Source organism: Beta vulgaris, chromosome 8 (genome assembly GCF_026745355.1).
Source record: "Beta vulgaris subsp. vulgaris cultivar EL10 chromosome 8, EL10.2, whole genome shotgun sequence".
In the NCBI taxonomy this organism is placed as follows: domain Eukaryota; kingdom Viridiplantae; phylum Streptophyta; class Magnoliopsida; order Caryophyllales; family Amaranthaceae; genus Beta; species Beta vulgaris.
In genome coordinates, this window is record NC_079209.1 from 54,288,340 (window position 1) to 54,430,334 (window position 141,995).

The window sequence follows — 141,995 nt, forward strand, 5'->3', positions numbered from 1 at the left end:
TAAACACACAATTCTCCCTGTAACTCTTAGGGGGCGTTTGGTTGGAGGGTTTCAAGAAAGGGAAAGGGAATCGAGTTCCTTGTGTTCCCTTTGTGAGTGTTTGGTTAGTGTGTTTTTTCAAACCATTTACCCCTTTTTCTTATTAGGATTACCCTCTTTTCCCTTAGATTGATTCTCCACCACCCCCCAAGGTTTGGGATTACCCCATATCCCTCTACCATAAAATTATTATTATTATTATTTATTATTATTATTATAATTATTATTTATTATTATTATAATTATTATAATTATTATAATAATAATAATAATTATTATTATTTTTTTTTTCTTTTTTTTTATTTTTATTTTTATATTTATATTTATTTTTATTTTTATTTTTATTTTTTTTATTTTTATTTTTTTATTTTTATTTGTATTTGTATTTTTTTTATTTTTATTTTTATTTGTATTTTTATTTTTATTTTTATTTTTAATTTTATTTTTATTTATTTTTATTATTTATTATTTTATTATTATTATTATTATTATTATTATTATTATTAATATTTACAATTATTATTAATACTATTATTTTATTATTTATTATTATTTATTTTATTTATTATTATTATTTAATAATAATTATTATTAATATTATGATTTATTATTTATTATTATTATTTATTTATTTTTATATTTATGATTATTATTTAATAATAATAATAATTATTATAATTTATTATTATTTGTTATTATTATTCTATATTATTTATTTATTTATTATTATTTTAATTATTATTATAATAATTTTTATTTGAAATAATTTTTTATTATTACTATTATTAGTTAAAAACTATTATTATAAATATTATTATTTTTATTAATATTAATTATTAATATTTATTATTATTTATTATTATTTGTTATTATTATTATTTTAATAATAATAATAATTTTCCAATTTCTTTGATATTCCTAACCAAACAACATTTTTAATCAAAGGGAACCTTTCCAATCCTCTTGTAAACCTTTCTCATACCCTTTCCCTTTCCTCTCAACGAACCAAACGCCTGCTAAAAGTCCAACACCATCCTTCACTCAAATTTATCACAACATTTCATCGTCTTCAAACTCTCAATCCCACCTTTTTTTTTCTCTGCTTCCACAACTATGGCTGCAAAACTGAAAATAGCAGGAACATGGTCAGGTGTTATAGAAGTAGACTTACAAAATTGGACAGTACCCATGTTAAGAGAAGAGATAGCCAAGCAATCAAATTGTACTCCATCATCAATCAATCTCATCTATGGAGGTCGTTTACTCAAAGACAGTGATCAAAATCTTAAATTGATTGAATTGGGTGTTAAAAATAACGCCAAAATATTGGTTTCTAGAGTTAATGTTGATGAGGGTATGTCTTTTCAGCAAGAATTAATGGCGGAAGAACAGCGTTCTTCTAGACTCACTCGTCTCAAGTAAACTATTTACCCTAATTCATCTCTTTTTCTATTTTTTTTTTACTGTTTTTGATTTATTTCCTCTAAAGTTTTGATTTTTTTTTTATAAATATTTGATCATGTATGTTTTTGGGGTTGTTGATTATGTATGTTTTTGGGGTTGTTGATCATGCAAGTTATAGGGATTATGAATTTTCCTCCGTTTTATAATATATTGCATTGTTTTTTTTATATTTGATTTATGTTATTATTGGCCTGAATTTTTTTTCTCTTGTGGATGTTTTTCTTTTTGTGTGTGATAATGATCATCCAAGGTTTTGAATTGATGAATAGCAAGATATTGAAGGTTGTTTGTATTGAATTATGCTTTTGATGGTATGAAATCTAAAGGGTTTTGTTTTGGTAAATAAGGGGAGTAAAATTTCACTTTCACTAATTTTTTGATTTAGTCAATCTGCCCCCTTATTTGTCTTATTGTGAGTATGAAGTGTGTTGTTTAGCAATTGTGATTTGTGATTGTGAGTAAGAAAGTTGAGCCTAGTTATGCTCTGCTTCTCATGCTCTGATAAGATTTTGAGATAGTTTTGTGTTCAGGTCTGAATTGTTATAGCAAGGTAAGTAGTGGTTGTTGGAGCAGTCTTATCTTGCTGTATTATGGTGTTCGCCATTTTTAGTCTTCAGAATTGAGATTGTATGGCTGTGGTGTATTATCCATTCAATTTCTATGTTGAGTGTATGAGGGTGGTTATTGCTTGCTTTAATTGAATTAAGCAATACTGCTCAAATATCTGTTTCTCGAACGTACCAGGACGGCTGTAGCTGCACTTGCTAAGAGACATGCAGATGGCTCACTGCCAATTGAGGACTACAACATAGAGCTTGAGGATCAAAGAGGACAGAAGGTTAATATGGGTTCTGAGACTGATCAAAGGTACGTGTGTGGATGTTGCAATGGTATGGACTTTTGAGTGCTCTCATTTCCTTTTAGGTATAGATTTTGAATATCGACTATATTGTTTATATTTGGCAGAGCAATAATGATGGGTCTTATGCTGCACACAAAAGGAAAGCAACTTACGAGATTTCAACAATTCAAAGATGCTTTAGAGGTGCTTGAAATGGGAGAGGTTAGTGGTAGGCTGGTAGCATTTATTTGCAAGCAATGATTGTAAATTAGAAAATGTTTTGTTTAATAAAGGTACGTCTATTTCAGTTAAATTTGTTTCTACATATGATGTTTATGACATAGATCCATCCTGTTCTTTCAGGAGGCCTTTTCTCTTTGTGACCCGAAACTCATAGAGGTATCAATCATTCCTTTTCTAAACTATGCCTTCATCTGGTATCTGACGTGATATACACTGCATATATGAGTGTATCTGCTTAACTGTGTCCTTGCTGTCTCTTGCACTATACATGTTTTATTCATTCTTTGCTTTAATTTCACAGCGTATTGACAATGTTCCAATTCTTCAAATCGACATGGTGTGGTGCTATTTTATGCTTCGTGACATCAACTTGCTCGCGGTGGCGGGCGAGCGTCTTGCAAAAGCTAGACAAGGTATTGAACGTGCCCATGGGAAGAATGCCTCTCGTGTAAGACAGCTTCAGGCTAGCAGTAGCCCGGAGATTGCATTGTAGGTTACATCGTTCTTTTTCTATTTCGCTCCGTCTCCGAAGATGGGAATTAAAATTGCTACATAACTTACATTTTTTTTGTGGTTCCTCTCCTAGGTATTTGAGGTTGGAGCTCTTGGAAGGCGTGGCAGCTTTTCACTGTGGAAAGTTGGAAAAATCAAGAGAAGCTTTGACTTCTGCCAAAACAAGATTCTCTAAGGTAAGAAAAAGTTAGATCTATCTTTTGTTCTTTTGGATTTTCATGTACGGCTCTCCTTTATGTGAGCTAAATCATACATCATCCCCCAAAATATGAAGCAATGATTTAATTTATAACCTGTTTGATGGTTAAGAAGTTAATATTCTTGTAGATCGAAGAGTACTGAAGAAGATTTTATCTGCTAAGGCTTTCTTTTTCCTCTGTTTAACAAATAACTTGGGGGAATACTGTGATGAACTGACATTTTTAAAGCATATAGAAGAGGAAGATTAAGAACTTAAACTGATAATTGATTGATACTTTCTGAAAACAGGAAAATAAAGTGATAACTAGAAGCTTTTAAGAGGCTTGCACCAATTACCAAACTAATCTCTCAACAATATTTAGCATGATGTGTGTCTGCCTAATCTGTTGTATTTATAGCATATTTTCCTCACTAACTCTCTAACTTATTTTCCAAGCTAACTTCTAACTGAATTATAGTGCACTACCCATAGTATTCCCCTACCGTAGGCTAGCTCATCACGGACTCTTATTAATGAGATTTTATCTGCTTGACTGCTTCTCTATAACAAGCAACAGGTTCTCATATTAGTAGGGTTCGCATATGGAGTTCCTATGTGTTGTAAACTTGTAACTGTGAATCTGGCTTTGCTATCAAAATTATTTCGGCTGAGCCTGAGGATTGGTTAGCATTGTAATTAGTTTGCTCCTATCTAAGGATATTATTTGAGAATTAGATTAATAGTAATGTGCTGAACTCTATTATTTGCTGGGTTTTGAGGCTATTAAACTTTTTTTTATCTTTATATTGATTCTCATTTTACTGTCTTTTTTGTAGTTTGGCTCTCTAAACCATTCATATAAACCGTATATCTTTCTCCAATCATCAGACTGCCTCATTGAATGATTGCATTACTGCTATAAATGATGATGTTTTTGTTGTTCTCTTTTTCTTTTCTTAATATTCAGCTTCAAGTATCAGATGAAGCCTTATCATTGTTAATGAGCATGGGTTACAAGGAATATGAAGCTAAGAGAGCTTTAAAGATGAATGAGCAGGATGTTGAAACTGCTATTAATTTTCTTGTGGAGGAGAAAGAAAAGAAGGCAAAGAAGCGGGAAGATGATATCAAGCGTCAAAAGGAAATTAAGTATGCATCTGTTACATTCTAACTATTCTATACCGTTGCTTCTAAAATTTTCATCATTTAATGCTTTAAATTCTTGCAGGGAACAGAAAAAATATGGAAAGACACCCCTTGGGAAAGCTGTTGATCTTCAAATGATAGATGTTTTAGTGACCATTGGGTAAGCTTGCTTACTGTTGAGGCTACCATGCCTATTATGTCATTGCCATGGGTGATTTTCAGTTGAAGTTTTTGACATTTATTGTTCTCCTGGGTTCTTACATCCTTGTGAAGTACTCTCTCTGTCCCTATTCTGTTACCACATTTTAGGACGTCCCAATTTAGTTGCAACATACCCTATTTTGTAATTCTTTTCTCTGAAGTTGGTCCCTGCAATCACCCACCCACTTTTTCTTCCCTATCTTTTAAGTTCGCCAAGCGACATTTCTTAGCAACTTTATTCTACAGGTGCAGAAGTGTTAGTGGAAGTTTGGGCCTTTGAGCTCACTAATTTGTCATTTGCCTATTGGAGATCTGAATATATTATTTCTTGAAATATTATTGATAATATGGGACTGGAACAATTGCGCTTAACTGCCTCGGAATAGTGATGGGAAAACCCTAGCAAAGGCTACTAGCTGTTCATCAGATCTGCTTTGTAATAGTTTTGACCCATTGCCGAAATAAAGGAGAAATGCAATTTCAATATTCATAATTTTATCAGAACATGAAGAATGCGACGTTTATGTGAAGCAGGGTGGGTGGGGGGGGGGGTGCAAGTATAGTATCCTCGTTATTGTAATTATAAAGCTTCTTTTGTCTTCAAAGCTAAGAATTGCTTCACCTGTCAGGTTTGAGAGGGAGCTTGCTGCGGAAGCCCTTCGAAGGCATGAAAACGACACTCAAAGGGCTCTGGATGATTTGACTAACCCCGAGCTCAATTCTAAGATACAGGTAACTTTTGTGCCATTCGGTGTCGCATTCAATGCAATCCCTTTGCTCATATCTTGAAACTAGCTACAGGCCTGCAGCTTTTGTATTACGAAAACTTCATTTACCTTAATTCTGTTTGCAGCTCGATATTGAATCTAAGAAGAGGAAGAGACAACAAAACCGTTTAAATTCTACCATTGAGGAACTTGTATCCATGGGTTTTGAAAGAACAAGAGGTAATATTTTCTGTTGTTAATAATAGTTTAGGTTGATCTTTCAGATATATTTTTTAATCTATTTGCCTTTTGTTTTTGATGATCCTGTAGATATTTTCATGAACTTTCAATTGTTTTATTCTGTTCTTGTTATTATTGAGTCAATAGTATAAACTCTTTGATTTATCTTTTGTAATAACACTTCAAAGAAGAAAATTTGTTTGTGATTTTCTCAGTAGGATAATGTGCTCTAAATATGAAATTCCACCTTACATGATCCTTTCTCACTCATTCTTCATTTTTTTTTTGCCTTTTGGTTTATAGTGCTTGCTGCTGTTAATGCCCATGGAACAAAAGCTGAGGCATTGAACGAGTTGCTCGCACAACAAGGTCAGCCAGCCCCAGCTGCTGTTAATGATATACCGAGTTCTGATCCTACTCCCAGCTCCACCGCCGAAGTAAGGGAGAATACATCAAGTAATAGTGCTGATGAGAGAGAATCTCCATCAAGTTCTCGAGGAGAAGGGGAAGAGCGGGATTTCGAGATGGAAGATGAACTTGTGGAGGAACTCGATAGAGGAGACGCGTTTTCAGATTATGACATCGATGTGACTAAAGAAGCAGAAGCTCTGAACGAATATTTAGCCTTGCTTGATTCTGCCATGGATGGTGGTAACTGATGAGATAGATTCTGACCTGTTGCTGCTGTATATAGTACGAGCTTTTATTACATTGGTAATGCATCTTATAGAAAGTAGAAACAGATAGGTCAATTAGTTTTTGACTACCCATAACTTAGGTGCATAAGATGGTAAGAAGTCAATTGATATTTTAAAACATGGAGAGCTTGTGATTCAAAAAAAAAAAAAAAACATGGAGAACTTGGTTCAATATATGTGCCATATTATTATTATCTAAGTTCAATATTCTCTAAGGCTGGCAAAAACTGACCTAACCTGATAACCCGACCTGAAAATTTCGGGTTTGGATTGAGATTTTCGACTTGGAAAAAAAATGGATCGACCCAACCCGACCTGAAAATATAATGGGCTAGGTTCAGGTTGACCTTTTGAAACTGAAAATAACCCGAAATGACCTGCTTTAAAAATAACTTATACTATGTTAGGTTAGCCCGTAGCCAGTTAGGTTATAATATTGGGTCAAGCCTAACTCACTTCAAAGTTCAACCTGAAAATTTCGGCTTTGATTGTTGGAACTTAAACATGATTACATGTACAGTACCTTTCAGAATTAAGCTGACAGTTTTTTTTACCATTGGATATTTAGATTTTTATTTCATGTCATTTTGGGTTGGTTTCGGGTCAACCCGAAAAATATAAGGTCGGGTTTGGGTTGATGTTTTCGACCTGAAATATAAATCAAGTCGGGTTTGGATCAGGGGTAAGTGACCTGAAATATGAATCAGGTCAACCTGAAACTGACCTAACCCAATGATTGCCAGCCCCAATCTTCTCATCTCATATTTCAAATAGTTCTCATATATGAGATTGATATTTGATAGTTAGAGTTTGTTTTGTAACAGACCGTTTACTTTTAAATTAAAATTAGGCAATAATAAGCTCAATTTCAAAAAGAGAATTAGTCTAATAGTGACTAATTTAATTTCTTTCAGTAACTAGTTTAATCCATTTAGTACCTACGTTTACTTTTATATTTAAATTAGACCGTCTTTTTTGATAATTTTTGTTGATATTATGGTTTTCTTTTTTCCTTGGTGGATTGGATGAAGGGTCCTAACAAGCTTACACCTTTGCAGGTCAATCTAGTTTGGGTGAAGACGACATAATTTCTTGTTGTTTCTATTTTTGCAAAGCTAACATAAATATGTGGTTCGACCTAAAGTGGATTAGCTCAGATCCACCCACACCAATTAACCAATTATTTAACTAAAATCAACTACAAATTTCCATATTAGAGTCTAAATATGTAGAAGTACATATTACCTGGAATTTCTTAATTAGTGATTGGCTGGATTGATAAGGAGGCCATAAATTATCAATTAATATGATAAGTTGGAAATTGAAGTTTGATTTAGTTTATGAATTTTGATTATAAAGTTTTTCATATACTAATATTAACTCTAAGCACGAGTGAGGTTTAGGGTTCGGTCAATAATAAATTTTTAAGAAGTTTTTAAAGGTTTGATCCAGTGAAACCTTAACTAAACTTGGAAAGTGGTGTTTGATGAGATAATTAGATTATACTGGTTGAGAAGTATTTGGCGAGAAAAATAAAAAGAATAAATAGTTTTTGTGATTTCGCATTTGAAGTTAATTTTTTTTTATTCTTTTACTAATTTAACCACTAGTTTTATCAAACATTAAAAACAAGAAACTGTGCCACACGGCCTCTCCCTAGGGAGTTTCAGTTCATTTTATCCATGTACAATAAAAAATTAAGAAATTGCATAGTATAGGTCATAATTTTTGATCCCGAAACCTCAAGTACATATACTAAAGTACTAACACTAGGCTAAGTTCTATTTAGTGTTATTATCATAAAGTATTATATTAATAAATGAAATTTTTTCTTACCCGGGGCATAGCCCGGGCCTAATAACTAGTTAGAACTAGAAACATGCTCTTTATTTATTTTCTTCCTCTTCCATACCTTTAGATCATGACACCTAAATTAGGAATAAAATGAATTAGCAAAATCCCAAATATTCTCCCCCTTGTGCAATCATGATTATTGATATTGGAAATGAAAGTATTTGTTCTATGAAAAAAAAACGATCAAACAATCACCACGACATCCAATAGCGTAGGGCTTGTTTAGTATCAATGTTCGCTTCTAGTTTTTACTTTCAAAATTCTAAAAATCAGATAATATAAAATATCTTGTACATTGAATATGAACTTGGAACAAAATTCATACTAATCATAATTATGGTAAAATTCTACACTTACAATCAGGAAAACTGCTTTTTTTTTCTTAAAGTGAAAATCAGAAAATCAAATATATATCATCATTAAATTAAATTAAATCAAGATCCGCCAAAGACGAGAGCTTGACAGACTTTGGAGAAATCTAGAAACGACCCGATTAGTTCATACTAATCATATGTTGTGCCCAAAACCAAACTCATTTACTAAAGTGGAATACCACCCGAAAAATCAAACAAATTTTGGCCCACTGGGCTTACTTGATAGGATAATAAATTAACAACATTCGTAGAACTAAGGTCTTGTTTGGTTGACAAAACAAATCATGGGAAGTGCAAATTCCTAGGAAGTAAAAGTATATGAAGTTGTTTGGTTGGCAAAATCATGGGAATTTGCACTTCATAGGAAGTTCTATTTCCTCCAAAATGGAGGAAGTTCTACTTCCTCCAAATAGAGGAAGTTACTTACCTAGGTCCCCCTAGGTAAGTAGAACTTCCCATGGGAAGTTCTACTTCCCATTATCAACCAAACACAATTTTACACTTCCTAGGAATTTCAAATACACGGGAAAAATAACTTCCTAGGAAGTATGACTTCCTATATACAACCAAACAAGACCTAAATATCTGACTGGAAAACTGGGAAAGTAGTAATAGTAGTAGTTGAATTAAATAAAAAACCAAACAAAAATAAATGATATCGTTTTCTTCAAAACTCATTTTCAGCAGCCTACCCTTACGAATCGCCATCTCCATACTCTCTCTATCTCTCTCTCTCTCCATTTACCGTTGCCCCAGTCAACACGAATTAGCTCTACGAAAAACCCTAGAAAACTCCTCAATCTTCAATCATACAATCACACATTTTCAATTCAATTCAATTCTATTTTATCAGCGTAATTCCTCAATTTGTTCGAGCTGAAAATTCGTAAATAAATTAGCTGGAAAATAATGTCGTCGGAAATCGAGGTAGTTGAGGAAGAAGAAGAAGTCGCGCAATCGAGAGATCGATCGACGACAACGACCGCGAATACAATTGGTGCAGCTTCATCGTCGTCGTCAATGGTGGAGAGAGAAAATGATGAGAGTTTGAAAGATGATGTTTATACAGCTGCTGCATATGGTGATATGGAGAAACTTGAGAGATTAGTGGAGAGAGAAAATTGTTCAGTTTCTGAACCTGATGCTCTTGGTTACTTTGCTTTACAGTGGGCTGCTCTTAACAATCGTACTGCTGCTGCTCGTTACATTCTTGAGGTTTTTTTATTTTATTTTCTTTGATTTTCTACGTTTCATTTTTAGTAGTATGTTTGTATTTACTTTAATTGTTGATTTTTAGTTGCATTTTGATATTGTGGTAATTTAGGAGGTAATGGATTGAAGTTTGTTTGAGCTCATTATTGTGATTATAAATTATATTTGTTTGCTTGTTTTAGGAATTCTTTGAGTTGAGTTGAGTTGAGTTGTGTGAAGGAATAGTATTAGATGTTGTGATAACTGAGGAAATTAGTGATGTTATGATATCCGTCGTTTGCGAGATTTAGTTGCGATTATATAGTTGAAGGAGGTTTTAGTGATCGAGTGGGGAATAGAGGCGGATTGCTCGTTGATTGAGTAACTGCCTATTTGGGGGAATGTATCAGAGTGAAGCTTTACGGTAGGGTTTTCTGCGATGTATGAAGCTAGGGATGATGATTTTACCTTATTGATAGGATGGATAGGTCCAATGCAAGTATATTCTTTGTACTCATGACAGATTTGTGGGTGTTTTGTGGCTCTAATTACGAAATAAGGAGGCTTCAGTGAGTGAGTGGGGGATAGAGGTGGATTGCATTGCTCGTTGATTGAGTATTTGGAGGAATGTATTAGAGTGAATTTTTAGGTGTAGGTTCTTCTGCAGTGTATGAGGCTAGGGATGATGATTGTACCTTATTGAATTGATAGTAAGGTCCAATGCAAAGGTACTTTCTGTACTCATGGCAGATTCATTGGGTTTTTGCTGCTTTAATTACTAAATAAGGGTGCTTTTTTGGGAGAAAAACACATGAGATTGGATCAATTGCTCAATATTGAAGATGGGATAGTCTTCTCTAATGTGATGTGATTGAAGTTTGTTAATCATGTGATTGCTTGTTTGGAGGTTTATGATACAAGCTGGTTTAAGTGGCAGTGTCTGCATTTGTTGGATAAAGACATAGTTGTACAACATTATGTGCGTAATATATAGTTAATCTTCAAACACTATCTTTTGGGGGTTGGGGTGGGGGAGGTTTGACATATATTAGTCCTTAGAGAATGATACATCTCAACTCTCAAGATTCCATATTTCTGTGACTATCAGGGAGGTTATTTGGGATTTCGCGGAGTAATAAAGAGACATTTCGACTTTTTACCTTTCTGAGGCAGGAAGGGGGGATCCACCTGCCTTTTGCAGGTTTTAGTTGTATCCATGCTGACTAATGGACTTCTTCTTGTTGTTATTGAACACATATATTGAGATTTGTGCTGGTGAGACATTTGTTGTCATCACAAGGATTAATGTGATTGGAATCTACTTAGCGGATGTAAATTTCAGATGAATGGTGATGTATCTCATATTCAAAGTTTGCGAAAATGTGCTTGCAACTGTTTTTGTTTGTTCAATTGGTCTTTTGTGATGTTATTCTCGTATTGAGCTAGTGGAGCCATGTGGTGAAGTGCATATGCAGTATAAAGCTGTATTAATTTTTCCAGTTTTGTGAAACTTCCTCTTTTTCCTCTATTAGAACTTCTGCACTGGTGTGGCTAAATCTGGTTCTTCGCGATGTTCTATAGGATCATGTGGCTGAGTTGTTTGTTTCCCCCTTGCTTTTTTAAGGCTCTCATGCGTTTTTGTCGGTGATCTACTCCCTTCCTTCAAAAATAACTGTCTTGTATACTATTTTGGTTAGTCCACAAATAAATATCCTATTTACGTAACTCATGTGTTATGGACCCCTTCCCTAACTATTTTTTTTCATTCTATCGCTTCACATTTCGTGTGATGTCAGACCCTTCACCCAACTCTTTCTCTTTTAATCAGTTTATTCTTACTTTTACTCTAGCTACCACAATGCCTAAATTCCCCTATATTTACTCTTATCATGCGTGCCCAAAGGCTAGCATGATGTTTATTTTTTTAATTGAGGGAGTTTGAGATTCTAGCGTAGGGGATATGTGATATGAGTTTATTTCAATGTAGTAAATGGGGGTATTGAAATGTTAGTTTGTGGACTTGAGTTCTATCTCTGTTGCATCTGTGTGCAAAAATAAGAGAGAACTTATCATTTTGAACTTTGGTCAATTTTAGCTCATTGTGGGTTTTGTTTATTTTTGCTGATTTACAGCATGGTGGAGATATAAATGCAGTTGATCACACTGGGCAGACAGCTTTGCATTGGAGTGCAGTACGGGGAGCGATCCAGGTTGCTGAGCTTCTCTTGCAAGAAGGTGCCCGAGTTAACGTTGCCGATATGTACGGTTATCAGGTTTGCTTTCTCTATCCGTATCTTTCATGTAGCAACAAGAGTAGATCTTTATTTGTCGGTGAAGTTGTTAAAACAAGTGATAATAGCTCTACAAATTGCAACTTCTTGCTTCTTTGAGTGTTCAGGAAGAGGGACCAATTTCATTTGGTCCAACCTTTAAATTAAACAATGATAATAAATCACTAGGAATTACTCTAATTCAATTCAAAATTGAAGAACTTTAAATCATAATCAAATAGGTATAAAGATGGCTTCCCTCACTTAGCACTTAAAATAGACTACTCATGTTAGAGAACATAATAAACACAATCAGAGTAAAGGAATTCAACAAATTAAAATAAGTAAAGAATAATATCGAAGATTGAAGAACGATGGAAGCGAAATCCACGATCTTTATAAATCTTCAAAGTCAAAAGGGCACACAAAGCTCGAGAGAAAACTAGGTGTTTAAACCTAGAACAAGGAAATAAGATAGTCTAATCGAAATTTCTAAAATCATATATATAGTCTTTGCAAAATTGGCTAAAAGAACACTAAAACTAAACATCCCGAGATACAGCCTGGTCCACTGCCTCCCCATCGGGAAGCGGTGATTTTCTTCTACGAGCTTAGCTGAGAATCCGTCCGGTCAACCGTGCGAAACCATTCCACTGGGGACACAAGCATTTCTGCTTATTCTTCAAAGAGTCCCTGGCGCGGTCGACCGGATGAGTTTCGCCCCACCAGGCGGGTTTTGTTTTTCTCCATTCTGACTTCAATCTTTATGTCCGCAGCACTTCTCTTACTTCCCGGACTGTGTGGGGCCGTTATATAATCAGTGGACTTGCCCTCTAAACTTAGATTGAGGCTTTAGATGCCTAACTGCCCAATAACGACAAAAGAGCGGAAACAAGTCCAACTATATCAAATCATACGAAAGCTCAAAAGAGCTCAAAACAGTACTCAATGCTAAGGGAATGGAGCTAAAAACTCTATTTAAAATACACATATCAATAGCTTACCTGAAGGCTACAATATGTCTTAGTTTAGAGGATGTCTTTAATGTACAAGGGTTTACTTCATGTATCATTTTTGCTTCATTGTTTAGCCTATGGATGGTAAGGTGCAGTTTATAGTAAAGTTGGATGCTTAATCCTTAGCATAGCTAGGACGTTCAATGGTCAAAATTAGACCGTAACCTCAAAATTTGTGGACCATAGACCAGTTTGAGAAAAAAATCTTTATCACCTAGTTGTTCCCAATCGTCCACTGCCATTTTCTTCAAATGTTTTGGTAATTCAACCTCTCATGTGTTTACGCCTAAGCACAGAAGATCTTTTTCATGTGAAGCATTTTATGGAAGGATAAGTCTGTGATGACAAGGTACACGTCATGGTATGTAAATTATCAGTGATGGGGTTGTCTTTCTGATGCCTGTGACTCTATAGTGACAGTCATATGATTTGGCCCATAACATTCAACTCTGGTTGATTATCATGGAGAGCTTGGAGAATCACATGTCTGTACTTCTGTTCTTTAGCTGTGAATGTTTTTTCATATTTGTATTGCAAACTGTCTATAGGATTAGGTTATTCTGTTACACGCTTCAGTGTTGATATGATAATAATTGGTGATCTATTTGCAGACAACACATGTTGCAGCCCAATATGGCCAGACAGCTTTCCTTTATCACATCGTCATGAAACGGAATGCTGATCCGGATGTTCCAGATAATGATGGAAGAAGTCCTTTGCACTGGTATGATAATTATAGAATTGTGCTTGAGCTAGAAAGTTTTGTCAATCCCAGGCTTGGTCATATTGCTTGCTTTGTTGTTATTGCTAATGATGTCTATACCTGAATTTTAATAGTAAAGACATACTTCAAGAGTGCTGATCCAAAAAGCTGTTGTAGTGGAACAGTTAGTATAAACAGAGAATGAATGCTCCAATTGAAATTTTGCCCTTTTTTACTCGTGTAAACCTTGAGCGATTCGATGTTCACCAAAAAAAAAAAAACCTTGAGCGATGCACATTGGTTTTTCAATGTTGTCTGTATAGGAATTTTGGACTAAAGATGATTTTTTCTAAGAGTTTATGTCCTAAGAGCTGTACAATCATGATAATATGTATGTTTGTGACAGTAGCTGTCTTACTTTTTTATACTCTCTCCTTTCAGTCTAGATGCTTAATCTTCATGTTTGCACATACATGTTTATCATAAAATTCTTATCTAGTGGAATTCACAAATGATAGATTTAAGTTACTACTTCTAGTATTGCATATATTGCTCATCATACTCATTCTTCCATGGCTTAAAATATTAGTTTTGCTTGCTAGCAAACGGCTGCACTTTAAGAAAAGCTGCTGAGCGACCAGTATAATAATCGATTTTGTTTGTCTGTGTTCTTTTTATTTTCACTTCATACCTAATATGTTTCTCAACAGTATATTAGTATGCTCTGAGTAATATATTTGAGCTCATTAACTTATGATAGCTTGCTACATGAGGTCTGCTTTTGAATTATGTGAACATGCTGTATGTTCATACTGATGAATGAAGTCAAACAATAATATGTTCCCCTACAGTAGCTTAGTATGCTTTGTTGAGTGGTATATTTGAGCTCATGCTTTGTTGAGTGGTATATTTGAGCTCATTAATTTATGGTAGCTCGCAATTCATGAGATCTGCTTATGTGAACGTGCTGTATTTTCATACTGATGAATGATGTGAAACATGTAACAGCTTGCATTTGTTCATTTTGTAAGAAAAAAAGATCCTCATTTTTAATGTATTCAGAGTGGATGTGCATTGTTCATCGGTTGGTCTTGGTGTCTCATCAGTTATCAGTATGGTACTTCTATTTTCTTTTGCATTGTATCGAGTTATATATACTTGTGTTGAAATTTGGAACTACAGGGCAGCATACAAAGGCTTTGCTGATTGTATACGTCTTCTTCTATTTTTGGATGCTTATCGAGGACGACAAGATAAAGAAGGTATCATCCTAAGCTGTCATTGAGTTGTTGCAGATCATCCATATGCGAGTCCATAAAAGATACTGAAGCTATAGTTAAAATTTGGTTTACATTTGTAAAAATAAAAATGCCCTCAATTATATTCCTTACATGTAGGTTGTACCCCACTTCATTGGGCTGCAATTCGGGGAAACTTGGAGGCTTGCACGGTTTTGGTACAAGCTGGTAAGAAGGAAGACCTGATTGTGACAGATAACACTGGGCTTACTCCAGCACAATTGGCTGCAGAAAAGAATCATCGACAAGTTGCCTTTTTCCTTGTAGGTCTTGCATTCTAAACTGGTTGCTTATATGTGAAGTATGTTTCCTCCGAGGTGTGGGTTAGCTTGGTAGATTCTATCTTTTAGTGGCCATTGATTGCAGATGAGTTATATCTGTTAGTTTTTGTGCTCTTTCTAGATTATGATGGTTTCAGACAGTCTTCTCTACATCATAATTATCTGAGGCTACGCAACAATGTGTGTGAACTCAAACTTGCTCTTCTGTTTACGTTCTCTTGGACTCTTAAATCTAGAGAATTTGGATTAAGTTGAATAGAATTCCCAATTATTTTAACGTGACAGGGCTCGCTGCCTGTTTGTGTCATGTAAATATGTACTGTGTCACAGGATATATTCAAGGGTTTATTGGGTATAAGTAGACTTAGAATATTTGGGTTTGGTTGGGGGAAATGCAATTGCAGAATATAAAGTCTTTGAACTTATCTTGGCATCCTTCCACTACCTTTTCTTTGTTAGATGTGGTCGATATACTAAAATAACATGATATAGTTGTTAGAGAAAAAGTATTCGGATAATACACCAGAAACTATGGAAGAAGATGCACTAGGAGAACACAAGCTGATGTTTCAAGCTCATTCAGGTCTTGTGACTGATTTTTCATCTCTCTAGAGTTTACTGGTCCTCAGTCTCATGTGCACTGATACAAATTGGACCCTGAAGGGAAAGCTCGTTTAAGTTCCTTTTGTAACTTCTCTTAATGTGTGCAATCATTTTTCCTCTGTTTCTTTTCTTTGTATTCTGATGATCCTCGATTTGGTGATGCCTGATACATATAGTCATGCCTTTGTTCATACAGGGAAATGCTCGGAGGTTACTAGACAAACGTTGGGATTCGAACAGTCGGCTTGGGAAACTCTCAAAATTAGGGCTTGCTCCTATGTTGTGGTTTATTATTTTGCTGCTACTTGTTTTGTATGCTCATTCAGTCATCTTGGGTAACTACTGCGATCATTACACAGAACCGTAACTTTGTCTTTGATTTTGCAAATTTGACAATCAATTTTTCCTCAATGACATCTGTAGATATGAAGCTTCCAAGGTTAACAGTGGGCTTTGGGCTTCTTGCATGGCTTGGTTTTTTCCTAGCTACTGCTGGATTAGTCATGTTCTATAGATGTAGCAGGTTAGCTTATTTACCTCCATATTACTCGATGTCTTGATGGCTTCATGATGTGAATCCCATCAATGATATATCATATTGCAGCGTTTGCTTGAGAAATATTTTTCTGAGATATCTTTCGGTGGTGAAAATACTGCCTCACTTTCCACATGTCTGTTTCAGAAAAGATCCAGGTTATATCAGAATGAATGTACATGATGCTCAAAATATGAAGGATGATGTAAGTTGAATTGTTGTAACTGGAGTTCAATGCATTTATTTATAGAAATTGTTCCTTCTATATGTGAATTTTGCTGTGATCTGATAGTGTTTTCCTTCTCACCCCTGCAGGAACCTCTATTGAAGATTGAGATAGACAATCCTGCTTTGCTGGCTGGAAATTGGTCCCAACTGTGTACAACATGCAAGGTCAGTGGTTTTCTGGATTTTGTTTGTTGGTGGTCCATTGGTTGTATTGGCTACTAATCTTGTCTCTTTCATTGTATGTGTCAATAGATAGTCAGACCTCTTCGTGCAAAACATTGCTCAACATGTGATCGATGTGTTGAACAATTTGACCATCACTGCCCTTGGGTGTCAAATTGTATTGGCAAGGTACACAAAACTTCATGTTAATTTGATCGGTGTTGATTATATAAGGCATGTGTTGATCATGTGATGAGGATATTAGTGGAGCTATTTTTGCGTCCTGTGTTTAATGTACAATCTGTGTAAAAATAGAACTCAATTGTTCTGATGGATTCACTGGTATACACATTGATGCTGACAATTCAGCATGGATATTGGATGCTTGAGATTATTGTGGTTGATTTCCTGTCTGGCTGGCTTGAAATACAGGAAATAGGGTTTGCTTGTGTGGCTAATAAAGTTAGCTTTGTTTCATATTTTATTTATATTAATTATATGGTATCTCATGTCTTCAAACAGCTACTCTATAGTTTAGGACTCATTTTCTGTTTTGTTGATGCAGAAAAACAAATGGGAATTTTTCATGTTTCTTGTGCTGGAAGTCGCTGCTATGATAATTACTGGTCTAGTCACCCTTATAAGTATGCAACTTATGGTCTTTATGCATTCTAATTATGTACTTTTATGGAGTTCTATTGACACATGCAATTTTCTCTTTGCTGGCTTATGATCTTATGGGTAAATGACAATACAGGGGTTGTCAAAGATCCAATGGCTCCATCTTCTTTTGGAGCATGGCTAAGTCATGCTGGCACGCATCATGTTGGTGCCATATCATTTCTGCTTGCTGATTTCTTCCTCTTCTTTGGGGTGGCTGTCTTAACTGTGGTCCAAGCTTCTCAGGTGTGTTTCTGTACCTATTCACCACACACACAAAAATGTATTTTTTTTTTCTTTTTGCATTTGGTGAATGCTGCCAAATCCTCTTATTTCTATTCTGCTCGTTGCCTGTGAGCAAATATCAAATAATGGCCTGTTATGTCTTCTTTTTGTCTGTATGTGGGTGGATGTGTTTGCTATGCATAATAACTATGTCTAGATGTGTGTTTTCTGCTGGATTTGTATGTATAATTATCTAATTACTTTTTGCAGTCTCTGTAAATAATCTTTTTTGTTGTTGGACTTTGACTGTATGTTCAAGGGTCCAGGTAAGTTTTGCCGTCATCACATGTTTGACTTCTATGTCCTAATGAATTATCTGGCGAGGCTCACAATACTTTAAGCTATGTTACTCGCACTCTCTATCATACCTAAAGTACATGTTCCGGGTCATGGACACACCGACATAAGATGTATACTTTGACACTTCATTTTTGGGACAATGTTTATCGAAATTTCTCATTCAATAGTCGAGTCGGACACTTAGTCGAGTCGGACACTTGGACACATACTTGTGTCTGACGAGAGTTCTCTAGTCTCACCTGAATATCTAAGTCCAAGTAACTTAGTATTTATAACTAGCTCTGGAGATTGTTATAACTAATCTGATCAAACTCCTGATTGTTCATGATAGATAATTAGGCTTGTAGAGAGGCACTTTAGTGTAACTTTTTGGGGCACAGAATTAAAACAAGGCTGTTTTGTAACGGATCTCATACTTCTTGTTCAGTGAAATGCCGTTCCTTTACATGTGTGCTAAAAGAACATGGTGACATCTGTCATTGACTGTTATTTTATCATATTAGCCTTTATAATCCCTTTTTAAAAGTTCAAGCTGCTACACTTATTGATACAATTGATTTACAAATAAAATTAGATCATACTCATATTTTAGTCACTATAAATTCACAGATTCTCCTATTTTACACTAGATAAGGGGCTAACTACATATCTTGAACTACAAAAGTGGAAACAAGATTAGATATAATTAGGTTGCTAGTGGCAAATCCAAAATCCTGGTAGATAGCACGATGCCGAAGTGGATCTGTTTCAATTTTCAATCTATGCTGCAAAGGACGTTAATAAATTATATTACCCGCGAGGTGCCACTTTCACTATGCCTTGACTTCCACTGTGACCACAATTTTTTTTTATTGTTTGGGATGCTTGTAGATAGGGTCGAGAAGATGCGTGATTTCAGTAATATGTGAAAATTTTGAAAATTATTGTTCTCGGGTACCTCTGTGGGTAAACTCAGGACATTGAAGGTCTTAATGATCTTGGAGAGTGATCGTGTTTCCTCCAGGATTTTTTATGTCATCCTTCAAATAAGGCAATGTTTTGAAAACCTATGGCTACCCCTGACAAGCACTGGCACAAGACACTTGAGCACTAAGGTGACACAAACACTACTGACTAGATAATAGGATGCTACAGTACTACAGTAGCCCTGCAAAGGTCTACTTATAGATGTTGGAGCCTTGGAGGGTGCGGGAAGGAGAAAAGCAGGCAAGAAGAGAAAGGTATAAATTACTTGGGTGCAGCTGGTGACTGAGGGACTATGCTGCTCAGTCTCGGGTACCCATGTCCAACAGGGGTATGTGTCCAAGTGTCCGACTCGGCTATTTTTTGCAACATTTTCAAAATTTTAGCCTAAAACGAAGTGTCCAAGTGTCTCACCCATGTCCGAGTCTCGAGACTTGGACACGGGTACTTGAGGTGAAATGAAGAGTCCAAGCAACATAGCTGAGGGAGATTATACAAGAAGAGAAAAGGTATAAACAAGAAGAGAAAGGTATTAGATCAGCGGAAACAAGATCAGATATAATCTGAGGGAGGTGGGAGTGACAGCATAATAGTAGAACAAGACGAAAGATACTTAGTTAATATAGTAGGAGAAGAAATGGTACAAGGTGAAGTAGGAAGAAGAAGGATCTATTGACTAAGGGAGGAAAGGTTTAGAGAGTTTGCAGAAGGCAAAGGAAAGAAAGAAGGATGAAAAAGTAAATCTGATGGAGGGGCCGTGGGGCTGGTATGGATTATGGACTAGTGAGGAAAATGGAATGTGAAAGTTTTCTCAGAATAAACAAAAAACAAATGGTCTTTCAAACTTCAATCCAAACTAGTGCTTAAGGGCTTAAGTGGGACAAGGTAAGTAGCAAAAAGGAGAGTTTCTCTGAAGGGAGAAAAGGAGTAGAGAAGAGGATCCTAGAGAGAGATGGATGTTTGCCAATGGATGAAAAGGGAGAGTGCTTAAGCCAACAATGATTTTCCATCAAAACATCAAATTGCTCGAGACAAAGCAGCTGACTAGGTTAAATATTGTGGAGGTCTTTTAAGAGTAAAAAGTTAGGGACGGGGGAAAGGGGTTGGAGTGTTATTTTGGGGATCTTATGTGCTTTTGGCAAATGAAAGAGTTGTTTCATTCTGAAAGATGGACTGTTAACTAATTAGTTTCGAAGAGGCATATTGTATTATGTACTTGTAATATCTGGGGCTTTGATGAGTCGTGATCTCCTGTTTAGGTTGTGAATATTTTTGTACTTGTGTTTATGATGGCTGGCCAACCGAGTGCTAATGTTGACTAATGACAGATGTGGTAGTTTAAAGTCGAAACTCAAAAGAGTGGTAATTTCACATTGCCTATACCAATAATCAAAGCATTTGACAACTTTGGTTTCTAGTAACTTGAATTTTACTCAGTCAAAAATCAAATCATGAGTCTTTCGATCATGTGATATAGTTCACAATTCTCTATTTGGAATGATGTAAAGAACACCAAACTCATTACTGTTTTACCAAGTCTCTTTGTACTATGTGGGACCCATAACACCGAAGAGTTAAGTGCTCTCTATTTTCTAAATGTTTATCTCTGAAGGTTCCAGGTTAACAAGCTGTTTCTTCAAAGCTTAAAGTGTTTGATTTGACATAATGAAAGAGATATAGGAAAAAAGTTGTTTCTCATTTGATATGTTACTTTATACTTCCTCCGTTTCTTTTTAAGTGACACATTTCTTGTTTTCACGTTTGCCAATGCATTATTTTAACCATTAATATCTTCACTTATTAATAAGAAAAAATTATAAAAAGTTGATATTAAAAAAATTCACATTCTGACGAATCTAACAAGATCCCACATGACTATGTTTTTCCTAAAATGTAAATCACCAAAGCTAATTAAAGTTTAAACTGTGAATAGTAAACACTATGCAAATGTGTCACTTAAAAAGAAACGGAGGAAGTATATAACAAAAAATCATGAAGAGATATAATTGAAGGGAAGCTGCTGTTTCAATGCTTCAATCAGTTGCGTTTTATGCTCTGCTTTGGTACAAAGTGCCTAATCTGGTGGAGTGTGGGAAACTAGTTTGTGTGGACTCGGCATGTTAGCTCTTTGGCTGAGAATCCATATGGGCCAACAGTGGGTTTGGTTTGATTTGGTTTGGTTTACGACACAATGACTGCATATAATTTTCAATCATCTTAATGAGCCATCCACAAATTCAAAAAGTTCTTTTCCTTTGTTTTGGACAATATCTTCAGCATGAGTCTTCAGTTCATATATGTAATACAATCAACATGGGACATGTGCCAGAAAAAATTGAGAATGATACGTGATTGTTTTTGATTTTTTTTTGAAAGTGGAGACCTTTGACAGAAGAGCTTCAAGTCTAAACCATCAAATGGTGAAAGTTTTACTTTTCTGATGCATGATGTGTGCTAACAGTCTAACAGATTCAACCGCAAGCATACCACCTTCCAATCATGAGATCTGAGGACTGATTCTCGTCTCAACTCTCAAAAATAATTATGTTGATGCATGACTACCTCTTCTTTTCTCTTGCAGATATCTCGTAATATAACGACAAATGAAATGGCTAATGTAATGCGTTACAGCTATCTGAGAGGCCCAAGTGGTCGATTTAGAAACCCTTTCGATCATGGGACTCGGAGAAATTGTACAGATTTCTTGTTTAACGGTTACAATGAAGATGTGGAGCGTGCTGAAGATTCAGCTCATGACGAAGAAATCGGGATGGTGCAGATGGGATGCAACCCAAATATGCAAAATGGGTTGGTCCATCCTCATAAAACGAACGGCAATGGCCACATTGCTGTTGATATGAATCCAAAGAATTCAAATACTGGGCATGATCATTCCCATTCTCATTGTAGTCATCATAGTCATGGAAGAACAAGTGGCGCTCCACTTGGATTGGGTTTGGGTCTTGGAAGAGGCAGTTCCCGATCTGTAACAGCATCGTGACACTGAGCCACTTCAAAGCCTATTATTGTTTACATGTGTATATGATTGTAAACATCACAGTGACTTTTTATTGTTCACAGTTTAAAGAGTTCTATCACATCCTCAGTTCCCCTTTTTATCAGGGTGCTGGTTGTTTTTTTTGTTTTCATTTCTGTGGTTTCGAAAGTTCCGACAACCATTGTAGCCATAGCCGGTGCAATTGCTGCCTTGCTGATGGGTTTGTTCACAGACCAGAAAAATGATTTCAACAGAGCTCTTATTGCATCTTTGAAAGAAAAATCAAGTAGAGAATGATGTTTCAATCTGAAGAAATTCTTTAGGAAACCTAGTGGATTTGAAAAGAGAGGTTGTTGAAGAATAACGGGACAGTCTCTTGCTTGTAAAATCCTCCAAGGGTCATATTCTTTTTACACTAAGCAAGTCATGAATGTTTCATACATTTCACACCAGGGACAATTCTACACTCATTTTAGTTGGTTTGGTGGTTTTTACTTTTTTTCCAATTTTTTTTTTTTTTTTGTCTGGACTTTTTTCCCATTGTAGTGCTTTAGCAATAGTGTAACTGAATATAATCTGAAAGTCATTGGTATATCTTGTAAGTTGTAAATTGTGTGGTTGTTAATCAGTTCAAGTATACTTGTAGTCCTCACCCCATGTCTCCAAAATAAATATTCTTGGAATATGTAGTTTGCAACAAAATGTTTTTCCTATACCACAAAAAAAAAGATCTTGTTTGGTAGAACATGTTCAAAGTATTCCTAAACATGCTTAATCATTTTAATATTACATTGCACAATTCAAAATAAATACAGTATCTTTATTTTTTGGATCAATTGAAATTTATTTTCAGTTGAGTTCAATTTAGTTCAGCTTTGGACAATACTTTTAGGGCCTGTTCTCCCCAGCTTATTTTCAGTTCAGTTCAGTTAAGCTCCAATAAGTTCAGTTCAGTTCAGTGAATCAGTTCAGTTTAGTTCAGTTCTTTTATAACCATTTTGTTAAATATTATTATTATGTTGGTATAATTTATTTTACTAATTACTCTTACTATTATTATTATTATTATTATTATTATTATTATTATTACTACTACTATTACTATAATTATTATTATTATTATTATTATTATTATTATTATTATTATTATTATTATTATTATTATTATTATTATTATTATTACTACTACTACTACTACTATTATTATTATTATTATTATTATTATTATTATCATTATTATTATCATTATTATTATCATTATTATTATTATTATCATCATTCTTATTATTATTATTATTATTATTATTATTTAAATATATATCATTACTATTAAGTATTATTATTATTATTATTATTGTTGTTTCTATATATTATTTTGTTTATTATAGCTTTACTCATTATTATTACTTCCTCCGTTTTTTTTAGATGTTACACTTTCTATTTTAAGAAATTTCAAATTAGATGTTACACTTTTATTTTGGGTAATATATTCTCTCTATCTCTCTCCTATCACATGTTCACATGGGACCCTTTTGTTTTCTTTCTCTCTATCTCTCTCCTCTCCAAAAATTACCTAGGTGTCCGTAATTTGAAAAGTGTAACATCTAAAAAAAAACGGAGGAAGTACTATTATTATTAGGAGGAACATGATTTAGGTCAAAGCCCAAATAAACCAACTTTTTTTAGCCCATAAACCAATTAAATCGCGTCAAGACAGTTTATGATGTAATTTTTGCGGTCCAACCCAATCATTATTTTTATTACTAAATATTTTTATATTATAAAATCTAATTATTAAAATAGTAATATTAATTTACTTCTTAGATATTATTGTTATTATATATCATCATCAAGTATTAATATATTAATAAAAATAATATAAAATAATTATTATTAATTATCATTATTATCATTCAATATCATTATTATTATTAATTTATGATTTTATTTATAACTATCATTTAAAAATATCCAAAATACTATTATTATTATTCATTATTATTACTTATCATTATAATTATTATTTAATATTCATATTATTATTGTTAAAATATTATTTATATATTTATTACATTCAGTTTATTTCAATTTAATTTAATTCAATTCAATTCAATTCAATTCAGTTCAGTTCAGTTCAGTTCAGTTCAGCTCTGATAAGTTCAGTTCAGTTCAGCTCCAATAAGTTCAGTTCAGTTCAGCTCCAATAAGTTCAGTTCAGTTCAGTTCAGCTATTTTATGCCGAAGAGAACAAACCCTTACTCTCACATATCACTATTCAGTTCAATTAAATTCAGTTCAGTTCAATTTAGTTCAGTTCAGTTTAATTCAATTCAATTTAGTTCAGTTCAATTCAGTTCAGTTCAGTTCAACTGTTTTATGCCGAAGTGAACAAACCCTTACTCCCAATATGTTTAGAAATTGAAACAAAACAAATGTTTTGAATAGGGACGTATACTTTATCTTCCTCTATATTACAATACTTCTCGAAGTGATAAAATGGCGGGTTATGTGTGTGCAGACTGCAGTATATAGTATAATATATATGGTAACCTCTATATTACAATATTTCTCAAAGTGATAAAATGGCGGGTTATGGGTGTGAAGTACTCCCTTCGTCCTCTATAAGTTTACCCGTATTCCTTTTAAAGGTGTCCCTTATTAGTTTATTCCTTTCTTTTTTTGCTATTTTTGCAATGGGACCACAAACTTTTCATCACACATACATTCAACTTTAATATAAAATAATAGTTTCTCTTTCTTTCTATGACCCACAACATTATTTCTCCTAAAACTCTGTGTAAAAGAAAGGGGTAAACTAATAGAGGACGGAGGGAGTATATAGTATAATATATATGGTAACTAGAGGTGATAAGATGGAGTATATAGTAACAATTTTTTTCTTTTACAAAAAATAATGATCGAGTTAGTACATAGAAATTAAAGGTGATAAAATGGCGGGTCGGACCAGGCTGATAGCAAAAAAATCTGCTCGCTAGTCGGGTAGGTCGAGCTGTCGGCAACAAAATTTGCCCACTAGTCGGGTCGGGCAGGCCAAATTTCAAGTCAACTTTTTATGCCAAAAAAATTGTTTTTCGAGCCAATAACTTGGGTTGAACCAATTTTCCAATGAAATACCATTTTTAAATTACCCAATATCTATCCCGAATCGAAAAATTTGGGCCAGCCTGGCTAACTCGGTTAAAAATTTGTCCATGACCAAGCATTTTTCGCGCTAGAAATCATACCTAATATTTAAACCGTAAAAACTTAAAATGTTACAAATAAAAAGAAAAGAAATTCGTATGAACAAATGTGGTAAACTGAACCTAGAGTGATCCAAATTCCAAATTAGCCAACAGGCCCAAGACTAATAGTAATCACTAAGTCTTCAATCTCATCTCGTCCTAACCCTAACCCTAACTATATCATCATCTATTTTCTCACATTAACCCTAACCCTAATCTCAAATCTTCTCAAATCTCAACCAAACTCAAACGAAAAATGAGGAATTCTCAAAACAGGAAGAAGAACAAGATTAACAAAACTCCCAATTGGTTAGAGCTTCCCAATGATGTTTGGTCCCTAATATTCTCGAAGTTATACACAACTGACATAATCGAAAATGTTCAAAAAGTTTGCATGTTATTCCGTAAACTCTGCAAACAACCTTGTTTGTATAAGATCATCAACATGACTCTTTCATATGCTAATATGCACTTGATGTCTAATGCCAATGCCATGACTCGTTTCGCTGTTGATCGTAGTTCTGGGTGTTTAGTTGATATATATTTGGAATATGTCTGTGATGATAACACCTTGATGTACATCGTTGAAAGATCAAAGAATCTTAAACACCTACGACTTGGGCACAATGTTAATGTTTCTGATAAGGGGCTTCTTGAAGCTATAAAAAAGCTTCCAATACTCGAGGAAATGGAGATATGTACTTACTGTGATGGTACCATTGAAGCTATTGGCCACACTTTCCCTTCATTGAAATCATTCAGCTTAAATGGTATTGGGTGTAATAGCTTTTTTAACAATATTTTTTATGTTGGTAATGAACAAGCTCTACCTATAGCTAAAAACATGCCTAATCTGCGCAAACTTCAAGTGATTGGAAACCTTATGACAAATACTGGCTTGGAAGCAATTCTTGATGGATGTCCTCTTCTCGAATATCTTGATCTACGTGCATGTTTTTGTATTGATTTATCGGGTGAATTGGGTAAAAGATGTGGAAAGATTAAGAAGTTGCGAAAGCCGTATGACTCCACTGAAGATTGTAGTCATCATCAAGCGTTTGATTTTGATTTTACTGGCTTACTTGATTCTATTGATGTTTCTGATCTTCCTCTAGTCCAATAGTTTGCTGCTGCTTCTATGGCCTTTTAAAGTTTAAACCATGAATAATGATCCTCTGACTGAATTATCAGCTCTTTTTCTGACTTGCTGGATCTGTTATACTTTCTCCGTTTCATATTATTCGCTACACTTCTCAATTCACGGACTCCTAAGCATTTTTTGAAGAAGAAAGAGGTAGAGAATAAAAAGAAAAGGGACCCATGCATGTGAGAGGAAAGAGATAGAGAGAGTTTAGTGTCCAAAGAAGAAGTGTAGCAAGTAATCTCAAAACTTCTCACAATAAAAAGTGTAGCGAGTATTATGAAACGGAGGAAGTATATTACAATCTTGTTTGCTCCTTTGTCTCAGTTAATCTTGTTGTGGTTTGGTTCTAACCCAATCACTGGTAGTATTTTTTTTTTTTGGCTCTTAGCTTGTTGCATCTGCACTTGTGAAAGTTGTGATACAATATAATGAAATATGACTTTTGCATGTGTGAAAATTCAATGCTTATCATTTAACTAGTTATTTGTTTTTAAATGATTTTCTCCCCAAAAGACTAACATGAATATTATTAGTATATTAGCATATCAAATGAGAGGTTTTGGGTTTGAGTCCTTGAAACGTACATTTTTATTGTTTGATGTCTCATTTAATCATTTGATTTGGGTAGGGAAGAGGAGACTACATGTAATAACAATATGACATTTATTTGTTTTGGGTTATATATATATATATAGAAGTGAGTTCATATGAGAGTGCACACTTATATGAGAATGAATTTTACGTATTATAACTCTTATGAATAAGTGATGTAACTCTAATAAAAAAGTGATGCAAAAAAAAAAGAATATTAGAAAAAAAAAATTAAAAAAAAATAAATTTTTTTGGACTCAAAATTTTTTAAGGGGTACAACTCTAGTGAATAAGTGTTGTAACTCTAATTTAATTGTGTGGTTGAGATTCATTCTCATTTCTCATGTAAGGAGCATTCTCATGTGATCTTGCCTATATATATATATATAATATATAATATTATATATATATATTATATTATATATATATATATATAATTATATTAATATATATATATATATATAATATATAATTATATATATATATATATATATGGATTTAACATAGCGTCCCTACTTTATTAAATTGCCTATGTCAATGTTAACTTTGGATTTTACATTTATTTAACAATCAATTTGTGAAAATTATGAATAGTTATATGAATTAAATCGAAGGATTTTTTGTCCAAAACCCCCTTAATTTTTGGGCACTTTGCGAAAAACTACCTTAAAAACACGAAATTGTCCAGAACTACCTCAACTATGCAAATCCTTTGTTGACTCATACCCAACTGGTTTGAAGGAAGTTTGACCCCGATTTTTGCCCCGAAAATGCACAGGCCGATCACGTGGGGCAATTTTTCACCCAAAAAAGCCATTTTCTGCCCAAACCGCCACCCTCCTCACATGCAACCTACCCTCACCATCGTTAACCGTTGTCGGCCTTCAACCACCGTTAACCGTCGTCACCCTTCAACCAAATGAACCGCCCCCAAAACTCTACACCACCAACACCATCTTCTCAATCATAAACCACCCCGAAACGCACCACCACCACCAACTTCTCATATCAAAATAACCAACACCACCAACTTCTCAATCATAAACCCACCCCGACACCAAGATCGAGAACCATCACAACCCACCCCAAGAAATCACCAAAAAACAAAAGCAGAAGTTAGGTTTGAATTGGTTGATGGTTCAGTTGGTTCGATGGGGTGGTTGCGATTCTTAGGCTTAGCTTTGGGGCTGAGTGATGGCGGCAGTGGGTTGTGGGTTGTGGGTATGGTTTCGATGGGTTAGATGATTCAAGTGGTGGCAATGGGTTTGGTTGCGGTGGTTCGTGGGTTCCTTGCTATGGTGTGGTGGGGGCCTGGGGGGTATCGGTAGTGTAATGGTTTTTGGGTGTCGGTGGTTATGTTTGGTAGTTGCTGGATGGTTGGGTTCGATGTCGTGGCTGGGGCGTTGGGTGGCGGTGATGAGGAGGGGCAGTGGTTTGGGCGGAAAACAGGGCTTTTTGGGTGAAAAACCGCCACACGTGACCTGCACGTGCATTTAAGGGGCTAAAAACCGGGTCAACTTTTCCTTTTAACCAATTGGGTATGAGTCAACAAAGGTTTTGCATAGTTCAGGTAGTTTTGGATAACTTCGTGTTTTTAAGGTAGTTTTTCGCAAAGTATCCAAAAGTTAAGAGGTTTTGGACAAAAAATCCTAAAATTGAATAACAACTTACATAACAAAACCAGTGGGCAATATATATATATATATTTGTAAAACAAATTAGGTCAAAATGAAATATTACGTCACTGATGCAGAAATCAAAGTGGTAGAAAAGTGAAAATAAAACAAGAAAAGGGAGGGCTTTGATAGGAAGAGCAGGAACACTGTTGATGATGAAAGTCTAAAAGTATAATGCTCATTAACTACAATTACATTGGTCATTTTAGACCTGAATCGTGCAAAAACAAATTAAATGAAAGAAGTGTAAGGAAGAAAAGTAATTTGAAAAAGACTAATAAAAACAAATTTCAAGAAGCAAATTGAAATTGGTAGAATTACTTCAAATGCTAGATTGTTTTAAGTTTTTGTTTTTCATCATGTTGTCTTTTGTATTTGACATTTTAGATTAATAAAAAAGTTATACAATAATGCTCAATAGATTTTAACTATTATAGAATAATGATACTAAATAATGACTGGATATGTTAACTAAAATATAATGTAAGTCCACATATAGATTACCAGCTCTAAACTATTATGCGTGCTAAAGTACTTAACTAGTTCGCCAAAAATATAATTGTGAGAATTTGCGAGACGTTGTCCATTTTAAAAAAACATATATCTCTTGAATTTGGGCAGATCTCACGTTAAGATTAACGTGAGACCGTCTTTTCCAAGAATTTGTGAATAAATAAATAATAAATAAATTATTTCATTATTATATGATTGCTTTTTAATAGTGAATTTAAATAAATAATTGCTTTTTAGATTTAAAAGAAACGGAGGGAGTAATTAACATTATCTAAAGGCTCAAGACACAAAATTGGACGCTGACAGATATTTTATCTTTATAAGCCAAGGGGAGCTATGATGCCCCTTTGAAAAGACTTTTTAACCCTTCATTCAATAAAAAATATTACCTATTAAGATTTCGAGATTTTCTTCAATTATAACCCTTCCTGATTTAAAATATGTATATCAATGGAAAGGCATGTTCTCTTCGACATAAAACAGCTGAACTGAACTGAATTGAATTAAATTAAATTGAATTGAACTGAACTGAATTGAACTGAAATGAATTGTGATATGTGAGAGTAAAAGTATTGCCCAGAGCTGAACTGAACTGAGTTAAGCTGAACTGAATTGAATTGAACTTAACTGAAAATAAGCTGGAGAGAATAGGCCCGAAGTTCAAAGTAGCTAAAATAAGCTTTCATGAAAATATGTGTAGTGAAAGAAAAAGTTTATGATTGAAGAACAAATTAGCATAACTAAAACAGTTTTCAAATCAATTACAAAACTAAAGACATACTCTAAAATTTTAATTTTACCTAAACTTTTGAAATGCAATAACGATACCAACATCCATTAACAAGTAATAAAAATACCAAGAAACAACTTTTCATCAAGTAATTTGTATTTTATATTTACACCACGTGATATTTAATTAGAACTAATGATAATTGTAAATTACATCCTTCAAAATTGCATTTAGATGAAATTTAATAATAATTGTCAAAATAATTCACGCACGCATCGCGTGTAAAGAAGGCTAGTATTCTATATATAGTCTCAAGTTTTGGGCTCTTATTTTCATTGGCACTATTATGCATTTTTTTTTTTTTTTTGACGGGTATTATGCATGTTTTTGGTATTATGTAACATTCATATTATTGTGATTGTATTAGTTCTATGTATCCTTCATGTGTGTACTATTATAAAACCTAGTCATGCTTAATTTGGACTATTTTGTTCGTGTCCATCAGACTTTAATTTTACCTCCTTAATTTGTATCCTATTGCATTATATGAATTTGCTAATAAACAACTTCTATTATTAATAACTTTAATCATTTATAATAGGTAAAAATAATACTTGTTTTTATCAAAGTACAAAAATGAGATGAGATGAACTAAATAAGATTCGAGATAAATGAAAATAACTAAAAAAAAATACTTTTCCTACAATTAAATCTCAAAAAATGATCAAAATAGTGTATAATGACGCAATAAATTAAGACGTGATTTAGCTATTGTTAGGCCTTGCTCACATCTCAACTATATAGGTGTATGCGTCAAAAGTTTTTTGAGTAACTTTTGTAAGGGCATGTTCTCCCCAACTTATTTTCAGTTCAGTTCCATTCTTTTATAACCATTTTGTTAAATATTATTATTATGTCGGTATAATTTATTTTATTACTAATTACTCTTATTATTATTATTATTATTTATTTTTATATCATTACTATTAAGTATTATTATTATTATTATTTCTATATATTATTTTGTTTATTATACTTTTACTCATTATTATTAGTATTATTATTAGGAGGAATATGGTTTAGGTCAAAGCGCAAATAACCCACGTTTTTTAGCCCATAAACCAATCAAATCGCGTCAAAACAGTTTATGATGCAATTTTTGCGGTCCAATCCAATCATTATTTTTAATTCCTAAATATTATTATAATATTAAATCTAATTATTAAAATATTAATATTAATTTACTTCTTAGATATTATTGTTATTATATAATCATCACCAAGTATTAATATATTAATACAAATAATATAAAATAATTATTATTAATTATTATTATTATTAATTTATGATTATTAATATTATTTATTTATAACTCTCATTTAAAAATATCCAAAATACTATTATTATTATTATTCATTATTATTACTTATTATTGTAATTAATTATTATTTAATATTCATATTATTATTATTTAAATATTATTTATATATTTATTACATTAAATTAAATTAAATTAAATTAAATTAAATTCAATTAAATTCAATTCAATTCAATTCAATTCAATTCAATTCAATTCAATTCAATTCAATTCAATTCAATTCAATTCAGTTCAGTTAATTTCAGTTCAGCTCTCTTCAGTTCAGTTCAGTTCAGCTCCAATCAGTTCAGTTCAGTTCAGCTGTTTTATGCCGAAGAGAACAGGCCCTAAGTTTGATCAAGTTAAAATTTTAGTTTATTGAACATGATAAATGATATCTTGGTAAAGCAAGTTTTATTGGTCTGAGGATTTAGAATAGTGATTTAAAAAACTAAGTATTTATCATTTTTATAAATATAATATTAAGTTCTTTACCAAGATACTCTTCCGGTACTTTTTATCATTCTCACTTACAATCTTGATATTATTCACTATTAGAAATAATCTTAAATTCTTCTCAATATATAAGAAATATAATTATGTGGTGGTTGTGTTTGATTTTTTTCAAAGATTATTTTATTTATATTTAATCATTATAATTTTTATATATATGTAAAAAATATATTTAAGGTTGAATAATTGCATCGACAAACATGTACAATCACAATAAAAATTATAAAAAAATACAAAAGGAGTATCATTTTACCAATCTAACAACTTATATAACAGAAGATGAGTATTAGCCCAGCTTATTTCCTGTTCAATTCAGTTCAGTACAGTTGAGCTTTGGACAATACTTTTACTCTCACATATCACTATTCATTTCAGTTTAATTCAATTCAGTTTAGTTCAATTTAGGTGTTTTATGCCGAAAAGAACATACCCTACTTAGGGCCTGTTCTCTTCGGCATAAAACAGCTGAATTGAACTGAACTTATTGGAGCTGAACTGAACTTATTGGAGCTGAACTGAACTTATTGGAGTTGAACTGAACTGAACTGAACTGAACTGAATTGAATTGAATTAAATTAAATTAAATTAAATTAAATTGAATGTAATAAATATATGAATAATATTTTAAACAATAATAATATGAATATTAAATAATAATTATAATGATAAGTAATAATAATGAATAATAATAATAATAGTATTTTGGATATTTTTAAATGATAGTTATAAATAAATAATATTAATAATCATAAATTAATAATAATAATATTAATTAATGATAATAATGATAATTAATAATAATTATTTTATATTATTTGTATTAATATATTAATACTTGATGATGATATATAATAACAATAACATCTAAGAAGTAAATTAATATTACTATTTTAATAATTAGATTTAATAATATAAAAATATTTAGTAATAAAAATAATGATTGGGTTGGACCGCGAAAATTACATCATAAAACGTCTTGACGCGATTTGATTGATTTATGGGCTAAAAAAGTGGGTTTATTTGTGCTTTGACCTAAACCGTATTCCTCCTAATAATAATAGTAATAATAATGAGTAAAACTATAATAAACAAAATAATATATAGAAACGACAATAATAATAATAATACTTAATAGTAATGATATATATTTAAATAATAATAATAATAATAGTAATAATAAGAGTAATTAGTAAAATAAATTATACCAACATAATAATAATATTTAACAAAATAGCTATAAAAGAATGGAGCTGAGCTGAACTGAGCTGAATTGAACTGAACTGAACTTATTAGAGCTGAACTGAACTGAAAATAAGCTGGGGAAAACAGGCCCTTAAGACCGTTAACCATTATCTCAAGTCTCAACAACTACTTTCGCCGAATATGCCATAGGTAACCTCTAAAAAAAGAATAAATATCTCCCTTAGAATATTTCCAAAAAAAATTATACTGGATAAAGTGGGATCATGGGCCCACATCAGCCCCTTGTTTTTTTTCTTCCTTATCCAAAACGATACCATATAAAATAACATCATAAGTATCCAAGTGTCAAGAATCAGCAGGTTCGGCGTTAGGCTCGGATGCACCATCTTTCCTCCACATTTCCCTCGTCTATTAACTTCTCTTCTTCTTTCGTGTCATCATTTCTCTCTCTTCTTTTTTTCCTTCTTTTTTTTCTCCTCTATCTCTCTTTTATACACTACTTCACTCTTTTAGTTGATCATCTGAAAATTTTGATCAAGAAGAATTGTTTTTTAAGGTAAAACCTTTTTTTTTCTCTTGCTTAATCAGCCAATTTTTTTAATTTCTATTTTATTGATTTTCTAATATTTTGACATAAACCCTGTTTTCTTTACTGCAAAAAGTATTAGGGGAAAATTCAGATTTTTCTTTTTTTTTTTTTGGTTGTTGGGTTTTTTTGCTTTGCTTTTTAGTTTTCTTTTTGTATTGGATTGGTTATGAAAAATGATATCTTTATTAATTTGATTATGATTTTTGTATTTTTTTTTTTGCAACCCCATATATTGTTAGTATTGTATGTTATTGATTATTTGTTGTTTGTGATAGCTTCATGATTCTTTGTAAAATAGGAAAGCAAAAATATTCTCAGTGTTTTTTTTGTTGGGTTTTTCTCTGTGATCATTTGAGACTTGATTATTTTATTTCTATGATTGTCAAATTTTGGGTATTGTGATATCATGATATGTTATTTTTTTGTGAAATGGTGTGGCGTATTAAAGTAAAATTAGTATATATCTCTTTTTCAAATGTCAAAGAGATTATTTTACAGCTTACAAGAAATATGATTAAAAATAGTGGAGGATTGGTATAAAATGTGTGATATTATGTTTCCTTTGTTAATCTCCACTTGGGTTCCTTATTGACTGTTGTATTTGTTTTAGATGTTTGATTTATGGTGCACTTGTGCATGTTTTATAGTTTGTAGTTTGTAGTTTGGACCTTCTGATCGGTGTTACATAATTCGCGATACAAAAATGGGTATAAAAACGTAATTGACTTGCTAAATTTGTTAGATTAGCCCAAAAGTATACCACTTGCATGTAACAATTTGTCTATTTCGGGTAACAGTTTGCGGATTTAGCGAATTAGGTAATTTTCCTTTTCCATATTTAATTTGATGAGCATTGATGTAATTTCTCATAGTTGTTGTGGTTAGTCGATTTGATGCTACTTGGTAAACATGGTTTGTTGAGTGAGTAATGGGAGCTCAAACTTTCATGCTTCTTTAGCAATAATCTGTGGAAGGTTTTAATCTAAGCACATTGTGCTACTGAAAAAATGAGAACTTTTTGAGATGGTCAATGATGACTGCTATGAATTTTATTTTTCATTGAATTGATTTATCACTTTTGCAACTGCCAGCTGGCCTTTACTGTTGTATATTCTACAGTTCTACACCTTATTTTATTTTTCATGAAATTGATTGATCCATGTATTCTTGGCTGTGTATTGATTTTCCTTCCTATCTTAGATGTTATTTTCTTAACTGTTCTGGTGATTTTTATTACTTGGTGGAAATGACTGGTCTACAATTATGAATTATGAGCTATATACCTTGAAAGATTTAGCATTCTCAGTTAAGAATGATATACATGAAATGGGCTTATTGGAGTATATAGCTCTGAGAGGAGTAAATGGGAGAAATTTTGTGGACGGCCATAGGAAATAAATTTTTGTTGACCGACCCCATAGTTTGGCATCAAAGCTTTGGCATAGGTGTTGTTGTAGTAGTTCAGGAAAGCCTATACTGTACATCCTGAGTGTTCCATACACCCAAAGCCATATTTTTTGCTTATTACACATTATTTGCTAATTTGGAGCTCTATGAATGAGAAATGATCAAAGAATACGTTTGGCTGTATGGTACACCGGAGTATATAGTATAAATTGCATATTTAAGTGAACAACTCATGTCATGGAGCCTTTTGTTTGCGATACATTATCTTCTGACTGATACCAATTAGCAGTTAGCAAGAGGAAATCGTATCTTGTCGCAGCATTTTTGTATTTCATCCTGTATGACTATATTGATTTAATTTACAATGATACAACTTATTTTTTGATGGATGAATTTCTGTTGGTTTAAGATTTGTTGACAAGATCAGGGAGATCCCACGATTCATTCTTATAGACATGGGGTTTGCATTTTTCCTCCAAAAGAGTTTGCCTCCATTTGAAGCTTTTTAGAATTATTTGCTGCTGCAATGGGTGGAGTTTGTTCAAGGAAGAGAGGTAATCAGGTTAATGAAGATGGTGTGCGTGTAGGGGTCAATAGAAGATACTGTAAAAATGGTAGTTCAAAATGGTTACAGGGCACCCCATTTTTTAGGACGACATCTGGTTGTCAACCAGAGGATGTTAGTTGCCCCTCTTTGATGGAGTTATGCATCCATAAAGCTCGCCAGGTAAGAGCTCTGGTGAATGTTAATGTCCTGTCTCGGAGATAGTTATCTACTAATATTTCTTTCTTTTGTTTGTGATGCAGGATATTGATAAATATAGCTCATTTTCGGTGCTGCCAAGAGATATAAGTCAGCAAATATTTGATGAATTAGTCCTTTCAAATTGCTTAACTGAAACTTCACTTGAAGCTTTCCGAGACTGTGCTCTCCAGGTGTGTCTCAGTTGACATTACTTTGGTGTGTTTTGTGGTTTTATGAATCTATTGTTGATTTAAGTGATTTTGTTTTCATGTTGATAGGATATCTATCTGGGAGATTATCTTGGAGTTGACGATGGTTGGATTGACGTAATCTCTTCGCAGGGATCGTCTTTACTATCTGTAGATCTTTCTGGTTCTGATGTGACAGATTCTGGGTTGGCTCTTCTAAAAAGTTGCTCAAATCTTCAAGCTTTGACTTTCAATTACTGTGATCATATCTCACAAAATGGCCTAAGGCATCTTAATGGTAATTTTTTAGTTGCTTGTGGAAATATTAAGTTTTCTATTAGTTGGTGGGCTTCTTATGATCTACTACCAGTATTATCAATTTATCTGCTCGCTAATGTTAAGGTTTCAATTACTGCTAGTTACTTTGTCACATTCTGTTGGGGCTTTGTTATTTTCTTATAAGTGGATGACCTTGCCTTTGAAAATTATATCATTTGGTGGTAGCCGGTAGGCGGTAGCTGGCTTGTGTCAAGTGGAGCAAGATTTAGAATAATACGGAGAAACATGAATATTTTGGCTCTTAAGGCCAGAACAGAGTCTTGTTTGATAGTCTCATGTTAGGTGGGGTGTACCTTTCTTGCGGAATATCAGCTTCAATGACCTCAATATGTGTAGGACTTGTAATGCACCTTGGAATTGGATGTTTTATTGACAATGCTATTGAGAGAACGAAAACACTTTTTATGCATTATCTATTGATCTCTGTATTTGAGTTGGGATTTTCTGCCTGTTAAGCTTTTGAACAAGGTAAAGTTTCATGCTTTAATTGACTTCTATCCCAATCTTGTTTTTATAAGAAAAAAAGAGCTATCCGTGTCATAGAGGACTGATGTTTTAGGAGGCCCTTTCTTGGTGTCTATTTCCAAGGGCAGATGAAGAGTATGGAATCACAGAGGTCCTCATTTCTTAGTTATACATCAGCTTAATTATCTGCTATCATTTCAAGTTATACCCGGAGCTCTGGTATTTGGCTTTTTGTATGGTAGCTGATAACATTATGTTTCTCAGGGCTTTCAAACCTATCTTCCTTGAGTTTTAGGAGGAGCGTAGCTGTAACTGCTGAAGGCATGCGTGCTTTCTCCAGCTTAGTCAACTTGCATGAATTGGATCTTGAGAGATGCTCTGGGATTCATGGTGGTTTTATTCATCTTAAAGGTTTGTTTTCTTATCTATCATATCATATAAGGAACTCAGGTCATCTTGATGCTGACACATCACATCCTAGGGTGAAGAAGACCCCAAAAGTTCTGATTTTGTCTTATCATTGAGAAAAATTTATCTTGACTTGAAACGCTACAAATTTCGTTGCCTTTGAGGCACTGAGGTGGCGCGTTAAAAGATCACCTTTGGGCTTTTGGCCATGCGATGTTGCTGAGCAGAAGCCCACAAAGACATTTGAGGTGCAAGAGGAATGCCTTTTGGCTGTTTTAATAAATTGCAGTAGCATATTATTCATTTATTGGAAAAGAGGTCATGAATGTCCAGTTCATATTATTTGAAGCAATTCGATTATCACTTCATTTACAAAATTTTCAGTGATGATTATTGTTTACATGATAGGATTTTTAGATTAATCTTCTTTACATGATGGAGTATATTATGTACTTCATCCGTGTTCTTTTACTTGCAATGTTTTGACTTTTATGCTTGCCGATATACAACTTTGACCATTAATATCTCTAATTATAAATTTGTGAAAATTATTGAAAGTTGAAATCTTGTAAATATATTGAGATAATCCTAACACCTTACATGCTAAAACAATATTATTCTCAAATTTCCAGTCAAAGTAAGTGTATCGATACAAGTAAAAGAAACAGAGGAAGTATTTACTCATGAAAATGTGCATCTTGCTTCGACTAGGCATTCGCTATCGCTTTGGCAAGCCTTTTTCATACTTCATGGCCTAGGCTCCGGGATGGATATTTCTTTGTGAATCTCATGCCTTCTAAAACATCGCTTCAGCATGCTTCTTTATTTGCAATATAGATCTTAGAATAACACTGACATCCCAATATGTCCCACAATACTCTGATCTATACCTTATTACATGAGACTCAGAGTCGTTTTACATGGTGCTCCTACATGTGGCCTCCTATCAAGTCAGAATAATCTTTTTCATCAGATATTGGTTATTTACTTTTGAAAGGAGCTCTTACTTGTTGCACGTATGATGAGAGATGTTGCTTTCATGTGTATGACAGGGTGACTCTAAATTACTCACAAGATGTGCTCTAGTCCTCTTCGCATGTGAAACAGTAGGTATTAAGTTCAATTAAGCCCTTCAACTTGGCAACATTGAATCGCTAAGGCCCAATGCCATCTAGGGACTATATAAAGTTATAAACACCTTTCTACAACGTGAGGGCCTATTTGAGTAACTGAGTGATTGTTGTTGATATTGTTGTGAGATTCTACTTTTTTTTTTTTCGATGTAGAAGCTAATATTTGGGAACCAGAAATAGTTTCTGTTTCTTTATTGTCAGTTTATGAAATAAACATGATGATGTACCTAATTTTATATGTAATCTATGTTGTGTATCTTTAAACTCTCAACCCAATATAAAGGAAATTGGTCATAGTATGAACAGGTTAAGGTTGTGTACTTGGACTCTCCCAAACCTGCCTGAAAGCTATTTGTGGTGTTGAATGCCGTTTATGGTGTACCTTTGCATACATATTAGAGTATCGAGCTTAGCTTAGAATTTTGATATGCAGTTCTGTTCTGGAGCCTGGATCATCTTCTTATAGCTGTGGAAATTTGCTCCTTGTGATGTAAGCTAATCTACTCCTATTCTGACTTTCTATGTTTCATGTACTTGTAGGTCTCAAGAAGCTCAAGACTCTTAACATTCGGTATTGTAAATGCGTTACAGACTCAGATATGCAGGCCCTTTCAGGTCGGTATCAGCATGGATAAAGTTCAGAGTGCCAGTCCATTGACTTAATCAATATAATTGCAATTTTGTACTTTGGTTTAAGCTAGATTCATGTAATGATTTTCCCCTTACTCTCTTTGTTTTGTTGCTCCAGAATTATCCAACTTGAAGGAACTTCAAGTTTCTTGCAGCAGCATTACTGATGCCGGCGTTGCTTATTTGAAAGGTAGAGATACCTTCCTTGCAATATCTGTTAATCCTGTATTTTGCTAGTGTTGACTCACTTTCTGTCTGCAAATTTTGCATCCCCTTTTGCTTGATTTTAGATGTGTTGGTGTGCAGCGCTTTAATGACATCATACTGTGTGCTGGTGGTACTTCGGTTTTGATTGTAACATACTTTATCTGTTAAATCTTGATGTTTTCCCTGTTCGGTAGAGTCTGCTAATTTGGACTTGAGGTATCTGCATGCTAAAATTTTGACTGTTATTTCTTTATCATCTTCTCTTCTAGCTTTTGGAGAACATGTTTATTGTTGTTGGAGAAATGAGGACTTTTGGTTTTCATTTGGAAGGAGGAATTAAAAAGTTAAAACATATTGAAGAAGAGAAGCATATTCTGCTTGGTACAAGCTGTTTGTAATATGAAGTTCTTTCTTTATTTTTGTTTTTTTTCCTCACTCCTGTATTTCATTGCTTGAGCCTTGAAGCTGTATTCATCCTTTAATATTATGTCTGGTAAAGTAGTTGGTTCGAATATAATGTCTCATAATGCACTTTGTCATAGTAATTGTGTTGATTAGTCTATGCCTATGTTAATCTTTTGTCCTTGATAATATAATCTGATGAGGCTAGCGTTCTCAGTATAGTTTCCCTAGTACATCAGCTGATTCTCCAGATGCTTCTGTGTCAGATTCTTTTTTGAAATAATATTTAGCTACTCTGAGTCTGATGGAACCTACTTCTTTTGTTGACAGGGTTGCAGAATCTTATCTTGTTGAACCTGGAAGGTTGCCAGCTTAGTGCTGCGTGTTTGAATTCTATTTCAGGTTATTTATGAGTACCCACCAATTGTATATTCCAAATTCAGAAACTTAGTAGCTGACAAGAATTCCCTTCCTCCTAAACGCTTGCTTATCGGGGATGCTTATCATATTCTGCCATCATAAACATTTGCACAGTGGTATACTTAAACTATTTTGTTTGTTCTTTGGTCCGCTGACTGAACATCTTGACGAGTCCACGGACATCATTATTTGTGGTCTCCAGCCTCTGACCTAGTGTAGGGATATATTGTAAGCTTGGCAGAATCATGGATCAAGTCTACAATTCCTAGAAGCGTATTACACATTAAATTTGCAAGATGGATGAAGTGGGCAGGGAAATGAAATTAGAATTACCATCCTCTTATAAATGGAGAATCACTATATGTTTCATTTGTGGAAGGGGGAAGTCTTGTTCTCATTCTTGATTAGATGATTTTATCTTGATCCTATGGCAAATCTTATGGCCGAAAGATGTGCCTAAAATTTTATTTGTGTCGATGCAGCTCTTGTGGCTCTGTCATATCTGAACCTAAGCAGATGCGGCTTGTCTGATCATGGGTGTGATAAGCTTTCTGGTTAGTTTTAGTGAGCTTCTTTAAATGGAAATGGATGTGCTTCACAATTTCTTAAGATTCTGCTGCTATTTCGTCTTACCTTCGAAGCTTAAACCATTTATTATCTCACAGGACTTAAGAATTTGAAGGTGCTCAACCTGGCCTTCAACAACATAACAGATGCATGTTTGGTTCATCTAAAAGGTTATGATTGCTACCTGATTACTTCCCCATGCATCATTCTCCTTGTGTGTACTTAGTATGTAACTAATCCGTGCATTGTGCTCTCGGGAGCAGAATGAATTGTGCTTCCACAATACAAGATAGAACATTTATGATAACGAACATTTAGCGGTTGAAGTGGAACATTATAAGAATTCACTTGCGAAAACGAACATTTTACTGTTGAAGTGGAAGTGTGGAACATTACAAGAATCCAATTACAAAAATGAATATTTTACTGATGAAGTGGAATATCTTTACAAGGGAATAAACCTAGTACTATTAAACATAAACAAAAGTACAAGGAACAAGGGAAAAGAACAATTTTTTTAAGCAATGACCTTATCCTCATACATTTTTGGTCTTCCATTTGAACAAGTGTGAGTTATATATTTTTGTTTTCATTATATTCAATTATGTGTTCAAACATATAAAAGTAACATGTACTATATTAGGACTAAAAAGTTCTAAGTATAAGACTTAAATAGAACATTTGCATTGGGAATATAACATATTTTCATTAAAAATTTGGCTTAAAAGGAACATTTACTTAAATAGAACATTTGCTCATCAAATATAGAACATATTTTCATGGAAAATAGAACATATTTTTCGTAGAAAAGTAAGCTTTAAACGAACATTTTTTGAAATAGAACATTTGCTTATCGAGAATAGAACAATTTTCACGAAAAGTAGAACATAATTTTCTGCTGAAGATTAAGCTTAAAACGAACATTTACTTATTGAAAATAGAACAATTTTCACGGAAAAATAGAATATATATTTTGTTGAAAAATATGCTTAGAACGAATATTTGCTGAAATATAACATTTGCTCATAAAAAACGGAACAAAATTATTGGGTGCACCGTGGGCACTGTGCTCCTGGGTGCACATCAGAATTTTCAGTATGTAACAGTTCTCTGCTAATTTCTGCCAGTGACATCACTTATTTGGCCCTTTTCTTTTGCAAAAGATATATCTCAGTTTCATCACGTGTAAGCTTCTCCAGAGACCTAAGATTGATGACGTGCTTTTAGACGATCAATCGACTAGATAACCAATATTATAAAAGTTTGCTACAGTTTAGCCTGAATATTCTAGCTCTCTCGTTTGTGGTAAATATCGTCAATCAGAATGGCAATTTTTCCTAGTGAACTTTTACAAATGGAGAAAGGTTCGTGGAACTATTTGCCTTTTGTTTGGATCTCTATTGGCTTCGCAAATGAATACCAATTGGAGACATTGTACACTTTGGGATATCTTCTATTTTGATGCGTTAAACATCCTAAATCTCAATATTAGCATCTATGGACTTCTGCATTCTCTCTGTCAGCATCACGTGTATTTTTTTCTTAACAATCTTTGGACTTCTGCATCCTCTCTGTTAGCATCACATGTATTTTTTTTCTTAACAATCTTAGCACTTCTGTTGTTAGTTGCTCATTTACGGCCAGTCTTAAACCTTTTTTTCTTAATTGTCTGTAGAAATGCATTTTTATTTTAATATTTTGAGTTGGAACTTGGAAGAGTCAATGGCTTGTGACTTCTGAGGATGTTTTGTCCCGTTTCGTGCATGATTTCAGGTTTATCAAATTTGGAAACTTTGAACCTAGACTCCTGTAGAATTCGTGATGAAGGACTTGCTAACCTGGCAGGTTTGTCCTTCTACTCCCCCTGCTTCTTTTTTTCACAATATTATATGTCTTGATGTCCACTTGGACATTTTTAGCAGTTCATTTTTTTTACCTTGATTACTTAAAGCATGTGATAATAGTGTAAATGCTTTGTGTGTATTTTTATGGAAAAAGTGCTTTCTTAGACATGCTTATCTTTTGTTTCTGATTGGTTAGACGATGTATTAGTATGATGGTACATTTCAACCCATTTTTATGTATGGTTGACGATCCTTGCCTTTTCTTCTTATCATCCTTCTAAGTTGTATATGACCCATTTTCTGGATGATTGGATATGCAAGTGACAGACTTGTGAAGTCTGATCATATGATGTTACTTAGGTTTGCTTTATATTCTCCATGAATTCTGAGCTTGCAGATGGAGTATGTGAATCGAATGTTGAAGCTGCTATTCATGTCATTATCCTTTAGCTTCTATATGCATATGGTTATGTACTTGCTGTGGATCCAATAATGGTGGTTGAGTAGTGATGGAAAATCAAGTAGGTGGAGATATAAGTTTCTTCTAGGATTGTGATTTTTGTATGTTTATACTGTCTTGCCTATGATGATAAGGGCCATTTTCCATATGCAAAATGCAATTTTTGATTGTTTCACTTTTTCTATTAACTGGGAATTTTTAAGAATTAGAGTTACTGGGGTGGGCTCTGAGGAAGGGCTAATGTTTAATAGGTATGTTTTGTCTGCGTTTGGGAGCATTTGTATGATAAAAAATTCTAAATTTTATGAGTAGGACTTTTGCTACTGAGAAACTTGGAGTTATCAGATACAGAAGTTGGAAGCAGTGGACTACGGTATCTAAGTGGTAAGGCATCATTCTCTTGTTCTTTATGGCAGCGTTTTGGGGGAATGTCTCCATGGACTGATTAGGATTGACATGGTCTTGTTTGTATCTTTATTGTACTTTCTAGGTTTGCTGAACCTCGAGAGCATAAATTTGTCTTTCACTTTGGTCACCGATGCTGGTTTGAAGAAGCTGTCTGGTTTAAGTTCTCTCAAGTCACTAAACCTTGATGCTCGCCAAATTACAGATGTTGGTTTAGCAGCATTGGCAAGTAAGCAGTTTTGTTTCTGTAGAAGTGTGTTGATATAGTGAATATGGTTTTTAATTACCGTGATTTGTCCAACCTCACTTCTGTGAGGAACCTGGAACAAAACTTCAAATTTTTTCTGGTTGATACATGGATTTCTGTGTCTCGGAGTTTTCTGTTTGAGTCTCATTTTTTATGTTGCAGGTCTGTCTGGCTTGACTCATTTAGATCTTTTTGGGGCACGAATAACGGACTCAGGGACGCAATATTTGCGCTGTAAGTCTTGCCATCTTTTCTTGTTGCATTTAGTATCTACATCACTGCATTGGAATACTGCTTTGGCATTAATATTGTTACTGTCTGCTACTTCACATTAGAGATCAAAACCAATATTTTACCTTGTCTTTCTTTTAAATCTAGTCTGATGCTTAAGTGATTCTTACAATGTTTATGAACTCTTCTAGTGCTTGTGACTTCTTGTTGAATTGTTGATATATGGAAGTACTGTGGTGGTACTAGATGTGCTGCTGTCACTCTCCCCTATGTAGGGAAGTGAAGGCTGGCCAAATTATTCTGTTCAGTATATCTAGATATAATGAAACTTTGGCTTGTTTCCCTTTTCTAGTCCCAGGCTTTGTTCTCCTCACCTTATTTTCGCTTGTTTCGGAAACCATTAAAAGTTCAGACAAGTTTGGGTAAAAGATAAGTTTAGATAAGATGTGGTAAGGGCTTGTAAGTTCAGATAGGTTAGGGAAAAATAAGTTTAAACGAGTTAAGCGCTAGTAAGTTCAGATAAGTTGATGTATCATAGCTAAGAAAATCAGATAAGTTAAGTTCAGGGCCAATAAAGTTTACCCAAGTGCAATTCACAACTACAACAAGTTGTAAAAGGTTAAGATAAGTTAAATTAGGGCCAATACGGTCACGTAATCTCAAGTGATAACCAGGTGAAGAGAATGCGACACTTGATCCTTCGCCTCCTTTTTATAGTGTATGGGCTAGAAGAAAAGGTTGGTGATGCTAAACGTAGACATTTAGATTAGTTATACCACATATGACGTATAGCATGATAGTCTTGGTTGAGATAAGGGAAATCCGGCTGGGGAGAGTGTTGATTTGCATTATTTCTTCTTGTGTACAGTGATGAAGATTGCCATGTGCTTTAACTTTATACCATTGTTGCAGGTCTCAAAAATCTCCAGTCACTTGAAATATGTGGTGGAGGCTTGACAGATGCCGGGGTGAAGAACATCAAAGATCTTACTTCTCTTACACTGCTTAACCTATCTCAAAACTGCAACCTCACTGACAGGACCCTGGAATTGCTTTCTGGTACGTTTTCGTTGTTATTCCAGATGGAAAACACTTGCATTGATGATCTCTTTCTATCAATGAACTTTAAGTGATTCTTTGAGTTGGCTTTGATAGAATTTGCAATTGTCAGTTTCACTTCTAAGTTAAGAACATATTCCGTTTTTGCTAAAAAAAACATTATTAATTAACTCAAGTGATTCTTTGAGTTGGAGGTGTAATTTTGTTATGAAGCACATATTAAATCAACTGGTTCTGGTTTGACTTGTCTATGCTACTTTAAAGCGTTGAAGTATCCCATTTATCTCGGCCAACTTTTCATTAACGTTACCAAGTTTTCATTGGTTCATCTACATCTTTAATGGGCTTTCTCCCCCTCACCCTGCCCCCAAGAAATTAAAATTGGGATGTTGGAGATTTAGTCTGGCACCTTAATCGAGCAAGGAAAATATGGATGGCTACCATGTCAATACGAGAATATGTGAACAATATGCTTATCTTGGTAAGAGATTTGGTTCAGCATACGTTTCCTAGAAAATATCCCCTTTTTTTGTTCTTCTAGTAGCACCAACCAAGAATTTGAAGCCATGTTACTTTCTTTTTGTATCTGGAAATTAGTTGGCAACAGATTGCCTTAGAATATAACCACCACAACTCCCTACTTGAGGGTGACAAGAGTGGAACCCGGAATCTCATGGTTGGAAGGTAGGAGGAGCTCTATCGTGGAGCTCCCTACTTTATGCTCATTCGAAGCCACATTATTTTCTACTTAAAACGAAATTCGAAATTCTTGGGTCTACTTGCTCATATCTTGCTGTTCCTTTAAACTCGGTGCAGGATTGACGGGATTGGTATCTTTGAATGTTTCAAATTCCCGTATAACAAATGACGGGTTGCAACACTTGAAGCCTTTAAAGAACTTGCGGTCATTGACGTTAGAGTCCTGCAAGGTGACTGCACCTGAGATAAGGAAGCTCCAGACGTCCGCCCTTCCTAATCTGATCAGCTTCCGTCCTGAATAAGATCTTGCTGCAACTGTAAATAGCTTATTTCTGCCTTGGCTGGCATTGTATATATTGACGGGTGGGGAGGAATAAATTTTACTTCTAAATTAAGATTATGATTATGATTATGATTACGATTATGAAATGAATGGGAGCCGTGATCTTGAGAAGAAACTTTGATGGATTATTGTAAATAGTTTGTTTTCAATGCAATAGCCATGCATCTGAACCCTTGTATATAATGCTTTCAGTAGAAAAAAAAAATGGAAGTGGTATCATTTAGATGTTGGCACAAAACACTATGTTTTTTATATCAATATTTGAATTTCAACTTGATTTATACCAAACGGAGATTAGTTTGGGGAATTGAGGGACTAGGGACTTTTGATTCCCAAACAATAAGTCGAATTAGTCAATCAATAATGATGTTTTGAGTGAAGGTATAGAATGTGTAGATTAAGAGTATGGATGTAATCCCTCCATTTCATTTTAATCTACACATTTACACTTTTCACGCATGTCATTGCGAAACTTTGAGGATATATATCTTTAGTTTTGTGTCCATAAAAATTATAAAAAGTACATATTAATAAAATACATGTTATGATGAATTTAACAAGATTCTACATGACTATACTTTCATTCGCGTATAAATCATAAATGATGGTTAAAGTGAAATTTGTGAATAGTGTAAAATAGCAAAGTGTAACAATTAAAATGAAACGGAGGGAGTAATAGTAAAATTACAATTGTGGATTATAATTATTGAATCCAGCTATTTTCACTATTTTTATTTTTTTTGATTGGGAAATTAAGTCAGCCCAAGGGCTAACCCCTACCAAGGCTACTAGCCTTGTAGGAACTACCAGCACATTGGCTGGTAAAGCATGCAACGCATGCTAAGGAAATACCCCAACATAATGCTGGGGGCAAAGATCGAACCCCTGACCTCAAGGATCAGAAGGGAGTGCTCTACCACATGAGCTATTTTCACTATAAGGATGACTCGGTGTCAACTGTCAAGCAGCGTATTCATTCAACGTTAATTTGCAATTAACATATGGAGCATAGACAAAAAAGAACAAGCAGTTAAATTTACAAGGATCTAAACAAGAAATTGTTGTAATGGATGATCATACTTTGATACAAGCCTTTCAAGTTACAAAAGCAGAGGAAAAACCTTTTTCTGTCCACTTGTTAAAACAAAGGAGCAAAACTGAAGGAAACAAAAAAACATGAACATCAAACAGAAGCTATTTCCTTTACAAATTAGTTACAAACCAATCTATATGCAAATTCTGTAGGAATCAAAAATAAAAAGTTACAAAGTTTACAAACCAATCTTTTTGTTTGGGAGGGAAGGGTGGGGGTAAGATGGTCCTAATTCAAAAGCCTCGGCCGAGCTTGGTTATTGCCCTGAGAAACTCCCCGTCCTTCCTTTGTCTGTGCCTACGACTTACGAGCTCTCAATCCTAGGATGCTGGAATTGAGAGGCGTGTGCATAACCAACTTGCCATGCCTCACGGCTCATAAAAATTGAAACTACTGGTACACAAATACAAAAGCTGAACTTGCTGAAAGGATAATATGATAAATGCTTTCTATTAAAAAGCCTTTTAACTTCTTAATCTCTCCCCTGAATATTGTATAGAATGTACAAGATCACAACAAGATTGCAACTGATTTCCCTTGTCCAAGTGAGGGCTCTGTAAATTAATATAGACGAAATAAAGAATTGTGACATCTGCATAAAAAATGCAGAAGGATCAGCTAACTTAGCTAACCACAAGTTACTCCAGTACGTGTATAGGAATAAAACCAGGGGAAGAAAAAGGGGAAAGTATACAACATAGTTCAAAGACATACTCCACAATTTTTCTATTGCTATCACCATTTGAAACTTTTAACATAATATTTAGTCCATCAATATTGAGCAACAATTGTAGATATATATTATATCTCATATTCATGCTATGCAAAAATTTATCTCGACTATGCATACAAATATATCTGGATTCACCAGCTTACAGATAATATTTCTATATCATCACTAAGATTTGAGATTTTCTGGGAAGCCACCAAGCTCACAGCACGCTGGCCTTTTGGCAAAGGAAGTGGGAATTATCTCATAGATATCTGCCCAAAACACTGCCCCGTTTTAGGTGCTGTTCCATTTGATTTATTTGTGACTTATTTCAGAAAAAATTAGTTTCAGATAAGTTCATCTAAGTTCTAATAAGGTCACATAAAATAAAAGTAGTTAAATAGAACAGATCCTTAATGGTTGTAACACACATAGAGACATCATGAGTAGCATCATTGAAGCCAATTCCTCAGTAGGATGTCAAGAACCCTCTGGAGATTGGACTTGGCGGACAGGACCCAACTAAGATGTTGCCACATTAGGTCAGTTAAAGTAGAATCCAAAAACATTGCTCATGTCGATATGGGGATCTAATGTATAAACACACAGCAGGATGAATGTATTAGAACTTTAACATGCAAACTATACTCTTTACTCCAGTGAGAAGAATAACCTGGGTGTTTATGTTAGTCTCCTATCACCTTCCCAAGTGAAATCCCCAGATGTTTCCTTCTCTTTTTAAAGGAGTACTAAATTGTAAACTTGATCACCCCTTCATTACCAGCTTGAGCTACCTCTCTATGTGTTTGCAACTTTGCATTAGGCAATATTGATTTATTGACAATACATTAGCGCTTAAAAGGTAGCGATGTGTTACTCTCCCCTTAATGAATCATATAGAAGGGAATGCAAGGAGATTTGTGCAAACATCTCTCCATCTTTGCTCATGAAAAATGAACAGCTACAGAATTAGCATTGAGAAGGACTTTGGTCTTGAAGCACAAAGAAAAAGCATTAATGGCACCAGAAGGCTGGATGACATGAGTATAGATGACAAGACTTCAATAGAAGCATCAAGCAAAGCCATCGTAATAGATTTTAATATCTAGGAAAGGATTGTGGATAAGGTTTCTGCTTTATAAAAAAAATTCAACATTGTTAGGAATCTATAATCGACTCCTATGAATTTTCTTATTTTAAATGAATGTTGTTGGCACATCAGTCTAATCTCCCCTGATCATGTTAATTTCTGGTAACATATCTAGAGGCACTAGGATACTTCCAAAAAATTTCATTAGTGTAGTGACTGCTAGCATACATCTAGCTGCTAGGAGCTTAGTAATCACCAATAAATAGGTAAAGACAAGCTACTGTTTCTAGCATATAAGAAGTTAACCAAACAACCATCCAATATAGATCCCGGCATCTCGCTATAAGCATAAGTCCATATCTAGGCAGCCTTACCTCCACTAACTCAGAGCTAGTTGAGAGAAACAAGCAATTAACCAGTAATCACAAAAAAGATTGCATATGAAAGCTACAGAAAAATACGAGAGAAGCACTGCTTACCTCAGTATAAAAATTGTACAGGTCTGGATAATTAAGTACTTGGAACTTTGGAAGTATCCTAAGTTGTGGGACATACTTCATCGCATATTTGCATTTGACAATGTCCTGGTCATGCCTGATCGAGTGCATAATAGATTTTTGAGATCCGTCTTCGCAGTAATGGTTCAAGGCGGAATGACGAAACCCCGGTGTACCACCTTTTTGCTTCATCCATGTCGTTCCATGCTTGTACAATCTCATCAATCCTGAATCCTACACCTATAACCATGACAAATTGTTAAGCCAAATGGCATAAGGTAAGAAATTAATGTGAAGTCGAAAATTTTCTGGTCACACTACCTTCTAGTCCAGAATCATTAGAACAGTGATTTTTCACCATTACAGCTATATCAGTTGGAGAAGCTCCTGCAACTTCAAATTTTTCAAGAGCAACCTCCAGACATTCATGCCAAACTGGCAGGCCTAATTTAAATTCCATAATAGATCTTTCATAAAGCATGGTCCCCCATAGAACGTTAATTTGAGACCTGAGAGTCATGGACTGGTCTTCACAATCGATGGTTGATATATCTTTAAATAGACGATCAAAACCCATTTTCTGCATCTGAAGATGGCTGGCATGGCCATTGCTGGGACTGGAGAGTAAAGTTTGACGCTGCAGCTCTAATTCCTCCCACATTAGCATGCCTTTTTCTATGTTTTCTTCGGCATTGTTAAACAGATCAAGAACTTCTGTTGGTGACCATGTGTCTAAATCAACATTGCTTGCAACTGCATAGTACCAAGCAAGTTTTGCCTGCTCAAACTGCTGCAGTGCTAATGCTAGATGTCCTTCATAGAAATTTGGCTTTATCTTAATAGCTTCTTCATATTTCTGCCCGGCTTTCTCATACTCCTGTTGGGCCCAATCATAGGCAATTTTTACCTGATCATGCATTGTTTCTTGTGTTGAATCTTCTGCATAATGTACTCGCTTCCTTGCCTGTGCCATGTGAATGTTTCCCCAATTAAACAATGCCAATGCTGCCATTTCCTGAAATTTTTCAGCTGCTGAATCAAAAAGGTCCTGAGCTTCTTCGCAGCTAACTGTCTCCTCCATGGCCTCAGAGTAGAGCTTCACCCCCACCTCATGAAGGTTTAGGTATGCATCAGAGCTGAATCCAACATAGTTCTTGAACAAGTGAGCAAACTGGATTATCCATTCTTCAATGCACAGCGTCCCCCGGTTCTTTACTCCCTTTTCTCTATCACTTCCGTTCTCAGACAAATTATTGACTTCTGCATATCCATCTTTCCCTCTTAAATTCTCATAAAAAGGATCATGCTCCGGAGTAACTTCTACTATATAAATCTTCACAGAACCTTGGGGATCAGCAGATGCTTCAGCCCATCTTAGCTCTTCGTTAGTTGTAATAGTAATCATATCGCCCTCATCATCTTTGTATTTCACAAGAACTGCCTTTGAGTTTGGAAATCTATCCTGTATGACCTCCCTCAAGTTCAAGAGACTACAATTTACAGGAAGTTGCGCCCACCTAATATCCTCTCCATAAACTAATTTCACATTTTTCATTTGCACATCTCCATTTGCATAAGACATTTTCTCCTCAACCACCACCTTATCCTCAGCTTTCTTCTCCATCAGATCCTCAAAATCTCTTTGTTGATTTTCTTCTTCATTCTTTTCTATACCAGTTTTCAGCTTCTTCTTCTTTTCCTGGGATCTAGCTTTCCTTTCTTCTCTAACCTCCTTTTCCTTATCCTTGGATTCTACTTGCTTCTCCTGTATATCTTCCAAGCACTTGCCATCATCTTCTGCTTTCTCCTGTTCAATTTTCGAGTTCCTTTTCTTCTTTGACTTCTCTTTCACTGCTTTCGGCCGAGTTTGAGCTCTAGGAGATTCGATGTTCTCAGGAACAGGATGGTCAAACACCCTATCACCTCTACTATCTATAGCCTGGTTTACCCTCTCCGCTATCTCCAAGGCAGTAAGATTGTTCGGCTCCATGGACAAAACTGCATTGAGATCTCTCAAAGCCAACTCCAACCTGTTAAGCCCCTCATAACACCTAGCCCTCTTTATAAGAGCCTTGCTGTACTTTGGAGAAACTTCGAGAGCTAAATTACACTCGTGCACAGCACGAGGATAATCACTAATACCCATTTGCATATAGCAAGCAGCCGTGTTACTCCTAAGATAAGCAACATCTACATGATTTCTTGGTAGCAACTTGAGTGCCTTTTCATACTTCAACAAGGCTCCTTCAGAATCCCTCCTCTGAAACAACCTGTTCCCCTCATCCTTCAACTCCTGTGCCATGGCAATGAAGACTTCTGTATCCTTATCATACGCCCTCGGACTATTATCTGCCATTCGAGTTTGCTTTTGGATCACATCTGCTAATTTCTCCTCAACTTGTTTTTTCTTCTTCACATTTGACCTCCCCATTGCATTCCTACCAACCCAAAATCACAAATTTTCAGCTCAAGAACACTATAATCTTTTCCCTCCTTACATATACATCATGATCTATTCCTACATTACTATAGCTTTCCTTTATTAACTTCAAATTTTTAACCATCTTTTGACAAAAACAATATTATCAATTATACTATCATCAAAATACTTCAACATTATTGAAAGAAATTCATGAACCCAATTGAATCCAGTATTATACTAACAAAATATCATCAGAACCAAGAGAACAACTTCTACACATTACAACCCCCGAAAATCATAATTGCATATTCACATTACACCAAAATGGGAACAAATTAAACACCAAATTAAACAAAATATAAAGTATTACTTACAAAGAGGCCAAAAACTTATCTTCTGCCAAAAAATTATTTCCTGCACAATTACACCCACCAGAAAGAAATTGGATAGAGAGAAAACTGAAAAGTGAGAAACTTGAAATTGAAGTGAAATAGGAATTGCAAGATATGTAAAGAAAAACCCACAAATGGGTCCTCCTAGATCAGTATTTTTTTTATTTTTTTTTTACAGCTTAGAATCAAAGCCACAACAAAAAGATAAGAAAAAGATGTAAAAGTTTCAATTTTTATTTTTTAGGAAAGAAAAGAAGACAATCCCATAATTCAAAATCTCAAATAAATACAAATTGGGAATTTGCCATTTTCTCTCAGATGGGTGGAAATTTAGGAACAGAAAAGAACAAGAACAATAATTATCTTATTCTTAGAGATTGAAGGTCATATGAAATTTTGAGGATGATATAAATAAATAAAGTTTCGATTTTGGATCGTTGAAGAAATTTGGTAATATTGAAATATTCTTTATTTATCTTGAAATGTTCTTTTTTATGTATAATTTTAAGAGAAAAAAAAGTGGGAATATTATAAAAACACCAAAGTATGGTAGAAAAGAGAAATGGGTAGGCCAAGATGCACTCTTTCTCCATGTTTCTCTCTCCACACACTATCTGAATATCGGATTCCCTTCTTTCTTTCTTCTCTTTATGTTTTTGGGGTGGTGTTCACGTCACTCATACTCAAATCTCAAACCCACCCATGTGTTGTAAAGAGTAATCAACTGACCAACTCCCAATTTTCCAACTAACAAAAGTCGTTTGGACAGCGGCTGGATTTTATCCAAAGAATTTTTTGCACGCGATGCGTGTTTGAATTTTTTTTTTCAAAACAAAAACTCGATTGTCTTTAGCATAAGAGTAAAAATTTGAACATTAGACATACGAAGTATAACTGTTTTTAGTTGCAAAATTTGATTGGTTTAATTTATGTTACTTAAGTCTCTCACCATTCTTTTTTTTTTTTTTTTTACTTTTCAAAGTTAAATTCTATGAACAAAATAGAAATTTTATTGAATTTATTTATGATTTCTAATATTATAATTTTTCAAGTTGATTTTTGAATTATGTACAGTACTTCATAAATTGTAAAGAAAGTGGACACTTTGATTTCAAGTCAATTTTTTCATAAGTAGTAGTTTGTCAGTGATTGTTATAATTATATTTTTGTTTGAAGCCCCATTTGATTTGTAAGTGAATTTGTAATTTAGAATGAGAAGGGGGTAACATAGTCTCTTCATTTGGGGACACCATAGCTCCCTCCTTCTCTTATATAATAGAGATATATTGTACTTTAATTCTTGAATGATATTTTACATAAACATTTTTACCTTGATAATTAATTGCTATTATATAATAGAAAAAGATAGGTCTAAATGTATGTAAAAAATTTAATATATGTAAGAAACACTATTAAAAAAGTAATTAATTTTTTTTCCATAAACACTATTACATAAACATTGTCTAACTTTCAAATTCTGATTTCACTATAAATACACATCCATTTTTTAGATTATAAAAAAGAAAGCAAAAAATTAAGTATTGGGGTTTTGAGTGATTTGGTGTGAAGTTAGCAAAAAAAACTTTGTAATTATATAGTAGGTTTTTTTTAATATTTTGTTGTTGCAAATAAGAAATGATAATAGATTAATGATAAGAAAATTAAATCTGAGTTTAATGGTTGTGTGGTTAGATTTGCTTATTTGCTGCAGTTATGGTTTTATGGATAACAAACCTAACATTCTACCCCTCTACCGCCATCTCCCCGGTAAAACCCCTACCCATCCTCCCAATCAAAAATCATTATATTTTGGGTTATAACTTTAGCAACAAATCTATACTAATATATTAAGAGGTGTTCCTAAGCAAAGAACTATGTCATGTGGTGCTATTTCTTAGTGTGTTTACTTTATATAAACACGCATATAATAATAAAAATATAGAAAATGCATCTTATAAAATTTGATCTCATAACCTCACGCTTATACACTAAAGCTTTAACCATCAAGCCAAGTAATATTTGGTGTTATATTTATGAAGTAAATGTTAATAAATGAAAATTATAATTACCTAAGTAGGCCTAAAAACTAGTTGTTATTAAATAGTAGTTCATGTTCACCGACTAAATCCCCGTTTAATAGTAGTCGTACAGGGCCTCCATATAAACATCCAAATTGACACCTCTACTTGATATAAGTTAATGTGTTAACCTCTACTCGACAGAATCTGAAACTACAACTGCATAGCGTCGTTAGAAGATATTAAAAAATGTATAAAGCCACAGAGATTACCCTACACTATGCAGGCGAAGATTATCCAAACTAAAATATTGCCCTAAATGTCCTATGCCAAGAACTTGAAAAGACAAACATGCCAAATAGACCACTACAAACATTGCCAAGAACTTGAAAATGCAAACAAGAATGAAAGTTAGCTATAAATATTTGCCAAATAAATTCTCTAGTAAATTTTAGATTTACATTCAGATTCGCATTTGCAAGGGAGTGTACTGACAATCAAACTCCTGGTGGTCGAATTCTTTTCAGGCAAAAACCCAACTATGATATCATCACACACGAGCTTGATATCGCATTTGTTGAAATAATGATCACGCAAACGTACGTACTGACCCTGAACTTTTAAATCAAACTGTACAACATTATCCCGATAGATCGAATCCACAGTCTCGTTTCGAAGGTAGCGTGCATTATACTCCTTGATCTGCATTCCAAATTGAAGCTGGCGTTGTTTCTCATCCAGCAGAAAAGCATCAAGTGATGTCGACGATATAATCATCATTTTGGTGATACTCTAATGACACTTGCATTTGGTCAAAATACAATAAACCTTCATCCTTGTTCTTGAAGGTGACAGTAAAGTCCAAATCAACTGTTACACTTTTCTCACTGCTATTATATACTTTCATGGAAAGAGAATCAACCTCAAACTCTATAACAGAATTATCATTGAATTTACTGGTGATGACAAGCATTAAAGCTAGCACAAAGGATTAAGATTGTGTCAAAAAAAATGGGGCAAAGTAAATAAAAGGAATTTTTTTGTTGTTGCTGCTGCTATTGTTGTTGTGGAGTTGCATTTTTCGTGTTTTATCTTCTTGCATACTGGACAAAACATAGATAAGAAAAATGTTTATATTATAAACTTTACAAGTTTGCAACAATCTAATCCAATTAACACAAACAAACATGTTCAGTTAGAGCTTATCTATTCTAAACTTTTTAATATACGCCCGAGTGCACTGTGCACCAAACTAACCCAAGGTTAGTTTTTGCTCTTCATTTGATGAATTAATGAAAAACAATCATCAAATTGAGAACAAAATACTCTTGGGTGCACCGTAAACCCAAGTGTATATAACAATCTCTCTATTTATTCATTCATCAACAATAGTGCATTACAATTACAATTACATTAAAGCTATTAATTGACAAATTACAATAATTACATTAAAGTCAATGGCGGAGCGAGGATTCTCATAGTGGGGGACAAAAATCGACCGTCGAGCATTCAGAAAAAAAAAACAGTACAACACAATTCAACATCATATACTAATTCTTCATCCTCTATGAGCGGTGAAGATGTTTCTTGGGATTTCATTCTTATAAAAATAAATTGTCGAAGATCAGGTTGTTTTCCCTTAGTCTTAGACTTGTTAGAATTAGATGAATGTGAATCACTTGACATTTTCTATTAAATTGATAAACATTAATCAATTACATATCAAAGTAATAAAACCAAACTATTCAATATTTCAATTATATAAATCAACTCATATTTACAATTTCCTAATTAGAAATTCGAAATTGCAAACTAACAATTTCCTAAATCACGAGTTCATGACCAATTCCAAACCAACAGCAAATCAATCAACAACCATAAATCAACAATCACAAATTCACATTTCACAAGAATCACAATTCACAACCAAACAATGTAAATACTACCTTGAAAAAAAATAAAACTAAAACTTAGGGTTTAGAAAACTTACTGACTGACTGAACTACTGAAGTGACGACTGACTGACTGAGGTCGGCAATGGAGACTGGCGCTGGGTGGTGGGCGTGGCAGCGTCGCTTCGTGGCTTCGTCTTGGCGTCTCCTGACTCCGTTCGAAGTTCTCTCTTCCTTTCACAGTTTCACGCGTGTTTTTGTTGTGTGTTCTTATTTTATTTTTTTTTTTAAAAAAAAGTGAACTAACAAAGTTATATACTTTCACTTCACATACTCATCAACTATTCAACTAAGGGTATGTTCTCTTCGGCATAAAATAACTGAACTGAACTGAGCTGAATTGAACTGAACTGAGCTGAACTGAACTAAACTGAATTGAACTGAATTGAATTAAATTAAATTGAATGTAATAAATATATAAATAATATTTAAATAATAATAATATGAATATTAAATAATAATTATAATGATAAGTAATAATAATGAATAATAATAGTATTTTAGATATTTTTAAATGATAGTTATGAATAAATAATATTAATAATCATAAATTATTATCAATAATAATAATAAACAATGATAATAATGATAATTAATAATAATTATTTTATATTATTTGTCTTAATATACTAATACTTGATGATGATTATATAATAACAATAATATATAAGAAGTAAATTAATATTACTATCTTAATAATTAGATTTAATAATATAATAATATTTAGTAATAAAATTAATGATTGGGTCGGACCGTGCAAAATTGCATCATAAATCGTTTTGACGCGATTTGATTGGATTATGGGCTAAAAAACGTGGATTTATTTGTGCTTTTAACCTAAACCATGTTCCTTCTAATAATAATAGTAATAATAATGAATAAAGCTATAATAAACAAAATAATATATAGAAATAATAATAATTAATAATAATAATGATATAAAATAAATTATAATAATAGTAAGAGTAATTAGTAAAATAAATTAGACCAACATAATAATATTTCACAAAATGATTATAAAAGAATGGAGCTGAACTGAACTGAACTGAGCTGAACTGAATTGAACTGAGTTGAATTGAATTTAGTTGAACTGAACTGAAAATAAGCTGCGGAGAACAGGCCCTAAGTGAACTAACAAAGTTATATAAGTAGTATTTTCAATGTAATCCATCAAAACAAGTAATAAACAACAAATTAATCAATTATCCTAGTATCCAATAATAAACCAGCAATTTTAATTTAATTATCCCACAAAATATTATAACCTTAATTGATAGGCTTTATAATAAGTAATTAAACATTTGACATTAAAGTGTTGTGCAATAAGCCAATAACCAAAGATGTCTTGGCCTAGTGGTTAAGATTGAGGTGCTGTGAACGATAGGTTACAGGTTCGAAACCCCCTCCCCTTCTTTGTATTGACTTCGTGGCTCATATGGATAAAAAAAAAAAAAAAGTGTTGTGCAATAAATTAGCAACCAAATTTGCTTAAGTTATCAAATAATGCTCGAAAAATCACATAATTTTAGGGATATTTGATTCAGTTATCAAATTAGGTTGATAATTTTCTTTTCATAATCTTATAATTTAGAGTCAATAGTTTAGATTTTCGAACCCTAAACTTACTTCACTGACAATTAAATTAAATTAAACACTAAATTGTGAAATTGATATGAGGACCGCTACCTCTAAATCTCAAACGTTACTTGTAGTAACTTTCCACAACCGCTACTCATAATCTACTCCAACTGCTACCCGCTACTACAACCACTACCTTACCAAACACTCATAATTTTCTTAAGTAGCGTTTCAATATAGTCCAACCGCTAACCGCTATCTCAAACGCTAGTGCCAAACAGCGCCAATAACTTTCCTCATAAGCTCTTCAATGGGGATACAAGTATTAGAAGACGACTCAGAAGTGCGCTTCAATGGAGCAAGAGTAGGAGGAGGCGGCAAGGCTATGTTCATCTGTTTAATAATTTTTTCTTATCGACAAACAATTCCATGGGTTAGAGCCCAATGAATAAAAGGCTTACCTGCCCCAATTTTAATAGGTTAGATAGTCCGATAGATAAATGGGGCAATGGGTTAGATCGTCCGATAAATAAATGGGACGGGTCTTCGTATGTTCGTTTAATTATGGATCCTTAATAAGGTGCCTTGCTCTTCACTTTTTTTTTTCTTCTTTACGATAATTAAAAGCCAATTTGGTTTAAACCACTTCTAAGTTAATTTTTTTTCCAAGTGTTTAGTACATGCAAATTTTTATATGATACAATTTAACGTAATTAATCCACTATTCTGCAAAAAATTGATAGAAAGTTGGTCTATAAAAAGTTATAGTAGCGAAATAAAAGTATTAACCTAACTCATAATTATAACACCTTTTTGAATTCTAGTAACAAGGGATGGTAAAGTCCTCCATATGAGTTTTCTCTCGATCATTTCTACTAATAGGGGCTAAAACTTCTTCTCTAGCTTTCACAGCCCTAGCTCTCGCAGACATTGTAACACCTTTTTTATTTCTATCATTTCTTTTTCCAAGTGGATCACTATAATTTTTTCCGATGGTACTTCAGTGTCAAGTAATTGCCTCTTGCCTTTTCCTTTATTTCCATCTTTCTGGCTAATACAACCTCTTTCTCTAATATTTGATATATGATATACCATCATAATTATAATTAAAAAGAAGTAAATATTTCTCAAGTCGTATGTCACATAATAATAAGTTAACAACCATGTAGTACATTCCAAAAATCTACTAGAAGTATGTGTGGAGTACTGGAGTACTAATATATGGCATACTTGTTACCAACTCAAGTCACCGACATGAGACATTCCAAAAATCTATCTCTAAAGCTCTGATCATTAATTACCACCACTACACCTTGCAAAAAGGTTGTTGTTGCTTTCATTAGCTTGGAGTAGCAAACTACAAATATCCTCATATACAGACAAACTTACTACATTTTTTAATAAGTGGATGCACCGAATTCATTACAATCAGTGATCTCATGACTATCAAATTTCGTAGTACATAGCAGCTTATGGTATCATGATAATTCAGTTCTGTAAATATGAGTTAGCATATCAATTCTGTGGAAGTTTTAGTTTTATCTGTCCAAATGAAGACCCTCTCCAACATACCCTGAACAAAACCATTTAACCATTTGCAATTCCTGAACAAAACCATTTAACCATTTGCAATTTCAATAAAAATCTATTTTTTTCAAAAAAAATATCTCAACACAATAAAAAGAAATAGAAGAACAATATCTCAATCAAAGAAACAAATTCAAGAATCAAAGAAAACAGACCGTGGTCTACGCTCCCGGCGACGAGCAGATGCCGACGACGATGCAGACAAGATGGCGCGTCGAACGAGAAGTAAAAGGAGGATTTAAGGTCGGCGAGTCGGACGAAGCGGAGGAGGGTCGTCGGCGTCACCACCGTCTGCTCGCGAAACTGATGCAGACGACGATGACTATGCAGAATACGATGATGATGCAGAATACGATGATGATGCAGAAATTTCGTGTGTGGTGAGGGTGAGGGTTAAATTTTAATAAGGGTAGGTTAGTCTTTTCAGATATTTTGCTGTATTTAGTTTTTCTCTTTGCTATATTGAGCACGGTAAAGTCGGTAATTTACTAATTTTGTAGGTGGACTAGAGACCACCATGTTCTCTGTGGTCTTGGAATGAAACGCACACAACATCAAATAAAACGCCATGAATTTAAATAAATTAAAAAAAAACAAAATGGCAGAAATTATTGAATTTCTCCCACAAATTGCGGCTGAGGAACTCCCCCAACATCGCTTGGAATTTTGTTTTTTTAAAAATATAATTACTATAGTATTATCTATTAGTTTTTCTTTTGATAAACATTATTATCTATTAGTTTGATTAAACTTTCAAAAATTTCCTTTGAAACAAGTAACTGGTTTTATACGTACCTTTTATCAATCAATTATACAAATTTTTTTTTCCAAGTCAATACCATATTCTAATAGAACTGACAACATGTTCTTTATATTTTTATTATATGTTTTTTATACGTTACTATAATGTTATAATTTCATGAGTCATGCGTTCTTTTTTTCATACTGGTTTTATATGTACCTTTTATCAAACAACTATATAATGCTTTTTTCCAAGTCAATACCATATTCTAATAGAACTGACAATATGTTCTTTATATTCTTATTATATGTTCTTTATAAGTTACTACAATGTTATAATTCCATGAGTCGTACGTTCTTTTTTTTTATAATGGTTTCAATGTTTCATATGTACCTTTTATCAAACAACTACTTTTTAACAAGTCAATGACATATTTTAATTGAACTTGCTTATGTTCTTTATATTATTATCGGATGATCTTTATAAGTTACTATAATGTTATAATTCCATTAGTAATACGTTCTTTTAATCCAGTACTTCGTAATTTTAGTGTCAATACTACCTCAAACTTACATAAAAGATATCAATGTTTGCCAAAACAAAAACTAATAAATAATAGTTATTTTTTTAAAAAAAAAAGTTTACTGTGATATCATTTGTGGGAGTTATCCGCAATTCTTGGGGAGTTATCAACCATTATATACCATTTTGTTTTATTTTGTTTTGTTTTTATTTTCCTTTTCTTCAAAATTACATGTTCTTTTTACCTAAAAAGTATGTTCTTTTAATTTAAATTATATGTTCTTTTTACCTGAAAAGTATGTTCTTTCAATTTAAATTATATGTTCTTTTTGCCTAAAAAGTATGTTCTTTAAATTATATGTAATTTTTTTTTTCCAGAAGGAGTTAATCCAGTACTTCGTAAATTTAGTATGAATAATAAGTCAAACTAAAATAGAATATATCAATGTTTGCAAAAATGAAAACTAATAAATAATGGTAGTTTATTTTTTTGTTTAAAAAAAAATAAAGTTTACAGGTTCATTCCACAAATCTTGCTTGGGTAGTTATCAGTGCAAATTAACCATTTTCTTTTTTTATTTTTCTTTCTCCTTTTCTTATAAATTTCACGCCATCTAGCGCAATTCTTGAGGAATTTTTATCATTTTGTTTCTTTGATATAGCACAGCCCAAAAAAAACAAAAAAAAACACTAACAAACACACGCGTGAAAAGAGAGAACTTCAAACGAAGGATTCAGGAGACGAAGACAAGCCACGCAGCGACGAAGGAGTGAGGAGACGCCGAGCCGCCATGAAGCCACGCCGCGACGCCCACCACCCACCGCCAGTCTCCATCGAAGACCCCAGTCAGTCAGTCAGTCAGTAAGTTTTCTAAACCCTAAGTTTTAGTTTTAGTTTTTTTTCAAGGTAATATCTACATTGTTTGGTTGTGATTTGTGATTCTTGTGAAATATGAATTTATGATTGTGGATTTATGGTTGTTGATTGATTTGTTGTTGGTTTGGAATTGGTCATGAACTCATGATTTAGGCAATTGTTAGTTTTCAATTAATAGCTTTAATGTAATTGTAATGCACTATTGTTGAATGAATAAATAGAGAGATTATTATATACACGTGGGTTTATTTTGTTCTCAATTTGATGATTGTTTTTCATTACACAGTGCACTGGGGCGTATATTAAAATTTTTAGAATGGATAAGCTCTAACTCAACATGTTTGCTTGTGTTAATTGGATTAGATTGTTGCAAACTTCTAAAGTTTATAATATAAACATTTTTCTTATCTATTTTTTGTCCAGTACGCAAGAAGATATAACACCAAAAATGCAACTCGACAACAACAATAGCAGCAGGGACAACAAAACATTTCGTTGCCTTTTCTACTCTCTTTTGATATTCTTTTTCCTTTATGGGTTAATGTTTGTCATCATCTTTACATTCAATGATAATTCTGTTCTAGAGTTTGAGGTTGATTCTCTTTCCATGAAAGTATACAATAGCAGTGAGAAAAGTGTAACAGTTGATTTGGACTTTACTGTCACCTTCAAGAACAAGGATGAACGTTTATTGTATTTTGACCGAATGCAAGTGTCATTAGAGTATCACCAAGATGATGAGATTATTTCGTCGACATCACTTGATGCTTTTCTGCTGTATGAGAAACAACGCCAGCTTCAATTTGGAATGCAGATCAAGGATGATAATGCACACTACCTTCGAAACGTGGATTCGATCTATCGGGATAATGTTGTACGGTTTGGTTTAAAAGCTCAGGGTCCCTTCGTACGTTTGCGTTTGAATTATAGATATTTCAACAAGTGCGATATCAAGCTCGTGTGTGATGATATCATAGTTGGGTTTTCGCCTGAAAAAAATTCGACCACCGGGAGTTTGATTGTCAGTCCACTTCCTTGCAAATGCGAATCTGAATGTAAATCTGAAAATTATTATAGCTAACTTTCGTTCTTGTTTGCTTTTTCAAGTTCTTGGCAATGTTTGTAGTGGTCTGACTAATCTCTATTTTACTTTGGATAATCTTGGACTACAGAGTGTTTTGGGTATTCTTTGTGGCTTTCTACATATTTTAATATCTTCCAACATGCTATGCAGTTGTAGTTTCAGGTTCTGTCAAGTAGGGTGAAACACATTGACTTATATCAAGTAGAGATGTCAATTTGGATGTTTAAGTCAGATTAGAAGTGTCGATTCAGCTTGACTTTATGTTCATCCAAAAAAAAAATGCCAAGGGATTGTTTGGCTGTAAAAGATTTAAATTATATTTTCAATTTTGGGTCAAAATTGATTGAAATATAATGTTGTTTTCTAGCAATTATGTGTCATTATTATGGAATATAAGATTATGTTTTTTTTGTTCAACACGTGATTATAAAATAGGGGTGAGCAGAAATTCCGGGTACCCGGACCCGGTATGGACCCCCAGGTCCGAACCCGGTCCAACTGGGTTCAGGTCCAAAAAAAGGGACCCGGTTGCATCTGGTTCCAATTCTGGGTAGAATTTTGTCGGACACGTTACCTGGTGGGTATCCGGTGGGAGCGAGTCTGGGTCCAGGTACCCGGTAATTAGAATTGGGTTTTTGTCATATGTGAACAGTGAGGTGGTGAATTGGGAGAATGGAGATAAATGATATTTGATAGCATAAGAATATGCTTGTAATAGGATAATACTCCCTCCGTCCCAAAATATAGTTCCCATTTCCATTTTGGGTGTCCCAAAATATAGTTCCCATTTTCATATTTAGTTCCACATTTTTCCGTAATTTGCCTAGAAAAATCGTGTCCCATCATTTATTTGCTTCTTGAATTTTGTTTTTTCCTTTGTTTATTCAACCAAAATGTTACAATTAATGCTCTTTCACCAATTATCTCTATTCTCTCTCCTAAAATTATCTTTTCCCATACAACATTTATTTAAATAAACAAAAAATCTTTACTATCCCAACTTGCATAAATTACCGTAAAAAAAAGGGAAATGAGAACTATATTTTGGGACGGAGGGAGTAGTTGTTAAGTAAAAAGTTAGTACTTAGTAGGCCTTTAGGCCCATTTAATTTTTTTTAAAAAAATTTAAAACCCAATTGTTCCGTCTTAGTATGTTGTTAATCTTACAACTGGGTACCTAGTTCTGGACATGGTACCCAGCGGTTCCGGGTCTGGGTCCAAACATTTAGGACCCGTTTGGACCAACTCCAATTCCAGATTTTTAATACCCACTGGATCCAGGTCTAAGAAATTCTATCGGGTATCTGATTGTGCTTACCCCTAATTATAACTTGCTACTTATTGACCTGAATTAAATTCTATCCGAGCTTAAGAATGACCTAAACCCATTTTGACATGTTGAAACTCGTTATCAACCTGATATGTTACTTTCCAAACCCGAATTCAACCTGCTTGTTATAGATTCGTCTCACATTTAACTTGACTTGTTATTGACTTGATTCGAATTCAACCCAACATGTTACTCATATAAGTTCAACTTGATATATTATTGATCAGACTTGAATTTAACTCTTGAAAACGACTAGATATTTATTCAACTCTACTCGAATTCAACTTAGACGACTTTAGTCCTATATAATTTCATGCTCCCTTCTAAAATTCCAACTTTCTTCAATTACCTCATATGCAAACCGCAAAACGATTCACATACTGCTTTCCTTTGTAGCCTTATTAATGATATTGTATAAAAGAAAACGACTGAAATCGCGTTTTATCTTTGACACACTCCCGAGGCTCCTGTTGTTTTTACTAATAATAATTTCTTTCACTGTAAACCTTCCCAAATAATAACTTCCAATACATCTCCTTATGCTTAAAAGCTTTTTTCTTTTCGGAGACCAAAACTCAAAGTCTTCTAATTAATTCATATAGACTTGCACTCTAGATTTCCCTTTTAGTCTCACAATTTTGTAGGTGCACCCGAGAGCATGATGCTCTGTGTGCATCTCATCAATAACGATGTCGTTTCCTTGTATTTATGCAAGAAGTTTCTATCCCTTAAATAAATTAAAAAAGAAAAAGAAAAAAAAACATGAGTTAGCTCCTCAAACTTAGCGGCATAATCATTACGCGTTTACGAATTGTTGTTGTAGCAACTCAATAAGGGATTGTTCTGCAACAACTTTTTAACTAGCTTTTAGTCAAAACACTAAGGGCGTGTTAGGCACAAGTTTTCTATGTAGCTTTTAGTGTTTTGACTAGGTCGAGACACTAATTAAGAAAAATAGTAGTGTTTGGTAAGTTAGTGGTGTAAGTAACATTTAGTGTTATAATGTGAACTAACAAAGTTATATACTTTCAATATTTATATACTAATATATTAAAAGGTGTGCGTGACACCGTCGATGCGCCATGTGGCGCCCTCCTCTTACCACCAGAATTTGCCACGTGTGTATTGACTAACTAAGTCAAAAGTGTGTCATTATTTAAATTTTTTTTGTTGAAGTCCAGATTCGAACTATTGACTCATGTGATGATACCCACATGCTTCACCATCCGATCCAACATTCTTTGTTGATTTGTGTTTCCATAAATTTAGAGGTAATGGTTTAGTTAATAATGTCACTGTCAAATTGTCAATACTTACTCGGACGTTCCAAGCTTCCATTCATCCCCTTCATTTCCCTTTTGAAATCCACCATGAACATTAAAGTGTTCTTCAACTTTACAATTAATGGCTTTCGAATATTCCTTGCTTCTAATCCACTCTTATTATTGCTATTGGAGAATACGAAACAATCAATGGAGTTCAAAGGTCGGATTTCGGCGGGCAACATCATAACGGTTAGATTGTTAATCTTAGCAAAATAATCCCAAATTAATTCACGAATCACTCCTAAATCTCTTAATATTCTCATTGTACATTGAAGTTCAATTATACAATCAATTATTGCATAATTTTGTAACTGAAATATTTCCCTATCTCTATATATAAAGAATAGGGTTAATGTATGATCCTTAAATTTCTGTTATTTCTCCTCAAAAAGGTATTATGTAATCTGACATTTGTTTTCTGGGATAGATTGAACTTAATTTTTCAGTTCTCTTTTGTTTATTTAATTAATTGGTTTTCTCTTCGTTTTTCTTTTTGGCAGAGGATTTTTGCAATTACTTAACTTTGCAAGGTATTATTTTCATCTTTTTCTTTGTTTCTTTTGTAGATCAGTGTTCACAAGCTTCATTGATATTGTTAGATAGTTGTGATTGTTGTAATATGTGATTTTTTATGATGAGTGATGATTGAGTCAGATTGCTGGTAATAAATGTATAAAGAAATGTGATATGTCATCATTCCACCCTTTTTCCTTCTGAATAGTGAATATCGTCAGCAATTTCACTTGTAGTTGTTACAAGTGCCTGGAAACAGATCTTCATGCACTCTGGAAGTGCCACCTGAATAAAACTTAGTTCATGATTAGTCCTTCCTCTCCACTAAACAAAAAGCTCTAGCCTCACTGATAACCTGCATCTACTTAGCAAGGTGTTCAACTTCATTAACGTGAAATCCCTTCATTGATACCTTTCATGAACACCAACTGTTTTATGCTTATGGGTCGTCACTTCTTTATTTATGCTAGCTGGAGGTTTTCTGTGCAGCTATACATCTGAGTTCAATGTAGACTATGACATGTGTTGTAGATGAATCAGACATTGAGTGAAAACTTATAAAATTCAGCACATTACATGTTGATTCTACTTTCTTATATTATGTTCAGTTTACCTGAGAAATTCTGTTTCCTACCATATCATTCAGATTTTAAAGTTTAATACTGCAAGTTAATTAAGGAGATGTTGAGCATACCTTCAAAGGACCAGGGCGGACTATTGTATATCCAAGTCCCGATCTTCTTAATGAATCTTCACAAGCCTATCGAGGAGAGGAAGAAAAAAAAAAACTTAATTATTGAGTTCCCACCAACAATGTATTTATGTCCTTAATGTTCACCCTAAAATAATAAGTTCAGATAAGGGCTACCCAAGTTTAGTGTATAAGTTTTTTTGATAATTTCTAAAAAATAAGGGCTAATAAGTTCAGGCAAGAAGTATATGTTATATGAGAGTTTTTCTAGACAAAAGAATGAAGCCTAAGACCGGACTAAGAGGATGGAGATTGATAGAAGCTGCTGTAAAAGGTCAGAGTCATACCTTCTTAGCTCTCAAGACCTGGTCCCTTCTTAAGGTCTCTATTCCTGATCCTGTACAATATACCAAGATGAAATCTGTTTCTGGACCACTCTGCGTAAATGAATATAACAGTTATCAGAATGAGCCGTCACATAGTTAGCCATTTAATCTGTAATGCATGAAGTGATTCTCCAAAGGTAAAATTGATACTTTTAACTTCACAGGAAAACCTAATATGGCTACTGCCTGCCTCTGGCATTTTTAGCAACCATGTTTAGGACGTAAATGGCTCAGCGCAAATAAGTTAAAGAATTAGCCTGGGCTTAGTAACATTTAGTGTGGTAATTAAACCTGCAGAAAGTTTTCTCATATGCAGAACTTAAGAACAGAAAGTATGGTTGGGGGACATACTAAACAAAAATTAATGTCAATTTTGATCGAATATCTTGTGCTGAACTGGAGATGGGAAGAGTGATGTACAGCTAAAAATCTATACTGTTAGTTCATTGCTAAAACTATTTACTGTAAACCTAGGCCTGGAAGTTCCTGTATAGAGTGGGTTCTCGACTTCCTACTTTGTTCATAGAGTACTACTATGTGTCTCTTACCACTGATTAGGATATCGTACTGACGTTCCTTGGGCTTCCTTTGTTTGCTTGTGTTCCTTTTAGTTTATTTTAGCCTGGGTGTTGTTAGCCAGGTTAAGGTTGATGGCTCTCCTTTTGAACCATAAATTCTTATATGCGCAAAGGGTTTTCCAAAAATGGAAACTAATACTTCCTCCGTTCCATAATAAGTGAAACATAGGGATTGGGCACAAGAATTAATAAACATCACTTTCAAAAGCCAAAAAGTCATAAAATACCCTATTCATCATCAAAAGGAGGAGAGAGAAAAGCAAACCACACAATTTGTGGTGGGTACTTTTGTCATTTTGTCACTTTTTTTTTCCATTTAAGGTTTGTTTCACTTATTCTAAAACGTTCTAAAATAGTAAGTGTTTCACTTATTATGGAACGGAGGACGTAACTTCTAGATTTAGCTTGGTCAGGAAACCTTTCAGTCCTGTATACAACATCTCTTGGTAACCATTCTTAGGAAACAGAATAATCTGCCCAAAGGAGGCTTACAAGTAAAACATAAATGCAACATAAGTAGCAGAAGGTACCTGATTGATATTAAGAAACTCATTTTACAAGACACAGTAGAGACTTCTCGAAAATATTGGTATGAATGTTGTTTATCTGTTATCCTCATAAAATCAGAGGACTTCTATGCTGTAGGACTCTTTTAGTTTTATCATGACTTTGTATCAGTGTTATCTAATTCATGGTATGTTTGGTATGTGGTATGGGCAAGGAACAAAATCAAGGTTTGCTTCTTTAAGGGATAGATTATTTAAGCCAAATTATAGTTTTTAAGTAGGAGGTAACTAAAAAGTTGGTTCTCTCTCTAGTTTTCTAGAGAGAGTTTGTTCCCTCTAGGTTTTTCCTTGGGAGGGTTTCTTCCTAGCCTCCGCGGTTAGGGTTTTCACTTTTTTAAAGCTTTCTCCTTCCTTCTTTCTTCCTCTTCTTCTTCCTTCATCCTTTTCTTAGGGGCTACACTGTGTCTTAACCAGTGGTAAGCCCCGAAAAATCCTATTTATTTGCTTTCAATAAAAGTTCCCATCTTTTAGATGGTGATTTTTTCTAGTATGTTGATTGTGTTGGTTTTTGAAGAATTATTAGAGTTTCACAACTTCTGTAAAATTATGGAAGACTATTGGAGTACGTTCATCCCAAAATTTCCGCATCTGCAGATCGTATGCCGAACCAGAGCGAACTCACAGATTGCATTGCTTCAGATGAAGATTTTTATTAAGGCAAAATTAAGTCAAATCTGCGATGTTTACATTTCTAGGGTGATATGGATTTCTATTAGAATTTTATGTTTTTCAGAAATGGCTTGTAAGTGCCGTTTGGCGAAATATTGATGAAATCCCTTTTCTTTCCGTCAAAAAAAAAATTAGGAGGTAACTAAAAGAAGAAGAAAAAAAATGAAGTTTGGGTTTTATTTTTATATAGTATATGATTAGCAAGTACTTGATTATATTATGATGATGATTCTCCATCTTTTGGCTTTTGATGGGTTTTGTTGAGTATAATATATAAAATTCAAATATTTAATTAAAGTGTTGTAAATTTGAGTATATGCTATGGAAAAAATGCACTAGCATGCTTTTTTGTCCTTTAATATGAGGTCATTGTGCTCAGATCAATTCGAGGTTCCAATTGTGTAGAGATTCTATAGTAGCCAGGGGGTGAGGAATTGTGTCATTGTTCCAAATCAATATCGACTTCATATAACACAAAGAAACTAAGGTCTACAAGGTGATATAGTTGATTGGATGTATCCCGAAGCTTTGTACAAGTTGTTTCCCTTCAATCAATAGAAGCCTGCAATTACAATGACACCAATCATATAGATATTGTGCAACAAATTTAAACAAATCAATAACAAATCAATTAGACATACTATTTTCCCTCTAACGTGTTGATTCTTAAAATATATATTGTAGATATTTTGGGGATTGTTGTACATGCAGGTAAGGCTTTTGTTTGTAACGATGACGCAACCCGTATGCAAGAGGTTGTTGTTCTAGATAGAAGGTGTTCACACTTATATTTATTACTCTTTTTTATTAGTTTCATATTGAGTCCTGATTATCGATATATTCAAATTTATTATTTTTGATACTATAGTTATTCATTTTCAACTTGAAATAATGTATTTTTCCATCTTCCAATGTTGATGCAGCTGCGTTGCTGTTAAATTGATCCTTATGAACCAATTTGTTAGTGAATATGAAAACGAGGTTCAACAAAGTGCTGGGCAGTATAACACACTATTGGCTTGTGGGGTGTATGTTAGGAAAATGAATGGTGCGATTTGTAGGCAAATTAGAACAATCATTGCCCTGGTTAATAATCAGGTTTGTCTGTGATAATTTTGCCAAGAGGAAGATGAAGTGGTTTAATAATTGTGGACTATCAATAAATCGGGCATTGTCGACTTCAAATGCAATCCGGACAACTATAGCGAGCTACAAACGAAAAAGAAAAGTATGTGATACACAATTATTTACGTTGAAATTATTTTCTAGGAAAATTTTACTTTCTCTATTAAAATTATTACTATTGTGATTAATAATGCGCAGGGAAAGCACTACATAATGGTTGGGAGATTAATTGATATCGATGTTGATAGTTTTACATGGTATGATGCTTGCACATTTTGTGGACTTGATATACAACATATTAGTGAGCATATGATTTGTAGTAATTGTAACAAAGAAAAGCCTCCAACAACTATTAGTACTCTTTTTTTATACTATTTGGATATAAATTTTATAAATGTGTTAGAATTATAATTACTTTTTATTAACCTGTTTACTAACTTTATATATATTTGTTTTTTATATTTCCACGATAAAAAAAGTGTTTCTGGATATATGACTATATTCGACTCTACCGGTACAATGCGTGTCAAGCTCTTTACAAAACAGATTGAGTTTATACTCCATTCAACTAAAGCAAAATTGAAGCACATGTTTGATGCGGTACTATATAATTTTATGAACTTTACTCTTATTGATAACATGACTAAATTGAAATATAATGTACGTTGTAATTTTCAGATTAATTATGTTATTTTGATTTATTTATTGCAGGTGCATGATAGAGTTTTGCTACGATCCGAACTTCTTACACGTGTGCGCAATGCATATATTTTCGTATTTCATCCTCTTCATCTATCGGCTTATATAGTAGACTATGTAATTTATGTCGACTGGGCAGAAGAATGTGCATATTTATTTAAGTAATTACTATTTCATCTTTCATTAGATTTTCTATGTTGATGGCCATATTAATAAAATTTTAATTTTTTGTCTTCTCTTTTTGTAGAATGAGGAGCACATTGAATGTCCGGCAGCAATAAAGCATAATGAATCACATCACTTTTTTAAAATATTAGAATAAAAGACTCCGACGTTTTACCTTAGTATTGTTTGTCAATCTCTTTAGTTTATAAACACCATGAAGCTCTTACATTAGTACTATATTGTGCTTGGAATCCCTTTTTAAATGCATAATTTGTTGTTGGAAACTTTTTTTTAATGACCAATAATACAAGAAATTACATTTAAATGATAAGAAGGAAATAACACGATTTTCATAAAACAATAAACACAAGAGTTAAACAATACAAAAATGTTAACAGTAACCCCGGGGAATAGCCCGGGCCACACACTAGTAATCCATTAAAACAAGTAAACAACAACAAATTAATCAATCATCCTAGTATCCAATAATAAACCTGCAATTTTAATTTAATTATCCCACAAAATATTATAACACCTTAATCTAATTACTCACTTCAATCCAATCATCCAATTAATCCAACAACAATTGGACAAAGCCTATCAATTAATTGCTTACATTTATAAGTAATTAAACATTTGACATTAAAGTGTTGTGCAATAATAAATTAGCAACCAAATTTGCTTAAGTTACTCCTATCAAATAAAGCTCGAAAAATCACATAATTTTAGGGATATTTGATTCGATTATCAAATTAGGCTCATAATTTTCTTTTCACAATCTTATAATTTAGAGTCAATAGTTTAGATTTTCGAATCCTAAACTTACTTCACTGACAATTAAATCAAACACTAAATTGTGAAATTGATATGATGATTATAAAAAGAAATAATAACTTTCCTCAGAAACTGCTTCAATGGAGATACAAGTATTAGAAGGCGACTCAGAAATGCGCTTCAATGGAACAAGAGACGGAGGAGGAGGCAAGGCTATGTTCATCCATTTAATAATTTTTTTTTATTGACAAACAATTCCATGGGTTAGAGCCCAATGAATAAAAGGCTTTACCCGTCCCAATTTTAATGGGTTAGATAGTCCGATAAATAAATGGGACGGGTCTTCATACGTTCGTTTAATTATGGATCCTTAATAAGGTGCCTTGCTCTTCACTTATTTTTTCTTCTTTACGATAATTAAAAGCCAATTTGGTTTAAACCACTTCTAAGTTAAGTTCTTTTCTAAGTGTTTAGTACATGCAAATTTTTATACGAGACGATTTAACGTAACTAATCCACTATTTGCAAAAAATTGATAGAAAGTTGGTCTATAAAAAGTTATAATAGCTATATAAAAGTATTTACAAGATTAGAAACAGGCGTTATAATTTATAAGTGGTTTGACAATGCCAAATGAGCTACTGGTAACCTAACTCATAATTATAAGATTTTTGTGTCTATGAAATATACTTTTTCCTTTTGGTTCATATTATGCAGAGTTGTTTCATTGCTAACCTGGTACAAACATTATACTCCCCCCGTTTCATTTTAGTCTATACATTTACACTTTTCACGCATGTCAATTGCCAATGCAAAACTTTGAGGACATATATCATTAGTTTTGTATTTGTAAAAATTATAAAAAGTACATATTAATAAAATAACTTGTTATAATGAATCTAACAAGATCGCACATGACTATATTTTCATCCGCGTATAAATCACAAATGATGGTCAAAGTTAAATTTATGAATAGTGTAAAATATCAAGGTGTGTAGATTAAAATGAAACGGAAAGAGTAATAACTTTCTTTAACGATCCCCATTCCCCATAAATTAAGGGGGCGTTTGGTTTGAGGGAAACTAGAAAGGGAAAGGGAATAGAACCTCTTGATTCCCTTTTATGTTGTTTGTTTTGGGGGTTTCTTTTCTCTCCCTTTCCCCTCCTTACCCCCAAATTCCTCTAACTTGATTACCCACACCCCCCTCCACTTTCAAATAGGGGTAAGGGAAACCCTTGACCACTTAAGTTTGACCACCCAAGTTTAACCCACCCTATACAGAACCACCCACCTCACCACCCTAACCACCAACCGCACCACCACAGCCACAACATATCCACCACAACCACCGCACCCCCCCGAAACCCACCTCCATGACCGGAAAACACACCCCATCAAAGGTTGCCACTACTCCCTAGCCACCAACACCACCCTCGCGCCACCCCAACCACCACCATATCCGCTGAAACCACCCACCCACCGGTCGAAACTACCACCTTGAGAATGAAAATGCAATGGCTCCACCTTAGCCAATAAAACATCACATAAACCACCACTACCTAGTACCTACTCAAAAATTCACCAACACCACTTCAAATTTCATAATCCTAAAAATTCAAAAATAAAGGAAAATCAAAAGTAAGAATGCATGAATACCTTTTTTTTATGGCTTTAGACGGTCGAATTCGACCACAAAAACTCTAGATCTAGAGTTTTTATGGTCGAATTTGACCTTTAAAACCTCAAATTTCATATCTAATTGTGGTGGAGAAGGAAAAGAAAGGAGGGGGTGGTGGTGCCAGGTGGTGCCGTGGTGGTCATGGACGACCTTAAGGAGGCGGCAGCAGGCGGTGAGGGGAAGGGTGGTGGCCGGAGAAACTTTAGAAAAAGGATGAAGAGGATATATGGTGGTGCAATGGTAAGAAGAGGAGATGAGGTTTTCTACCCAAACAACAATTTTAAACAAAGGGTTTTCTATTCCTTTCTCCTTGTTTCTCTTTCTTAAACCCTTTCCCTTTCCCCTTCATAAACCAAACGCCCCCTAAACTTAATAATGCTCTTCAACTTAATAAAAAAAAAACTTAATTGTGCTCAACTCATTAAACTTTGTAGAAAAGTTCAGTTTTCCAAAAAATAAAATAAAATTCCATCTTACAACTCTGTTGAAGACTTGAAGCCCAGCAAATACTTCATAAGTTGATATTACTATCAAGATTTATCGGCCCAAATAATCTTTGTACCCGATCACAATTTGTCTGAATTTGATGATCCAAAGCAACTTCTTCCTCATTTACTCCCCTTTCTCTCTCCTCTGCGGAAAAATTGATCTTCGATTTTGATTAAAAATGGCGAATATGAGATTTTCTTGGTTGATTATCGCTCCAATCTTCCTTCATTTCTTTACCCAGAAAATTTCAGCTGAATCAGTGATCACAGCTCAAGTAGGTAATTATATATTAACTTTTTTTCACTCAGAAACTTTCTATTTTTCTTTATATTATCAAATTACTTGGCTCGATTGTTACATTATGCTCATATATGAAGTAGTATATAATTCATTTGTGTTGCAATTATCTTATTCTGTTTAGCTGGGTAGTGAGGAACCCTAATTTGGAGTGATTTTGGTTTTCTATTTAGTTATTAGGTAGACAGTAATTTTGCTTGTTTTGTGAAACTGTAGTAGAGGAATTGAGTAGCTGGAGTTAGGGTTTTGACATTGGATATTAGTTACTAGCCTATGAATTTTCATGCTATATAAGAACACCCATTGGAGGAAATCTTGATTTTGTTATGGTTTTGGGTGAATGGGTTGATAGGAGTTAGTGGTTTGATTATTGGGTTGGGACTGTTCGGAGAAATTGATTCGCCGGAGCGCCTCATCGTTATCCTACATTTGTGTATTGGTGAATCTTTGGTTCTAATCTTGCTATCTTGTCTTGAAATGGTGGTTTTTGGAACTTTTTAAATGGCGGAAGAGGAAGAAGGTGAAGAATGTGATACTCGAAAGTCTTGGGCACAATTTTGTTTCGGATGCTTTCTAGAGAATGGGTATTGTAACATGTGAAAGTTTAGAGGGTAAGACTAATCAGGAGTGGACTCAAACAATCCTGTAACATGCATTGTTGGACGTCTGGTTTTGTTGCTGTCCATTTCCAGACTTGTTCTTGTTATTTCCCCTCATTATTGCCATTTCTGCTGGCATGTATTAGTGTTGCTCTTTTGGTTGAAATTACTTGTTCTTGATGTAACATTCATATTATCAGTCGCCTATCTTGTCATACCCGCTGTTCTCAATTTTGCAGTCTTTGCGTATTCTGGCACTTTCTTGCAACGGTAGTTCTTTTAGCTTTCCTGTTGTTTGAACCCTTGTTGTTGCTGTTGCAATTATTCTTGTTGTTGTTATTACTTTGATTTTGCTAGAAGTAAATGTCCTTCTGGCGCTTTTGTACTTCTGGAAAGTTCTGGTTGTGGTTCTCCTTTCTTTTCTTTCAGAATTACCTCCTTCTGCCTCTACCTTTGCGGTAAAGATGGACAGCCTTCCTAAATAGGTTTCCAATGAGGTAAGATATATCTACAGCCAGATGACCTTGCGAGTAAAAAATTAACCCATTTCCATTGAGCCATATTGAGTTCATTCACTGGAGTCAGCTCTGTAGTAAATATCATTAATTCCAGATAATGACATTGCCTTACCATCATATTTTTTTACCTCTCGTGAAATTTATGAGGTTTGCTCTGGAGATGGTTTCAACAAGGAACTTGACTGCTCGGTTTAAAATAGGGTTAAGTTTAGACTTGCAGGGCTGTGTGGCTAGGGACACTTTTACCTCATTGAAAGCACTGTTCGAGAATGCTGGCCATGTTTACAGCACAAGGAGGAGGAAAGATGGTTGTAGTGATGGAGAGAAAAGGAGATCCCAAACCGAAAATTTTAGAAGTTTGGAAAGCACAAAATCAGAACAATAACGACAATAAGAGGAACTTCAGCAACAACAAGGAGGTTAGAAACAATGGGAAGCCCTATATTACAAATTTGCAGGAAGGTTTTATCTGAATCTGATAATATGCAAACTTTGAAGACGTTTGGCATGTTTCATCTGTCTTCCGGATTTACAAGGGAATTGTTATAGAGAGATTTTGGTCTGAGTCCTGTTCATTTTGAAAGATTGACATAGTTGTTCCCTGTGATCTTTATTACCTCATTCATAAATGATACTAGGGGTGTGGTTGGTTGGACGGAAAACATTTCCAATGGAAAGTGGTTTAGTTGTTCCCTGCGATCTTTATTACCTCATTCATAAATGATACTAGGGGTGTGGTTGGTTGGACGGAAAACATTTCCAATGGAAAGTGGTTTTCCATGAAAACCATTTTCAGAGGAAAACTCAATTCTAGATTGATTTTCCTTTGTTTGTTTGCAAGGAAAGTAACTTTTATTTGAACCCATTTCCCTTTGTTTGTGCTGTGGTATCGTTCGATAGAGTGGGAAAAAGTGTGTCTTCCCTTGCCTCTATAGGAAAAGTAATTTTCTACCCTTTGAAAATGAAGCTCAACCCTCATTTTACCTTCCTTGATCCGGTCCAAACCAAACAGAGAAAAGTGAGGAAAATAATTCTTGGAAAGCACTTCCTCCCAACCAAACACCCTGTAGGCTATTGCAGTCTACTGTTTTTCGAACTTTTACAATTATTCTGTTACAAGTGTATAGAGTTCTACAATGTGAAATACATTGTCAAAGTTTCTTTTTGTCACTTTTACTATAGGGATAGATATCCATGTCTCAATTTCCACAATAAAATGAATATAAGTAACAAGAGAGCCAAAGCTTTCAAAAAAAAAAAGAGAGCCAAATGCGCCAACTTTTCTGAAACAAAAATTACTTTTTTGTTCATTGTCTGATGCAGGTGGCTCATCTACTCACAGGTCACGTGAACCGAAATACAAGATTGAGTTCCATTCAGAAGACTTGCCATATATTCCTGTAAGCAAGTTGATGAGAAGTGTAGATCTTGTAGCTATTATGATTTCATCAGTGGCTTGCTTATGATTGATGCTGATGCGTTATCTTATTATCACCAAAGTTATAACCATGTTTTAGGTTGAGAATTGAGATTGTTACATGAGGTTTTCCCCCAAACGTCAGAGCTAGTAATTGATAGTATTCTGCCCAGCAGATGTTCCCGTACTGATGTAGAGGGCATAATATTGCTTGGGTTGTTTCTACGTTGTGAGAAGCTGTAGGTAGTTGGTGGTACGGGAGTAGTGGTGCTAGATATGATTTTATAAGCACGAACTTGACCTACAATTTATTCCATTACTTGATAGTTGGAACTGTGGTTTCTCTTAATTTTCGGGAGCTCTTGCTGCCTTTTTTTCTTCCCTGCCCCCTAACTTGTTGCTTCGGACCTAGCCTTTTCCCCATCTCATACATAGAGTATTCTGAAGAAATTAAATTATTAAAGCAGCTAATCATACCATTTTTCCATTAGAATTGGAAGCATTGAATGGATACAAGTCACGTTTCTCTAATCTCAGCTAGACAAGTACTTCCTCCCTTTTCTTTAAAATGCAAAGAAGGTTTTTTCTTACAAACCAAGATAGAGGAGAGGGGGTATTAAAAAGGACATTTGCCATCTAATTGACAAAGCTAATTACCCATAAGCCACCACTAGCTAACTAAGCCAAGCAACTAGACCACCATCCCAACCACCACAAAAATCACCACCCGAGCTAAAAATGAATATGTTGCATCTATTCGACAATTAAAACCTCAAATTTCACCTTTTATGATGGTGTAGAAAAAAATGATGGGAAGGGGGGGCGGTGGCGGACACAGGGGGCGCCGATGAGGTTGAACGGGTGGTGGTGGAGGCTGGGATGGTAGTGGCGGTGGTGGTCGTAGTTCACTTGATTGGCTGGGATTGGGGGGGGGGGGAGATGAAGTGAAAAAATAGGGGGGAGGAGGGTTAATTAGATGGGGTTGGGAATTAACTAAGGTTAGGATGGTAAGCTTGTATGATAAAACTTACCAAAAATGAATATGTTGCATCTATTCTGACATTTGCCTGAAAGGAAATAGTTGCATTAAAAAAAATGGAGGAAGTATTCTATATCGTTCATCATCGGTAGTTTCCTTATATTGGCGGCTATTAAAAGCTTGCTATGAACTGAGGCCTTAAAATGGAAAATTTGTCATAGCAGAGACTAACCTAGTTTCCTTCCTATTCACATTGTCTAAGGTAGGCAAATAGAATTATACTTATAACAGCATTAGATATACATGCAGGTAGAACAAGTCTGCATGTATTATTTTTCCTATCTCATTTGTCATAGTTGTCTTACCTTGGATTCACAAAATGCTAATGTCGATGCTCAACATTGTTGATATACAGGGTGACGACCAAGAGTCTGTTTTCATGCCAAATGATGATGGGAAGAATTATTTGTGCTTTCTACCCAAAGTTGAGAAACCTAAGAGTGGAAAGCCAGTCAGCCAATATAACACCACTGGCATGATTATGGAAAGTGAGAAACGGATGAAGGTCAAGACACCGGATGAGCTACTTGAAGTTCTCGATGAACACTGTCTTCTTAGGGTATCATCAATCCATTTTTACGTGAACTCTATGCTATCTTTTCTTTTTGATTTACCTTATGGTAGTGTGTCAGACACTATATACTCTGTCTTGGATATGAAGTACTTAACCGAAGCTTTAGTTTTTTCATCTAGACACCTCAATCATCTTAAATTTTCTAATGGTAAAAAATATTATGAATTGCGGGATAGAAGAGTTAAAACTATGTGATAAATGCTTACAAACGGGCTCGAGAAAAGAATTCTAACATTAACTAGAAGCTCAGGGACCGTTCTTGTTCGATATTGTTTTTTGTTTTCAGTTCTCAATTTTTTTTCGAAAACTAAAAATAAAAATATGGAAACTAGAAAAAGTAGTTTCCAAGTTTCAGTTTTCAGAATTGATTGGATTAGTATGACTGACTATTTTTAGTTCAATAAACTACTTATATCATATGAGTTTTAAATCAAAAACCATCACCATCTGGGCTTATCTGCTGGTGTATTTGTTTGCTGTTGTTGTTTTGATTTGTTATTGATCTTGAGTGCAGGGGAGTTCATTTCACTCGAGAAAAGAATTTTAACAATAATAGAAGCATAGGCCCGTTCTTGTTCGTTATCTTTTTTTGTTTCCAGCTTTCATTTTTTTGGAAACTAAAATATGGAAACTAGAAAAAGTAGTTTCCAAGTTTCATTTTTCAGAATTGATTGGATTAGTATGACTGACTATTTTTAGTTCATGAAACTACTGATATCATATGACTTTTAATATCATTGAAACCAAAGACTGGAAGCTGACTTTGATGCCGAACGGCCCCTCAAATGTTTGTTTGTATTTTAACGTGCAAAGGCACTAGCAATTGTTTTCTAGAATTAGAAATATATTTCATGTGTGCCATATCTTAACATCTGTGTCCAAATCTTCAAATAGTGTCTTTGTAATATTGAGGCATCGAAAATGTGTACACGCTTTTTTATGGAGTTCTCTAATTCGGATTCACATTTGTCAAATTGAAAGAATTGCAAGAAGAAATTTCAAGACTTTATAAGCTTAATATGTTAATAGAAGTTACAACCTAAGCCTTTATGGAGCCTTATTAATCCTAAAACAACTTGGAAATAAAAGTAAAAACATGAACCAACTAATTTACTATTAATATTCGTAAAAAACCAAAGATAATCTTGGCAACAACCAAGTTGCACCTAAACAAGACATAAATTCTTATATCATAAAGGAAATTGAAAGAAGACTAAATACCTCCACGAATATGAACTTCTAATCCAGGTGAAAATTTTACCAATGCATCGGATGTCTCTGATCCTTGATGTCTTATGCGTGGAATAACTCCATGTCCAGAAACTATGATTCTCGCATAAGGCAAAATACCTGCCAAGATTCGTGATGATCATGACACGAGTTGAATGATCCATATTAACCCAACTTCTTGCTTCTTGGATTATAATGCTGCACTCAAAGGAACTTATGCGTTGCTTGCCTGGCTAATTTGTATGGATCAATGTACATCACCCATTAAATGTTGTGTTAAATTTTTTAAATTTGAACTTAGAACCATAATCTACACATCACTTTCTTCCTGTAGAAGTCATTTCAGCAGAGTGGAACTAGTGTATTTGAAATCTCTCGCGATTGGCCTTGGCAGATCTTGAATTGGCTAAATCATACCCCCTCCCGCCCTTCTCCCTGTTTCTTCTCTTAAATAAAATAGTTATCTTATGTTCCTCCCGTAAAATGTCTTGCATGACAGGTTTGTAGGGGTGTAGGAGGCTGTATTTTCTAAGTATGGAAATTGATATTTACTTGAGACCTTTTCTCTTTCTTCTTGCAGCAAGATGGTTGGTGGACATATGAATTTTGTTTTAAGAAAACATTGCGGCAGCTCCATCTGGAAGATGAGAAGGTATTTTATGAGTGTATTGGTTTCTTTCCCTTATGATCCTTTGCTTTCTTGCTAACCATGTCAGTGATGAAATCCTGGTGTTTATTTATTGGATTATCTGATCATTTTGGAGTTATAATTAGATGCATGGAGGAATAAAAACAAGTTTTAGATAGAAGTTTTATATATGTATTTTATGACCTTTCAAGTCTAAAGAGATCAAGAAGGATTAGATAGTTTCTGATATATGCATTGTTGGCAATTGCTTTTTTTGAACTTGACCCCCAGTTTTATGAGATTCTATTACTCAATGAAGAAGGCATTCCGGGCTTAATTTGAACTAGTTATTGATTCTTTATGCCTTAGCTTTTAGCTCTTCTGATGCCTTCTACAATTATCATATGGTGTGCAACTCCATACCTCCAAAAAAAAGAACTTAAAATGCAGTTCCTGACTATTGATTAATTCGATAGAGTCCTAACTTAGGGGGATAACTTGTGGAAGCAGTCTCACATAAATCATAACCTTTTCAATAGGTGGAATAAGGGAGGCTTTGATAGCCAAACGGGGACAGAAAAATAACAATCTTCATAGTATAGAATTTTACTAAATAATCAAATTTCAAGCCATACTAGGCTGCTTTTAAAAGGCACTTTTTCATTTGGGACTATTCCAAGTTTTTCAATTATTGGGGCTTTTTTAAGAGAAGGAGCTTTATTGTTACTCCATATTAATTGCATTCAAAAATATGAATTATAACAAAAACTATGGTAATACAGATAGCTCAGGAGTTTGTGCTGGGAGTATATGATCCTGAAGCTACAGATGCTTACCATCAGAATCAATCTGATATTTCTATATTGAAAGATCCACATTCTAAAGATGCTTCTCAAAGGTATTATGACTTTTAAGCACATAGCTAGATTGCGGTAGAGATAATTTACCACCTATGAAGATATACTAACAATGTGAGCTATGCAGGTATCATGCTCATCAATACACTAATGGAACAGTCTGTGACCTTACGAATCAGCATCGAGAGACAGAGGTTTGATGAAAACTTGTTTGCTTCACCCATCAACATTTAGACCTTTGTATGTACTCATTGCTATACTTTCCTTTTCCACCACAGGTTCGATTTGTGTGTTCAGAGGGCAAAACTACTATTACCTCCATTACAGAGCTATCTACCTGTAAATATGCACTTACAGTTCAAACTCCTATGCTTTGTGCACACCCGTGAGTCTCTCTCTCTCTGCATTCTGTACTAGATGCTTTATAGATATGAAAACACTGTACACCAAATGGTTTGGTGGAGAACAACAATCTGTATCGAGGAAAACATGTATTTACAGTCTTGTATCAAGGCTGTTGTTGTCTTTCATTTCATGGTTCTCCTCCAAATTGTCTAAACATGATATGATTTGATGGAGAGTATTGTTGTCTTTCTATTCCCTTGTGCTCCGCGAAATTGTTTGGTGATTAGTGGACAAATAAATATGTGAAAGTAGGCTTTTAACTTGTTACAATGACTTAATTTTCTTCTCTTTGTAGGCTTTTTCATGAAGAACGGCCAGTTTGGCATGCCATTCATTGCAACTTGCTTACCAAGGATGCTAATGAAGTGAAAGTAGAAGATATTAAGCATGGAAACAAAATCAATCTGGTCTCGGACATCGAATATCCATTCAACATTGGTGTTGAAGAATCGGCAGTATAATTTTTTGAAATTTGTTTTTGCAATGTTTCTACCCAAACAAGTACAGAGTAAACACGGGCGACAGGGAGAAAAACTGGAAGGAGAGAAAAAAAAAGACTACTGACAGTGCCCAATGTAGATTACTGTAATTTTGTAGATTCCCCCCTTCTCCAAGTTAGTTCTCGTTACTTGCGCAAAAGGAAATACTTGTGACAGATTATATAAACTTCAAATCTTCAATCAATATACGTTAATGAATTTGCGGATCAGGCATTTTCACATGCACAATCTCATCCAGGTATTAGACTTGTAATGTACTATTACATATGCCGATATGGGCTATGATTTTTTAAGGACAAATGATGTAGATAGGATTTGATTCCAGATCTTGGACATCACTTCTCAAGACTTTAGCAAATTAAGCTAGTTGACATTTACACTTTATAATATATATAATTATATATATATACACTTTATAGAGCAAACTCGACAATGGAGATCCTATCTCCCAACTAAAATTATTATTGGGTACAAAATATTGTCGTGGTTTCCTTTTGAATAACATGTTCCGATTTTTGGAGTTTCTATAAGGATTGTGCGGGAATTCGTGGTAAATTACAAAATTAAGTAAAAAAAAATGGCTATGACACCTCCAAGAACATTAGTGAGATCAAAATTATTTCGTATATATATATTCCATAACCAATATTCACTCTATGCCTAAATCTAATTAGACAATGAAACTAGAAACAAAAAAATTACATATTAATTTTCCACAATAGAAGACTATAATAATTAATAACAAAACTACATTTCTAGACACAATTTTCAAAAAAATTCCCAAAAGTAGGAAAAGGAAAAACCCTTATACCACAAGTAGCAACCTTTAACCTTTTTTAGCATCGTTATTAGGTTGTTGCTTAGTATTATTATTGTTATTATTAATATTATTATTGAGTAATGAAGACGAAGGAGCATTTTGATGTCCCATGGCATGGTAAGGGTACTCTGATAGCATTTGAACCACTTCTCTCATGGTTGGACGTTCAATACTATTTTCTTGGGTGCATAGCATGGCAACGAAGAACAAATGCATGGCTTCATCTTGGGGTACTGTTGTTAACCGTGAATCAAGTATAATAGGCACAGTTTCCTTGCGGCAATTTGTTTGGACTCTTGACCATTGCACTATATCTACACCTTCTCCAAAATCACCAACGGGACGTCGTCCGGTTAACAGCTCTAAGAGAACCACTCCAAAACTGTAAACATCGCTCTTTTCATCCACTCTTAATGTGTATGCGTATTCTGCATGCAAAAAAAAAAAGTTAATAAATTATATTTAACTTAATTTTTTTATACATAGACTTAACAAAACCAAACCTCGCCGATTTACTCAATCTAGTCAATAATAGAACAGTCCTTGAATCAACCCAACCCAATCATACGACGTATATTAGTAATGCACTTCAAAACAGCAACAAGATCAAAATAGACTCGACTTGACTCAACTAGACTTAAAACTCGATTTATTCATTTTTCTACTTGACTATGACCCAAACAAACTCAAACCAAACAACTTATTTATCAAATCTACATAAATATAAGTAGGGGACAAAAACAACTAACTAAAAAAAGGATGAAAACATATATAGTCATTTCCTTTCTTAAAGAGAAAAGAGAATTCACAAGAAGAAATGGTTATGGTTATGTTTATGGGGGGGGACTTTAGAATAAGTGGGCACGATAATATATGTGCATGTGGTATTCACTTTCACAGCACACGATGGATGACAGTGTCACTCTGGCCCAGAGATTATCATCAGTCAACTTGGTCCCACCACTCTTCTCTTCATCTCTTTGCTTTTCTTTTTCTTTTTCTTTACTCCTTTTGCTTTGTTTCTGATCTTTAGCTGTTCTCCATAAAATTCTTCCCCCCCAAAATTTGCTCTTGGGTCTGACACCTAACAATTCACCAACATTTTAACACACACCCCATTCCCCAATGCCACTTCTCTTCACTTTTGCCTCGACAAAATATGATAAATATCAAATATGGCTTAGCTTGTACAACAAAAATAATGTACTACTACGTCTACGTGAGTAGTTTTCGTAGCTAGTAACCTAAGTGTCTCCAAAATGGAAATAAGTTGAGCAATTGGTTAATTTGTCGATTTTTATTAGCTCGGATTAATGATTTATCGCTTATGTAATCTGGTTTAATGTAATACTCAAAATAAGTTTCAATAAGAATTAATTCAAATAAAGAAAACGCATTCTAAATAATGCACCTAAAAAATTATGGTTCATATATGATGGTTGGATGTATCAAAAAAATCCTATATTGTAATATTATTTTCTATACACTTGTGAAAAAAGTCAAAAATTTATGAACTTTAACATCTTAGAAGCATAAACAACATGTAAAAAGATGAAATCAAGAATTTATATTGGCCAAGTTTGTACTAGTACTAATATCTAAGTATTTTTTTTAAAAATTGGTAAGACGAATGATCTTATTAAACTAACACGTCGCAGTTTTTATAGGTATAATCAATCAGATTTATAGGTCAGACTCATTGCACAGATTTAGGAGATGGTAAGGAAAACTTTATCCCAAAGAGTCGAAGTGGAATTTGAATACTATATATTCAACATTTCAACTCAAGCAATTGGAGTTATGCTTATATACTTGTATTTTCTTCTACGTTGTATATCTAGGGATGCGAGTGGCAGGAGGTTTAAAATAGACCTAATCATCACCGTAATGATAATGTTTGGTCGCATTCATTGGACATTGAGAATGAGAGTACAGTGCAGTGTAACAGCTAGCAGCCTTTTGTGAGGTTCAAGATAGATCCCTATTTTGGAATTTTGACACTACCGATAAAACTTTAAGAGTAAATGTTAAATGGCTTTCTCCAATTTTTACTACGGTGTGAAGCCACATAAGTTTATTACAGTAGTAATATAAGGTCTTGTTTGGTTATATATAGGAAGTTATATTTTCTAGGAAGTTATTTTTTCCATGTATTTGAAATTCCTAGGAAGTGTAAAATTGTGTTTGGTTGATAATGGGAAGTAAAATTTTCTATGGGAAGCTCTACTTACCTAGGGGGACCTAGGTAAGTAACTTCTTCCATTTTGAAAGAAGTAAAACTTCCTAGAAAGTGCAAATTCCCATGGTTTTGCCAATCAAACAACTTCATATACTTCTACTTCCTAGGAATTTGCACTTCCCATGATTTATTTTGTCAACCAAACAAAGCCTAAAAGCAAACTTTATTAATTAATAAATATCATAAATTATTTAATACCTCATATGTTTTGAAATTATTGATTTAAACTTTATCTCAAAAAGCTCGAATATATAAAAAAAAGGAGTGTTTTAAATATTTCAAAATGGAAGAGGTATATTTTTGTAATTCAAAATGTACTTATGGTGCTCGAAGCCGACGTGGAAGAAAATGGCAGCTAATTGAACCCTGGAAGGACACATATTAAATATTAATATGCATGCTAGTTGGAGCACCAATCGTTCTCGTTAATCCCACATACATGTAAAATTACTATAAAATGTAAATAATACTATAGTTTTTCCAAAAAAAAAAATATATATATATATAAAGATTTTATTAAGTAGTTTAGTAACTTTAGTGATCTTATTTAATCCTATATGAGTACGTGTAAAAATGGTTTATATAAAATAATAGCTAGGACTTAGGAGTAATATTGTTTCTGAAGGAATAGCTAATAAGTAATATGAAAAAATATCATTTATTTGGATATTAATCAATATGATGAAGAAAATGTGTGTAATTACCAAGATATACTAGTATATTGTTTTCAAGAATTTCTTATAGGTTTGTTTTCCAACAGCAGACAATCACAAGTTACCAAAAACTATGTTAAGCCAAAGTGGGCCATCCTTGTTCAGTTGTTTGTTCACTTCTAACAAAACACTGACCAATTGACAGAATTTCACAAACTCAGTCACACGCACATAAAAATCTTGACTTCATATGGTATTTGATATATATATATATATAAACCACTTAACTAACTTAACGAATTTATGCAGCAATTTTTGTTAATTAACTATCATCAAACTACTCTTAAGGATAATTAAACTAGTTGAGCAAAATTACCTGGAGCAATATAACCATATGATCCAGCAATTGCTGACATACACTCCGATGCACCACCATCGGCCAAGAACTTAGCTAGCCCGAAATCTGCTACGTGTGCCTCGAAATTCGAGTTCAAGAGTATGTTATTAGACTTAACATCCCTATGAACTATCAAAGGAGAACAATCATGGTGAAGGTAACATAGTCCCTTAGAAGCCTCAATTGCAATCTTGTACCTCATATTCCACCCTAGGAAGCCTCCCAATTTTTTACCATGTAGTGCTTCCCCTAGGCTCCCATTACGCATGTACTCGTACACCAAAAGATTGGTGTGCTTGTTAGTGCAAAATGCAAGCAATCTCACAATATTACGATGTCTTATTTGGCCAAGGGTCTCAATCTCGGCTTTGAAACCATGGTCATGCCTATTGGGTCCGAAACCTAACAGTTTTTTAACTGCAATTTCGGACCCACAAGGCATTTTACCATGGTAAACAATTCCTGCACCACCTCTTCCAATCACATTGCCATCTTTCATGCATTCAAGTATATCTAAGATGGTAAAATCTACCTTCTGAAATGTGGTTAATTTCCAAGAGTCTGAGCTTTTCTTAAAGGATTTTGCCTTGATAACAGCAGCTCCCGCGAAAATTAGAGAGCATACTAAGAGTACAAGGGCAAAAATGAGCTTAAACTGACCACTGCTAGATTTTTTATTTGGACTTTGGAGTACTTGTGTTAAGTTACATGGATTGTTCAAGAGCGAACCACAAAGTAACGGGTTACCCACGAAAGAGGAGGCATTAAAGACCGAAAACTGTCCGGATTCAGGCAGTTTTCCTGAGAGTTCATTGAAGGAAAAATCTACACTAGTTAGACTTTTCATGGACCCTAATGACATGGGTAAGGTACCATTTAAGTGGTTCCTAGACACATTCAAGTAACTTATGATTTTAACACCAGAAATCTCAGGAGGAATTGACCCAGAAAGATTGTTTTGGCTAAGATCAAGATATGTTAAGTGAGCACAATTTCCAATTTCAGGAGGGATTAAACCAGAAAGAAAATTCTTGCTAAGATCAAGTTTAATAACTTGCTTAAGTTGACCTATAGACTGTGGAATTGGTCCTGAAAATTGGTTTCCTTCAAGGTAAAGAGATTGGATTGAAGTGAAATTTGATATAGAAACAGGCAAAATCCCAGATAAAAGATTATTAGATATGTCAAGTTGGTCTAATTTAACAGGATTTAACAAAGAAGGATTCACATTTTCAGGCAAATTACCAGAAAGATAGTTGTTTTGGAGCTCCAATAAGTTAAGTTGAGGCAAGTAAATCAACCCATTTGGGACACTACCATTAAGGTAATTTTGGCCTAATCTGACCCTAATAAGACTTATACAAGACCCTAAACTATCTGGGATTGGTCCAAAAAGGAAATTATTCATCAAAATTAAGACACTAAGTTGGGTTGAGGCACACAAGTTTGAAGGGATAGTACCAGTAAGCTTATTGGAAGATAAATCCAGCACTTGAATCTTGCCATTTTGTCCCAAATTTCGCGGTATCTCGCCAGTGAAGTTGTTCTTCCACAACTCAAGAGTCTCCAAATCATCCAAATCATCAGCAACATAATCAGGAATTGACCCATGTAACTTGTTCATGAAAAGATTGAGCAATTTAAGCTTCTTAAGGTTCACAAACTCATGAGGTATTTCCCCACTAAGTGCATTAATTGAAAGATCAAGATTAACCAAATTAGTGAGGTTCCCTAATTCTCTTGGTATCCCACCTGAAAAATGGTTCATATGCAAGTAAAGTGTATCAATAAGCCTCATATTCCCTAACTCTTTCGGTATCGAACCGGATAATCCACAACTTGAAACATCCAAATGAACAAGATTAACCAACTTCCCAAACTCCTTAGGAATGCCACCTTCATATACATTGTATTGCCCCAAATAAAGCTCCCTCAAATTTGTCAAGTTACCCAACTCTTTTGGGATAGTACCATGTAGGTCATTTCCTCCAAGAGACATATACTCTAAGGAGATTAACTCCCCATAACTTGATGGGATTTCTCCATAGAAAAAGTTACCACCCAAATCTAAATGCCTAAGTTTTCTATAACTTGACATTCCCATCATTGGAAGAGGTGATTTGAACTCATTGTTGTAAACATCCAACACCTCTAAATTTGGCAAACTTGACAAGTTCCATTCATCCATCCCACCATTGAACACATTGTTTGATAAGTTGAGGAAGCGAAGACTACTCAAGTTATCGATTTCGATACGGCCCGAAAAATTGTTTCCTGCTAAAGACAGATGAATGAGGCTATCTAAGGTGGAAAAAACAGGTGAAATAGAACCTTCAAGGTGAAAATCTGTTAAGTCAAGTGAGATTACTCTTCCATGAAGACACTTAACTCCTGTCCAAAAGCAAAATGAAGTAGAATTTGAAGAATCCCAGTTTTTTAATGAAGGATTTGAGTTATTAAAACCTTGCTTTAGAGTAAGCAATGCTTCATAATCAGAGGCTAATACAGTGGAAGAAGATATGAAAAAACAGAGGAAAAAACAGAGGAAATGAAATGTCAAATTTACCAAATAAGGTAAAGAAGTGAACATCTTAGTGATTCTTTGGTAAGGAATTTTTGGACTAAAATAGAAATTTTTTTAGAGTATAATGAAGAAGTAGAAGAACATTTTTTTTAGAAGGGTTTTTATGGATGGGGTTTTTAAGTAATGATGTAAGAGAATAGTATTAAAGTGAAGAAGAGAATCTGGGAAACTTGTTCTTCAGGTGTGTAACAGTGTAAGAGTGTTTAGGATCAAACATCTTCTTAAGAAAGAGAGTGTGTGTGTAAAAGGAAGAGTCTTCAAATTTAAGCTAAAGATTTCTGCTTTTTCTTTCTTTTTGAAGATGGGATGATAAAGAAGAGAAGTATGCTGCAAAAAAAAATGAACTTCTGAGGCCTAAATAGTATCCTTCTAGTTCTAAAATTAAATAGATTTTGATTTAAAATGTTACTGACATGGAAAATATCTGTCCTAGCAATATGCTTACATAAGCATCAATATGTGTATATTTTTAAATTTTATATTGGAAGCAGGTAGTTCAATCTTTTTCTTCCAGGAAGTGATACTGATTAGTCTCGTGTTAGACGATCTGATTAAAAGTTTTTTAGTCTGACGATTTGCTAATCTAACTTTTAAAAATTATTGTAATTTGTATGACTAAAGATTAAAGATTATTTTTCCGTTATGATATAAGTGAATTTTTTTTCTCTTTTATGTGACTTGAGGAAAATGTTTCACTTATTTCGAATCGCATGAAGTATTATTTAACTAGGTGACGATTGAGGTAGTGTGACTTTGTAAGACCGTGTAGAGAATTTGTGTCTTTATGCAAATAAACCTTGAACCTTCTTTGTCCTAGGTCACTTTCTTTTTGCTGCTTTCCTTCTAGTTGTTCATCCTCCTTTGCTTTATGGCTTTCTTATATATCTTGTATGTTTTCTCCTTTTCTTTCTTTCTCACCTCTTCTACTTTAATAAAATATTTGCCTTGTCGATCTATGTTCCCTTTTCTGGATTCTGTTTAGTTTATTTGACTTCATGAATATATTTAGTTTTGGGATGAAGGACTTATCATCTCTGATGTTGAAGTTGTAAATAAAGGGGCTAATTGAGCTTGTGTTTGTGAACTCTTCTAGCTTGACTGAATCAAGAATTAGCTCAAAAGAGCTTACTTTAATTTGGGTTTAAACTTAATGGATATGGGTTTGATTCAAGTCCGAGCTCGAGGGTATACTTTAATGAACCGAGTTGAAAGGTTTGTGAGAGCGAACTCGATATGTAATATAAATTAAAATATACTAGGAGTTTTTGCCTTCATTCTTTATAATTGTTAGGTTTTTTTTTTTCCAAACTGCCTTAACTTTGTACCACTTTGCGAGAAACTACCTTAAGTAAACAAAATTGTCCAAAACTACCTTAAATAGTAAAAACAATTGTTGACTATTACCTAAATGGTTTAAAGGGGAGTTGATTGTGGTTTTCAGTTCAATAATAACGACGTGCTAGGCACGTGACGCGGTTTGTTTTGCCATTTTTTATCCACTTCCCTCACTTCCCTCCATTCTCTCATTTTGATGCTAATGGTGGTGGTAGGGTGTGGGTGGGGCAAGTGTTGGTTGTGGGTTTTCGATTCGAGATCTGGGTTTTCGAGAAGTGGCGTTAGGCGGTTTGTGGGTTGCGGTGGGTGGTCGTATAGGTTGTGGCAAGTACGGTTGGTGGATGTATATGGATGTGGCTTGTGGTGGGTGCTCGTATTGGTGGTTATGGGTTGCAACGAGTAGTCGTAGTGGTTGTGTCGAGTGCTTGTGTTGGGTGCTCGTATTGGTGGTTGTGGGTTGCTCTAGGTGACTTTGAGTTGCAAATGGTGGTCCTAGTAGTTGTGACGAGCAACGGTAGGTGCTTGGATTGGTAGTTGTGGCTAGGTAAAGGTGACGACATTGGGTGGTGAATGGTGGCCACAAAGAGAAGAAACAAAAAAGGCAAAAATTCGACTCACGTGCTTGGCATGTGACTATTATTGACTGAAAAACCATGGTCAACTGGTTGGAAAACCGTTGAATATTATTGGTCAATAATGGTTTTATGGAGTCCAAATAGTTTTGGACAATTTCATTTACTTAAGGTAGTTTCTCGTAAAGTGGCATAAAATTAAGGGTTTGGGACAAAAATCTAAATAAATAATTGACTATTTACATACTTACATTTGTTTTTCCATACTCTTCAAAATAAATAGTTAGACTATTTTTATTGAGATCGTTACAAAATCTAGATCATAACACTCAATATTTATTTCTTTATAAAGGAACCAACCACAAAACATAATAATATAGGCGAGATTTGATATTAAATACTATATATATATATATATATATATATATATATATATATATATATATATATATATATATATATATATATATATATATATATATATATATATAGGGTTGGGTTCTAGTGAGAACCCTCTTATGGTGAGAACCGTGAGAACCACATAAAATGAGCAAAAAAAGTAACAAATGAGCAGAAACATAAAATGAGTAGAAAACATTATGGTATCAAAAACGTAAAATGTACAAAAATGTAAAAGAAGAAAAACATAAATTGAGCATAAAAAAGTTCAATGAGAAAAAAAAGTAAAATGAGCAAAACGTAAAATGAGCAAAAACGTTGATAAATGAGTACAAAATTGTTAAATGAGCAAAACCATAAAATAAGTGAAACAAAAAATGAGCAAAAATGTTATGAAATTATCAAAATCTTCGTAAAATGAGGAAAAATGAGTGGTTCTCACGGTTCTCACCATAAGGTGGTTCTCATATGAACTTAATCCTATATATATATATATATATATATATATATATATAGGATTAAGTTCATATGAGAACCACCCTTATGGTGAGAACCGTGAGAACCACTCATTTTTCCTCATTTTACGAAGATTTTGATAATTTCATAACATTTTTGCTCATTTTTTGTTTCACTTATTTTATGGTTTTGCTCATTTAACAATTTTGTACTCATTTATCAACGTTTTTGCTCATTTTACGTTTTGCTCATTTTACTTTTTTTTTCTCATTGAACTTTTTTATGCTCAATTTATGTTTTTCTTCTTTTACATTTTTGTACATTTTACGTTTTTGATACCATAATGTTTTCTACTCATTTTATGTTTCTGCTCATTTGTTACTTTTTTTGCTCATTTTATGTGGTTCTCACGGTTCTCACCATAAGAGGGTTCTCACTAGAACCCAACCCTATATATATATATATATATATATATATATATATATATTAAACTTTTAGGAACTAAACTTGCTGTCATCTACGTATGTTCAATAATGCTGATGTTACTGCAATTTTTTAAGACATGTGCTAGAGGTGGGCGAATATGTAGATGATGATCAGGCAGCTCCACGAACTTCCTAAATTTATCTATCTATAAAGTTGAAAGCAAAGAAAAATAAAGCCGTTTGGATAACAGAAATTTAAAGTTGATCACCAAAAAAAAAAAAAAAACAGAAATTTAAAGATAAAGATTTTATGTGAAAAAACATAAAGGAGTGAGTAAGAGAGGAGAGAAGTAAAGTTGGATTCTCTCCATCTTTAATATAATCCAATATGACAAAAATACCCTTTCAACTTTAATCTAAGGGCCATGCTTAATTGCTTTATCTCCTTTTATGCCTACTTGTACACTAATTTACTTTGGATCGCAAATTAGAGATGATGAAATTGCACTTTCCATCATATTACATGAAGAAATTAGAGGGAAAAATATTTATATATAAAAAAAAAGATGCCGCATGATTTTGATCATATGAGGATCCACATAATAATTGAATAATATAGTGAATGATATATTAAAGATTTAAAGGTGGTGAAATGTGGTAGACAATCATGATGAAATGGAATATCACTAGGGTGAATAGTAGTTTCCATGATCATTAGCATTGGATCTAGTGAATTTTTGCTGATGTTTATAGGCAATAACGCAGTGTAATTGATTACTACTAAAAGTTTTAGGGTCAAATTTCATTTCAAGGTATAATACCTATATATGTTCGAAAATGATAGTCATAATACACGGCTTTATTACCTTATGTGCTTTTGTAAAATTGGGTTTATCGTAGCTAAATTTACTTTCTATTGTCCTATGTCAATACCAATGTTATCGATTAGACGATTATGATCTAAATTACATACGATTATGATCTATGTTTTACACGTCAAAGAAGAGATGCAGTATTACACTCATGACGAATTCATGATCAACTTAGGGTACGTTCTGTTCAACTTAAAAAAATAAATTTCAGGTCTTATAAGTTCAGATAATAAGTTCAGATAAAGTTCAGATAAGTTGCAATAAGGTCTAATAAGGGCCATAAGTTCCAATAAGGTCTAATAAGGTCCAATAAGTTCCAATCAGGTGCAATAAGTTCCAATCAGGTGCAATAAGTTCCAATCAGGTCTAATAAGGTCCAATAAGTTCCAATCAGGTCTAATAAGGTCCAATAAGGTCCAAATAGTCAATGTTTAATAAACATTTGTATTATTGTCCATTATTTTGTTATTCATAATTTCATATCACTATTAGCTAATTATGTTATTATTAGAATTTTAATTAAAGTATCACAATGATTATATAGTATTATACTTGTATTAGTTTCTATTATTTTATTATTTTATTATTTATTTGTATTATGTCTATTATTTATTTGTATTATGTCTATTATTTTATTATTCATATTACTATTAGCTGATTATGTTATGATTAGATTTTTTTATTAAAGGACCACAATGTATAATATTATAATTGTATTATTGTCTATTATTTGATTATTCATATTGCTATTAAATAATATTATAATCATGGTCAAATAATTAAGGTTAACAATAATAATAATAATTATAATTATAATATTTTACAATTCGTCTTTAAATAATTAGAGATAACATGTTTTCGTTACTAATTACAATGAATGAAGGAGTTAATGCTATCTACTTACATTCACATTAATGAAAGTGAAGTGAGAATTTTTTATATGTGCCAATTTTAACTTGTTAGCAATAAATGTTAATTAACTTTTGATTTTCTACTAGTGTTTTATAAAATCAAAACAAGACTATTAGATATATTAGTGGTGAAAGTTATGTATAGGCAAATATATATATAGTAAATTTTTTTGTTAAATTAATTATCATAAGAGATAATTAATAATTATTTTTTAAAGGACGAATTATAATAATTATTACTACATAAAAAATTTTGAGGGGTAGTATTTACGTTAGTGGTAATATTTATGTTATTCATGGTCAATGTTTTTGTCTAATAAGGTCAAATAAGTTTCAATCAGGTCCAATAAGGTCTAATAAGTTTCAATCAGGTTCAATAAGGTCTAATAAGTTTCAATCAGGGCCAATAAGGTCTAATAAGTTTCAATAAGGTCAATAAGTACCAATAAGGTCCAATAAGTTCCAATCAGGTTCAATCAGGTCCAATAAGTTGAATCAGGTCCAATCAGGTTTAATAAGTTTCAATAAGTTCAATTCAGGTTCAATAAGTTCAGTTCAGATAAGGTCCAATAAGTTCAGGGCCAATAAGTTGAATAGAACGCACCCTTAGACATGCGACCTACAAACATGAGGATACATAAATAGGTATGGGGGTACTCCTTAACCTATGTTAGATATTGCATATAGCATAACATAATTATCAAAGGTATAAGCACTCATTACATGACATGAAAATTAGACAATGTGGCTGCAAAATTAATGAGTGGCTTAGGGGAGATAAGCATGATAGCAATTAGGCAATTAGTAGAAGTTGAAAACTACCAAGTACTAACACAAGTGTTAATTGGGGGCCAGAAACTGATGTCAAGATTTGAAGTCTCAAGACACAATATATATACCTCCACTATAATTAGAGGACAAGAAGCAAGAAGAAGAACCCTATGTCTTTCAACCACAAACATCACCAAAAAATCATTACTATAACTTTTGCTTAGGAGTAGGTGTGATGTAGTACTCAAATCATATTCTCAAGATATACAATGACATTTACTTGAGTTTGCTTCATCATCAACCCACTAATTGAATATATGTCTCTTTGGATATAATTTCATGTTTTCATAGTTTAACCATTGTTTATAATCATGTTCATCATGTTTTCTTTTCTTGAATATGTTTTCTTATTCGGCTAAACTCTAAATGACTAACCTAATGTTACCTAATTCGCTAATTCTCCTACAAACCGAGACAAGCGAATTATGGTCAATTTTGTTTTTTTATTTTCCGTTTTGAGTGAATTAAATTAGGTAACACTGGACTAACCATTTGAAACCTATAAAATTACAAAAAATGCTTACCTACTCATCGACTCACATCATTCGGTCTTTATCCCAGCTCATGCAAATGCATCTTATTAAATCCTTAATTTGACAATTACCTAATAACCTAATTCCTATTCACATATCATCTCTAGTCTTCAGCCTCTATTTAACAATCGATAAACAAGAGATATACGACCCAAAAGAAATTTATAGCCTCTAATATGCGATTATATCATTGTCTCAAGTTCATGTATTTTTCAATAACTCGTATTATCAAGTCGTATCAAGAATAACAGATGTAGAGGGGGAGAATATGTACCTATCATTGCTCATACAAGATAGCTACATACATTTGGTGAAACACAAGCTACAAGAATAGGTGGGCAAGTGGATAAATTTTGGATTACCACTTTCATACTTCTTTTGCCTAAGTAATAAGTTCATCTTAATCTTAAGTTGGAAACATATGCCTGCAATGGCAGTGGATTGTAAGAAGGTAAAAGATGATGATAATTAATATATCATTACACTTGTCTATTGTCTTCTCAAATGATCAAAATATAATTTTGCAGCCTGGAAATGTTTGCTTGGGAAAAAGAGTCTGGTCCAACCATGGAACAAAAACTTTAGCTTTTTCTTCAAATTTTAATTTCTTTTTTCCTTCTTTACCCTTTTACAATGGGACCAAAACTCTCTAAAATTAGTGAAAAAAACTGTATAATATATAGTTTTAATATATAGTGATGTTCTTTATAAGATGGAATAGTCTTAAAGGGAGGGCTGAAAAAGTAAAAGTAACAATTAGCATTGTTTTTGTTCAATGCTTTCGATCTTTCATTACAAAAGGAGTATTCAAAGGACAACAAAAGAAAAAGAAAAGAAATTTAAAGGAAATTTTTTAAAAAATCTTTATACATGGAAAAGAGTGATTGTCTTTCATATGTTAAGTCTTTCAGAGAGAAAATGAAATTTTAGAAAGAAGAATCCATTATCATCCATGCATGGAGAACTGTGCCATGGTGTTCAGTACTTGAAATACTATTGCTGACTAAGCCTACTACTGAAAGGATTTTGGAATTTTAGGTCGGAGCCTAAAAGGAATGTTACACAAATCCCAATGAAATGCATTAAACATTTTAACCATTAAATACATTCTTAGGCTATGTTCAGTTAACCTTATTTTTGCTTATTTCAGATCTAATCAGATCAGATCAGATCAGAAAAAATAAGTTCAGATCAGATCAGTTCAGATAATGCTTATATTTAAAAATCACTATATCTTTCATCACATATTAGTAAAAATTATAATAATTGAATATTAATAAAGTACTCATTGAGACGAATCAAACAAGACCCCACATGACTATATTTTTTCTTATATATTGGGAAAAATCTAAAAGATAAGATCTTGTTATCTGATCAGTTCAGATCAGATCAGAAAAAATAAGTTCAGATCAGATCAGATAAGTTCAGATCAGAAAATTTCAGGTGAACTAAACATAGCCTTATAGATTGAGAAAAATCTAAAAGATAAGATCTTGTAATCAGATCAGTTCAGATCAGATCAGATCAGATCAGAAAAAATAAGTTCAGATCAGATCAGATCAGATAAGTTCAGATCAGAAAATTTCAGGTGAACTTAACATAGCCTTAGAGATAATACAGTACTTAAGTTGGAATTTGGTCATAAAGCTACTTAAATTTCAATACCTAGTTGGGAGTCATGTTTAGTATTTGAGGTTGATGGGGTGAAGTATCGGGCATCATTTCCCACTTCATATTCCTGATTCGAAGTTTAGGATTTGACTCAATTAATGAATTCCCCTTTAACTATAGTTTTGATAAATAGTGAGATTCGAAGTTTAGGATGTTTTCTCAAGACTGTACCTTAACTTATCAAGATGATTAACCATTGAACCATCTAGGATAACACTTTTTGATCTCTCAGTACGATAAAATTGTAATCTTTGATTCAAATATTTTCTTTGATTACTTACATTTTTCTTAACATGTTTTCTCTACGTTCTCAACAAAAAGTTTGTCCGCAAGACTACAATTGATCTCAAATACATACACACAGAGATAGTACTGTTGAGTTCTATGAAACACTGAACAGCTATTCATCTATTCAGTTGCTCAGTCAAAGAATATATAAAGGAATAAAAGGCAATTACAGGCAATAGAATGAACTCTGGAGGGCATATAAAGCAGACCCATTTGATGTTTTTCTTCCGGAAAGATAGAGCAAGCAGCCGATTATAGAGCGATGATATTAACGAATTTCCTCTTCGAAAATGCCAACCACCATTTATTTGGAGTTCCATTAGGTCGATAAGCAACACTCAGTAACCTCCCGCTTGTCTCTTCTCTGATCTGCTTCAGGTAATTTCTGAATAACTCTGTTAACAAATGATGGGACAGAAGATAAGGGAAATGGAAGTTTTAGGTGGATTCATGTCACCAAAATGTTCCCCGAAAAGTATAAGATGGTGGACAAATGAAAATCAGCTCAACAAAAGATTCCTGAGGATTTTATCGTCTCAGGGCCCAGGCTACATGAAAAAAAAGAAGAGCATGATGTTTTTCGATTTTAACTGGAACAATAGTGGTACTAAAATGTTACTTAAAGTCTTCATTTTGACAGCCGCAAGTATGTCATTTCATATGGATCCGGACCGGTTCCTCTACAGTTTCAGTTCCAGTTCTTGATACACCGGCCAGATTTGCAAAATAAGGAAACGTGGTGGTTGGGGGGGTTTATATGTTATTTAGTGAGGTGTTGTAATCTGGAGATAGAACCAGAGAAAAGGAAGTAGAGAGAATCCTGTTCCATGTTACAACACAGACATAGGCCTCAACATTTGATACTCTATTCGGGCCAAAAACACTGATATTTTCATTGAATAGCCGAGCAAGACAGTAGAACCTGAGCTCGAGTAACATAGGTGCTACATTAGAAGCCAATATCATTTTACTACAAATCTTTCTTATTCATGACATCTGCTACCAACACAGAACAGCAATTGTGTAGGAACAAGCTAAATCAGAATTCAAGTATATACTCAATCAAGTAATTATTTAGGGGATGAGGCTCTAAATCCTAAAATATGACCTTTACAATTGTGTTCTGGGTTGTTAAGGATGAAGAAAACAGCTCTAAATCCTAATATTTGACCTACATGTAATTTGGATGGTAAAAAATGAAGAATTGAAGATCATACAGCTCTCAGTTATGAAATTTGACCTTCCCAGTGCATTTTGACTTATCGTTTATCCCAAATCCTAATTTTACAGATGGTGTAAATAATGTAATCATGCAGAAACCATATGGTTTTCAAAACACAGATTAGATAACATATACGCAAATTTGCACCATAGTAGGGGTAGCAGAATGAAGTTAATAAAGTTTACCTGCTTCCTGATGCGATTTAGGAGGGGAAAAGAGACCAGGGAAGGGGAAACCAGGCTCTCCAGGGACCGGAACATCCTCGAGACCCAGATTAATAATTGCCTTGGTACCTTCGGCCAATGTTCTGCATCCCTCAAGCCTTTTCAAAGCAATGTTAATGTAGTATGTCAAGTATATAAGCAATTTATCAGCAGAGCTCTTTATGTCAAAATTTCTGAAGAAGACATTGGCGCGAAAAAGGTGATTGATTCATCAACAATATCTGTGCTTTCTGCGCAGATTTCACAATGTACATCAGTCAATAACAGAAGAAGAAAGTTTGGAGAAATTATTTACAGATGAACAAATGGGAACAAATGAACGGTGTGATTGGCTAACCTTGATCAGAAACTGGTGCAGGGCCCTTGATATGGCTTTTCAATGGAAGTAGTGGACATCCACAAGCTTTTGTTACTCCTTCCTCGTCAACAAAACTAGAGTGGTAAACCTATGATTACAGCCGCAACTTAGCATTAATCACTCTGGCATCAACAACATAACAATACCGCACATATAGATATTAAATCCAAATCCAATATACTATGAATTAATCTTGATTATCCATCCTAAAGACTAGTAGAAATAAACTCTAAAACTACTCCGTTACATGGATTCAACTACGTATATCCCATTTAAGTACACGTCTGGATGTTAAACTCGGGCCTTTTCCAAAGGACTTGGAAGTTTTTTTGGCATGGCTGAAGTTTGAAAGTTTTCAATGTCCATGACCATGTTAGGTTATTGGGTACCAACACGATTGACATTTCTAAGAGACCAATGTCCATACCCATGTTAGAATATCGAGTACCCATATGAATACTTATGGGTCATTTGGTTCAAGATATGGAATGGAAAGGGAATGGAATGGACACAAATAGAGGAGGGGAATGGTAATAAAATTAGTTACCTTTATTAAGTGTTTGGTTCAAGCCTAGGAATGGAAATGAATGGAAACTATTACCACTAAGTAATGGATTTTGTTACTTGAGGAGGACTGGAAGATAACAAATTTGGGGAATCCAATAACATCAATAATGGTGATGGGTTGATGTGGCATTGAACCAAACAAGAGAAAAAGAAATTGGTAATTGATTCCATTTCTGGTAGCCCAAAAATAGTGAACCAAAAAGATCCCTTAAGGTGTAATGGAGACGCGAGTGCACATAAAATCGTAGAATTTGATATTCTCATCGAATAATTCACTCTATACATGTAAATAAGAGTATCAGAAGAACAAACCAACAGATTACTATCAGCTGGCACTGTCTTATTTATTAACAAACTTGAATTTACTTTAGCATTAGAATTCACTGTCAAAATGAAACACCAAATCATAATCAATCCCATAAAATCCTCAAAGACCCAACTTAATAAACTCCTGAATCCACATTTTACCATCAAAATCCCATGTTTAAATGTGATTAATAAGCTACACAACAATTCAAATTGTATCAAATTACATAAACAAAAAATTCCCAGATGCTTGAATGTCAATTTAACTCCATATCATTACAAAAACAACGAAATTTAACAAAAAAAATCAGCTCAAACAAGAAAAGGGTGTTAAATCCTCTCACCATTACGAACTTCAATCTCACTATTGCCAAAAATTTCCCCTTGCAAAGATCTGGCAGAAGAGATTTTAGGCACAAATTAATTTATACAAACTTCACATGAATACCATTAATTGAAAATTGGGAATGCTGAAATTATCATAAATTAACAAGATTTTCAAGAAAGTATGAGAATTTTTTACCTGAATTTAATCTTGAAAATTATCTTGGGCGATGATGAGAGCTGATTAGTGATTTCATCGGTTTTTCAAAATTGTTTGGTGGGTGAATTATGGCTTATACGACAGCGTTTTCATCAATTAATTGGGCTGCAGTCTACAAGCTTTTCTCGATAGTGTTTAGTCCACGCTCCACATCCAGCCAAATAAAATTTACAAGGGGTGATTATGTTGTGATTAATGGGTAATTTTTATTTGATTTTTGAAGAAAGAAAAATGGCCACATCTAATTTGGATTGGGAGGGAGAAGAGAGAGAGAGATAATTAATTAAACATGGCGGCATGGCGCACATAATTATTAATAGATATGGCTTTTGTATTAAGATTTATTAAAAGATATTCAACATATTGCAAGACAACACCATGGCGTTTTATATCACTAAAGTTTCGGACTGCAAATCCAGCAAGCTCATGATCTCGTTACCTATCTGCGGACTAGTAGTATCCCTTCTTATACCTTTTAAGTTACTTGTATAGTTTCATGATGTAAAAAAAGAAAAGATTTATCAAAAGATAAGTGTTGTAAGTATCGTGAAACATCTCAAAGAAAAAAAAAATGGTTGCACGTATTAAAAGCGGAGGTATATTGTAGGATGATTGCATATTTGCATAAGCCTATCCAAGTGTAATTATCAAAACGTCCTTCCCCTCTCTTATTTGATAACAAACGATTTGTTTTAGTTGTTTTCGTAAATGTACCTCCGACTATTTGAGTATGCATTTACCTCACTTGCAATTAGGCTATACAAAACTATATATTGAAGTTTAACGATTGTGTTTACTTGTAAGAAAAGTTTTGTTTTGCATGGAAATTACACAATTCGAGAAGTAAATCAATCAAATTCATAGAGAAGCCAATCAGGCTGCAAACGACCTCACCTCTTTTGGTATATCATCTCAAGACATCAAACTAGAAATTAAGACTATAATCATATATGAAGATAAAATAGGGAGTGTGGCTTGAGAAAACAGCTCTTAATTAAGTTTTCTTATTGAAACAAACACATATAAGAGACAAGTTCTATTTGCACCAACTGTTAATTTTTGAATGAAAGAATAACAGTGAGAAATTGTTGGAGGGATGAAATACGACCAGCATGTCTCTAACTAAATTCCAAAGAATTCAAGATTTTACTATACATTTAAACTTCACACTGGAAGCAACTCAGAAAACAAGCTGGAATTATTATTACTACTACTAAGCACAATGACATTTCCACTAGAATCAACATCCAGAATAACTGAATCACCTTCTTGAATTTCTCTTGCAAGCATCTTCTCAGCCATGCTATCCTCCAAAAGCCTCATGATAGCTCGCCTCAGCGGCCTCGCTCCATAACTTGGACTATAACCATCCTCGACTACTCTCTGTGTAAAACTCTCAGTCACTTGAATATCAATGCCCTTGGTTTCAAGCCGCCTGAAAACTTCCTTCAACATGATATCTGCAATCTCCTTGACTTCCAACTTTGTAAGCTGCCTAAACACAATCATATCATCTAACCTATTTAAAAACTCAGGCTTAAAGTATTGCTTAAGCTCCTCAATCACCAGGTTCTTTATTCTGTTATAACTGCTGTCATGATCATTGTAAGTTAGATCGAATCCTATACTCCGACCACCCTTCTCAATCACACTGCTTCCAATATTTGAGGTCATAATCATAAGGGTGTTCTTAAAATTTACAGTTCTGCCCTTGCTATCGGTTAGCCTTCCATCTTCAAGAATCTGAAGCATCATGTTGAAAACATCGGGATGAGCCTTTTCAATTTCATCAAAGAGGACTAGAGTATAAGGGCGGCGCCTCACTGCCTCAGTAAGCTGGCCACCTTCGGAGTAACCTACATAACCCGGAGGTGATCCGATTAACTTTGAAACCGTGTGTCTCTCCATGAACTCGCTCATATCAAGGCGGACCATGGATTCTTCAGAACCAAAGTAGTAAGATGCTAAAGCCTTTGCAAGTTCCGACTTTCCTACACCGGTTGGACCTGAGAAGATGAAGCTGGCAATCGGACGGTTAGGATCTTTTAGGCCAACCCGAGCACGGCGGATCGCACGGCTGATGGCTTCGACAGCTTCGTCTTGACCAATAACTCGGCCATGGAGGTTGTCTTCCATCTTGAGAAGACGATTTGATTCGTCAACGGAGACTTTCTGAACTGGTATACCTGTCCAAGAAAACACTATATCCCTTATTTCTGCTTCTGTCACAACTGGTCCAACATCATCCATGTTTGCCTGTTTCATTTCCTTATTTTGGCTCATGAGTGCAGATATTTGAACCTTCAGATCCAGTTCTTTATCCCGCAATTCCGCAGCCTACACATGGCAGTTTGTGAAACAGTTCAGTATGTACAACACTTGCAAAGCATTAAAGGAGGACTTTTTGCACCACTATGTACTGGGAAGTACATATTGTTCTGGCACTCTCAGAATATTAACTTACCCTTAGCTAGACCTAGCAAAACAACAAAACTGAATGACACCTGATTGCCTTATCCAAAACTAAACTGTATCTGAACATACAGGGTCTACCCGATCTGACCCATAAACTAGTAGACTAATGTTTGATCCATCATAATAAGCTACTTGACAATAGACCCCAATATCTTGAGGCCGTGCTGAATTAAATAATTCATCACACGAATATGACCCAATCCAAACAACCCAGTTTCCACCTTTACCCATGGTTGAATGAAGCTCAAAGTCAACCATGACAGACAGCCAAAAGATCCCATCTAAGCTAACGAGCCACTCGGATGAATAAACTAGCGTGAAGGTGGTTAGGTCTTAAAATTTTGGTTTACCTGCTCTTTATTTTTATGTTCTTTTGGAAAGATGGTTCACCCATTCTTGGAAATCAATAAAAAGGACCATCAAAGAAGCTGAAGGAGAGCTTACTTGCTTAGATAACATGGTCATCTAATACAACTAATACAAAGGGAGGTGATAAAAAAACATGTCATTTGGAGGGTTAACCCAATCATTCAAGCGACGCTTTTTTGCTGCTTATGGGGATGCAGCTCAAATCAATAGGGCCTATTTAGATTATAGAGGAAGGGAAACATGGAAGTTGGTGACATAGATACTTAATTTTATTGAAATTGGGAAGAAAAAAGAACATCTCAGAGAACAAAGCTCTTTACCTTCTCAAACTCTTGGTTGCGGACAGCACTATCTTTTTCGTTTACAATCTGCATGACCTGTTTCTCAAGTTCTCTTACTTCTTCAGGAAGCTGGAAAATGAAATGAACAACTAAGGGTAAAACAAATAATCTGGGAAATAAGTAGCAAGCCCAGAACTTTGGTGCATAAACTCGTACCTCCGCATGGCGCAATCGCACCCGAGAACCAGCTTCATCGATAAGATCTATAGCTTTATCAGGAAGAAATCTATCACTGTGGAGTATTCACATATATTAGAACAAATCATACTCGTCCAAAAGCAAGATACTAGAGGGGAAAACTCCAGAAAAGTACAGAAACATCACAAAAAGGGGATCTGATAAGAGCCTAATGTCATCCGTGAAACTAACTTTGTCCTGCTCTAACAACTGGTAAGTTGGGATTTAGGACAGCCAAATAAAGGAAGAAACACAGAAACTCCTTGCTAAGTGGATTGTGCAATAGAGATACCAACATAGTTTTTCACCATCTTTACCGGTAAGCTCAAGTAATATGGTGGATCAGTTATTCAGTTTTCTAAGGACACAAATCTATAGGTTGTGTCATATGCTGACTATGGGTAAACAAATATGATTCCAGAGACGGGGTACATTTCAAGCATGTGTTTCAGAAAACTTGACAACCTTTTAAAGACAATTAAAAAGAATAAGGTAACATCATTAACTTAATGCTTTCCACAATCGTTTGATGGATGGGTAGGTTATAGGTCGTACGAGATGATGTGGACCATATTTCGGGATATCATAGAGGACTAACAGCCCATTTTATAGGAAATTATGAGGCTAATGTCCACAAAAGGCTTGTCTACCCCAGTTCTCCCATAAATTTCCTTTACTACTTGAATTCTCGATACCACCTTTAAAGTGGTAATGCCAAAATATATATAATTATATTACCATTACAACATTAATGCCATATAATTCAGCCTGCCAAACGGACCATAAACGTGTGACAACCACAAACACTAATGGAACGGAAGGAGTATAGGGTGGATGTGACCACTCAATACATTCCTAATCATAGCACATGTAGTTATAGTGTATTGGGTATTTGTGTAAGGAAGTACGACTAAATTACAAAAATCTCTGTTATCAAGCACTTACCCAAGTTGATAAAACACTTTGTTTAGAGTGGACCTTCTAAGTGGCACACAGTCTGTTCAGGAACGGGGGATTTTATCCATAATGCTATAAGGCTCTTGAGATAAAGTGGAACCGGCATGGACACCTTAAGACTAGATTTTGGGCCAAAATAGTAGGAACATTTCATATGATAGCGAAGTCGGGTTCTTGGACGCGTGCCCATGTCGAATAATCTGAGGTTGGGGACATAATTTGAAACAAGTGTTTTTCCTAGTGAAATACACTTGCTGCACCATTATCAGTGGATGACCTACTCATCAAACACAAAAAAAATAAAAACATAGTCCCAATAAAACCTTTTTCACTTCAATAATCAATAATAGCCTCACAGCATAAAAAAAACACACCTCAACTCCCTGCCCCCCAATGCCTCCATGTTTTTTTTATAAAGAAGAAAAAGAAAACAAAAACACAGCAACGACCTGATTGCTTGACAAAGCAGCAGCAGCAGTAACTCTACATCAATCAGAAACACTTGTTTTCAGAACATTGGTCATTTCAAGACTAACTATGGGTGTAAAGGTGATATAAAATCTATACTATGCAAGGTAAAATGAGCAAAAAGGTACATGCCTGATGTACTGGGATGACAGTTCTGCTGCTGCAATTAATGCTTCATCTGTATACGAGAGCTTGTGGTGAGTCTCATATCGCTCGCGGAGCCCTCTGAGAATCTGAATTGCTTCATCTACTGTGGGTTCAGGCACTTCAACAGGCTGAAATCTTCTCTCCAATGCTGGGTCCTTCTCAATGTGTAGTCTGTATTCATCTAGGGTTGTGGCTCCTATGCATTGTAATTCACCCCTTGCAAGAGCCGGTTTCAAGATGTTTGCAGCATCCATTGCACCCTCTGCTGCCCCAGCCCCAATCAGAGTATGCACTTCATCAATAAATAGAATCAGGTCGTTTGATTCTTTAACTTCTTCCATTAGTTTTTGCAGTCTACCCTCAAACTCTCCACGATATTTAGTTCCAGAAACCAGACGACCCATGTCAAGAGTTATGACCTGAAACCAGAAGGTGAAGTGACTATTTTTTAAAAGAAAAATCCCAAATTGATAATGAGAAACAGTAATATTCGTAAAGCAGTTATAATCAATCCTAGTTCCAATTAAAAATGTGGACCCTTTAAGGAAAACATTTTAAGTTCATACTGATATAAGCCTTCTTAACTCTATGACATGTTTTCATACAAGCATGGAACATGAATATAAGTACTCCTGGAATTCCACTTCTTTTTTTTTGGTATATATTCTCCCTCAGAGGGTGATCCTTCTCTAGCAGCTAGTTCAGTTTAAATAAGGAAGATGAATTAAGAGTCCACAATCTCTTTAGCCAAAAGCTATCTCCAAACACTGTTATTAAGAAATGCATACAAGTATAATTTCCAGAAATGACCTCCTGTGATATAGTAAATTTTACACCAGTACACATGTTAGTATCAAGACTGGAAAGTCCATGACATAGCAGTGTTCTCTAGTCAAAACAAACGACATCATAAAGTTCACAAGACAAAGATCATAAACAGCATACCTGCTTCCCCTCGAGTTTTCTGGAACATCGCCATTAGCAATTTTCAGAGCCAGACCTTCTGCAATGGATGTTTTGCCAACACCTGGCTCTCCAACGAGGCAAGGATTGTTTTTTGTACGACGACTCAGTATTTGGATGACGCGCTCTATTTGTTTGTGCCTTCCAACAACAGGATCTAATTTTCCCTTCAGAGATGAAGAGATTCAGCTGAAAAAATATGTACATGTGGCAGTATCTTTCTGCACTTCCTATTAAACATCAATATATATTCAATCGCATTGTTCTAGGGTTATACATACCTCTTGCGCCACCTTTGTCAAATTTGTGCCATACTCTTGCACTGTGGGCATACTGTCACTAGAATTTCCACCTATAGTAACAGATTCCTTTTTCTCACCCATCATGTTTAGGACCTATTTAGACCAAAACCTCATTTGTTAATAGATGGCCAATGAAGACCCCATGTACACACACAAATTTATCAGCATAGAGAGAATATACAATTGACCTGTTTACGAATCTCTTTTGTATCAACACCTAGATTATCAAGGACACGGGCAGCTACACCCTCACCTTCACTAAGCAATCCCAACAGCAAGTGTTCCGAGCCAATATAATTTTGACCTACAATATCAAAATTAAGGCAGACGTGAAGATCTATATGATTAAAGGAAGTTCTTTAACTTCAGATAGTTTAGCAAGTACTTGATAGATTGCAATGCAATAGGTCTATGCAATACAGGACCATAAAAGTCCATATGTTATTCTGAGGCAAAATCTATGAAAAATATACATAAAATAGCCAAATCGGATACTTAGACATGTCCTCACCAGTACTTGAGTCCGAGTAACATATGATAAAATTAAAGAGACAAGGTTTTTCTCCTAGGAGATAGCACTTCATTTAACAAGTTTATTAATAGAATAGTCTTACCAAGTTTACGAGCCTCTTCCAATGACAGTTCCAAAACACGCTTAGCACGAGGACTAAATGGAATTTCAACAGGAATGAAACCACCGCCTCTTCCAACGATCTTTTCAACTTCAATACGTGCATTTTTCATGCTAACTCCCGCAGATTTCAGAACCCTGGCAGCAATGCCAGTCCCCTCACCAACAAGACCCAACAAGATTTGCTCAGTGCCAACAACATTATGACCTAAGCGCCTCGTTTCCTCTTGAGCAACCAGTATAACTTTTATTGCTTTCTCAGTAAAACGTTCAAACATCGCTTTAATAACACCCCTCTTTGGTCTCCCTCTACGAACAAACATTGCATCCTTCATATTTGAATCAAAACCTAAGGTCCTAAAGCTTCCCAAAGAACCCAAATAAGGGGTACTCGCTCGAAGCCCTGAGAAAGCTTGAACTCTTAATCTACATACTTGTAAAGGTGCTACCATTCCTACTGATGAAGTTATGACTTTAGAGCCTTGAAATTGCTCATTTCTTCTTTGATAGGTTAATGAAGCAGGGATCTTTAGCAAATGAGGTGCAATAGCAGCCATGCTATTCCAAATTTAATTTATATTTTTGTTGGGTTCACCACAACTTCTGCATTCAGTGAAAAAACCAAGCTGAGCAGAAAAATCAAACAAATTTAACTATATAGTTTTGAACATAAATATAATAGTAACAATTAATGCAAAAATTAAAGCAATTAAGTTGAGAATGAAATGAAGTAAACTATTTTGCACAATCTATACTAATATATTAAAAGGCGTGCGCAAACGAGGAACGGTGCCACATGGCGCTCTCCCTAGGGAGTTTTACAGGGCCGTTCCTGAGTAATTTAGGGCCCGGGGCGAACTTCAAAATATGGGCCCCCAACCAATAAGAATTAAAAAAATTAATAATTAGTATTAAATTAGAGACATTGAAAATTTACAATCCCAAAATATATTTAAGCATACATATCTTTATTTAAAAGACGGCCTCTGTGAATTTTTTGATGCAAAATCATTGATAATAGTGTCAATATCTTTATTTAACATCATCACAAATTCACAATTCACATTAAACATTAAGCAAAATAGCATGAACTAACACTAACTGTCTAATTGACTAAAGCACCAAAGAACTAACTGACTAACTTCAACAGTTCAACGAGATTTGTTGGGGTGGGGAGCAAATAAAGTAACAGTAATCATCCCATTGAAATTAAAAATTAACTACAGTCTACAATGCCCACAATAATTTTTTCACAAGAAATTTGGGGGTATGACCGTATGAATTATGAATATTAAGCATTATGTAGAAACAAGAGAGCAACAACATAAATTCTTTAAAGACTAATAAACTATACGAATTTAAATGATGATAACAAGAATCACAATTCACAAATCATCAAACAATCAAATTGTAAGGGTTTTTTTTTTTTTTTTTATAAATTGGTAGTTAATGTGAATTTTGGGGGAAAAAATTGGAGAAAGAGAATCATCAGTAATTCAGTAGAGAATTATAGTAGGCGACGAATGATGAATTGATGATTGACGAATAAAACCACAAAGGTCAGAGGATTACCGATTACGTTATTGATGTGGTAATGCCTTCACTCCCTTCAGCCGTTCAGCGTTATTTAACTCTAATGTTTGATGTTTCTTCCGCTTTTCAGTTCTTCGTTTTGTAATTTTTTTTTATAATAACTGAACTCGAAAATTGGGCCCTGGGCGTGGGCCCCGCTCGCCTCACTCTAGGGCTGAGCCTGGAGTTTTAGTTCATGTACTAAAGTTTTAACCACTAGATCAAGTTGTATTTAATGTTATCCTATCAAAATACAATATTAATAAATGAAAATTTTTCTTACTCGGGGAATAGCCGGGCATAATAACTAGTTATCAGAACTAAAAACTACTAGTATATTCACCAAACGAATTACATAAAATAAGAAAACCCTTCTTCCTGAAAAGATCAAACCTTTAAACCCATAAAACAAACATCATAAGAACAACTGAATCAATAAAGTTAATGATTTATTACTGCATCAAATGATCTTAAATTCAGATTAGAAAAATAAAATTGCAAGAGAAAAGAGATGATTACTGTTTGTAAAGAGTGTAAATTGGCGATTGCAGAGGTGCTTGACGCAGAAGCAAAGAGCGTGAAAAAAGAGAAGTGCAACACCTATATTCTTGAACGAGAATACGCGATACTTCTTCTTTGTTTTTGTTTCTATGTTTTTTTTGTACTTTTAGTTTCATTTTTAGGGCCCATTTAGCAAGCAAGCTTTTCACCTGAAGCCCACAAAGAGAACAAAGAAGAAGATTCGGAGGTGGGGTAGGTTACGACTCTTTTTAGTTTTTTTTTTTTAATAGTGATTTTGATATATGCAGTTCTTAGAGTTACAAATAAGTGCTAAATATGTTGGAAAATTTCCTGAGATATTTCTCTGGTTTGGCGTAATTCTCAAAATACCCTTTTTATTTTGATAATCTCTCAAATACCCCTAAGGTTTCACACATTGTTTAAAAATACCTTTATCATAGACGGGAATTCAAGTGCATTAATTTCCAGAGGTACACTTGAAACTTCAACTTTGAACTTCAAAATTCAATAATATGTGTTCAAACCTCTAATTTTGCACCGTACCTCTCTTTACCAAATATGTTTTTTAAAATGAAAGGAGAAGGACCCTGTCCTAAGCACTTTCATTTGCGAGTCAGGTTCTTCAGAAAAGAGGGGAGAATAAGGGAATCCATATTCTAAAACACCAAATTTGGCAAGATTCGAACTCAATACTTCAATGATCCAAGGTAAAAGTCTTGTCAAATGACTAAGTACTATTTGATGAAGAGGGACGAGTATGTGCCAACTTATATATCAATATCAAACAGTAGTACATAATGCAATCAACACTGTACAAAAGTATATTCTTTATGCATTTAGCAAGCATATTAAGTAATACTCTCTCCGTCCTACAATATAGTATTCAATTTGCTTCCTTTTTACACGATCTCCAAGACGTACCTTTGACGTGCGATATATTCAATTTCATATTTGATAAAAATATAAAAATTTATTATATGAAAGTACACATTGAGGCAAACTAGAGGTGATCATTTTGGCCCGGCCCGGCCCGTTTTTGGGCCGGGTTTTGGGCAGAATTTTTCGGCCCGCGGGCCGGGCCCGGCCCGGTCATTTTTTTTTTGTTTTTTGGGCGGGCTTTGGGCAAGCTAAAAACGACTTTTTAGTCTATTTTTTGGCCCGGCCCGTTTTGGCCCGCAAAAGCCTGCTAAGCCCGGTCCGAAATAGCGGGCTTTGGACACAAAAATTTGGCCCGAATTTAGGCCCAGCCCGGCCCGGCCAAGCCAATGGGCAAATTTTTTTGGCCGCGGCCCGGCCCATGATCACCTCTAAGGCAAACCTAACAAAATCCCACATGAGTATATATTTTTTTGTATATACTAATGAGAATATTTGGTCAAAGATTTTAAAGTTCGACCTCAAGCAAGAGAAACACGCACTATATTACGATACAGAGGGAGTAAATAAAAAACTAAAAATGAAAATATAAAGCAAAAAATAAGCATTAGTTATATTGATTGACGATGACTATGTAATAAATTTCTAAATTAATACTATTATAGAATGTATTTGGGAAATTTCCTGAGATACCCTTGAAGTTTGACTAAATTTTCAAAATACCCTTAAAGGATTGGACTAGTCAAACCTCACTATTCATCTCAAATATCTCTTTTTACCCCAAAACTCTCTCAGCTAAACACCCCGACCCCTACATCTATGTCCTAAAATTCTTGAAAATTACATAAATAAACAATAAAAATTACAATAATTAATTACACTCATCCTTATTGATCATTTTACACAATTATGTAGCAATCAACTATCAGCTATTTACCAAATTAAGCACTTTTATACAAACAACTTATACAATCAGCTTGTCAAACCAGTTAATACAATCATCTATCAGTTATCCGCTAATACAATTAGCTAATATTTATCCACTAATTGTCAAACAGGATCATAATCTTCCCTATCCAAGCCATTATTATTTCTTCCCTGGATCACATTTTTATAACTTGTCCTATTATTTACCTTGTTTGGCAACATCACCAATTCACCAATGTCGTTTATGGCTCCGTTACTTGTTAAAATCTAACTCTTAGTTTCATACATGCAATTCTTCATTTTTATGGCTCCGTTATTTACCTTGTTTGCATGTAATTCTTCATACGGTCTTTATGTCTTTGGGGTTGGATTTCCGTGTATTTAGTTAACATTTATTCTGCAAGTACATCCTTCCACTTCATTGTTACTTCTTCTACTATGGTCTCTTAAGAACGTATGATGGCATATGCAACCTCCTCTATTAAACTCAATTTTGATGTTCTGGTTTATAATGCAATTCAACAACAGTAGGTTTGTTCTTACATGATAATCCATGGTTAACTTTTAGCTGCCTTTTTGTTCAATTTAATTCAGTAAGTCTTTACCTTTACTTGTCAAAGTATGCTCTTCTTTTTGTGCAAGTCAAAAAATGCAGGTGGGTTAGGCTTTAAAAACATCCTTAATTGGAATATGGTGTTTGTGTGTAAACTTGCTTGGTGTGTGGCTCAAAGAAATATAATTTGTGGTGAAATGAGTGAATTGTATATCTATTAAAGATGCATTGTGGGACACTCATGAAGCCCCTACAACAGCCAGTTGGGCTTGGAAATATATTTGCATAGCGAAGAATGGGTTAAATGGCACATTGATGAGTTCTCAATGGTTGAGGTGTAGTACTTTTAGCATCAAAAAAGTGACGTGTACAAATACTTAGCTCACATTAAAGTATCATAATAGCCTTTTTCTTAAGAAGGCCATTATAAAATTTTCAGTATTGTTTCTTTTGGTTAATATTACTTCTTAATTATCAAAAAAAAAGTATAGCTCTTCGTTATGGTGTTCCTTTTACCTTTATAATGATATAAATTCAGTTTCAAGTTACTCTCTATCCTTAATTAAAAGATTAAAATATTCGTCCAAGACACTCATATAATTTGTGTCTTCTTAATAAGTATACCCTTAGACATGTTTATATAGAGGCTTATTGTGCAACCGATTGAGTTGTCACTTCTCAATATAGGTCATTTGGTTGCTATTTCTATGAATATTCTTTGCACTTTGCACTTCAACCTCCCAATTTCATTCTCTCATTGAGGATGAATAATTAGGCAAATTCCTAGTTTGTAGGATTAATGAAAGATTATATAGACAATCAAAAGCCCAAAGAAAGTTACGTCTTAATAGCAATTGATAATAGGACTCTACAAATTTGTAAAGGTACTTTTGTCTATAGATATATAAAGTGAAAGTATTGGGTCAGACCGTCTGACCCAATATTCTCGTCAGACGGGCTGAGCCCAGTACTATAACATACAGCAACGACGACGGTCGAAGGATTCTCCACCATTCCCACATAAAACCCACCACCACCACCACAACCACCACCACCACATTACAAAGCCTCATCCATCTCCACCGCCACCACCTCAGTTCTCGATGCGACACTACAGATCACTTAGAACATCAGCTTCTTCCATCGAATGTGTTGTTAGAACAATGGCTCGCCCTCTTTTTGAACTTTCTATAATGTCCCAGACATGTCTTCTAGTAAGTGGATCCATACCAGTAGTCTACAAACTCAAATATTAGCCTATTGTGGTTACTTGTTCACGTGAACAAATAGGAAACATTTGCAAGCCTTGAAAGTAGTTAAATAATTTCATATCAGTTCATCTAAGTGCAAGTGCTAAACAACAACAAACGACAACGAAGGTGAAGCCATGGAGAGGGAAACACAAAAATTCTGATCCCAGGTTTCTGATAAAAGAAGATGCAATTGTAGAAGCTAATGATAATGAGCTAACGGGGCCTGTGCGGAAGAGTATTTATAAGGAATGAAGAAGAAGGAGAAAGTGAGATAAAGTAGAGGTTAGTTTTCTTTTCAGTTGGACTTTGTTTTCTTTCAGTTGGACTTTTGTTTCTTTCAGTTGGACTTTGTTTTTTTTCAGTTGGACTTTGTGTTCTTTCAGTTGGACTTTGTTTTCTTTCAGTTGGACTAACTGAAACAAAATGAAGACTACTTGAAGAAAAATGAAGACTACCTGAAAAAGAATAAAGACCAACTGAAACCCAAGTAAGTCTAACTGAAGCACAAAAACCAACTGAAAAAAAAGAAGACTAACTGAAAAAAAAGAAGACTACCTGAAAAAAAATGAAGACTACCTGAAAAAAAATAAAGACTACCTGAAAAAGAATAAAGACCAACTGAAACCCAAGTAAGTCTAACTGAAGCACAAAAACCAACTGAAAAACAAAGAAGACTACCTGAAAAAAAATGAAGACTACCTGAAAAAAAATGAAGACTACCTGAAAAAAAATTGGAACCACCTGAAAGTCGTCCGACCAAGATTATGGTCGGACGAGTCCGACACAATACGTTCTCATATATAAATTAGTTTGACTTTTACAAGAAAATGATGAAAATGGTGTGAACAACCCTCAAAAATATATATTGAGTTGTTTGTTTGTTAGGCTACTGTTGACTATCACGCATCTCTTCAGATTTAAAGTGATTATCGTTTTTGAACACCACATAACAAGTCACAAAATCTCTATTTTTTTTTTTCCTGAGATTCAATACAAATTCTTAGAAAACGATATCATAATCAAAAATCACCAGGAAACCTTTTCTTTCAAAGAGAAATCCATCCAAAGGAGATTAATTATTAATAGATCTTTGACGGCCAACGAAAATACAATATCCGGGACGTCATCCTCTCGAAGTTGTTCTCCACATTTCAGTTGATGGAAGTGAGCCAACACATGTAGAACTTTATTCTTCCATATTTAACAAAAGACCATATCATTATTATATCATTATCAATATTTTCAATAATACTTTAGTTACCAAAGAATTATTTTTATACTTCAGTTTATGATACCTTTGTGCCTTAGCCTATGTTCAGTTCACCTTATTTTTGCTTATTTCAGATCTAATCAGATCTGATCAGATCAGATCAGATCAGAAAAATAAGTTCAGATCAGATCAGTTCAGATCATGCTTATATTTAAAAATCATTATATCTTTCATTACATATTAGTAAAAATTATAATAATTGAATATTAATAAAGTACTCATTGAGACGTATCAATCAAGACCCCACATGACTATATTTTTTCTTATATATTGAGAGAAATCTGAAAGATAAGATCTTGTAATCAGATCAGATCAGATCAGAAAAAATAAGTTCAGATCAGATCAGAAAAAATAAGTTCAGATCAGAAAATTTCAGGTGAACTAAACATAGCCTTAACTTGGATTATCCGAATTTGTGGACTATTGATCATTGATCAATCATCATCATTAGTAATGTTAGTCATAAATTTTCATACCCCATTATGTTACACCAGACCCCAAAATCTCCATGCCGACAGTCGAGAATCGACAGATCAGACAAAACTTTGTAATCATCATTATGCTCTCATCCCTAGATTTGCCAATATCATTTTGGACAGGTGCATCAAGAGTTGCGTGCTCTCTGGTGCACCTACTTAATTGCGATTTTGGAGTGATTGGTTGAGAAGTTAGCAAAAAAAAAAACTTTGTAATTATATAGTAGATTTTTTTTTTAATATTTTACTATACATTTAAACTTCACACTAGAAGCAACTCAGAAAACAAGCTGGAATTATTATTACTACTATTAAGCACAATGACATTTCTACTAGAATCAACATCCAGAATAACTGAATCACCTTCTTGAATTTCTCTTGCAAGCATCTTCTCAGCCATGCTATCCTCCAAAAGCCTCATGATAGCTCGCCTCAGCGGCCTCGCTCCATAACTTGGACTATAACCATCCTCGACTACTCTCTGTGTAAAACTCTCAGTCACTTGAATATCAATGCCTAGAGCTGGCAAAATATTACCCAACCCGCCAACCCGACCCGAACCCAACCCATTAATAATGGATTGGGTCAAAATTTTCAACCCGTTTAATTAAATGGGTCGACCTGACTCAACCCGTTTAATTAAATGGGTTGGGTCAGGTTGAAAATTCCAACCTGATTTTGACCCACCTAACTTATTCATGAAAAAACAAGCTAAACAAATCCCTAACTCAATTCAGATTTCAGCCCAAAAAAAATTAAGCTGGACCATAAAGTAATAAAGTAAAAACCCTAGCACTAATTAAAAGGTTATGGATTTCAGATTTCCACCTAAATAAACATTTGTGTTGATTCTAAACAAAAGTTAGGTTGATTTTGAACAATATTATCATATGGTTGTGTAATGACTTAATTTAAATTTGCTGCCTACTGTTATTTGCAAATAAATTGTGTTGTTTTTATTATTTTTTTTTAAACTAAAAAAAATTAAACGGGTCACCTAAAGGTTGACCCGTTTATCATTAGGTTGGGTTGGGTTGTAAATCTCAACCCGTTTAAGTTAACAAGTCAGGTTGGGTCAAGGGGTTCTCGACCCGCCAACCCGCCAACCCAACCTGATCGTGACCCAACCCGACCCATTGCCAGCCCTATCAATGCCCTTGGTTTCAAGCCGCCTGAAAACTTCCTTCAACATGATATCTGCAATCTCCTTGACTTCCAACTTTGTAAGCTGCCTAAACACAATCATATCATCAAACCTATTTAAAAACTCAGGCTTAAAGTATTGCTTAAGCTCCTCAATAACCAGGTTCTTTATTCTGTTATAATTGTTGTCGTGATCATTGTACGTTAGATCGAATCCTATACTCCGACCACCCTTCTCAATCACACTGCTTCCAATATTTGAGGTCATAATCATAAGGGTGTTCTTAAAATTTACAGTTCTGCCCTTGCTATTGGTTAGCCTTCCATCTTCAAGAATCTGAAGCATCATGTTGAAAACATCGGGATGAGCCTTTTCAATTTCATCAAAGAGGACTAGAGTATAAGGGCGGCGCCTCACTGCCTCAGTAAGCTGGCCACCTTCGGAGTAACCTACATAACCCGGAGGTGATCCGATTAACTTTGAAACCGTGTGTCTCTCCATGAACTCGCTCATATCAAGGCGAACCATGGATTCTTCAGAACCAAAGTAGTAAGATGCTAAAGCCTTTGCAAGTTCTGACTTTCCTACACCGGTTGGACCTGAGAAGATGAAGCTGGCAATCTGACGGTTAGGATCTTTTAGGCCAACCCGAGCACGGCGGATCGCACGGCTGATGGCTTCGACAGCTTCGTCTTGACCAATAACTCGGCCATGGAGGTTGTCTTCCATCTTGAGAAGACGATTTGATTCGTCAACGGAGACTTTCTGAACTGGTAGTATCTTGAGAAGGTCAATACTTCAATTAACGCGGCGCAGTGTTGACGTTTACAATTGCCGCAGTCATTTTATCAGGTTCACACCAGAAAGAAGTTGTGATTTTTGTTTGGGCTTTTATTTTAGTAGCCTTAGGTGCATTTTTTTACATTTTTTTTGGCCTTTTAGTAGTTAGTCACGCTAAGGATATTAATCTATTATGTTTGTTAAGAAACCATACCTATTTTCTAAAAAAGTCAATAAAACTCTTTTTTGTTTAACTTTGAAAAAATGTTATTGTTTTAAAACTTCAATTTTGAAACTTAAGAAAGGAGGGGTTTTCATAATAAGTTTGGTTTGAAAAATATATTAGTGAATATTTAAAATGGAAAGAAGAAAAAAAAAAAAAACAGAGGAATCAGTGGAAGGAGAAGAAGGAAAGAAAGAAAAAGAAGAGAGAAAGACATTTAACTATATTACATACCATCAACCACAAATCATTCAAAGTTCATAAACCCTCTAACATTCTAATATAGTGGGGTTTCTTAGAATGTGATTTTAACAAGTGGCTTGAAGTCAAAAATTACAAATAAGCAGCAAATGTTTGAGATTTTTTTCTGGGTCAGGTTCAAAACAAGGAGAAAAATAGTTAAAACAAAGCAGCAAATGTTTGTGATTTTAACAAGTGGCTTAGTTTGTTTTAATGGAACATGAAGGCATTAAAAGGCCTTGTGTAATTTAAAATATTTACATACATGTTCTTTTATAATTATTTGTTTTATACCTTCATGTTCTTATTATATTTATTAGAGTTTTTTGTCAAACACAACCTTTTATATACTCTTTTTTGCGAAAGACAACCTTTTAAAAAAATTTGGGCAACTTCAAACCTTGATGAAATTTTTTTTTGTCAAAAACAACCTTGACCGATAAACCGACGGTTGACTCGCCGGAAACCGGTGTTGACCTTACTTAAATGATCATGTGCCCCACACATGATTTCTTTTCTCCCTAATTTTACCCATTTCCTTCCCTCCCCCCCCCCCCCCTAATCACCCTCCCATCTTTTCTTCCATCCCTTATGCATCTTTACTCTCAACCCCAATTCCTCACCTTATCTCTTTGTAATTGTTGCCGAGCAAAATTCACCTGTAATCATGAGATGCCATGATCCTATCTTGCTATTTCAAAGGATTGGTTTTGAATTCTGAACCTCCAAAAACTCCCATTCCAACTCCATTGTGGAGTCCTCAAGCCCATCTCAACCAGCACCACCTTTCCTCCGCCGTCAGATTCTCTCTCCTCAACTGTGACATCCATAGCCAACCTCATCTTCTCCATAGAAGACCCAAAAACCTTGCTCTCATCCCTAGATTTTCATACTCCCACTCTCTCTGCTGGTTTACGCGACTTCACCACCTGCAATACCCTTCCTGATATACTCTGTAAATCCAAAAGCGTTGAGAAAGCTCATGTTTTGTTTAAGTAGTTTAAGGGGAAATCAACTTTAGCCTTAGAAAAAAGACGATCTGAATTTGCAAACTCAAGAGAGAAGATGAGGAATTGGGGTTGGGAGTAAAAATGCAGAAGGGAAGGAAGGAAATATGGGAGGGAAGAAAATATGGGAGTGTGATTAAGGGGGAAATAAGTAAAATTAGGGATAAAAGAAATCATGTGAGGGGCACATGATTGTTTAAGGTCAACGCCAGTTTCCGGCGAGTCAACGTCGGAATGTCGGTCAAGGTTGTTTTTGACAAAAAAAAATTTCATTAAGGTTTGAAGTTGCCCAAAATTTTTTAAAAGGTTGTCTTTCGCAAAAAACTATATATAAAAGGTTGTCTTTGACGAAAAACTCTATTTATTATCATATTTGTGATTTTTTTTTAAAAAATGTCCTATTTTAATCATACCGATGTATTTTGTTTTATACCTTCATGCTCTTATTATGTTTTTTATAGTGTTTTTCTTAAGTCTTATATAGGAATGGCAACGGGTCAGACTTGGACCGGATTATGCATAATCCGACTCCGTCCCTACAGGAAGCCGGATTTTAAATCTGAGTCCGTCTCCGAAAATCCGATTCCGACCCGACTTAAAATCCGAACATCCGACTAAAAATCCGAACATCAGAATCGGAATCGCTTCAAACTTATTTTCTGTCCATTTTTTTTATGATAGAATAGTCTACCATAATACGATAATCTAATCATTATAATTTATTCTAATAATCATATGAAAATCTTATATAGTACATATAATCTAAATATTACTATTATTTTTTAACAATCATTCCTTTAATGGGAAAATCCTATATTATACAATTAGCTGATAGTCGAAGTCAGGTTATACATAAATTATACATTAATAAATAAGAAAAAAGGATTGATTGACTCAAAGTCGGAGTCGGATTATTTTATGAGATCCGACTCCGACCCTCCTCCGACTCGGAGTCAGACTTTTTAAACAGAGTCGGATTACTTTTTTGTCGGAGTTGACTCGGATTTTTTCCTTCGGATCGGAGCGGATATGGTCGGATCCGAACTGGATTGCCATCCCTGGTCTTATATGCACCTATTCTTTTAACATCAGGATGATGTTCTTTATTTTATATCTTCATGTTCTTTTCGTGCTTTTATTCATTGTTATGATTCCTTTTATAATTTTTTTGTTCCTCCACCAAAATAGGAGATAAGTTTTGTTTACCAATTATTTTGCTTTTTTTTATTCTTATTTTTGGTAAATTTGTTTTCTCCCTCCGAAATATCTCAAGGTTTGAAGCAAATATTTTAATCTTTTGCCTTTCACCAATAGGTTTTACTTTTAAGTAAAAAGAAAATAAGGTAGTGATGAAAAAAAAAAACATTATTTTTATTGTATTTTAGGTGGTGCGTGACATAGGTCATAAAAGAACATTAATTAAAGTAAAAGAACATATTTTATAGGTAAAAAGAGTACATAATTCAAAATTATATTACATTTATAAAAAGAACATAGGTCATAATAGATAAAAATTTAAAAGAACATACTCAATCAAAATAAAAGAACATATTATCAAGGTAAAAAGAATATATGATTTAAAAATTATCTCATTTCATAAAAGAACATAGGTCATAACGAGAAAAATTAAAATAAAACAACATACCTAGTTACGTTAAAAGAACATATTTTCTAGGTAAAAGAACAAATACTCCGTTGTTCAGAATCATCTCATTTTATAAAAAGAACACAAGTCATAATGGAAAATAAAGTAAAAGAACATAACTAATTACATCAAAGAACATATTTTCTAGGTAAAAAGAAAATATGCACAAACATTTACTAGAACATCATCCTATGCAATTTTCATAACAAAATCCAAAATTTGTTTCGATCCACATTGTCTCGAGATTTGAAGTATTTTTACTATATATGTTCGACTATAATATATTTGTCCGTCATTGACATATATCTTGAAAAAAATATGTCTAATTTATAAAAGAACATGTCTACTTGATAAAGGAACAAACAATTCAAATTTAAATAACATATTTTCTGCGTAACAAGAACATGTCTAATTTATAAAAGAGCATGGGCCGTAAAAAAAACAAATAGTAGAAGAAGGTACCATTAAAATAAAGATGATGTACTTTTATAAAGTCAAGGGAACAAATAATTTACAATCAAATAACACGTCTAATAATGTAAATTGTTTTTTTTTATGTTTTTATATTTTAAAATCAAAATTAGTTGTCTCTCTATAATTTTATAAAATGGTAGAATGCTAAGTCAATGCAATCCATGTACTCCGAAATATTAGTGTTAATAATTTTGTGAAAGTTTACTCAACTAATCGATAATAGTAGTTAATTTTTTTAATAAAAAAGCTTAATGCAATCATGTGGGAAGAGATGAGGATATTTTTTGAGTTGCCACATCAATAATTCGTAAACGCGTAATGATTCTGCCGCTAAGTTTGAGGAACTAACTCATGTTTTTTTCTTTTTCTTTTTTAATTTATTTAAGGGATAGAAACTTCTTGCATAAATACAATGAAACGGCGTCGTTATTGATGAGATGCACAAAGAGCATCATGCTCTCGGGTGCACCTACAAAATTGCGAGACTAAAAGGGAAATCTAGAGTGTAAGTCTATATGGATTGATTAGAAGACTTTGAGTTTTGGTCTCGGAAAAGAGAAAAGCTCCTAAGCATAAGGAGATGTATTGGAAGTTATTATTTGGGAAGGTTTACAATGAAAGAAATTAGTAAAAACAACAGGAGCCTCATGAGGTGTGTCAAAGATAAAACGCAACTTTAGTCTTTTTCTTTTATACAATATCATTAAGAAGGCTACAAAGGAAAGCAGTATGTGAATCGTTTTGCGGTTTGCATATGAGGTAATTGAAGAAAGTTGGAATTTCAGAAGGGAGCATGAAATTATATAAGACTAAAGTCGTCTAAGTTGAATTCGAGTAGAGTTGAATAAATATCTAATCGTTTTCAAGTCAAGTTAAATTCGAGTCCGGTCAATAATAGATCGAGTTGAACTTATATGAGTAACATGTTGGGTTGAATTCGAATCAAGTCAATAACAAGTCAAGTTGAATTTGAGACGTATCTATAACAAGCAGGTTGAATTCGAGTTTGGACAGTAACATATCAGGTTGATAACGAGTTTCAACATGTCAAAATGGGTTTAGCTCATTCTTAAGCTCGGATAGAATTCAATTCAGGTCAATAAGTAGCAAGTTATAATCACGTGTTGAACAAAAAAACATAATCTTATACTCTATATAGTTTCTACTAATTGCTAGAAAACAACATTATATTACAATCAATTTTGACCCAAAATTGAAAGTATAATTTCAAATCTTTTAGCATGAGAAGGATGAGCCGAACAATCCCTTGACATTTTCTCTTTTTTTGGTGAATATAGCCACCTTCTTACATTACCATATTATAAATATTCCGGTTCCTCTACAGTTTCAGTTCCAGTTCTTGATACACCGGCCAGATTTGCAAAACAAGGAAACGTGGTGGTTTTTTTGGGGGGGGGGGGTTATATGTTATTTAGTGAGGTGTTTAGAACCAGAGAAAAGGAAGTAGAGAGAATCCTATTCCATGTTACAACACAGACATAGGTCTCAAAACTTGATACTTCATTCAGGCCAAAAACACTGATATTTTCCATTGAATAGCCGAGCAAAACAGTAGGTCCTGAGCTCGAGTAACATAGGTGCTATATTAGAAGCCATCATCATTTTACGAACAATCTTTCTTATTCATGACATCTGCTACCAACACAGAACAGCAATTGTGTAGGAACAAGCTAAACCAGAATTCAAAGTATATACTCAATCAAGTAATTATTTAGGGGATGAAGCTCTAAATCCTAAAATCTGATCTTTACAATTGTGTTCTGGGTTGTTAAGGATGAAGAAACACAGCTCTAAATCCTAATATTTAACCTACATGTAATTTGGATGGTAAAAAATGAAGAATTGAAGATCATACAGCTCTCAGTTATGAAATTTGACCTTCCCAGTGCATTTTGACTTATCGATTTATCCCAAATCCTAATTTTACAGATGGTGTAAATAATGTAATCATGCAGAAACCATATGGTTTTCAAAACACAGATTAGATAACATATACGCAAATTTGCACCATAGTAGGGGTAGCAGAATGGTTAATAAAGTTTACCTGCTTCCTTGTGCGATTTAGGAGGGGAAAAGAGACCAGGGAAGGGGAAACCAGGCTCTCCAGGGACCGGAACATCCTCGAGACCCAGATTAATAATTGCCTTGGTACCTTCAGCCAATGTTCTGCATCCCTCAAGCCTTTTCAAAGCAATGTTAATGTAGTATGTCAAGTATATAAGCAATTTATCAGCAGATCTCTTTATGTCAAAATTTCTGAAGAAGACATTGGCACGAAAAAAGGTGATTGATTCATCAACAATATCTGTGCTTTCTGCGCAGATTTCACAATGTACATCAGTCAATAACAGAAGAAGAAAGTTTGGAGAAATCATTTACAGATGAACAAATGGGAACAAATGAACGGTGTGATTGTTAGGCTAACCTTGATCAGAAACTGGTGCAGGGCCCTTGATATGGGTTTTCAATGGAAGTAGTGGACAGCCACAAGCTTTCGTTACTCCTTCCTCGTCAACAAAACTAGAGTGGTAAACCTATGATTACAGCCGCAACTTAGCATTAATCACTCTGGCATCAACAACATAACAATACCGCACATATAGATATCAAATCCAAATCCAATATACTATGAATTAATCTTGATTATCCATCCTAAAGACTAGTAGAAATAAACTCTAAAACTACTCCATTACATGGATTCAACTACGTATATCCCATTTAAGTACGCGTCTGGATGTTAAACTCGGGCCTTTTCCAAAGGACTTGCAAGTTTTTTTGGCATAAATGAAGTTTGAAAGTTTTCAATGTCCATGATCATGTTAGGTTATTGGGTACCAACACGATTGACATTTCTAAGAGACCAATGTCCATACCCATGTTAGAATCAAGTACCCATATGAATACTTATGGGTCATTTGGTTCAAGATATGGAATGGAAAGGGAATGTATGGACACAAATAGAGGAGGGGAATGGTAACAAAATTGGTTGCCTTTATTAAGTGTTTGGTTCAAGCCTAGGAATGGAAATGAATGGTAGCTATTACCACTAAGTAATGGATTTTGTTACTTGAGGAGGAGTGGAAGGTAACAAATTTGGCGAATCCAATAACATCAATAATGGTAATGGGTTGATGTGGCATTGAACCAAACAAGAGAAAAAGAAATTGGTAATTGATTCCATTTCTGGTAGAATTCACTATCAGAAGAACAAACCAACAGATTACTATCAGTTGGCACTGTCTTATTCATTAACAAACTTGAATTTACTTTAGCATTAGAATTCACTGTCAAAATGAAACACCAAATCATAATCAATCCCATAAAATCCTCAAAGACCCAACTTAATAAACTCCTGAATCCACATTTTACCATCAAAATCCCATGTTTCAATGTGATTAATAAGCTACACAACAATTCAAATTGTATCAAATTGCATAAACAAAAAATTCCCAGATGCTTGAATGTCAATTTAACTCCATATCATCACAAAAACAACGAAATTTAACAAAAAATCAGAAAGGGTGTTAAATTCTCTCACCATTACGAACTTCAATCTCACTATTGCCAAAAATTTCCCCTTGCAAAGATCTGGGCAGAAGAGATTTTAGGCACAAATTAATTTATACAAACTTCACATGAATACCATTAATTGAAAATTGGGAATGCTGAAATTATCATAAATTAACAAGATTTTCAAAAAAGTATGAGAATTTTTCACCTGAATTCAATCTTGAAAATTATCTTGGGCGATGATGAGAGCTGATTAGTGATTTCATCGGTTTTTCAAAATTGTTTGGTGGGTGAATTATGGCTCATACGACAGCGTTTTCATCAATTAATTGGGCTGCAGTCTATAAGCTTTTCTCGATAGTGTTTAGTCCACACTCCACATCCAGCCAAATAAAATTAACAAGGGTGATTATGTTGTGATTATTGATTAATGGGTAATTTTTATTTGATTTTTGAAGAAAGAAAAATGGCCACATCTAATTTGGATTGGGAGGGAAGTTAAACATGACCCATGTAATTATTAATAGATATGGCTTTTGTATTAGGATTCATCAAAAGATATTTGACAGATTGTCAAGACAACACCATGGTGTTATATCGCTAAGGTTTTCCGACTATAATTCCAGCAAGTTCATGATCTCGTTACCTATCTGCAAAATAGTAACATTCCTTCTTATATCTTTTAAGTTACTTGTATAGTTTCATGATGTAAAAAAAAAGATTTATCAAAAGAAAAGTGTTGCAAGTATCATGAAACATCTCAAAAAAAAATTATTGCAAGAATTAAAAACGGAGGTATATTGTAGGATGATTGGTATATTGTAGGATGATTGCATGAGCCTATACAAGTGTAATTATCAAAATGTCCTTACCCTCTCTTATTTGATAACAAACGATTTGCTGATTAGTTGTTTTTGTAAATGTACCTCCGATTATTTGAGTAATACATGAGCCATTCAAATATACAATACTCAATATCCTATACAAAATTATATATTGAAGTTTAACGATTGTGTTTACTTGTAAGAAAAGTTTTTTTTTTTTTTTGATAGGACTTGTAAGAAAAGTTTTGATTTCCATGGAAATTACACAGTTCGACAAGTAAATCAAGTCCATAGAGAAGCCAATCAGACTGCAAACGACCTCACCTTTTTTGGTATATCATCTCAAGACATCAAACTAGAAATTAAGACTAATCATATTTGAAGATAAAATAGGGAGTGTGGCTTGAGAGAACAGCTCTTAATTAAGTTTTCTTATTGAAACAAACAAATACATATAAAAGACAAGTTATATTTGCACCAAGCCACCAACTGTTGATTTTTGAATGAAAGAATAACAGTGAGAAATTGGAGGGATGAAATACGACCAGCATGTCTCTAACTAAATTCCAAAGAATTCAAGATTTTACTATACATTTAAACTTCACACTGGAAGCAACTCAGAAAACAACCTAGAATTATTATTACTACTATTAAGCACAATGACATTTCCACTAGAATCAACATCTAGAATAACTGAATCACCTTCTTGAATTTCTCTTGCAAGCATCTTCTCAGCCATGCTATCCTCCAAAAGCCTCATGATAGCTCGCCTCAGCGGCCTCGCTCCATAACTTGGACTATAACCATCGTTGACTACTCTCTGTGTAAAATTCTCAGTCACTTGAATATCAATGCCCTTGGTTTCAAGCCGCCTGAAAACTTCCTTCAACATGATATCTGCAATCTCCTTGACTTCCAACTTTGTAAGCTGCCTAAACACAATCATATCATCTAACCTATTATAAAAACTCAGGCTTAAAGTATTGCTTAAGCTCCTCAATCACCAGGTTCTTTATTCTGTTATAACTGCTGTCATGATCATTATAAGTTAGATCGAATCCTATACTCCGACCACCCTTCTCAATCACACTGCTTCCAATATTTGAGGTCATAATCATAAGGGTGTTCTTAAAATTTACAGTTCTGCCCTTGCTATCGGTTAGCCTTCCATCTTCAAGAATCTGAAGCATTATGTTGAAAACATCGGGATGAGCCTTTTCAATTTCATCAAAGAGGACTAGAGTATAAGGGCGGCGCCTCACTGCCTCAGTAAGCTGGCCACCTTCGGAGTAACCTACATAACCCGGAGGTGATCCAATTAACTTTGAAACCGTGTGTCTCTCCATGAACTCGCTCATATCAAGGCGGACCATGGATTCTTCAGAACCAAAGTAGTAAGATGCTAAAGCCTTTGCAAGTTCTGACTTTCCTACACCGGTTGGACCAGAGAAGATGAAGCTGGCAATCGGACGGTTAGGATCTTTTAGGCCAACCCGAGCACGGCGGATCGCACGGCTGATGGCTTCGACAGCTTCGTCTTGACCAATAACTCGGCCATGGAGGTTGTCTTCCATCTTGAGAAGACGATTTGATTCATCAACGGAGACTTTCTGAACTGGTATGCCTGTCCAAGAAAACACTATATCCCTTATTTCTGCTTCTGTCACAACTGGTCCAACATCATCCATGTTTGCCTGTTTCATTTCCTTATTTTGGCTCATGAGTGCAGATATTTGAACCTTCAGATCCAGTTCTTTATCCCGCAATTCCGCAGCCTACACATGGCAGTTTGTGAAACAGTTCAGTATGTACAACACTTGCAAAGCATTAAAGGAGGACTTTTTCCACCAGTATGTATTGGGAAGTACATATTTTCTGGCACTCTCAGAATATTAACTTACCCTTAGCTAGACCTTGCAAAACAACAAAACTGAATGACACCTGATTGCCTTATCCAAAACTAAACTGTATCTGAACATACAGGGTCTACCCGATTTGACCCATAAACTAGTAGACTAATGTTTGATCCATCATAATAAGCTACTTGACAATAGACCCCAATATCTTGAGGCCGTGCTGATTTAAATAATTCATCACACGAATATGACCCAATCCAAACAACCCAGTTTCCACCTTTACCCATGGTTGAATGAAGCTCAAAGTCAACCATGACAGACAGCCAAAAGATCCCATCTAAGCTAACGAGCCACTCGGATGAATAAACTAGCGTGAAGGTGGTTAGGTCTTAAAATTTTGGTTTACCTGCTCTTTATTTTTATGTTCTTTTGGAAAGATGGTTCACCCATTCTTGGAAATCAATAAAAAGGACTATCAAAGAAGCTGAAGGAGAGCTTACTTGCTTAGATAACATTGTCATCTAATACAACTAATACAAAGGGAGGTGATAAAAAAACATGTCATTTGGAGGGTTAACCCAATCATTCAAGCGACGCTTTTTTGCTGCTTATGGGGGATGCAGCTCAAATCAATAGGGCCTATTTAGATTATAGAGGAAGGGAAACATGGAAGTTGGTGACATAGATACTTAATTTTATTGAAATTGGGAAGAAGAAAAAGAACATCTCAGAGAACAAAGCTCTTTACCTTCTCAAACTCTTGGTTGCGGACAGCACTATCTTTTTCGTTTACAATCTGCATGACCTGTTTCTCAAGTTCTCTTACTTCTTCAGGAAGCTGGAAAATGAAATGAACAATTAAGGGTAAAACAAATAATCTGGGAAATAAGTAGCAAGCCCAGAACTTTGGTTCATAAACTCGTACCTCCGCATGGCGCAATCGCACCCGAGAACCAGCTTCATCGATAAGATCTATAGCTTTATCAGGAAGAAATCTATCACTGTGGAGTATTCACACATATATTAGAACAAATCATACTCGTCCAAAAGCAAGATACTAGAGGGGAAAACTCCAGAAAAGTACAGAAACATCACAAAAAGGGGATCTGATAAGAGCTTAATGTCATCCGTGAAACTAACTTTGTCCTGCTCTAACAACTGGTAAGTTGGGATTTAGGACAGCCAAATAAAGGAAGAAACACAGAAACTTCTTGCTAAGTTGATTGTGCAATAGAAATACAAATACCAACATAGTTTTTCACCATCTTTACCGGTAAGCTCAAGTAATATGGTGGATCAGTTATTCAGTTTTCTAAGGACACAAATCTATAGGTTGTGTCATATGCTGACTATGGGTAAACACATGATTCCAGAGACGGGGTACATTTCAAGCATGTGTTTCAGAAAACTTGACAACCTTTTAAAGACAATTAAAAAGAATAAGGTAACATCATTAACTTAATGCTTTCCACAATCGTTTGATGGATGGGTAGGTTATAGGTCGTACGAGATGATGTGGACCATATTTCGGGATATCATAGAGGACTAACAGCCCATTTTATAGGAAATTATGAGGCTAATGTCCACAAAAGGCTTGTCTACCCCAGTTCTCCCATAAATTTCCTTTACTACTTGAATTCTCGATACCACCTTTAAAGTGGTAATGCCAAAATATATATAATTATATTACCATTACAACATTAATGCCATATAATTCAGCCTGCCAAACGGACCATAAACGTGTGACAACCACAAACACTAATGGAACGGAAGGAGTATAGGGTGGATGTGACCACTCAATACATTCCTAATCATAGCACATGTAGTTATAGTGTATTGGGTATTTGTGTAAGGAAGTACGACTAAATTACAAAAATCTCTGTTATCAAGCACTTACCCAAGTTGATAGAACACTTTGTTTAGAGTGGACCTTCTAAGTGGCACACAGTCTGTTCAGGAACGGGGGATTTTATCCATAATGCTATAAGGCTCTTGAGATAAAGTGGAACCGGCATGGACACCTTAAGACTAGATTTTGGGCCAAAATAGTAGGAACATTTCATATGATAGCGAAGTCGGGTTCTTGGACGCGTGCCCATGTCGAATAATCTGAGGTTGGGGACATAATTTGAAACAAGTGTTTTTCCTAGTGAAATACACTTGCTGCACATTATCAGTGGATGACCTACTCATCAAACACAAAAAAATAAAAAAACATAGTCCCAATAAAACCTTTTTCACTTCAATAATCAATAATAGCCTCACAGCATAAAAAACACACACCTCAACTCCCTGCCCCCCAATGCCTCCATGTTTTTTTTATAAAGAAGAAAAAGAAAACAAAAACACAGCAACGACCTGATTGCTTGACAAAGCAGCAGCAGCAGTAACTCTACATCAATCAGAAACACTTGTTTTCAGAACATTGGTCATTTCAAGACTAACTATGGGTGTAAAGGTGATATAAAATCTATACTATGCAAGGTAAAATGAGCAAAAAGGTACATGCCTGATGTACTGGGATGACAGTTCTGCTGCTGCAATTAATGCTTCATCTGTATACGAGAGCTTGTGGTGAGTCTCATATCGCTCGCGGAGCCCTCTGAGAATCTGAATTGCTTCATCTACTGTGGGTTCAGGCACTTCAACAGGCTGAAATCTTCTCTCCAATGCTGGGTCCTTCTCAATGTGTAGTCTGTATTCATCTAGGGTTGTGGCTCCTATGCATTGTAATTCACCCCTTGCAAGAGCCGGTTTCAAGATGTTTGCAGCATCCATTGCACCCTCTGCTGCCCCAGCCCCAATCAGAGTATGCACTTCATCAATAAATAGAATCAGGTCGTTTGATTCTTTAACTTCTTCCATTAGTTTTTGCAGTCTACCCTCAAACTCTCCACGATATTTAGTTCCAGAAACCAGACGACCCATGTCAAGAGTTATGACCTGAAACCAGAAGGTGAAGTGACTATTTTTTAAAAGAAAAATCCCAAATTGATAATGAGAAACAGTAATATTCGTAAAGCAGTTATAATCAATCCTAGTTCCAATTAAAAATGTGGACCCTTTAAGGAAAACATTTTAAGTTCATACTGATATAAGCCTTCTTAACTCTATGACATGTTTTCATACAAGCATGGAACATGAATATAAGTACTCCTGGAATTCCACTTCTTTTTTTTTGGTATATATTCTCCCTCAGAGGGTGATCCTTCTCTAGCAGCTAGTTCAGTTTAAATAAGGAAGATGAATTAAGAGTCCACAATCTCTTTAGCCAAAAGCTATCTCCAAACACTGTTATTAAGAAGATGCATACAAGTATAATTTCCAGAAATGACCTCCTGTGATATAGTAAATTTTACACCAGTACACATGTTAGTATCAAGACTGGAAAGTCCATGACATAGCAGTGTTCTCTAGTCAAAACAAACGACATCATAAAGTTCACAAGACAAAGATCATAAACAGGCATACCTGCTTCCCCTCGAGTGTTTCTGGAACATCGCCATTAGCAATTTTCAGAGCCAGACCTTCTGCAATGGATGTTTTGCCAACACCTGGCTCTCCAACGAGGCAAGGATTGTTTTTTGTACGACGACTCAGTATTTGGATGACGCGCTCTATTTGTTTGTGCCTTCCAACAACAGGATCTAATTTTTCCTTCAGAGATGAAGAGATTCAGCTGAAAAAATATGTACATGTGGCAGTATCTTTCTGCACTTCCTATTAAACATCAATATATATTCAATCGCATTGTTCTAGGGTTATACATACCTCTTGCGCCACCTTTGTCAAATTTGTGCCATACTCTTGCACTGTGGGCATACTGTCACTAGAATTTCCACCTATAGTAACAGATTCCTTTTTCTCACCCATCATGTTTAGGACCTATTTAGACCAAAACCTCATTTGTTAATAGATGGCCAATGAAGACCCCATGTACACACAAATTTATCAGCATAGAGAGAATATACAATTGACCTGTTTACGAATCTCTTTTGTATCAACACCTAGATTATCAAGGACACGGGCAGCTACACCCTCACCTTCACTAAGCAATCCCAACAGCAAGTGTTCCGAGCCAATATAATTTTGACCTACAATATCAAAATTAAGGCAGACGTGAAGATCTATATGATTAAAGGAAGTTCTTTAACTTCAGATAGTTTAGCAAGTACTTGATAGATTGCAATGCAATAGGTCTATGCAATACAGGACCATAAAAGTCCATATGTTATTCTGAGGCAAAATCTATGAAAAATATACATAAAATAGCCAAATCGGATACTTAGACATGTCCTCACCAGTACTTGAGTCCGAGTAACATATGATAAAATTAAAGAGACAAGGTTTTTCTCCTAGGAGATAGCACTTCATTTAACAAGTTTATTAATAGAATAGTCTTACCAAGTTTACGAGCCTCTTCCAATGACAGTTCCAAAACACGCTTAGCACGAGGACTAAATGGAATTTCAACAGGAATGAAACCACCGCCTCTTCCAACGATCTTTTCAACTTCAATACGTGCATTTTTCATGCTAACTCCCGCAGATTTCAGAACCCTGGCAGCAATGCCAGTCCCCTCACCAACAAGACCCAACAAGATTTGCTCAGTGCCAACAACATTATGACCTAAGCGCCTCGTTTCCTCTTGAGCAACCAGTATAACTTTTATTGCTTTCTCAGTAAAACGTTCAAACATCGCTTTAATAACACCCCTCTTTGGTCTCCCTCTATGAACAAACATTGCATCCTTCATATTTGAATCAAAACCTAAGGTCCTAAAGCTTCCCAAAGAACCCAAATAAGGGTACTCGCTCGAAGCCCTGAGAAAGCTTGAACTCTTAATCTACATACTTGTAAAGGTGCTACCATTCCTACTGATGAAGTTATGACTTTAGAGCCTTGAAATTGCTCATTTCTTCTTTGATAGGTTAATGAAGCAGGGATCTTTAGCAAATGAGGTGCAATAGCAGCCATGCTATTCCAAATTTAATTTATATTTTTGTTGGGTTCACCACAACTTCTGCATTCAGTGAAAAAACCAAGCTAAGCAGAATAATCAAACTAATTTAACTATATAGTTTTGAATACATAAATATAATAGTAACAATTAATACAAAAATTAAAGCAATTAATACAAAAATTAAAGCAATTAAGTTGAGAATGAAATGAAGTAAACTATTTTGCACAATTATCAGAACTGAAAACTACTAGTATATTCACCAAACGAATTACATAAAATAAGAAAACCTTTCTTCCTAAAAAGATCAAACCTTTAAACCCATAAAACAAAACATCATAAGAACAACTGAATCAATAAAGTTAATGATTTATTAATGCATCAAATGATCTTAAATTCAAAAAAGAAAAATAAAATTGCAAGAGAAAAGAGATGATTACTGTTTGTAAAGAGTGTAAATTGGCGATTGCAGAGGTGCTTGACGCAGAAGCAAAGTGTGAAAAAAGAGAAGTGCAACACCTTCAACGAGAATACGAGATACTTCTTCTTTGTTTTTCTTTTTGTTTCTTTGTTTTTGTTGTACTTTTAGTTTCATTTTTAGGGCCCATTTAGCAAGCTTTTGGGCAGGTTTTCACCTGAAACCCACAAAGAGAACAAAGAAGAGGAATCGGAGGTGGGGTAGGTTTTGGCTTGAAAGGCGTGTCGTGTACCTAACAAAAATAATCTAACTATTCCTCCTCACTAATGTAGTCGGGCAAGTAAGGATCGAATTCCAAGAGACTAACTGATTCAAAATAGTTAAATTGACTCTAATTAATACTAAGCAAGTAATCCAAATAAGTGGTGATGAACTAATCTAAATAACTAAAGCAAATGAAATTACCAAGAATGAATCAAAGACTAAAGACATCTAGGTTTAAGTATCCCCACTAACACGAATTAATGCCACAAACAATACTAAGGATTTCTTTCGATCAATCAATAGCTTCCCTAACAATGCAATCATGCCTATTTTCATGGAGTCATGCAAATTAAGGACTTTAGACATAGCATCCTAACATCCTAATAAATTCCATCAACTACTTTCGTGATGATTTCCTTTATCTTAAATTAGGGTTCTAGATTCGATTAAGATTCAACTTTCGTTGCAAAAATAATCACATTCAAAATATACTATTTCTAGTCATAAATTGATAATTAAAACCAACCCTAAAATAAATGAATCATAAATTAATCAAAGTTTGGGAATTGGGAATTAAACAAGCATCAATTCATGTTAGGGTTCAACCTAACCCTAGAATAAAAAACTACTCACACATTATGATTGAATAAACAAAATAAATATTAAAAGAAAGAATGATTAACAATAATAATAAATAGAATAGAGAAGAGAAAATAATACTTGAATTAATTAATGAAATTGCAAACTTGAATGTCGAAAACAAAGTCTTGATGAAAGTATGGAGAAAACGTGATGAAAACGTGAAGCAACCAAGAAGCCAAAATAAAACTCCCGTTATCTCCCTAAAAGAATCCTCAAAACCAAAAATCTATCTTTTTCCCTAATACTCGTGGCCTTGTTTTTAATTACAAGATAAGGAAGATCCAACTAAATCATTAAGGAACTATTCAAAAAAAAAAAAAAAAAAAAACTAAATCATTAAGCAAATCGTGCAGTCCGCGTGCGTAGGAATTTTCAGCAAAACTGGGCCAACTTGCAAAGCCCATATCTCTTAGAATATAACTAGCCTTGATCATAAGGGTGTTCTTAAAATTTACAGTTCCGCCCTTGCTATTGGTTAGCCTTCCATCTTCAAGAATCTGAAGCATCATGTTGAAAACATCGGGATGAGCCTTTTCAATTTCATCAAAGAGGACTAGAGTATAAGGGCGGCGCCTCACTGCCTCAGTAAGCTGGCCACCTTCGGAGTAACCTACATAACCCGTAGGTGATCCGATTAACTTTGAAACCGTGTGTCTCTCCATGAACTCGCTCATATCAAGGCGGACCATGGATTCTTCAGAACCAAAGTAGTAAGATGATAAAGCCTTTGCAAGTTCTGACTTTCCTACACCGGTTGGACCTGAGAAGATGAAGCTGACAATCGGACGGTTAGGATCTTTTAGGCCAACCCGAGCACGGCGGATCGCACGGCTGATGGCTTCGACAGCTTCGTCTTGACCAATAACTCGGCCATGGAGGTTGTCTTCCATCTTGAGAAGACGATTTGATTCGTCAACAGAGACTTTCTGAACGGTAGTATCTTGAGAAGGTCAATACTTCAATTAACGCGGCGCAGTGTTGACGTTTACAATTGCCGCAGTCATTTTATCAGGTTCACACCAGAAATAAGTTGTGATTTTTGTTTGGGCTTTTATTTTAGTAGCCTTAGGTGCATTTTTTTACATTTTTTTGGCCTTTTAGTAGTTAGTCACGCTAAGGATATTAGTCTATTATGTTTGTTAAGAAACCATACTTATTTTCTAAAAAAAGTCAGTAAAACTCTTTTTTTATTTAACTTTGAAAAAATGTTATTGTTTTAAAACTTCAATTTTGAAACTTAAGAAAGGAGGGGTTTTCATAATAAGTTTGGTTTGAAAAATATATTAGTGAATATTTAAAATGGAAAGAAGAAAAAAAAAAAAACAGAGGAATCAGTGGAGGGAGAAGAAGGAAAGAAAGAAAAAGAAGAGAGAAAGACATTTAACTATATTACGTACCATCAACCACGAATCATTCAAAGTTCATAAACCCTCTAACATTCTAATATAGTGGGGTTTCTTAGAATGTAATTTTAACAAGTGGCTTGAAGTCAAAAATTACAAATAAGCAGCAAATGTTTGAGATTTTTTTCTGGGTCATGTTCAAAACAAGGAGAAAAATAGTTAAAACAAAGCAGCAAATGTTTGTGATTTTAACAAGTGGCTTAGTTTGTTTTAATGGAACATGAAGGCATTAAAAGGCCTTGTGTAATTTAAAATATTTACATACATGTTCTTTTATAATTATTTGTTTTATACCTTCATGTTCTTATTATACTACCTCTGTTTTTATTTAGTTGCAACATTTTGACTTTCACGCTTGCCAATGTACAATTTCAAATCGTTTTATCTCTAATTGTATGTAAGTAAAAATTATAAAAATTTGATATTATGAAAGCTTACATCGAAACGAATCAAACAAGACCCCACATGACTATATTTTGTTTAACATATAAATCAATAAATGTGGTCAAATAAAACAACATGAATAGTGCAATTTGTCAAACGTTGCAACTAAAAAAGAACGGAGGTAGTATTTATTAGAGTTTTTTGTCAAACACAACCTTTTATATACTCTTTTTTGCGAAAGACAACCTTTTAAAAAAATTTGGGCAACTTCAAACCTTGATGAAATTTTTTTTTGTCAAAAACAACCTTGACCGATAAACCGACGGTTGACTCGCCGGAAATCGGTGTTGACCTTACTTAAATGATCATGTGCCCCACACATGATTTCTTTTCTCCCTAATTTTACCCATTTCCTTCCCTCCCCCCCCTAATCACCCTCCCATCTTTTCTTCCATCCCTTATGCATCTTTACTCTCAACTAGAGGTGTTCATCGGGCCGGGTTCGGGCCGGGCCGGGCCGAAGTGAATCGGGCCGGGCCGGGCCGGGCTATGGTCAAAACAACACAGGGCCGGGTCGGACTTAAGCCCACGAGACCCAGCCCAGCCCGGCCCATTTTTTCTCCTGATCTTTTCCATCATATTTAGCATTACTAACCTACGAAGATGAATTCTATACTTTCAGTTTTGAAGTATATAGTTCAGTACACCATTTAAAATTTTAAATGAGGCTAATTAAGTCAGACGAACGAACAAACTGGTATATAATTATATATGTACCATTCTGACTGTTTAATTTGGAATTTGTCAAAAATAAATATAAAAATAAAAAATCTCGTTGCTAAAAAGAAAAACAAGAATTGACAGGTATATTTTCTAGAAGGGATTGTTGCAAAGAAAAGGAAAGTTATTGAACCAAAAACACCAGAAAAAGAATGCTTCCATGTTTTTGGGGTTACAATATCCCCTGCCTTCTTTCAACACCAAAAATAGAAATTTTTACAAAGATGAAAATAACTACACTGGTATCCTCGATAACATACCACATCCTCCAATAACATCCCAATTACTAAAAGTACATTTTCACCCCCAAAAACTCAATAACTAAAATTATAAGAAATTGAGGAACGAAAAAAAAATCAGAGAAAAGAAGAGGAGAGAGAATTTTAGGGTTTATGATTTGGGGAAAAATTGGAAAAAAAGGGAAAAAAATCGAAATTGAAAGAGGGATTTAGGGTTTTAGGAGAGAGAAAATAAAAGAAATGAATAGACGTTAGTTATTAGGAGAAAGAAATAGAAAGTTGAATTGAAGTACTCAGTAGAAATAACAAAGAATGGGTACCCATTCTAAACCCTTTAAAGCCCATTTAAAACCCTTACCCAGCCCTACTAATAAATAGCCCATCTGAAACCCATTCAAAAACTAAAAAAAACAACCCTAACCCTTTTAGTGATGGGCTGGGCTCGGGCTGCCATTGGGCACCCGGCCCAGTGAACAGCTCTACTCTCAACCCCAATTCCTCACCTTATCTCTTTGTAATTGTTGCCGAGCAAAATTCACCTGTAATCATGAGATGCCATGATCCTATCTTGCTATTTCAAAGGATTGGTTCTGAATTCTGAACCTCCAAAAACTCCCATTCCAACTCCATTGTGGAGTCCTCAAGCCCATCTCCACCAGCACCACCTTTCCTCTGCCGTCAGATTCTCTCTCCTCAACTGCGACATCCATAGCCAACCTCATCTTCTCCATAGAAGACCCAAAAACCCTGCTCTCATCCCTAGATTTCATCTTCTCCGAACCTCTTGTCAATCAAACCCTAAAACTCCTCTTGAACCATGGCCCAAAAGGCCTTTAATTCTCCACCATCCTCGAAAACCACCTGCATTACTCCCACTCTCTCTGCTGGTTTACGCGACTTCACCACCTGCAATACCCTTCCTAATATACTCTGTAAATCCAAAAGCGTTGAGAAAGCTCATGTTTTGTTTAAGTAGTTTAAGGGGAAATCCGACTCCGTCCCTACAGGAAGCCGGATTTTAAATCTGAGCCCGTCTCCGAAAATCCGATTCTGACCCGACTTAAAATCCGAACATCCGACTAAAAATCCGAACATCAGAATCGGAATCGCTTCAAACTTATTTTCTGTCCATTTTTTTTATGATAGAATAGTCTACCATAATACGATAATCTAATCATTATAATTTATTCTAATAATCATATGAAAATCTTATATAGTACATATAATCTAAATATTACTATTATTTTTTAACAATCATTCCTTTAATGGGAAAATCCTATATTATACAATTAGCTGATAGTCGAAGTCAGGTTATACATAAATTATACATTAATAAATAAGAAAAAAGGATTGATTGACTCAAAGTCGGAGTCGGAGTCGGATGTCGGATTATTTTATGAGATCCGACTCCGACCCTCCTCCGACTCGGAGTCAGACTTTTTAAACAGAGTCGGATTACTTTTTTGTCGGAGTTGACTCGGATTTTTTCCTTCGGATCGGAGCGGATAGGGTCGGATCCGAACTGGATTGCCATCCCTGGTCTTATATGCACCTATTCTTTTAACATCAAGATGATGTTCTTTATTTTATATCTTCATGTTCTTTTCGTGCTTTTATTCATTGTTATGATTCCTTTTATAATTTTTTTGTTCCTCCACCAAAATCGGAGATAAGTTTTGTTTACCAATTATTTTGCTTTTTTTTATTCTTATTTTTGGTAAATTTGTTTTCTCCCTCCGAAATATCTCAAGGTTTGAAGCAAATATTTTAATCTTTTGCCTTTCACCGATAGGTTTTACTTTTAAGTAAAAAGAAAATAAGGTAGTGATGAAAAAAAAAAAAAAACATTATTTTTATTGTATTTTAGGTGGTGCGTGACATAGGTCATAAAAGAACATTAATTAAATTAAAAGAACATATTTTATAGGTAAAAAGAGTACATAATTCAAAATTATATTACATTTATAAAAAGAACATAGGTCATAATAGATAAAAATTTAAAAGAACATACTCAATCAAAATAAAAGAGCATATTATCAAGGTAAAAAGAATATATGATTTAAAAATTATCTCATTTCATAAAAGAACATAGGTCATAACGAGAAAAATTAAAATAAAACAACATACCTAGTTACGTTAAAAGAACATATTTTCTAGGTAAAAGAACAAATACTCCGTTGTTCAGATCATCTCATTTTAAAAAGAACACAGTCATATGGAAAAATAAAGTAAAAGAACATAACTAATTACATCAAAGAACATATTTTCTAGGTAAAAAGAAAATATGCACAAACATTTACTAGAACATCATCCTATGCAATTTTCATAACAAAATCCAAAATTTGTTTCGATCCACATTGTCTCGAGATTTGAAGTATTTTTACTATATATGTTCGACTATAATATTTTGTCCGTCATTGACATATACTTGAAAAAAATATGTCTAATTTATAAAAGAACATGTCTACTTGATAAAGGAACAAACAATTCAAATTTAAATAACATATTTTCTGCGTAACAAGAACATGTCTAATTTATAAAAGAGCATGGCCGTAAAAAAAACAAATAGTAGAAGAAGGTACCATTAAAATAAAGATGATGTACTTTTATAAAGTCAAGGGAACAAATAATTTACAATCAAATAACACGTCTAATAATGTAAATTGTTTTTTTTTTATGTTTTTATATTTTAAAATCAAAATTAGTTGTCTCTCTATAATTTTATAAAATGGTAGAATGCTAAGTCAATGCAATCCATGTACTCCGAAATATTAGTGTTAATAATTTTGTGAAAGTTTACTCAACTAATCGATAATAGTAGTTAATTTTTTTAAAAAAAAAGCTTAATGCAATCATGTGGGAAGAGATGAGGATATTTATTGAGTTGCCACATCAATAATTCGTAAACGCGTAATGATTCTGCCGCTAAGTTTGAGGAACTAACTCATGTTTTTTTTCTTTTTCTTTTTTAATTTATTTAAGGGATAGAAACTTCTTGCATAAATACAATGAAACGGCGTCGTTATTGATGAGATGCACAAAGAGCATCATGCTCTCGGGTGCACCTACAAAATTGCGAGACTAAAAGGGAAATCTAGAGTGTAAGTCTATATGGATTGATTAGAAGACTTTGAGTTTTGGTCTTGGAAAAGAGAAAAGCTCCTAAGCATAAGGAGATGTATTGGAAGTTATTATTTGGGAAGGTTTACAATGAAAGAAATTAGTAAAAACAACAGGAGCCTCATGAGGTGTGTCAAAGATAAAACGCAACTTCAGTCTTTTTCTTTTATACAATATCATTAAGAAGGCTACAAAGGAAAGCAGTATGTGAATCGTTTTGCGGTTTGCATATGAGGTAATTGAAGAAAGTTGGAACTTCAGAAGGGAGCATGAAATTATATAAGACTAAAGTCGTCTAAGTTGAATTCGAGTAGAGTTGAATAAATATCTAATCGTTTTCAAGTCAAGTTAAATTCGAGTCCGGTCAATAATAGATCGAGTTGAACTTATATGAGTAACATGTTGGGTTGAATTCGAATCAAGTCAATAACAAGTCAAGTTGAATTTGAGACGTATCTATAACAAGCAGGTTGAATTCGAGTTTGGACAGTAACATATCAGGTTGATAACGAGTTTCAACATGTCAAAATGGGTTTAGCTCATTCTTAAGCTCGGATAGAATTCAATTCAGGTCAATAAGTAGCAAGTTATAATCACGTGTTGAACAAAAAAACATAATCTTATACTCTATATAGTTTCTACTAATTGCTAGAAAACAACATTATATTACAATCAATTTTGACCCAAAATTGATAGTATAATTTCAAATCTTTTAGCATGAGAAGGATGAGCCGAACAATCCCTTGACATTTTCTCTTTTTTTGGTGAATATAGCCACCTTCTTACATTACCATATTAAAAATATTCCGGTTCCTCTACAGTTTCAGTTCCAGTTCTTGATACACCGGCCAGATTTGCAAAACAAGGAAACGTGGTGGTTTTGGGGGGGGGGGGTTATATGTTATTTAGTGAGGTGTTTAGAACCAGAGAAAAGGAAGTAGAGAGAATCCTATTCCATGTTACAACACAGACATAGGTCTCAAAACTTGATACTTCATTCAGGCCAAAAACACTGATATTTTCCATTGAATAGCCGAGCAAAACAGTAGGTCCTGAGCTCGAGTAACATAGGTGCTATATTAGAAGCCATCATCATTTTACTAACAATCTTTCTTATTCATGACATCTGCTACCAACACAGAACAGCAATTGTGTAGGAACAAGCTAAACCAGAATTCAAAGTATATACTCAATCAAGTAATTATTTAGGGGATGAAGCTCTAAATCCTAAAATCTGATCTTTACAATTGTGTTCTGGGTTGTTAAGGATGAAGAAACACAGCTCTAAATCCTAATATTTAACCTACATGTAATTTGGATGGAAAAATGAAGAATTGAAGATCATACAGCTCTCAGTTATGAAATTTGACCTTCCCAGTGCATTTTGACTTATCGATTTATCCCAAATCCTAATTTTACAGATGGTGTAAATAATGTAATCATGCAGAAACCATATGGTTTTCAAAACACAGATTAGATAACATATACGCAAATTTGCACCATAGTAGGGGTAGCAGAATGAAGTTAATAAAGTTTACCTGCTTCCTTGTGCGATTTAGGAGGGGAAAAGAGACCAGGGAAGGGGAAACCAGGCTCTCCAGGGACCGGAACATCCTCGAGACCCAGATTAATAATTGCCTTGGTACCTTCAGCCAATGTTCTGCATCCCTCAAGCCTTTTCAAAGCAATGTTAATGTAGTATGTCAAGTATATAAGCAATTTATCAGCAGAGCTCTTTATGTCAAAATTTCTGAAGAAGACATTGGCACGAAAAAAGGTGATTGATTCATCAACAATATCTGTGCTTTCTGCGCAGATTTCACAATGTACATCAGTCAATAACAGAAGAAGAAAGTTTGGAGAAATCATTTACAGATGAACAAATGGGAACAAATGAACGGTGTGATTAGGCTAACCTTGATCAGAAACTGGTGCAGGGCCCTTGATATGGGTTTTCAATGGAAGTAGTGGACAGCCACAAGCTTTCGTTACTCCTTCCTCGTCAACAAAACTAGAGTGGTAAACCTATGATTACAGCCGCAACTTAGCATTAATCACTCTGGCATCAACAACATAACAATACCGCACATATAGATATCAAATCCAAATCCAATATACTATGAATTAATCTTGATTATCCATCCTAAAGACTAGTAGAAATAAACTCTAAAACTACTCCATTACATGGATTCAACTACGTATATCCCATTTAAGTACGCGTCTGGATGTTAAACTCGGGCCTTTTCCAAAGGACTTGCAAGTTTTTTTTGGCATAAATGAAGTTTGAACGTTTTCAATGTCCATGATCATGTTAGGTTATTGGGTACCAACACGATTGACATTTCTAAGAGACCAATGTCCATACCCATGTTAGAATATCAAGTACCCATATGAATACTTATGGGTCATTTGGTTCAAGATATGGAATGGAAAGGGAATGTATGGACACAAATAGAGGAGGGGAATGGTAACAAAATTGGTTGCCTTTATTAAGTGTTTGGTTCAAGCCTAGGAATGGAAATGAATGGTAGCTATTACCACTAAGTAATGGATTTTGTTACTTGAGGAGGAGTGGAAGGTAACAAATTTGGGGAATCCAATAACATCAATAATGGTAATGGGTTGATGTGGCATTGAACCAAACAAGAGAAAAAGAAATTGGTAATTGATTCCATTTCTGGTATAATTCACTATCAGAAGAACAAACCAACAGATTACTATCAGTTGGCACTGTCTTATTCATTAACAAACTTGAATTTACTTTATCATTAGAATTCACTGTCAAAATGAAACACCAAATCATAATCAATCCCATAAAATCCTCAAAGACCCAACTTAATAAACTCCTGAATCCACATTTTACCATCAAAATCCCATGTTTCAATGTGATTAATAAGCTACACAACAATTCAAATTGTATCAAATTGCATAAACAAAAAATTCCCAGATGCTTGAATGTCAATTTAACTCCATATCATCACAAAAACAACGAAATTTAACAAAAAATCAGAAAGGGTGTTAAATTCTCTCACCATTACGAACTTCAATCTCACTATTGCCAAAAATTTCCCCTTGCAAAGATCTGGGCAGAAGAGATTTTAGGCACAAATTAATTTATACAAACTTCACATGAATACCATTAATTGAAAATTGGGAATACTGAAATTATCATAAATTAACAAGATTTTCAAGAAAGTATGAGAATTTTTCACCTGAATTCAATCTTGAAAATTATCTTGGGCGATGATGAGAGCTGATTAGTGATTTCATCGGTTTTTCAAAATTGTTTGGTGGGTGAATTATGGCTCATACGACAGCGTTTTCATCAATTAATTGGGCTGCAGTCTATAAGCTTTTCTCGATAGTGTTTAGTCCACACTCCACATCCAGCCAAATAAAATTAACAAGGGTGATTATGTTGTGATTATTGATTAATGGGTAATTTTATTTGATTTTTGAAGAAAGAAAAATGGCCACATCTAATTTGGATTGGGAGGGAAGTTAAACATGACCCATGTAATTATTAATAGATATGGCTTTTGTATTAGGATTCATCAAAAGATATTTGACAGATTGTCAAGACAACACCATGGTGTTATATCGCTAAGGTTTTCCGACTATAATTCCAGCAAGTTCATGATCTCGTTACCTATCTGCAAAATAGTAACATTAAAAGAAAAGTGTTGCAAGTATCATGAAACATCTCAAAAAAAAATTATTGCAAGAATTAAAAACGGAGGTATATTGTAGGATGATTGGTATATTGTAGGATGATTGCATGAGCCTATACAAGTGTAATTATCAAAATGTCCTTCCCCTCTCTTATTTGATAACAAACGATTTGCTGATTAGTTGTTTTTGTAAATGTACCTCCGACTATTTGAGTAATACATGAGCCATTCAAATATACAATACTCAATATCCTATACAAAATTATATATTGAAGTTTAACGATTGTTAAATCAAGTCCATAGAGAAGCCAATCAGACTGCAAACGACCCCACCTTTTTTGGTATATCATCTCAAGACATCAAACTAGAAATTAAGACTAATCATATTTGAAGATAAAATAGGGAGTGTGGCTTGAGAGAACAGCTCTTAATTAAGTTTTCTTATTGAAACAAACAAATACATATAAAAGACAAGTTATATTTGCACCAAGCCACCAACTGTTGATTTTTGAATGAAAGAATAACAGTGAG

At 34.2% G+C, this 141,995-nt stretch overlaps 16 protein-coding genes across 25 annotated transcripts in view; 7 read left to right on the top strand and 9 right to left on the bottom strand.

Moving 5' to 3' along the window:
- The first annotated feature begins 1,036 nt into the window (after positions 1-1,036).
- On the top strand, positions 1,037-6,472 carry LOC104901905 (uncharacterized). The gene is made up of 11 exons (XM_048634761.2): positions 1,037-1,457; positions 2,248-2,370; positions 2,470-2,566; positions 2,708-2,743; positions 2,889-3,076; positions 3,174-3,276; positions 4,249-4,430; positions 4,510-4,587; positions 5,258-5,360; positions 5,482-5,575; positions 5,879-6,472. The coding sequence occupies exons 1-11, from the start codon at positions 1,153-1,155 to the stop codon at positions 6,232-6,234; spliced, it is 1,665 nt and encodes a 554-aa protein (XP_048490718.1). The 5' UTR covers positions 1,037-1,152; the 3' UTR covers positions 6,235-6,472.
- Positions 6,473-9,136: 2,664 nt separating this feature from the next.
- Positions 9,137-22,145, top strand: LOC104901906 (protein S-acyltransferase 24). Its single transcript, XM_010689530.4, has 13 exons — positions 9,137-9,716; positions 11,825-11,965; positions 13,590-13,702; positions 14,864-14,943; positions 15,079-15,242; positions 16,060-16,198; positions 16,287-16,386; positions 16,546-16,603; positions 16,714-16,791; positions 16,879-16,977; positions 17,354-17,432; positions 17,546-17,694; positions 21,578-22,145. Exons 1-13 carry the CDS (start codon positions 9,411-9,413, stop codon positions 21,995-21,997), a joined length of 1,926 nt encoding a protein of 641 aa, XP_010687832.2. The 5' UTR covers positions 9,137-9,410; the 3' UTR covers positions 21,998-22,145.
- Positions 22,146-25,495: 3,350 nt separating this feature from the next.
- LOC104902440 (putative F-box/LRR-repeat protein 23) lies at positions 25,496-26,362 on the top strand. The gene has a single exon (XM_010690228.2). It carries the CDS (start codon positions 25,496-25,498, stop codon positions 26,360-26,362), a length of 867 nt encoding a protein of 288 aa, XP_010688530.2.
- Positions 26,363-33,361: 6,999 nt separating this feature from the next.
- Positions 33,362-46,031, top strand: LOC104901907 (uncharacterized). Of its 2 annotated transcripts, XM_010689531.4 has the most exons (16): positions 33,362-33,522; positions 35,372-35,689; positions 35,770-35,898; positions 35,986-36,193; positions 36,964-37,110; positions 38,781-38,855; positions 38,989-39,060; positions 39,810-39,881; positions 40,382-40,453; positions 40,565-40,636; positions 42,240-42,311; positions 43,083-43,154; positions 43,261-43,404; positions 43,585-43,656; positions 44,566-44,712; positions 45,529-46,031. In XM_010689531.4, exons 2-16 carry the CDS (start codon positions 35,489-35,491, stop codon positions 45,711-45,713), a joined length of 1,740 nt encoding a protein of 579 aa, XP_010687833.2. In that variant the 5' UTR covers positions 33,362-33,522; positions 35,372-35,488; the 3' UTR covers positions 45,714-46,031. The 2 variants fall into 2 exon arrangements, with proteins under 2 accessions (XP_010687833.2, XP_048490526.1); XM_048634569.2 differs by lacking the exon at positions 33,362-33,522 and having other exon boundaries at positions 33,789-35,689.
- Positions 46,032-46,801: 770 nt separating this feature from the next.
- On the bottom strand, positions 46,802-52,637 carry LOC104901908 (hypothetical protein). Its single transcript, XM_010689534.4, has 4 exons — positions 51,943-52,637; positions 49,468-51,584; positions 49,129-49,386; positions 46,802-47,439 (listed from the first exon to the last, which is right to left on the bottom strand). Exons 2-3 carry the CDS (start codon positions 51,575-51,577, stop codon positions 49,238-49,240), a joined length of 2,259 nt encoding a protein of 752 aa, XP_010687836.2. The 5' UTR covers positions 51,578-51,584; positions 51,943-52,637; the 3' UTR covers positions 46,802-47,439; positions 49,129-49,237.
- Positions 52,638-60,482: 7,845 nt separating this feature from the next.
- LOC104901909 (uncharacterized) lies at positions 60,483-62,486 on the top strand. 2 transcript variants are annotated; one of them, XM_010689535.4, is made up of 2 exons: positions 60,483-61,209; positions 61,660-62,486. In XM_010689535.4, exons 1-2 carry the CDS (start codon positions 61,151-61,153, stop codon positions 62,315-62,317), a joined length of 717 nt encoding a protein of 238 aa, XP_010687837.2. In that variant the 5' UTR covers positions 60,483-61,150; the 3' UTR covers positions 62,318-62,486. The 2 variants fall into 2 exon arrangements, with proteins under 2 accessions (XP_010687837.2, XP_048490929.1); XM_048634972.2 differs by having other exon boundaries at positions 60,492-61,221.
- A 2,420-nt stretch (positions 62,487-64,906) lies between these two features.
- LOC104902442 (uncharacterized) lies at positions 64,907-70,601 on the top strand. 4 transcript variants are annotated; one of them, XM_048635062.2, is made up of 7 exons: positions 64,907-65,164; positions 65,476-65,505; positions 69,302-69,606; positions 69,702-69,760; positions 69,983-70,103; positions 70,215-70,363; positions 70,450-70,601. In XM_048635062.2, the coding sequence occupies exons 3-7, from the start codon at positions 69,424-69,426 to the stop codon at positions 70,481-70,483; spliced, it is 546 nt and encodes a 181-aa protein (XP_048491019.1). In that variant the 5' UTR covers positions 64,907-65,164; positions 65,476-65,505; positions 69,302-69,423; the 3' UTR covers positions 70,484-70,601. The 4 variants fall into 4 exon arrangements, 3 of the variants coding, with proteins under 3 accessions (XP_048491019.1, XP_057247308.1, XP_057247309.1); XM_057391325.1 differs by lacking the exons at positions 64,907-65,164; positions 65,476-65,505 and adding an exon at positions 69,004-69,153; XM_057391326.1 differs by lacking the exons at positions 64,907-65,164; positions 65,476-65,505 and adding an exon at positions 69,021-69,133.
- A 2,713-nt stretch (positions 70,602-73,314) lies between these two features.
- Positions 73,315-81,576, top strand: LOC104901910 (protein OS-9 homolog). Its single transcript, XM_010689536.4, has 8 exons — positions 73,315-73,587; positions 76,047-76,123; positions 77,535-77,738; positions 79,564-79,635; positions 80,394-80,509; positions 80,596-80,662; positions 80,747-80,853; positions 81,169-81,576. Exons 1-8 carry the CDS (start codon positions 73,488-73,490, stop codon positions 81,332-81,334), a joined length of 909 nt encoding a protein of 302 aa, XP_010687838.2. The 5' UTR covers positions 73,315-73,487; the 3' UTR covers positions 81,335-81,576.
- Positions 81,577-81,978: 402 nt separating this feature from the next.
- Positions 81,979-88,415, bottom strand: LOC104901911 (leucine-rich repeat receptor-like serine/threonine-protein kinase BAM1). Its single transcript, XM_010689537.4, has 2 exons — positions 85,462-88,415; positions 81,979-82,621 (listed from the first exon to the last, which is right to left on the bottom strand). Exons 1-2 carry the CDS (start codon positions 88,070-88,072, stop codon positions 82,200-82,202), a joined length of 3,033 nt encoding a protein of 1,010 aa, XP_010687839.2. The 5' UTR covers positions 88,073-88,415; the 3' UTR covers positions 81,979-82,199.
- A 7,888-nt stretch (positions 88,416-96,303) lies between these two features.
- On the bottom strand, positions 96,304-99,769 carry LOC104901912 (actin-related protein 2/3 complex subunit 3). The gene is given in 6 exon segments (XM_010689538.4): positions 96,304-96,754; positions 97,767-97,997; positions 98,000-98,035; positions 98,143-98,251; positions 99,381-99,430; positions 99,560-99,769. Coding segments are annotated over 5 exon segments (522 nt in total). The 5' UTR covers positions 99,384-99,430; positions 99,560-99,769; the 3' UTR covers positions 96,304-96,611.
- A 780-nt stretch (positions 99,770-100,549) lies between these two features.
- On the bottom strand, positions 100,550-106,967 carry LOC104901914 (chaperone protein ClpC, chloroplastic-like). Its single transcript, XM_057391228.1, has 8 exons — positions 106,394-106,967; positions 105,968-106,083; positions 105,759-105,872; positions 105,453-105,644; positions 104,500-104,933; positions 102,922-102,997; positions 102,745-102,834; positions 100,550-101,917 (listed from the first exon to the last, which is right to left on the bottom strand). Exons 1-8 carry the CDS (start codon positions 106,965-106,967, stop codon positions 100,745-100,747), a joined length of 2,769 nt encoding a protein of 922 aa, XP_057247211.1. The 3' UTR covers positions 100,550-100,744.
- Positions 106,878-123,361, bottom strand: LOC104901920 (actin-related protein 2/3 complex subunit 3). Of its 3 annotated transcripts, none has more exons than XM_048634231.2 (5): positions 123,112-123,334; positions 122,932-122,981; positions 121,819-121,927; positions 121,438-121,707; positions 106,878-107,013 (listed from the first exon to the last, which is right to left on the bottom strand). In XM_048634231.2, the coding sequence occupies exons 2-5, from the start codon at positions 122,932-122,934 to the stop codon at positions 106,985-106,987; spliced, it is 411 nt and encodes a 136-aa protein (XP_048490188.1). In that variant the 5' UTR covers positions 122,935-122,981; positions 123,112-123,334; the 3' UTR covers positions 106,878-106,984. The 3 variants fall into 3 exon arrangements, with proteins under 3 accessions (XP_048490188.1, XP_048490189.1, XP_010687845.2); XM_048634232.2 differs by lacking the exon at positions 106,878-107,013 and adding an exon at positions 108,740-112,097 and having other exon boundaries at positions 123,112-123,332; XM_010689543.4 differs by lacking the exon at positions 106,878-107,013 and adding an exon at positions 118,894-120,951 and having other exon boundaries at positions 123,112-123,361.
- Positions 112,107-116,794, bottom strand: LOC104902443 (chaperone protein ClpC, chloroplastic). 2 transcript variants are annotated; one of them, XM_048634228.2, is made up of 3 exons: positions 115,015-116,794; positions 114,266-114,375; positions 114,141-114,215 (listed from the first exon to the last, which is right to left on the bottom strand). In XM_048634228.2, the coding sequence occupies exons 1-3, from the start codon at positions 115,730-115,732 to the stop codon at positions 114,198-114,200; spliced, it is 846 nt and encodes a 281-aa protein (XP_048490185.1). In that variant the 5' UTR covers positions 115,733-116,794; the 3' UTR covers positions 114,141-114,197. The 2 variants fall into 2 exon arrangements, with proteins under 2 accessions (XP_057247210.1, XP_048490185.1); XM_057391227.1 differs by having other exon boundaries at positions 112,107-114,375.
- Positions 123,362-124,130: 769 nt separating the features above from the next.
- LOC104901913 (chaperone protein ClpC, chloroplastic) lies at positions 124,131-130,560 on the bottom strand. Its single transcript, XM_048634227.2, is given in 10 exon segments — positions 124,131-124,688; positions 124,690-125,502; positions 126,332-126,421; positions 126,509-126,584; positions 128,093-128,526; positions 129,055-129,240; positions 129,355-129,468; positions 129,562-129,677; positions 129,988-130,384; positions 130,387-130,560. Coding segments are annotated over 10 exon segments (2,760 nt in total). The 3' UTR covers positions 124,131-124,328.
- Positions 130,469-141,166, bottom strand: LOC125492215 (actin-related protein 2/3 complex subunit 3-like). 2 transcript variants are annotated; one of them, XM_048634230.2, is made up of 5 exons: positions 141,006-141,166; positions 140,826-140,875; positions 139,710-139,818; positions 139,332-139,601; positions 130,469-130,606 (listed from the first exon to the last, which is right to left on the bottom strand). In XM_048634230.2, exons 2-5 carry the CDS (start codon positions 140,826-140,828, stop codon positions 130,578-130,580), a joined length of 411 nt encoding a protein of 136 aa, XP_048490187.1. In that variant the 5' UTR covers positions 140,829-140,875; positions 141,006-141,166; the 3' UTR covers positions 130,469-130,577. The 2 variants fall into 2 exon arrangements, with proteins under 2 accessions (XP_048490187.1, XP_048490186.1); XM_048634229.2 differs by lacking the exon at positions 130,469-130,606 and adding an exon at positions 137,337-138,845.
- Positions 141,167-141,876: 710 nt separating this feature from the next.
- The window catches only part of LOC104901918 (chaperone protein ClpC, chloroplastic), a 6,645-nt gene continuing 6,526 nt past the window's right edge, over positions 141,877-141,995 (bottom strand). Inside the window, 1 exon segment of the mRNA XM_048634650.2 lies at positions 141,877-141,995. This exon segment is cut by the window's right edge and continues 673 nt beyond it. The gene's annotated coding sequence lies outside the window, so the exon portion shown is untranslated.

Bases quoted from the DNA above. Each gene is read 5' to 3' on its own strand.
- LOC104901909 (XM_048634972.2), top strand. From the start codon at position 61,151: ATGAAGCCACGCCGCGACGCCCACCACCCACCGCCAGTCTCCATCGAA. The intron at 61,222-61,659 runs GTAAGTTTTCTA...TTTTTTGTCCAG, and splicing joins CCCAGTCAGTCAGTCAGTCA to TACGCAAGAAGATATAACAC.
- LOC104901911 (XM_010689537.4), bottom strand. From the start codon at position 88,072: ATGTTCACTTCTTTACCTTATTTGGTAAATTTGACATTTCATTTCCTC. The intron at 82,622-85,461 runs GTAATTTTGCTC...TTTTGCATGCAG, and splicing joins ATATGGTTATATTGCTCCAG to AATACGCATACACATTAAGA.
- LOC104901914 (XM_057391228.1), bottom strand. From the start codon at position 106,967: ATGGCTGCTATTGCACCTCATTTGCTAAAGATCCCTGCTTCATTAACC. The intron at 106,084-106,393 runs GTAAGACTATTC...TTGATATTGTAG, and splicing joins GGAAGAGGCTCGTAAACTTG to GTCAAAATTATATTGGCTCG. The intron at 105,645-105,758 runs GTATGTATAACC...TCATCTCTGAAG, and splicing joins TGACAAAGGTGGCGCAAGAG to GGAAAATTAGATCCTGTTGT.
- LOC104901906 (XM_010689530.4), top strand. From the start codon at position 9,411: ATGTCGTCGGAAATCGAGGTAGTTGAGGAAGAAGAAGAAGTCGCGCAA. The intron at 16,387-16,545 runs GTTAGCTTATTT...TGTCTGTTTCAG, and splicing joins ATGTTCTATAGATGTAGCAG to AAAAGATCCAGGTTATATCA. The intron at 16,978-17,353 runs GTACACAAAACT...TTGTTGATGCAG, and splicing joins TGTCAAATTGTATTGGCAAG to AAAAACAAATGGGAATTTTT.
- LOC104901907 (XM_010689531.4), top strand. From the start codon at position 35,489: ATGGGTGGAGTTTGTTCAAGGAAGAGAGGTAATCAGGTTAATGAAGAT. The intron at 39,882-40,381 runs GTTATTTATGAG...GTGTCGATGCAG, and splicing joins GTGTTTGAATTCTATTTCAG to CTCTTGTGGCTCTGTCATAT. The intron at 42,312-43,082 runs GTTTGTCCTTCT...TTTTATGAGTAG, and splicing joins AGGACTTGCTAACCTGGCAG to GACTTTTGCTACTGAGAAAC.
- LOC104901905 (XM_048634761.2), top strand. From the start codon at position 1,153: ATGGCTGCAAAACTGAAAATAGCAGGAACATGGTCAGGTGTTATAGAA. The intron at 1,458-2,247 runs GTAAACTATTTA...CGAACGTACCAG, and splicing joins TCTAGACTCACTCGTCTCAA to GACGGCTGTAGCTGCACTTG. The intron at 2,567-2,707 runs GTTAGTGGTAGG...CTGTTCTTTCAG, and splicing joins AGGTGCTTGAAATGGGAGAG to GAGGCCTTTTCTCTTTGTGA.
- LOC104902443 (XM_057391227.1), bottom strand. From the start codon at position 115,732: ATGGAAGACAACCTCCATGGCCGAGTTATTGGTCAAGACGAAGCTGTC. The intron at 114,376-115,014 runs GCATTGATAGGG...TGCCAGCTCTAG, and splicing joins CAGGCGGCTTGAAACCAAGG to GCATTGATATTCAAGTGACT.
- LOC104901908 (XM_010689534.4), bottom strand. From the start codon at position 51,577: ATGGGGAGGTCAAATGTGAAGAAGAAAAAACAAGTTGAGGAGAAATTA. The intron at 49,387-49,467 runs GTAGTGTGACCA...TCATGGTTATAG, and splicing joins TAATGATTCTGGACTAGAAG to GTGTAGGATTCAGGATTGAT.
- LOC104901920 (XM_010689543.4), bottom strand. The intron at 121,708-121,818 runs GTTAGCCTAACA...AAATCTGCGCAG, and splicing joins TGCACCAGTTTCTGATCAAG to AAAGCACAGATATTGTTGAT. The intron at 120,952-121,437 runs GTAAACTTTATT...ACTCGAGCTCAG, and splicing joins TAAATCGCACAAGGAAGCAG to GACCTACTGTTTTGCTCGGC.
- LOC104902442 (XM_048635062.2), top strand. From the start codon at position 69,424: ATGGTGCGATTTGTAGGCAAATTAGAACAATCATTGCCCTGGTTAATA. The intron at 69,607-69,701 runs GTATGTGATACA...AATAATGCGCAG, and splicing joins GCTACAAACGAAAAAGAAAA to GGAAAGCACTACATAATGGT. The intron at 70,104-70,214 runs GTACTATATAAT...TATTTATTGCAG, and splicing joins TGAAGCACATGTTTGATGCG to GTGCATGATAGAGTTTTGCT.
- LOC104902440 (XM_010690228.2), top strand. From the start codon at position 25,496: ATGAGGAATTCTCAAAACAGGAAGAAGAACAAGATTAACAAAACTCCC.
- LOC104901910 (XM_010689536.4), top strand. From the start codon at position 73,488: ATGGCGAATATGAGATTTTCTTGGTTGATTATCGCTCCAATCTTCCTT. The intron at 77,739-79,563 runs GTATCATCAATC...TTCTTCTTGCAG, and splicing joins ATGAACACTGTCTTCTTAGG to CAAGATGGTTGGTGGACATA. The intron at 80,663-80,746 runs GTTTGATGAAAA...TTTCCACCACAG, and splicing joins ATCAGCATCGAGAGACAGAG to GTTCGATTTGTGTGTTCAGA.
- LOC125492215 (XM_048634229.2), bottom strand. The intron at 139,602-139,709 runs GTTAGCCTAATC...AAATCTGCGCAG, and splicing joins TGCACCAGTTTCTGATCAAG to AAAGCACAGATATTGTTGAT. The intron at 138,846-139,331 runs GTAAACTTTATT...ACTCGAGCTCAG, and splicing joins TAAATCGCACAAGGAAGCAG to GACCTACTGTTTTGCTCGGC.